Source organism: Calliphora vicina, chromosome 4, assembly GCF_958450345.1.
Source record: "Calliphora vicina chromosome 4, idCalVici1.1, whole genome shotgun sequence".
In the NCBI taxonomy this organism is placed as follows: Eukaryota; Metazoa; Arthropoda; class Insecta; order Diptera; family Calliphoridae; genus Calliphora; species Calliphora vicina.
The window spans coordinates 86,480,453-86,624,631 of record NC_088783.1 but is presented as its reverse complement, the minus strand read 5'-3'; the positions used below and the strand labels follow the sequence as shown (position 1 = coordinate 86,624,631).

Below are 144,179 nucleotides of genomic sequence, written 5' to 3'. Positions count from 1 at the left end.
TGGCCTGGCGATTTTTTAAATAACTTTAACATTTTTTAAAAAATGTTTGTCTTTTATATCTTATTAGAACGACAATTACGTACAGATTTCCATTCTTTTAAATTAAATTGCAATAGTAATTATTCAATGTCAAAATTTTTACAAAAACAGAAAAAAATGCATTTTTCCCCATTGTAAATGCACCACAAAACTAAATCGGTCGGATTTTTAATATTAACAATTTAAGTATTGATAATGTTAAAAAACATTCGAAAACAAAGTCCATCATTAAATTTTCAACAGAAATATTCTGATCAGATTAACTCCCGAACAATCTACAAAACAATTGACAATTAACTAGCAAACCCTTTAGTTTCCGTTTTGGAGCTATGCTTTAAAAAATTTGAGCTAGTTGGACATGATCCTGAAATCAAATACAATATAAACGTATTGTTACGAAATTGTACTTGAATTCAAATATAACGATTTTAACGGCTGATTTAAAGTTGCATAATGCTTTCAAATAGCAGTGTCCAAACTTTAACATATCTGTGGGCATTATTAACATTGAATACAAGCTTTCAGTTGACCATTGATCGTAAGTATGGCAACGCTGTTTGCTGCGACCGTATATATGAATATTCGAATTCGAATATTCAGTTAAAGAACATTGTAGAAAGTACACCACAGACGGCGTATGTATTAGAAACCTCTTGACCCATGGTAGGCGTTCATATTGTTGAGGTTACGATGATTTTCGTCAAACAACCCGAACGTGAACAAAAGACGTAATAGAGCGTAAAAATACACACAATTCATTCAGTTTCTTGATGTTGTTGTGGATATTTTATTTTTTACCCAAAAGAGCACACAAATTAAATGCCTCTTTTTGCGTACCACTGCTCTAGACAGTTAAAGAGAAATCTAGAGTGCAGATGGCAGTGTTATAAATAGTGGCAGAGGTTGCAGTCGTTAGTCAGTTTATCAGAGACGCTATTCGAATAAACATCAATTGTGTGCCTTAAAGTGTGCTGTATTTTTCAAGTGAATTCGTGTACATTATAAAGTGTCTGTATTTCTGAGAATTTATAAACGTGTATAAAAAAACATTGAGTGACTATTTAATTCTGTTGTCGTCGTCTTTGATGGGTCTTATATACGTGTTTATAAACGTGTATAAAAAAACATTGAGTGACTATTTAATTCTGTTGTCGTCGTCTTTGATGGGTCTCTCACGGGAGCTGCTTTGGATTCTGATAGCCGTGTTGACAGGTCACTTTTTAATATGTGCACTAGAAATGCCCTTAAAAAATAGATTTGCTTTGGATGGGTCTTATTTTGTTCATTAGTCGCTAAAACTAACTACTGCAAAATTTAAGTGCAATCGGATAACTAGAACACGTGGGTAAATAATGGTAATTTTTTTCGATATCTTAAAAAATATACAAACAAAAATTGTACAATTTTTAATTTACAAGGTAAATTTTAGGAACTTTTTTCGAAAAAGTTTAATAACTTTTGCAAGTATAAACCAATTTTAATAAGTAATGTCTCATTTTTGCCTATATAAAATTGTCTTTAAAAAATGTTGCAAAAAAAATAGGTTTTCATAGAAAAAAATTAAAAAAACTATTGTTGAATTTGAAAAATTACGAAAAAAAATAAAAAAGAAAGCGAAACTATTTATAAAAACTTACACAATTTCTAGGAAAATAGATTTTATACGTACATTTTATTAAAGCTTAATTCTTTACCTAACTTTCGTTGTTTAAAATTTTGAAATCGGTCTAAAAATGTGTGACTTAGAGGTACTAATGTACTACGACCTCCCCTAAAACCGTTTTTTTTTCAAAATAACTCAAAATATTGAGGGTGTTTCAAAATCTTTGAAAACGGTTTTAGTATGTCCTCACGTAGGCCTACAAACTCCATTAGGTGGCTTTTCAAGTTCTGACAAAAAGTGTCATTTTGTAGCAGAGTGTTATCTTTCTAATAAGGTATAAAACAAAGTGATACGAGTTTTATCTGACCAAATATTGGGCAAAAAGTACTAGTTTACGCATATTTTACACTCATTTCTGTTGTTGTCATAGTTGTTTACATAACTTTTGCATGCAAAACAATGAGTAAATAATACAAAAATTTCGTTTTTCTTGTATATATGATGTAGGGAAATGCTAATAACTTGGTTATTTTTAACTCGATGTTCATGTTTTATATCTTGTTAGAAAGATAATTTTGTCTAGAAGCTTATGTACCATTATCCAATTTTACAACATTCAATCGATTTCCGGCACGTGTTCTAGTTATCCGATTGCACTTAAATTTTGCAGTAGTTAGTTTTAGCTGCTAATGAACAAACTGTGACCCATCCAAAGCAAATCTATTTTTTAAGGGCATGTCTAATGTGTACATGCTAGGATATTGAATATTCTAATAACTTCTATAGAAGTTGTCATGATGAAAACTTGAAGAAAACTGTTTAGCTTCTCCCCTGCCTTAGTCCTGTTCTATTGTGGACTAGGACTGCGATGAACGGATCTATCGAGTGTGGATATTAGGAGCAGGGATTCGTGCATGAGGTTTGTTCCGCAACGAATCACACACGAACAAATTAAAGGTTCTATAGTAACACAAAGAGATCAATCCATGGACCTAATATAACCAATTTATTGTTGTTTTTAGTGACCAATTTTAGGAAAATCTATTGTATAATAAAAATTCTATATTTATAACCCTTTACTTTTTAAAACAGTCTCCGAAAAACATAATTTGTTAAGAATTGCTGAATGTTTCGACACTGCCTTCCATGTAAAAGTAAATGAAACAACAGAACTGTTTTTATTTTTTTTTAATTGAATATGACTTTATTAATAATATTCAAATATGGAACAAATACACATTTCTTTTAAAGGTTACAAATGTTAATCATAAAGTGTTAATAAGTGTGTGGTGTACTCGTATCAATCAATGGATGCATACGTTACGTTACAATACAGTAAACATTTAAACTATTTGTTATTATTATTATTATTATTATTATTAAATATTTAATTTATAAATAAGTATTGTTTTAAGTACTTTTTTACATATATGTATTTATGTATGTATATATAATAATGTAAATACATATTCATTCTCATTTTAGAGTGTATATTATGTATGTATATTTAATTTTTTGTTTTGTATATTAAATTTAAAATATGTATAGATATAGATTTTGTTATATTTTTATTATTTTAATATTGTTTTTTTTTTAAATTTAGTTAAAGTCAATATTTAATCTGTGGTTTAAGTAGTTTTATATACTTGTTATATAAAACCATTTGTTCTGTTTTTTTTTATTTTTATATATTATTTAAAATGTTTTGTTTTTATATTTTTATTAGAAAAAATATTTTGTTTTTTTTTTGTAATATATTTAATAAATATGTTAAATAAAATATTTGGTGTCTAATAGTAGTAAAATGTGAGTTTTTCATATTATTATCTGATTTTTATTATTATTTGTTTTTTTTATTTCAACTCTGAATACGTTTTTTTTTCTTTTTTTTGTAAAACAATTAATTAAGTATCTTTCTTATATGTATGTATGTATAATAATTTTAAATAAAATTATTTATAAATAAAAAAGGCGTTATTTAAAGTTTGTTTCTTTCGTTCCTTAAATAAAATTAAAAATATAATATTTTTTTTTTATATATTTTTTTTATTTTTTATTTTTTTATATATAAATTCGTTTTAACATGGACTAAGACACAGCAAAACTGTAGTTTTTTTTAAGCAATAAAACTCTAATATGAAAGAAAAGATCTTTATTTTATTTAATTTTTTGGGTTTTTTGGTTTGGCAATTATTAAGTGACATGTTTCAAAATTGCTAAAAGAAAAACTTTTTCAGCAAGAAAATGTAGATTTGTATTTTCGTGTTTTTTTATTTTAGGATTTTTGTTTGAAAAATATCTAATAAATACATATTTCAAATACATGTCTGTTGGTATAACTTTTTTTTTCTTTCCAAAAAACTGTTTTTTTTTTTTTTGATATGTTATTTGTTTTTTTTTAGTTTTTATTTTTCTGAACTCCTAATACAAATGCTTTACTTTTTAATATTTTGTTTTGTTTTATTCGTTTTAAATTTGTTTTGTAACTCATTATATTTTTTGTTTTGTGTTTTTTCCAGTGTTGTATTTCTGAATAAAATACTCTTCAATAAATATACATATAATTATAATATAATATATATGAAGTATTTAAAATAAATTTTGTTTTGTAAAATATTTTTCCCATTCACTATATGATTTTATTGTTTTTTTTTCTTTCAATATTTTGTTTAATTCTTTTTGTTGTTCTTTAATAATTGTTATTGTTTAGTTGTTTTATGTTTTTAGTTTATAATAACTTAAAAAATATTGGTTCATTGCAACATTTAAATTTTTGTTTTGTTTTGTTATTATTTATTTTCGTAAATTTTGTTTGCTTAAATTGAAAAATTTGTTTATTTTAATAAAAAAAAAACCAAAAACAGTGGCCAAAGCTTATTGTCAGAAGCGTCTTTTTATGTATTTTACTATTTCGTTTGTTGTTTTAAATATAAAATGAAAATAAATATATTCGAAAACTTGAAGTAAATTAACGAAAAATAAATTTAGTTTATGATTTAATAAAAATAAAAACAATTGTATAAAATTCGTTATAATTATTGGTATTTATACATATAAATATATTATTGTATATAATTAAAAAATATAATAAATTATTTATAAATAACTTGACAATAAAAATGTTAAAGCATTTCGGATTTTGTTTTCATTAATTGGTCATTATGTTAACAATTTTAGTAATAAAGTATGTAATTTATTTTTTAATTATTTCATTCGTATTGGGAACTTTAACAGTTTTCATTTCATTATTATTTCAATATCATTTTAAAAATGCTGGAAATACTTAATAATATCAATGTTAGTTAATATTAATTAATTTAAATGTATTTTTTTTTTCTTCGAGTTCTAATAATTATGGATTATTTTGTTTTAAATCTCTTTCCAGCTCTTCAAATTGACCATTTATGTATGTATGTACGAATAAATATTTATTTAAATTTAATTGAATTTTAAATAAGTTTTATTCAAATTCGATTATTTTAAAATCATCATGGAAGCATGAAATTTGCCTAGAAAGAAAATAGTATTTGATGGCGTACAAAAATTATTTTAAGGAATTACTTGAGGAATAGAAACATAATCATATACAGCCTTGATCAGCTAATTATAAACAGTCCAATAAAATAATAATCTATTATTCGGGTTTTTCATTTAATTGGTTATTTTCACAAATAATTATTTATATTGAAAACGTAATGGGTTAATTGCAAATTACTGGGATAATCGAATGTTTTCCAGGTTAATTTTAGTAATTTGGTTGATTATTTCAATTCTACAACTTTCAAATTATGAACCTTGTAAACTGTCTGAAAACTTGCGAGATATCAAAGTCGATGTAGATATATCCATCTGGCGTATGCATATTACGCGCATGTGGTATCTATATATATCAGATATAGTCTGTTTTTACACAGGGCAAGTTTTCTTGCCGCAAGTCTGAGTTTGTAGGAGAGAGAGGCAAGAAGAAAGAATATGGGTACACACCAGGCTTGTACCAGTGAAACAAGCCGAGCCAAAATTTTCGGCGGCTGGCAGCTTTATTATTTATTTTCGGCGGCGGTGCCTAAGTAAAACGGCGGCGGCTTAATTTTATTTATATTCGAAGATAAAAAAAATTTTGTCCTAATAACAAAATTTAATATTTTTAATTTGAAAAAGTCTGTGTCTTTTTGAATGAAACAGGTTTTTGGAAACCAAAGTAATTAATTTTTCACATAGTCTCCTTTGAGCTTTATGCGCTTTGTCCAAAGTTTCACCAATTTGTTTAACCCTTCCAAGAAAATAATATTTGTCTAGATCATGAGATGATTTCATGGTTGGGCTCAGATATATTTCGGCAGAGACATTACTTCAGGTTTGGAAACAAGAAATAGTCATTCGGGGCTAAATCCGTAGAATTCGCCGAAAGAGGGAGCATTTCTTTGTCTAATTCATGGATTTTTGCAATGGAAACTGCACATGTGTGTACCCTTACATGCATAGAGTTAGGTTTTTTATGACAACCGACTTAGGTTTTTTTTGACAGCGTTTCACTTCTTGTTATTATTCTTTGGTAGTTAATGAAATATTTTGGAATACACTTTTTAAAGTAATGGAATGTGCTATCAGACAATTATCAGTCGGAGGTTGGATTCCAAATCTGAAGGAAACAGACATATGTTTGTAAAACGTGGGGACTTAAACTACGATTAATTTCATGATTTTGGCTAATCATGGTACAGGTATCAGGCATATAAAAGTATGCCTTGTGAGACTTAAACTACGAATAATTTCTGTGATACATACGATAATTAGGCCAATCATTGTACATGGATCGCAATCATATCCGATATTGTTCATAATTGATAGATTATGATGTAATTGATAGATTAGAAATCTATAGCTACTAAAGCAATGTGTAATATACTTGAAATCTGATTGAGACAGGACAATCTACTCAATATTAGATGCTTTTGATATACAAATATCGTTTAGAGAACACCAAAGTTTATTATACAAAGGCTCAAATTATTGGCCAAGAAGATCACCACATGTTTTCAACCACGATATAATTGGGATTCTTGAAATGATAATATTTAAGCAAAGAAGTATAGCTTAAATACTATTATTTAAAGAAGTTGGATATTAGACACATCTTTGAACCCTTACAGCAACTGGGCACCTAGTTATAAACTTATTTAATCCAATGCATGAGCTATAAGTTTTCAAAGAACAGCACGTATTTAAACTGTGCTAGGTTCCACGTCCCACAAACTACGGATGAATTAGTACGGGCCAGAATTGATCTTGAACTTTATTGAAAGGATGCAAGAATTACTAAACTGTGTCTGAAGGCCCTTAACGATATCAAAGCTAATCCATTGATGTGAGCATCTTTTAACCTAACATAGTGAATATATTAAATCCTACATGTTTTTCGTCCTCCAATTTCGCTCTTAAGACTGTTTTAAATGAACCAAAATAATAAGTAAATTCTATTGTATAAATATTGTTTTTAGTCAGATGACCAAAGCTGTATGTAAATATGTATATTAGGATTCCACTTTAATAAAAGTTGTCGATTTTCCCAACAAATATGAGAATTTATTTCGGCCTAATTCAGAAACACGATCGGAAAACAATTTGAACATTTTAATATGAAAAACACCTAAACATTATTTGAAACATGAATTTCTGTATATTGTTGAAAAACACTTTGAAAACTGAGTGATTTTCATACAAATATTTTAAAATTGTGTATCGGTGGCGCGTTTGAATCAGGCCCTAACAACAAAAAAATGTATATTACCTAAGTACAACAATAAATTTCAGTGAATTTATCCTTGAATATTTAAACTGATAATAAAGCATGTTAAAAACCGAATTTTGTCAGGTTTCGTCAGCCTTCCATATCTGATATTTTCAGAATTTTTACAAACATGTGATTCCTTTCATAAAATGATGTAAAGTAAACTTTAATTTTAGCTGGGAACATCGATAACTTTTTGTGATTCCATACAAACGGACCACCATAATATCACGCTGAGAAAAAAATGGTTCGGCATGGTTACGCCAACTATACGGCGTTCTTTATTATTTTAATTTAAACATAAATATTTTTATATTCATCGCAATTATATATTTTGCGTATGGTTCACCGAAACATAATTATTTGTCGAGCAACTAAAGAATGATAAAAATGCAAACATATTATATTATGTACAACCATTTAAGACCTGTTTAAGATGCAAACTGTTAATAATATTTTGTTATTTTTGTAGTATGCGTCTGCATTAGTGTTTATTATTGGCGTTTGTCTAATCCAAGGCGAATTTATACAAGGTGGAGTCAGTCAAACAGCTGATAATTTTTTTTTCGCTTTTTTGTTCTAACAGTTATCAAAGCTTGTTATTATATTTAAATATCTACATATTCTAATCGTATTAACAAAATATTTATTGTTTACATAAATAAGTAAAGCCCTCATTATTTAATTATCTACACTATATTAAGTTTAAATACTTATTTGTTTAATTATTCATTTTGGTTTTTTGACATTTGTTAAGACCAATCGTTGTTTTTGTAGAACTGACACCACCTTGTATGAATTCGCCTTGGTCTAATCTATGATATTTTTACAAGTATGTAGTTTTATTTGCATAATATCTTTAGTTTCCTGAAGCGAGCAATAATAAATTTCAGTGAATTTATCAATAATAAGTAATTAAATTGGTTGTCAGATCTTAAAATATTGTCAGATCTGGCAATGTGCTGGAAATGTACTGACAATGAAAAATTGTTAGCAAAAGGTTGTAAATTGTAAGATTGTAGACCATTGTAATAAAACCTTACAATTTCATTGTTAGGCAATAAATTTATCTGCCAACAAAAACTGCCACTTCACACGGTTATCAGATTGTTGTATGGCATATTCACTTGAATATGCGACCTCTTGATATAAAATATATTTGCCTTAACTTCCTCGAAGTTTGGCGACTGGATAAGAAAAGTCAAGTCAATTGGGTCATAGCATTATATGACCACAAAGTAAACAGAGGTGTCACGAGACAGAAAATAAAATAGTTTTATATTTGTCTCTTTCTTTATGAACTATCCTTTTCATTTTGTTTTGGTTTTATTTTTCTGCCGCAATAATTCAATATATTTGAGATTGTGGTAAGACATAAACATTTTTCTTTTAATTACAATTTTTATTTATTATTTATTACTTTAAATGTGCTTTAGCATGCGGTGGAAGTTGAGTTTGAATCACCTTATAGTGACGCCGTTGTATGGGAGTAGGTTGGCCCATTGCCGCAAGGCTTTGGGGTTAAGCTCGCCTATTTATTGAATCTAAATGTTTTGTTGAGGCACTCACCGCCCCATGAGAAGTTTTATACTAGCAGGAGTGTAATTAATTGTCGACTGCCTGCAGTTTGATGCGATAAATTATTTTTGGAATATTTTATCTTTTTATTGCCTTTGTAAATGTAAATAATACACAAATTTTTATAATTACCCATTTTCAAAAATTTTGTGCAACAAACTACGAAAAAATAGTCTTACAAATTTATTTATTTGTTGGTTTTGTTTACATTACTTTGTCTACCCAATTGGTGCTGTATATAGCGTTTTGCTTTAACACATCACTGATATTGTAGTACAAAATATTTGCTATTTCTTTTTAACAGAGCTAAATAACATTTGATTTGGCATTTTTGCTATGACGCAGGTTTCATTAATTGAAATATCCATTTTTTATTTACATATGGGCAATTCCATATCATCGTACGTGACATTTGTACGCCTATAGAGTGGAATAGATTTTGCAAAAATAAGAGTTTCTGAAAAATAATTTGGTCTTTATGTTCCCAAAATAATAAAAAGTTCTTGCGAAATATTGCTGTCCAAAATATCGAGCGAAATAAGGGTATATCGTACGTGACATAAAACGGAACTCATTTTGAGGTACATGTAGAAATATGCGAAAATATTCGAATCGTGAGAGGCGTTATGTTTTCTTTTAATTTCTTACACTTAACGAAATATTTTTCCTCTACAATCCGTCATATTTAAATAAAAACAATCTTTGGATGATTTTATAATAAATAAAATTTAATATCGTACGTGATAGATTTTTCTCTTATAATAAAACAATATATATTCTGTAAATATATGTATACAAAAAGTGAATAGAAAATATACATTCGGTTTCAATAAACAATTTGACAATAGCAAAAAAACAATCAGAGTCATTTCATACTACAAGCTAATTGGGAGCCTAGTTTTCGCCGCAATTTTAGCCTAAAACATTAAAAATTTAAATATAATCAGTTTAAACTATTATTTTTGTCTTTAAAATGTTGTAATATGATCTAAATACTTTCACATAGTAACATTTTATTATTTTCTTCTATTCAAATCATCTTGAAAAAAAGTTTCAAGGGTTTTTGTTTTTTCAGTCGTGGTAGCGAGTCTCGTGGAATTGCCCATATGTAATTTGTTTTCCAATTTTGTTTCACTTTGGTTTTTTATACCCTACACCACCAAAGTGGGGAGGGTATAATGCGTTTGTGCAGATGTTTGTAACGCCCAAAAATATTAGTCTAACACCCACCTTAAAGTATACCGATCGACTTAGAATCACTTTCTGAGTCGATTAAACGATACGTGTACGAGGCCTATTGAAACTGGCTGAATCGGTCCATTATTTCACCTAGCCCCCATACAAATGTCCTTCCGAAATTGGACTTTATCGGTCATAAATGTTTAATTTATATATGTATCTCCACAAATTCCGCTCCAAATAAGTTTTATATGTACAAAATTCATGTCACCAAATTTTGTTTAATTAGTCATAGCTCCCATATAGACCGGCTTCCGAAAATCACTTTAACGTGCATAAATCGCTTAAAAATGTACCTAATTTCATGGTGATCGGTCCATAATTGTTCATAGCCCCCATATAAGGCCCACTTCCGAAAATCACTCAAAAATATATATTATTGAAATTTTAAAAGAAAAATGTTTTTGCTCTTTTACTTGGTGTAGGGTATTATATGGTCGGGCTTGACCGACCATACTTTCTTACTTGTTTAATATTTTTAAATGGTCTGACAATGGTGCCATTTTCAGATGCATAAACTTCGAACATCTGCAAATAAAAAATGTCTGACAATTAGCTTGCAATAATCTGACTATGACAACGTAATGTGTTACTATACTATTATCAGATGTCTGACAATATTATTGTCTTACAATAATGTACTGAGAATGCTATTTCTGACAACGTTGCAAGACAAAAATTGTAAGTTCACACGGTTGTTTGAAATTTTCTGACAATATTGTAACATATCATAACCGTATACATATATATGTATATAGCGTAAAATCTATTAAAATTAAATTTTGTATTCCCAAAAATAACCAAATATGATTTCATTGGGTATTAATATGATAACTTTGGATCATAATATGATTATTTCAGAACGCTCATAATATGATATTTTATGATAATAATAATGATCATAATATGTTTGGACTACAATCATAAATCTTATTATAATATGTATGTTGCTCTTAGATTATGTTTACCACAACCATGTTTTTTTCTCTGCGCGATAAAAAGGAGAACTAAACTAATGATCAATTATTATTTTTAATATAAGTTCTTGCATTCGCCAAAAGATAATCTTCATATAACGAGAGATCGAACTCTCATATGCGCATGAATAAATCAAGGCGTAGAGAAAGAGTATGTTTTTGCGTATTAGTGCAATATTGCATTTTTTGTTAGTATATAGTTAATAATTTAATTATTATTATTATTATATATGTATGTATGTAGTGTGTATATAATAATACTATTATAGTACATATCCATAGGTATATATGTATATACATGTACGATTACATATAAGTAGTACATGTATTATATATTTGAAAGTATTTATGTATGTATGTACTTATTTTGTATGTAAAATTGGAAAATTTCTATAAAATATACATAAATATCATGGTACTTTAGATAAAATAAAACGTGAATAAGAAAAATTTTGATTTGATTTTTGTTTTTTTTTTAAATATATATTTTGTTATTTTTTTTTTTCAATTATTATTATTGATTTTATTTGTTTGTTTTTGTCATTAAATACCTGATTGCATTTGCAGTTAATTGTGATTTTCAAAACATGTTTCTGTTGTATTCGATAATTTATTAAGTTTTTGTTTGTTTCATTATTAAATACATACAATTTTGTATTCCATGTTTGTTAAAGAAACTTTTTAGGCAACAACTCTTGTTATTTTTTATTTTTTTTTTTTCAATTATTATTATTTTTTTCTCATTTTATTTGGTTTTGTTAAGTTTCTGGGAATTCGTAAATGTAAATATATGTTTGTTTTCTTATTTGTTTTTTTTTTAATTAATTTATCCCAACATTAGCAACTTTAACTTACAACTATTTTGAATATTGTAGCTACATATTTATAGTACAATATATTTAATTTTATTTAATTTGTTTTGTTTTGTTTTTAAATTTTTAATAAAACATTAAAGTTGTTGTAAATAACAATACCTACTACAATCAACACCATTTCTGATATACAAAGTAGTGAGTGAGTGTACATATGTATTTATGTGGATACACTGAGCAAAATATTTTAATTTTTAAGATTATACTAAATATATTTTACATTTTAAATTTTAGTTTTTTTTTTTTGGTTTTGTTTTTATAGGAGGGCACACTTATGTATGAATGATTTGTATTAATATGTATGTATGTATGTATACATAATTGATATTCAATTTATTTGCCTACACATACGTTGTTTATATGTAAGTATTTCTCAAATATTCAAAAATAATACAATTTTGTGCATTTTTATTAAAAAATATACAATTAGAATTAAAAGCCTTTAATTTACTTACAATTACAGAATACATATGTATGTATGTGGGTATTCCTTTTCTTTTCTTTTTTTTATTTTATTTTATTGATTATATAATTTTAATTGCTTTCCAACTTAATAAATAAAACACATTTCCAATATATCAAAACTCCAAAAAATATGTTTTCACAACCTTATTTATAAAAAAAAAATAATAATAAAGTACATGCAATAATTATAATTACACATACATAGGTATAATTTGTTTAAAAATGTAACATATTAAGTCTTTTTGCTTTTTTCAGTAAATAATTCTAACATCATTTTGGTCGCTATACATAAATAAAACAAATAAATAAATCAAATTAAATCATAGTTAATTCTTAATTGGGTTTTCTTTAACTTGAACTCAAAAACCAGTATCAAGTCAATTTGGAGCAATCAATTTGGGGAGTTGGTCAATTACTAATACATATCACACAAAAAAAATAATCTCAGCACAGGTCGAAATATATGTCTGGTCATTGCTGTATACATATATTTTTCTCAAATCTAAGGAACCTGTTCAAAAGCCGGACTAACGAGCAAACAAATACCAACATATAAATTCGATCATCTCTGACAGTTCAATGTTGGCAAGACGGATCGTTTTTTTTTTCATGACAAAATCACTTTTAATCAAGTCATTGCCACTAAAATTTTAGATTTATTATAATTGTGACGACATGTTTTAACAAACTTACATTTGTCTCTATCGGCCTTTATGTGAAACTCAGGTATCTGAGAATGCTGATCCACAGGATTTTCATAAGCTTAAGTATTAACTTTTATAGTTTTTAAATTTCTATCGGGCCATTGCCATGTACCTACCTTATGTGCGTATGATGCGGAATTTAATAGTCTGTGGGTTAAGAAAAAAAATCAGGACACACTATTTGTAGTTCGTGTTTCTTTATAGAAGAAGAAATATAGGAAAGGATATTACAATATCTAGCTTCTACGATCTTTCCGATTTAATATTGATCATCGCTGTCAAATTTATACAATTTCAGATCGCCAATAAGTTGAATAATTCGCCGCCAATAATATTACCATCATAACATTTTCGATATTGATAATTTTCCCCTTGATAATATGGATTAATGTACCATTGTCTTCTAACCCCCCTCCCCCTTTTTTTCATCACCGATCTTCGCAACGTTGAAACATGAAAATGATTCGAAACATAATCAAGTAGGAGATTAAAACTGTCATTCCATTACAGAAATCTTCAATTAGACCTAGACAAAAATCTTGGACTAATCGAGAAGTTCAAAATTACAATCAGATAATATAAACACTGAAACTGCTGTGTTACGCAAAAAGGCGAGGTAGAAGCTTCCGGTAATTATATTTCCTCAATTCAAAATGATTCATTGAACCGGTTGACAAAGCTTACCATTTGTCTGAATTATTCGCAAGTAGTTATCACTTGCCAGAAAATATTCAACCACTTGCCAGAGCTCAAAAGATTATTAGTAACTAATTGGTCGAGCTAGTGCTCGAATTAAATACAACTCGACCGGAGACTACTTTCCTGTCACTTTCAATATATTAAACTTTTAATCAAATGTCCACAAACACTACTAACCTATTTTCCTAATTCAAACACAATGTATTTCCTCTGAGGGGTCATCGCGTGAGTACTGGTTCAAGAAAAAAATCAGCTGTTTAAATTGTATGTTTGGAATTAGTAAAATGTTTTATAGAACTTTCAATAATTAACAAGCTCCGCATATTATACATAAGTATTAAGTTATGAAATTTTGATTTAACAATTGGTCAGTTGAATGTTGAAGCATAAAGGAATTTCAAATCTTATTTAAATTAATATTTGATAGTAATAATCAAGTTATATTTTAATTGGTCAGCATAGTGTTAAGCTATTAACAACAACTAGTAAACTCACTTGAAACAGATTTAAATTATTTCAATTAATTTAAAAAAAAATCATTGATTTAAAAATTGTATAATTAAATATAAAATTATTGGAACAATTATAGAAAAAATAATAAATATAATCGTATATTTGTATAAATATAAATGTATATTGAATGTATAATAAATACACATATATTTTTTTGTAATTTTTATTATTTCGTTGAATGATGAACTATTTTGTATGGGAATGAATATGTTTTATGTATATAATTTTTAAGAATTAAATATAATATTTATTTATTTGTTGGTTTGTCTCTATGTTTTGAGTATTTCTAGGGCTTTTTATTTGTAGTCAACGTCATCAAAAATTTAACTAAAAAATTACAATTACAGACATTATTTCAATATGTAAAGTTGCTACTTTTTAATATTTTAATCTCAATAGCAGGTCGGAATAATGTTAACCTCCAAATTTTGAAAATTTCAACTTTTTTATTATAAATTTGTTTGCTACTGTATTATATCTTTAAAAATATATAGTAATGTATATAAAAGTCAAAAATCGGTTGGAAAACATTCAAACCACTTCGAATAGAAAATGCAACAAAAAACCTGTGTAATGTAAAATTAGTTTATTTTTTTAGACTAATTAAATTCCGAGATATGAGTTAAATTTTATAGAGCTGTTTCAAAGCTCAAATTTTAAATTTAATTCTGAGAGAAAGAAATCTTGTCAGTATTTATTAAATAATTTCAGAATATTATGACTAGAGTATCCAAAACCGAAACTGAAAACCAGTCAACGGATTTTTTCATCATTGTAAACTCCGCTTGTTTCGGTTTTTTGACAACCGGCCTTTTTAAGGCAGTTAACCGGTTTTAAGGACATATATTTTCTAATGCTTATTTGAAAATATTTTTGAAAAATGTTAATAACATTTTTAAAAATATTGAAATATTTATAGAATTTTGTAGCATTTGACAATTTTTCGTAAAAGATAAATACCATCATTGTACAAAAAAATATAGTTATTTTAAAATTCTTTTAAAATGCTGGTAAAAGTCTATGATGACTATAATAGTCTTCTTCTGGACTTTGTCGCCTATGTAATCGTTGACGATAATATGGTGGAATTAATCTTCTATAAAGTCGTCATTCATTCTTATTACGTAAACAACAAACTGAGCGACATTGTCTCTCTATTAGTCGTCCACGATTTTCGCGACAATTTTTCGAAAAAGTCGTTGACAATTTGTTCCGGCTGTCCTACATTTGTCTTCGAGGACTTTACATTGTCATGCATCCATCATTGACTATGTCTTGAAGATGCGGCCAACTGGAAAAATCTTTTTTTTTTTGTATTTGGGTTAATTTAATTTTAAAAAATTCCCGGGAAAATTTCCTCAAGGGAAGGAAAAAGTCGGGGAAATTAGGCACCCAAATATGTGATTCTTCAAATTTGGTTTCAGTTTAATTATACCCTTTACCATTGATTATTGTGTTTTAAAAAAACCGGTTAAACGGTTTCGGTTTTTGTCTTCAAAAAAACCGGTTAACCGGTTTATATTAAATTTTTATTTAATACTAGCTGACCCGACAGACGTTGTCCTGTCCAAGGAACAACAGCATACATGCAAATCAATGTACATATTTTGAGTTTTTATATAAGTAATCGATTTTTGTTCAGAAATATGAGTGATCGAGCTCCTTTTCTAGATTAAACGCTTATTGGCGAAGTTATTAGCAAATTCAGATATTGTGAGTTTTTATATAAAAAATCGATTTTTGGCCAGAAATATGAGTGATCACAAATCGAGCTGCTTTTCTTGATTAAACGCTTATTGACGAAGTTAATAGCGATTTCAAATATTGTGTGTTTTTATATAAAAAATCGATTTGAGTGATCACAGATCGAGCTGCTTTTCTTGATTAAACGCTTATTAGCGATTTCTGATATTGTGTGTTTTTATATAAAAAATCGATTTTTGGCCAGAAATATGAGTGATCACAGATAGAGCCCCTTTTCTTCATAAACGCTTATTTGCCAAGTTATTAGCGAAATAGCAAATAAAAACACTCATCGTTTCTCGGATGGACCTAATATGTCGTTGGAAAATAAATGGGGAAACCTTGAACTGGAATGCCTTGTTTCCGCCCTTGAAATTTCTTTGACGATTGATTCCAAGTATAATATCTTGACATTTCGGAGTATAGCAGCGTTCGGCCAAATTTATCATTCCGGTACATATCAAAAAATCTGGCCAATGTTGTAGATGGCGGTCGATCAACCATTTTCCAGATGCCATATCACTACCTTTGGTCACATATTTACAGCATTTGATAGGTGGGCGTATTATTGGGCATAAAATACTTTTGTGGACTATTGCGAACATTTAAAAAAATAGCCAAATTGGTCCAGGTGTTCTGCGATTTTATATATATCGAAAAAAAAGTGGGCGTGGTAAATTTTTCTTACGAATTTTACTACGAACATTTAAAAACAAATTAGCCAAATAGCCGTTTTCCGATTTTAGATAAATCGAAAAAAGTGGCCGTAAAAGTGTTCGTGATAAATTTTTCCTTCAGTAAAAACTTAAATTGGATAACAACGAACATTTATAAAAAAATAAGCCAAATCGGTGTAGCCGTTTTCCAATTTTAGATAAATCGAAAAAAGTGGGCGTAAAAGTGGGCGTGGTCAATTTTTCATTCCGTAAAAACCTAAGTTGGACTATGACCAACATTTAAAAAAAAAAAGTTGTCTAAATCGGTCCGGCCTTTCTCAACTGATGCAATTACCAACGAACAACAATTGATTTTTATTTATATAGAACAGGGAAGCGCAAAAAGAGAAATTGTAGTTTGTGTGCATGTATGGGTTAAAAATAAAAAATTCGCAACATCATCAAGCAACAGAATGAAATATTTGTATTTTTACGCTCTATTGTTTGCAACTAAATGAGTTATTTGTATTTTTTACGCTCTTGCTGTGTGTTTTGTTTACTTTCGGGTTGTCTACGTGTAAATTCACGAAAATGCTCGTAATCTCAACAATATGAACGCCTACCAATGATATAGAAGATAGATAGATGAAAAAGGTCTCCTTAAATTTCTCTTTATTTTTGAATTATTAAGGCACTCTTTATGCTATTATTTTATATCTTACGAAATATTGTCATATGCTATAATATTCTAAGAAATAAATCAATATTTTTAAAAATGATATCAAAGTTTTTTATAAATATGTTTGAATGAGCTTTACAAAATATATTTCATTAAAATCGATTAACAGTTTTACAAAAAACCAAAAAGTTAAAAAAAACCGAAACCGAAAGATGAAAAAACCGAATACAATTAGCCAGTGACAATCAAATGTAGTGTGATGATAATTTTGGTATTGAAAATCAATAAAATAACTTTAAAATTTGCAAATATAAGAATATGTATATGTATATCAAATTAAAAGCCTTTCGAACCGTGTATAACGTAACTTGGAAATATCACTCGTAATATAATCCAATTTCGGAGAAAGTTTAATTTTAAATTTAAAATTAATAATAATATTTAAGCCAAGTCATTTGGAGTAAATTTTACTAATTATATCAGAAGATATTTTCGATTTTTCATAAAAACCCGGGGTCACAAAAAAAGTTTTTTTTTTAATTTTCATAAATTTTATTTAAGTTCTCAAAATTACTTTTTAACTTTTTAGTATATTAGCGATGACAGAAATTGTTCTAAAGAATGGAATATTCAGTGGATTTTTTTTAATCAGTTTTTTTGTTTTAAATTGTGCGTTGAGTCTAAATTTAATGGACATTTTTAGGATTTGTAGTACATGTTTTTGTTGCATTTATAGTTTTAACAGACAGTACGCATATGATAAAGTTGTGCCGCTCAGAGCTATATAACTCTTTTTTAGTGATTCATTTAAAAATTACAGAGGCACCAAACATTTTGTTTTAGAAAATGCCCGTTGATTCCGTAATTATTAAGCAGTTGTTCTTCTAACTTTTACCAGAATCACGAAAAAATAGCATTTTAGGTAAGAGAGAACTCAAAGCAGTCGTGTATAAAAACTCGGACTTTCGCATACATGAACTTGGCGAATTTTACGTATATGGTCCTCCACTCGTACAAGATGTAACTTATCCAGAAGCTTAAAGTTAATGACCATAGACAACACAATAAGATCGAGCTATTTAACATAACCAGCGTTGCCGATTTGGACCAAAGTTGGAAGTTTTTAGTTAACAAATTGACTTTTGGTAGTTTGGTTGGTTTGTTCCGATTTTTGTCGAATTTTGGTAGGTTTTTTGAATAAGTATTTTTAAGAACAAAATAATAAAAATCATAACAAAAAAACTATGTTAATCCAAATGCGTCTTATATGGCAGATATGACCAATTATGTACCGATCCACATGAAATTAGGACGCGTAATTTATTTCTATATGAAACTTATTTGTGTTAAATTTTGTCGGGGTACCAACACTTTTAGGAGTTTTATGCTCGTTAAAGTAATTTTTAGAAGTATCTATGGTCTATAATGAATCGTCCAACACACAATTTGTAGGTGTGAAATATTTATGATTGTAGTGTAATTAATTAAATAATAATAATAATATAATTTTAATTTAACTATTAATTTTGAAACGAATCCAAATATCATTTCTTAAATATTTATAATTTGGTAGGTTTTGGTAGTTTTTAATCAGAAGTTTGGTAAGACAAATATTTTATGAATGGCAACGCTGGACGTAACCTAAACCATCAGATCTATGCGGCAGAGTCATTGAAAATTAGCCCTCTCGGATCCGTGGCAAAAAGAGCATTTAGTTCGGAACGGCACATCACTAGTGTATGAATACGAGAACTATTGAAATGGATAGGTAATATTGTTAATATTATTGTAGCAAATTTGACTGTTACACTCTACACATTGTTGCTGTTTGTAATAATTTTTAGTTTTTTTACTGTATTCATTTTTTTTTAATATTTGTTTTTTTTTTTTTTAATTTCGGATTTCAATTTCTAATACATATATAGAATAGTTAGTTGTTTGAAATTGATTTAATTCACTTTAATTATTTTGGGAAGACATAAAATTGTGAAAAAGTATTTGTTGTGTAAATATTTGTATTTTTTTTTTGTATTTTTTTTCAGTTTTTTGTTACAAAAATTCATAAAAATTAAAGCATATTGGTTACCAACAATTTCAGTATGAATTTTTTAATATTATTTAATATTTATTTTTTTTAACTGGTGCTTTTGCGAAATTTTCAATAAATGCTTAATAAACAAAACAAAATGTATATATAGAGAGAGATATTTATTTATTTATACGTACATACATATGTATGTATATGTGTTTACTTATAGATTATAATATATATTAGTTATTATTTGTATTAATTTTTGAAAGTGCAAAAGCACTTTTAAAATTCCTAATTAATTAATATCCGAAAGAAAATGTTTTAAAATTTTGTATGTTCTATTTCTTAATTAATATTTTGTTTCATTTTCATTTCGGTTCTCTTCACGATAGATTTTAATATTTAGGTTTTGGTTTAAAATTTGTTTTTCTTTTCTAATATTTAATAGCTAATAGTTGTTTTATTATTAGTTAAAGTCTAATTATAAAGTTTAAAAAGTGTTTATGTTTTTTGTTGTTGTTGTTGTTAGTAATAGTTAACGTTTCATTTTGTTTATTCATTTAATTGTTTTCATTAATAATTTTGTAGGTTTGTTTGTTTGTTTGTTAGATAAATAAAGATCAGAATAAGGAAATAAAATTGTTCAAAAACTTTTTACTGGATGGAATGTGTGAATCTAATATTTATTACATTTATTAATATTATTTGTGTTATTTTTTCAATTCTTCATTCTACATGTCTATTTAAATCATTTAATTAATTAATCAATTAATTTTTTTTTTTTGTTTCTTTTTGCCATTTTGTAAAACCATGCTACATTACATATTTATCGTTATTTATTATTTATTATTAATTACAATATAATATAAAATTTCAATATAACCCTAAGCCTAATATGACTTTATTATAAATTTTATTTTTTTTGGTTATGGTTTAAAATGTAGAATGTTTCGATTTCGTTTTTCATTTGTTCATTATAATTTCAATATAATGTACATGTTTATAAAAAGGGGGAGGGGTAGTGGGAGTTTAGGGCATTGAAGATTTATTGGGGGGAAAAGTTTAAAATGAAACCATGAGGTAATATTGCAGGAATTTAATTTGAAGATGTTTTATAGTATTACAAAATTGTAAATATATAAAAAAAATAATAATATGTACTAATAATTTTAAACAGATAATGTGTTTTATATTCATATGTGTGTTGTTATATAGGAGATATTACCAAATTTATGGTTTAATGCAAAATTAAAAATAAACTCTAGTAGAATAATAACATTTCAAATTCAAGATAAATAAGGAAACAGATTTTTCGATTTTTCCAGTTCTACAAAACAATTTCACACATTATTATTATTAGAGTTATTATCGATAGAGTTATTTTTTTAGGGTTTCAAAAAAGAATAATATATCCAAACATTATCCACAACAGGAAAGTTAAATTTTCAAAGTTGACAGTCTCTGGCGATCATGTTGTTTTGGCTGTGTCTGTTACAACATCTTTATCAAAATGTTCAGTAAGCAATCAGCCAATACCAGTGCGGCATGCAGGTCATTTTTCCATATAGACATAAATCACATGACCTAATTTCATGACGATCGGTCCATAATAAGTCATAGCTCCCATATAAGACACGCTTCCGAAAATCACTTTAACGAGCATAAATCTCTTAAGAATGTTGGTATAAACATAAAATTCAACAGAAATAACTTCCATATAGACACACGACCTAATTTCATAACGATAGGTCCATAATTAGTCATAGCTCCCATATAATGCCCTCTTTCGAAAATCATTTACGAAAATAAATTATAGTGTAGAGTATTATATGGTCGAGCTTGACGGAACATACTTCCTTACTTGTTTTTATCTGCTTACAACTTTTTTATAAGTAAAGCTGATGCAAAAGATAAAAAAATCCGCATTTTCATACTAAATGCTATAAAAAATTAAAAGTTCAACTTTAGTTTTAAATTTCTCAACAACTGCTGAACCGATTTTAATAAAATTAAAACTGGTGAAAAATTCAAGAAGATATTTGTCCATCAAAAAAAATTTCTAAAATATCTCTATCGGTTAAAAAGTTACAGAGTTTTGGCCGATGAAAAACCGAAGAACCCGAAGCAGCCAATACCTTCTTGTGTACAAGAACTCGGAATTTCGCTGATCCAACAGACCCAGTATAGGAGCTCAAAGTTAGATGTTTTCTGAAGTCTCAGGTCTACACCAATAAGCCGCAATCGAACGATGCTTTCAAACTCCACACAACCTAGATCACCAGATCTATGCGGCAGAGACATTGAAAATTATACTAATGACATTAAATAAATCAATTAAGAGAGGTAAATTCGGCTTATGCCGAATCTTATATACCCTTCACCAAATTATACTTCAAAATACAAATTTTAAAAATTTTTTTTGTTTTTTAATTATTTTTTGTTTTAAAAAATTCGGGTTAAAAGAAATTTTTTCCGATTTTGACCCATTATAGGACCAACTTACTATGGTCGTTGCAAAGGTCTTTGAAATATCTATCATTAGATATCCATATTGCCTATATTAATGACTTAAGGTAGGGTCACACATGGCAAATATTTGCTCAAAAAAGCGTAACCACTTTTTTTTAGCACAAATTGGTTTGACGTGTTTACTCTTACAATTGTTTTGTAAGATCAAACAGCATCAAATAAAATAAAACTATATTTTTTTGTTTTGAATCATCCAAAGTAAAATATGTTTTTGAAATAAATAAAAGAATTCAAATATATTTAGTGGTTACGTCTTTTTCGTCAAATATTTGTCATGTGTGACCCTACCTTTAGTAATCCAGATATAGGTCAAAAATCGAGGTTGTCCTGGTTTTCCTCATATCTCAGCCATTTGTGGACCGATTTTGCTGATTTTAGAAGATTTGGATCCCGAAGAATCGACTCCGCTATCTATAAGGATCCAGAATATATATACTCTATAGGGTCGGAAAATTATATTGTGAAAATTACTAACGGAATGACAAACTTATATATGTATACCCTTCTCACGAAGGTGAAGGGTATAAAAAGAATTTCGTTAATACCTTACACACAGCTTGTTTTATTTCATGATGGAAACCCTTTTATTTCCTTGCCTTTAAAAAATAAAACTAAACAGTAACGGACGATTAACACAGTACTATTCATGGAGTGATTCCGATTATTATTCCGAAACTTTATGCCAACAGAACCTGTCACTTTAATATTCCATTTTCATAGGGTAAATCGCGATACTAATAATTCATTTGTCATTCCGTTTGTAACATATCTAAATACCGGTCGTAGACCTTAAGTAGATATTCTGGATCCTTATACTATATTGCACGAAACGATCTAGATGGAAGAATCAAGAGGCATGATTTTGCACAAATATTCTCTGTTAATCACAAAAGCTCGGTATTGAAAATGGAAAAATTTTAACTAGCCAACAATCGGCCAATAATTTCCCATAGCTCTCATATAAGGACTACTCCCGAAATTCGGTTTCACGTCCACAAATATCTTTCACATGTCAGTATTGAGGCATTTCTTAGGACTTTTTGATGGGATCAGTCCGGTTTTACGTTCATAAATGCTGGTATCGAGAGACACTAAGTTTTATATAAACAAATATCCAATTACCGATTATTATACGAATAGGATAATAATTCTCAGCATAAAGAAGGTTTATATTAATATTAATATTAATCATATCATTAATACTGTGAGGTTTAGTTCATAATAGATTTTGTATAAAGTTTCGTATATAAGAAACAAATTATCCCAGGGATTATTTATTGAATCAACTATATTCGTATTCATATATCTTCAGTTATATCCTCTATATCCAAAATAAAAAATATAAATAAAAGTCGTCTCAAATTAGCTTTATGATTCCAAATTTTAGATTTACACTTTTTACCTCTCGTATTTGATACAATTTCACAATTTCAAAATTTTAATTTTTCTTGATTTCATTTATTATTTTCTATTTGCAAAAGACAATTCTCATGCGCAATTCTCTTTGAAATGAAATGAAAATGTTCAACAACTCTTTTATGAAATTGAACTGGAAAATCTCAGTTTAAATTGTTCTTTTCTGAATTCTAAATGGAAATGATCATTTTTATTTCGTCTATTCCAAAAGTCAAATGGAAAATCTCATTTGCAATTATTATTTCTGAATTTGAACCCGAAAATTTCAGTTTAAATAGTTCTTTTCTGAATTCTAAACGAAAATTATCCTTTTTATTTCGTCTTTTCTAAAATTCTATTGGAAAATCTGAGTTCCAATTATTATTTCGGAATTTGAACTGGAAAATCACATTTTTAAAATTTTTTTCTTTTATGAAATTGAAATGGAAAATCTCAGTTTAAATTGATCTTTTCTGAATTCAAAAAGAAAATTCTCATTTTTATTTCATCTTTTCCAAAAGTCAATTGGAATATCCAATTATTATTTTCTGAATTTGAACTGGAATATCTTATTTTGAATAGTTATTTTCTGAATCAAATTTAAATTTTTTTTTTCATTTTAAATTGAAATGTTCGTCGAATAAATACTTTAGACAATTTAAAAAAAAAATCTTATAGAAACCAATTTCAACAATATCTTATGAACCCAATAGAAATGACTTTAAGAAGTGAAATAAATCCGGAAACTAAAAAACATATGAAATTTATTAAATTTATGTGTGATGTAAAATACAACTGTTTAAATGTTTATTTTTCTGCTTAATTTATTTATTATTTTAAATTTACCACAATATTTATTAAAAATTTATAATAAAATACAAATTTAAAACACAAACACGAGAGAGAAAAACTTATAATAATTATTGTAAAAGGCCTAAATACATAATTCGAATAATAATTAAATTGTTGTATAAATAAATTACTTAGATAAATAGATAAATAGATAGATAGTTAGTTAGTTAAATGAGATAGATAGCTAGTGAAATTTATTAATTGTGAATTTTCAGTGTTTTAGCAAAAATTTTGTTTGGCAAAATATTTTAGAAATTTTTTTCTCAAAATTTTCAAATAAGATATGTAAAGGCATTTCGTTTTATTTTTTTGTTTTTGTTATTTAAGGTTTTCGTTTATTTTTTTTAATACATATTTTAAAAAATAAACCAAAATAATATTGTCTACTACTGGATTTCCAGAAACATTTTAAATTTCAGATTTTCTTATTATCGTTTTTTTCTTTGCTTATATTTTGTTTTGGTTATATAATATAAAATAAATGATTTAAACCTATATGAATACATATATGTTTTTTAACTAATTTTTCTTTATTTAACACTATCACAGGTGGGAATAACTAAAAGTTAAACACAAATATAAATAACATGTATTTTAGCACAAAAACTGAGGTTAAAGACGAAACAAATTAATAAAAACTAAATAAAAGGAAAAAACATCTGAACAATTATGAATTTGTTTATACGAAACACAATACGCGTACAATTAATGCAATAAGTATGTAAAGTAATTAGTTAATTAATTAATAATTTTTAATATTTAATAAAATATCAAATGTATGTATGTAATATGTATGTAAGTATGAATGAATGAATGAATGTATTTATGTACAATATAAACTTTGCAGGATTTCATTTTCGGACTTATGTAATAATATATGTATGTATTTATGTATTTATGTAAAATTCAGATTATATGTATGTATACATACAATTCTATACATATGCATGTATGCAATTATATATATAATTGTTCTTGTTGTTTTATAATAAACGGTGTAAAAAGCCTAAGGAATACAGTCAGCAAAATGTTTATTTTTTTATAATTTTTTTTTTGTTCTTTTATTTTTGAATGTGTTAATACATAATTTTATTTTTTATTTTCTTTAACTACACATAGTATGTATTATTTTTTTTTTTTGGTTTTTGTAAATAGGTTTTTGTTTTGTTTAAAATTTAAGATTTGAAGAAGAATAAAGTTTAAGATTATTGGTGTTTTAACATTATTTTTTCACAAAAAAAATAATAATATTTGTTTAAATAATGCCAAAAAATGGCTAAATATTTGTATATGTAAGTTTTTTTTTTAATATTTATTTAATATTATTTTGTTTTAATAAAAATTGAGGCAGCTCTTTATAATTTTTTTTTGTTTTCTGAAAAAAATGAACTAATTAGAATTGAATTTATTTATTGTAGTTTTTTTGTTTTTTTGGTTTTATAACTTTTATGTTTAATGTGAAACATTTAATATTAAACACAACACAAAACTAACACATTGAACTCTTGCTAAAATCTAATTAAATTTTTTTTATTTTTTCATATTTTCTTATTTGAATGATTTTTTTTTTAAATTTGTATAATTTTTGATTTTTTCCATATTCTTTCGTTTCTTATTAATGATTATACAACATATATATTATTATACATATAATATTATGATGGTCATAATTAGAATCATTTAAAAATTGTTTATTTTTATTTAAAAAATATTTCAACAAAGTTGGGATTAAAATTGTTTGTAAATTGTATTGTATACGATTGTTAAATCCGTTTTTTTTATCTACAATATTAAATAAATCAAACATTTCCAAAAATAACTCTCCCTTAACATCTTTAGAAACATGAAAATTGTTTAACGCAATCTTTAAAGCAACGATTTTTATTAACTACAGGCGAGTAACTTGAACGAAAATTGTGGTCTATAAATCGGTTATTGTATTTACCGAAAAAAACGCCTGATAATCAATTTGTGTATTCATTCAGCGTCCACTACATTAGTTATTAATAATCCATCCATATGAGTAGGCGAAATGCAAAACTCGCTCCTTACACATAAACCGAATTTTGGGGGAAAAAAACAGTTTTCGAAAAAACGAGTTTTGCTACAAACCATATATCATCGAACGAGTTTTATAGTCCACAAGGAAATTTTATCATTATACTTTTCTATATTTTTATATTTATTTTGAATTATTAAAGTTATGGTAACAGTAGTAAAACAGTAATTTAACTAAGTTTTTAAAAGTTTTAGAAAAGAAAAATTTGAATTTTTAAAGTAATAAGGTGAAATCTTCACCTTCTCTGTATTCTACATTAATTTCCTGCATATCATGATCAATACATTTTATTATTATTATTATATTATCAAAGATCATAGCATAAAATTGTAGGTCATTATAGCATCTTCAATTTTCGCCAAACCGGTTTGATATTCATAATTTTTCTTTTCAATTTTAATTTCCACACTGATGGGAAGTAGGTCTGGATAAATTTTATTAATTGTCTTTCCTTGATTCCAGAATGGTTTTGGGGTGAAAAAGTTGGTTCTGTAATTAATCTCCCACCGCAGAGTTAACAGTCCTTTCTGGATTTCTTCTATTACACCGGACGACACACAATATTAGACACGAACCAGATGATATAAGTCTTCTTCGTAATCCTGTTTCCTTTTAAAAGGAATTTCAAAGGAGCACATTTTTCAAAAAATGTTTTAAAATACTTCTGCTTATCCTACTACATATGCCAAATTTGGTGTCAAATGATCAAATGATATTCCCATGTATTTTCATTCACAATAGTTGATTTTGTTCGTAACAGCTGTTTATTGTTTACAAAATTTCACATCATGGGGAATTTTTTCACGTGAACAAATTTGATGAACGAAAAATGGGAAAAGGAAACTATATATCATGTGAAATATTGATACGCGATAGGGGTGGTTACTTTTTCTTTAATCAATTATTTTGACATCGGAACTAATAAGTCACAGATTACATTGATACGAAACAAATGACAATTCAAAAAAAAAGTAGTATCGAACCGTATCATTATTTTGACGTGCTACAACCACTTTTCAATTGTTGTGGTTTGCAGGGCGAGAGAAAAAAATACAATACAAAAATACAACAAGTGTGATATATATTTGTCCCCAACCATGTTGACATTTTCATTTGTTTGTTTTATTTTGCCATATTACTGGAACCAGCAGATTCATATCTGTGTAATAAGTGATCTATAGCACTACTGTAGAACTGGTTCCTATAAAACTGTATAGATGTATTTTAGAATCACATTTGTGTTCCACTGAATGGGTTCAAAAAGTAATTGCGAAACATTCCTAAATGAGATAGGGAGACATTCTAGATGGTTGCACAGCAGAAACTACATATATGAGACTGCACAGTACTGGTGGACTAATGAATCCACCTGTATAATCGCGAGGTAGACTTGGTCCGAATCAATTTATAGCAAATAAGTCTAATTGTTTATTTTGTTACAGGACACTGCATAATTGGAACACATGCTAGAATAATGGGACTACGGTTAAACGATAACCGTAGAAGCTGTCGAAACGAAGAAGAGGAGGAGATTGTGTTTGAAAGTATGAAGAGTTTGAGTTTGAGTCTCGGGAGTACCATGGTACTTATCATTATGAAATAGTATCAAAAAAGTACGATTGTATCAAGTAGTCCATCCTTGCCCAGCCCTAACCCACTCCGTTCTGAAGATCTATTAACACATTCTTATGCATTAAACACATTCAAGACAGCAGGCTACCAACTTCAATCTGTCAAAAATAAAATGCACACGTTTATATAGAGACGATTATTTTAACGACAGCACAGCTACACGGCCACACGAATACTCATGCCGCTGTAGCCGAATTAGGCTAATTTCTATTTTTGTCAACTACAAACAGAAATAGTGTTGTTAATATAATAAAAAAAATGTAAATCAAATTAGTGCTTAAAAAAATGTATTTTTTTACTTAATTAAGAGATGTTTCTGATAACCATATTGAAATAAATTAATAAAGGGTGTATAATTAATTATAACCATATATATATTTTTACTCAAAATAATTGTTTCAATCTTAATTACTTTGGAATTTTGTACGGTTATTTTTTATTAAAGTGGATTTTAAATCAGCTGTTTACTTTGTAGCTGTCGTCTTTAAAATAATTCAGTAGCTGCCACACGACCACAATTGTAACCAGCAGAATTTGTGTTCGTGTAGTCGTGTAGCCTGTTGTCTTGTATGTGTTTAATGCATTAGCGAAATCTTTCAACAACACATACTTTTGTTCGCTTTTAAAAATCAAAATGTGTGTGGAGTTCGTTGAATTGTAGAAATTGCTAAAAGGGTCCGTGTAGCAGAAAATGTTGGAAACCACTGCTTTAAAGGATGCAATAAGTATTCTATAGAAATGGAGATATTTTTCATTCGATTATAAAGAAAAATCAAAAGAATAGATACATATTAAATTGATAGTGACATTTTGGGTGAGAGTAACAAGTTGGATTTTTAACATTTTCACGAAACAATTTAATTCCAAACAATGTTTTCATATTTTTTTAACATTCAGATGTTCAGTTATTTAGAGGAATCTCTTAAAAAAATGTTAATTATGTTGCGTGTTTTTTTGGAATATTTTTCATAGTTCGGTTGGTTATTTGATTTAACTACATTATCCAAATGTGTGGTTATGTTTTATCGTACCGATATACTGACAGTTTTCATGCAAATATGGTTTCGATAAACATGTTATTGTAACGATAAAAAACGATAATCAGACATTGAGAAAATGTGACATAAATGTGACTTATTGTTAAATAAAATTTCATACAGTTTTATATTTATGCATTTGTATGAATTTGTTTAATTTTTTTTTTTTTTTGTTTTTTTGTAACTGGAAGTGTAGTTTAAATTTAAAAAGAATAAATATATATTTAAATAGTGTATATTTTATATAAATATTTACTTAACTCTAAAAAATGTATTGGATCTTTTTTGTTTTAATATTATGTTTTTTTTTTTTGTTAAAATTGGCAAATTTCTACAATACAATGTCACAACAATAATTTTTGTTTGTTTTTATTTAATATTAAGTGTTTTACATACAAATTACAGGGTACAGGTTGTGTATATTTCCAAAATACTTTATTTTATTTCAGTGTATATATAATATAAATATGTATACATATATAATAAAATTCACATACATATATGTATGTACATATTTATACATATTTATTTATTTATGTTGTTAGATAGTTGGATAGATATAAATAAGTATGTAAGTATAATTTGTTCATATTTATTTGAATTTATATAATTTATAGTAAATACATATAAATTAATATTATAAAATACATATAGCCCTATGTAGATCTGTCTGTATATAAGATCAAGATCGCCATACCATTCTCATCTCCTTTATAATAATGAATCATTTCAGTTACCCTCTGAAAATTAACATTACTCAATTGTTGTATGTTAATTTAATCTGTTTTATTATTTAATCCAGATACTACTGCTTTCATATATGTATTAGCAGTTGTTGCAAGCTAATTTTATAAATTTTATTTCACAAATTAATTTCTATGTTAATTTTCAGATGTTGATCGGCCATCTCAAATATTCAGTATGTTTGTTTAAGTTATGAAAATTAAATATATAAATTTCATTATTATTAAGTAGATTTAATAAAAAAAAGGAAATATTTAAAACCACGTATTTCTTTATTGCTTTTGTTTTTAAAATTATTTTCTATCCATGACCTCTTCTCTCAGTCAAGCCGTTTTATTCAAACTAAATATATATATTTTTTTTAAATAATATTTTAATTTCATTCATTTGTAGTTTCCTAAAAATGTTTCTGTTTTTTTTTAATTATATATTATTAAAGCGTAACGTTTTTTACTTTATTTTCAAAAATGTTTTAATGTTTACAACTAAAATTATATTAGTTATTATGTATTTGTTTTAATTTTAATGTTTAAATTTAAATATTGGTCTGTCTTTGATCTTAACTATTTAATATTTATTTATTTTTTAAATACAGTTCTGGACAAAATAATTGAATCACCAATTGACTTAACAAATTTTTATAATTTATAGACTTTCTGGTCATATTTGGTACAGTTTTCCTATTTAACGAACCAAACATATTTATGGTATATATACCCAGCAGTTCCGGGTGACTGTCCCGAACTAGTGATTTTACCTATCATTTAAGAAGTCAAGATAATAAATTGTCAGCTATAGAGACGACTTTGTCTTGACAACAAACATCATTAATTGTTATGAAACTAGGAGAAATCATAAGGTTCACGAGAGGCTTCAGATAGATGTATAACCGAAGAGTGTGTCAATACCGGAGTTATACATACTAATGTTTTTTTCCTTCATCTTTCTCTGTATATATTATTATATTATTACCCTGCAGGAAGTGTCAATAGTGAAACTATACTGACTTACTATTGACACAGTCACCAGTACTAGTGACTTATTTTACCCCAGACAATGCTATTTACTATAGACATTTAACATGTGCGTGTCATTGGAAGTCTACTACTGACGACATTACTATTGACTAGGTACTGATTCACTAGTACATTTTAGTAATTCTAATCTACACTTTTGGTACTTTTCTGAAGTAGATGTAAATAATGAAACTGCATATTTTGTTAACATTTGACATTGTATTAAACAAATTAAAAAACGAAATGGTATGAATTCATAACAGATGGATGAGTCCCCAGGTTTCCTTCAGGGTACATATAACATATTATCACTTTCACACTACCCTCGAAAAATTCTCTTATTGTTATTAATCTAATAAATACAGGGAGTAATGGGAAGCTAATTGACCACAAGTCAGTCAGTCAGTTAAAAATACATCTACTCTCCAATAGATTACTTCTAATGGTACAAATAACTACTTTCTAAATTGCAGAGCAAAATAAACGTTTAAAGTGACTACACTTTAGATTACTTAAAGACACTTAAGTGATAATTGTCTTCACGATAGATTAGCAGGGATGTATAAAGTAACCATTTGACTTTTCTCTGCAGCACAAATAGCACATACATTTGTGCCAAAATATATAAATTGGAGTCAACTATGTGATCGGACAATTACTGCCTCAAAGTTATACACATTGACTACTTGTAAATCTGCTGGGTAAATAGACTTAAAAATCATTAGACATCAGTCAAGTCTGTTCTGGAAATTATCGTAAGCTTAATTTTCTGACAGTTGCATCGATGTAATTTAACATCATCGAAACACATTAAAAACTTTATAATTCCGTAGAAATTTCGATTAGCTTATTTTGAAGTTTTCACTTTCGCAAAGCTAAGAATGCATTGTAAAAAAGTCTACAAATTATTAAAACTGTGCAATTTATCTGTGTTATATTTTAAATTCCAAAAAATTATTAACATTTTATTAAAAACTCATTAAGAAGTTTTTAAACATATTAACATTTTGGCTTAGAGACATGATAAAAAGAAAACAAGGTAAAACCGTTCTCTCTTCCTGTAGCCAAGTTAACTTTTTGACGTTTGAGCGAATTTATCAAGACTGTAGAAATAGCAAAAGCTTTTACTATTTTTTGTAAATAACACCTAGACCGCTGAAACGATTGTTTTCAAATTATAAAATTAATAGATTCGGTCTATAATTTATCCACCCCCGTAAATGGCCCACTCCCTAACAATTTTGTTCGTATAAAATCGTTTCATGAGCCAAACTTTATATGGGGGCCTACTCCCACTTATACGTACATAAATCATTTGAAAATGTTGGTAACGGGTATCAATTGGCCAGAACTTTTGTAATATGACTACTCACGAACATCACTTTAAGGCTCAAAACTCTCAAATAAATATTGGTATCGAGATACAATTCGACATAGCGATGTATCGCCAATAAAATGGCCACTCTACCTAATTCACTAGACTTATTTATATTTGTCTTAGAAATATGATATTGAAACTTCGAGCCATCCTTTAAATAAATGACTCGATAACTAAATAATGTGAGCTTCTTGGGACCAATAATACGAACAATACTCGTACATATAAAACTTTTTTATATTAATACACTACATATGAATTAGAGTATCCAAAACCGAAAACCGGTCAACCGGTTTTTTCATCTTTGTAAACTCGACCGGTTTCGGTTATCTTTAACTTTTCGGTTTTTTCAGAAACCGATTTTTTTAAACCGGTTTAAATGAAATATATTTTGTAAAGCTCATTTAAACATATTTTTGAAAAACTTTGATACAATTTTTGTTTAGTTTTATAGAAAATTATAGCATTTAACAATGGTTGGCGTAAACGTCATACGCCTACGACAGTTTCGTACTAGATTAAAGAAACAGTTAGCATTTTATCTTTAATCTAGTACGAAACAGTCGTAGGCGTAAGACGTTTACGCCAACCACAATAAGGGTGAATGAATATTTCGTAAAAGATATAAAATAATTGCATAAAGATAGAGCCTTAAGAATCAAAAATGTTAAATTTCCGACGATTTAGTACACAATCCCAAAAATATTTCTTATAAGCGTACACAAATAAAAATAAATGTAAATAGACCTTTTTCATATTGAATAAAAATTTAATATAACCCGGTTAACCGGTTTTTTTGAAGACAAAAACCGAAACCGTTTAACCGGTTTTTTTAAAAGACAAAACCGGTTTTTTTATAAACACACTTTTTCGGTTAAATCGGAAACCGGTTTTTTAAATTTGACGTTTTTTTGGACACTCTAATATGAATAATATTTTCCCAATAATTATTTTCCCTTTTCCATTAGTGGCTACGAATTTCAAAAATTCATATTTACTTCAACCATTTTTTTTTTTTGAGAGAGAGATTGGTTTTATGTTGTTATTTTTTTTCTACCATGCTTAGAGCCATTATGGATCAAGACTTACAAAAAAACATAAAACTATTGAAAGTTTTTCTATAAGTTTGTCAAATAATTTATTTTAAGTCAACTGATTTGATTGTTTTGTCGTTAACAGAAACTTAAGATTCCAATTGTTGGTTAGTTATTTTAGCGCATTATTAAGTTTAATTAATATTTGTTTACAAGTGTTTATATATGTATGTATATATCTTTTTCAAATTTTATTAATTAATAATATTAAAACATAATCAAACCTATTTCGTGTTGTAATTAGTGTAATGTAAAGTATGAATGTACATTAAACCTGTCCTTTGAGAAATTTTAAAGTCAATTTATTTATAGTTTGAAAATTAGGTAAAAATACTTTTTGTTTTATTTATAAACAAATTTAGCTATTAACCAGTCTAAAAAAGATTTATTTTCATCCTTTAAGGGAAAAACTTTAATTAATGTTGGAAAGCAAATTTTAGATACAAAATTCATAAGTAGAGTTCCGAATTTCAAGTACTTTTTCATTCCTGGGAATTGCTAAACAATTTATTTTATTCCTTGTGATTATCTGGACACTATATAATAACAAAATGAAATGAACATATTACCCGATAATTATAATTATTTTCCGGGAATTACGTAAAAATATTGGCGGGAATTTCCAGGGAAGAAACTTGACAAATTTTAATAGATTTCCGATATTAAGGTCAGATCTAATGTACACATGTACATATTTATATGCAATTTACATATGTATAATATGCACGTTCACACATAGTTTTTAGATAAATGATTTTAAAATTTTATTACAGTTATTATTTTTTTTGCGAGTGCTTACAAACTAAATAAAAAACTACTTATTTGTTACCAGTAAATGTTTTTGGTTTGTTCTTTTTTTCTTCAATATTTTGTTTTAAATGTTATTTTACTTTGTATGATACATTAACAACCCAGACAATTTATAATAAAAATCATAATATTTTGTATATAAGTAAATTACTTTTTAAATGTGTTTTGGTTTTTTATTCTTGTTTTTTTTTTATGTAGACACTGAGAAAATGTAGGAAGAATAAGTTTTTTTTTATTAATTTTTATATGTTTCTTATCGCCTTTAATATTTTGTCAAGTTTGTTGTTTGTTTAAAATAAAAATAATAATTGTAATGAAATTATATATTAAATATTTGTGTTGTAACTGTTTGGTTTTTATCTGTATAGAATTATTTTTTTAATTTTGTTGGTTGTGAAATTTTGTAAAAATTATTTTAGTATTTTCTTTCTTCTTCTCTATTATTAAATATCTAGAAAAATAAACTTTTTTGTTTCTGTTATTTCTTAATTAATTGTTTATGCATGTATAGTTAGGATTGGTTATATATTCTGTTGAATTTTTATATTATTTTTTTTTTAATTTTTTAATGGCACTGCTTTTTTGTTGGAAATATATTGTTTCAGTTTTTTTAAATTTAAAATAAAAATTATATTTAAATAAAAGTATAGTATACAACTAAAATGAATCGCTGTGTAAATTTTGATATGTTGTTTTAACATTTTATTGAGATATTTCGGTAAATAAATTATTCGAATGAAATCATAAATTTATGAAAAACAAACATTTAAAAAATCTAAAACCAAAAATATTAAAAAATTAATAAGGGATCCCATATAACTATTGATATCGCAACCACTTCAGGAAACCGATTTGTGGAATGGTGTTACAATTCTTAAGTGTTTCTATAGAGTTTTATAGAAACTAGTTCCGAAAGAACTTTATTGAATGAAAAAATTCAATAAAATTTCTCGAAACTACACCATTTCCAATTGTATTTCAGAAAATTCCAATTGATTATATTTCAGAAATATCTAATTATATTTCAGAAATTTCCAATTGTATTTCAGAATTTTCCAATTGTATTTCAGAAAATTCCATTTGTATTTCAGAAAATTCTAATAGCAATACCAATGGAAATTTCTGAAATACAATTGCAAATTTCTGAAATACAATTGGACAATTCTGAAATACAATTAGAAACTTTTTAAGTATAAAATAAAAATTATGAAATACAAATGGAAATTTCTGAAATACAATTGGAAAATTCTGAAATACAATTGGAAATTTCTGAAATACAATTAGATATTTCTGAAATATAAATGAAAATTCTGAAATATAATTGGAAATTTCTGAAATTCAATTAGAAAATTCTGAAATATAATTGGAAATTTCTGAAATATAATTGGAAAATTCTGAAATATAAATGGAAAATTCTGAAATAAAATTGGAAATTTCTGAATACAATTAGAAATATTTGAAATACAATTGGAAATGGTGTAGTTCCATTTCTGTCAATTTTGAATAAAAAAAACTTTGGTGGAAGAACTACTTCTAGAACCGTTCGTGGTGTTAGTTATTTAGTGCTTCCGTATAACTACCCAGCAAAAAATAATGGAAGTGCATCTTTACATATGACATTTTAATCACATCTAAAGTTGCAAATGAATCTTTTATACCTCTGAAGATGTGATTTTAAATATGGGTATTTGACACTGAATTATAAATATTTCGTTGATGTAATTGTTTCCCATGGTACAATCAGTTACCAGGTACAATTACCCAGCAAAAAATAATGGAAGTGCATCTTTACATATGACATTTTAATCACATCTAAAGTTGCAAATGAATCTTTTCTACCTCTGAAGATGTGATTTTAATATGGGTATTTGACACTGAATTATAAATATTTCGTTGATGTAATTCTTTCCTACATTTTTTGAATTTTATAAAATTTATTAAAACCTGTAAAAATTGGTATACAAACAATTTTTACATATTTTAATCATTAAAATTAATCAACCATTGTTTCATAAATTTTATAACTACATTAAAATCAATTCATAAATGTTCAATTACATCACTTTTTTTCTATTATTTATATTTCCATCCAAGATGCCAAAAAATATAGGCATCCACTACCTACATTAAAATAACAACTTAAAATCGAAATTTAATCGCATCGAAAGCATCGAATTTATTAAGTAAAAAGTTGTCAAAAATGAACAACATCCCTCCAATGACAAGCTAATGTAAAATTCATAGCTTTTTCACCAAAATTGGAAGTACATCAAGCATGCTATTTGTTGTGAAAATTCTGCATCTTCTTCCTCACTTTTTTTGCTGGGTAGTTCCGAGGGTGAAAAATACAAGCAAAATTCATTGTTAGAGAACTGGTTTCAGAACCGTTACAAGGATAATGTACTAGCTCCGTAACACTTAAGAGGAACTTGTTCCCAAGGTGACAATTTCAAACAATAATGTAGTTGTGGAACTACATTAATTAGACTTTCCAGGGATATTAGAAAAATACCAGAAATGTTTGAAAACGATGACAGACCTGATAATTTATATAAAATATTATTAAATGATTTTATTTATAATTTACTTGAATTGAACTTGAAATATTACATATTAAGAAATTAGACAAATATTTTATTTAACTAAAAACCATGGTACAATCAATCTGGTAGAATTATTAGGGAGAGTTGTCAAGGTGACTTGTTATGTCAAATTACAGAAACGAAACAAAATAAAATATTAGATTCTTTCTTTAGATTTACACCACCACTTGCATCACACAAATCTTTTATTTTATCTGCCGTGCATTTCACAAAAAAACAAACATTTAAAAAATTAAAAAAATCTAAAACCAAAACCAAAAAAATTAAAAAATTAATAAGGGATCCCATATAACTATTGATATCGCAACCACTTCAGGAAACCGATTTGTGGAATGGTGTTACAATTCTTAAGTGTACATACAGCCCAATTATGAAAAAAAATTCCCCGGGAGTTTTTTACCTTTTCTCATTTAATATTAGCGGTATTCATGATGTGAAACTCTTGACCTATTAAAATAGCAGAGAGCTATTTATTGACAAATGTATTTTGTTTTTAATTTGTGCTTATTTACTACATTACCAGGCCAAGTCTATACATTGTAAATTGTTTACATTGAAAATATTTGAAAATTATTTTATTTTTTAATGTTTGCGTTAATTGTTTTTAGTTAGTATGTATTTGACATTTTAGGGAAATTATAATTGAGAACATACTGTCTAACAATTGTAACTTGCCATGACTAATAACACTGTGCACGAAATTGACACTTTTTTTCTGTCAAGAAGGGCACCCGCCGAGTTAAACTAATTCGATTACGCTAAATCCAGTGGTGTTAACCGTTTGTTTAGGTTATTAGCTCTTGTTCTCGAGATATACCGTTATTTCGAAAATGGAGGAGGGTTGCACAACATCATCTATTGATGCACAGTGGTTTAAAAACATTTTTTTTTGGAAATAATTCGGTATCTTGGGAACTATTGGAGATATTGTTACGAATTTCACATGGTTTGAGCTGAGGTGTTTTCGAGTTGATTTATGTTTGTTCAGCTTCCCTGGGGGCAAGTACGTAGCCCCTCAAAGTTGGTCACCTCGGGACTCAAATTTTTTAAAATAATCGCCAAAAATCCATTTATGATCCGAAGGAGAATGAAATTTTGAATATAAATAGTCCTTGAGAAGATCTACTTATGCTTACAAGTTTAGGTTATCTCTATTAATTGAAGAGATATTCAGGTTTATTGATTTATTTTTTTTTAATTTTGATTGATCTTTTTATGGTTTTGTAGATATGGCGGGCCTACGGAGGGTCGAAATTTATTTTTAAAATATCAGCTATATTGGCTATAAAATTCTAAATAAAATTATCTCTTTCCTATAAAATGGTATACGCATCCAAAGTTGGAACTTGTAAAAAGGCCCGTATTTTTTACTTTTTTCCCAAAAAAGCCCATATATTTTTGTAGAAAAAAAATTTCTTCTCGACTATATAGAATTTTTATATGATCCGGAAAGATAACTTAATGCAAAAGCGTGTAAGAAAAATTTAGCTCACTTAGCGAACATAACACCCCCTGACCTATCCAAACTTGGTCAATTTAAAAAAAAATTCGGTTTTAGTAAAAAATTCTAAAAAGGCAAAGCACCGATCCACGAAAGAGCTAAATATTGTTATAACCCCATATGTTTCTTAAATACCTACTAAGTATTTTTACTATCACACGGTAAATAACCTCAAAGTAGGCACTTTTCTAACAAACTCAGTTTTTGGAACAAATTTTCCCCGTTTTAGGAATTTTGGTATTTGAATATAAAAAAAATCTAATGCCATTGATTTAATGACATTTGAGTCTATATTGGTTCCAAATTTTGTTATTTACCATATGAAATTTTCTTTAGTTTTTAAGGTAAATGAAGTCCCAAAATTTTATAAAATTATTTAATTTTACAATATCTGAAATAGTTCCCAAGATACCGAATTATTTCCATTTTTTTACTTTAATATTCTTCTAGAAAGATGTTCTGTATAGATTACGATTTAGTCTTAATTAAAGGGGAAAATTACTACATATTTATGTAATAACAGTTTTTTACATAAACTGAATTTCCAAATCAAATGTAAAATCCTTGTAAACGGATTTTCAAGCAGTCGATGTGGCAAAATTGTTCGAGTCGACTCAAATTTACATCGTTGCAGTTCACACTCCTAGAAATTGGAAAAAGGTGTAAGAAATCTCGAATGTTTAGTTGAGTAGTTGAAAATTAAAACCAAAGCCATTTAAATAATACAAGAAAACAATAATCAAAATAAATAAAACAAAATAATAACTTTACAAATTGTGTTCAAATAAAAGTTTATTAACATTTTATAATTAATAATTAAAATAAAAATAAAAGAATTACTCGTAATAAAACATCAAAAAAATGTACGTATGTAATTTATGTTTACTGAATTGAAGAGTAAAATGTTAGAATCGAACAAATAATATGGAGAATTAAAAAAAGTACAAAATATGCTACATACATTCATTAAAAATAATTGAATAAATAAAAACTTTAATAATATTAAACAAAAAAATATATACATATGTTCTATATGTAAATGATAATAAAAAGAAATTACAATTTAGTATTTGAGGAACTTATACACCACCAGGTAAAGCAATTATGTTGTATGATTAAATTTTGTTATTTTTCAGAATTATTTCATATTCTTTCGTATTGAATTAAAAACGTCTTTTATTATTATTATTATGTACTTGTAATTAATTAAACGCTATTATTATTAAATATGATCTCTTATGTATTTTAGTATGTATGTATGTATTTATTTATTTATGTAAGTATGTATAGTTTAGTATATAGTAAATGTGTATTATTTATTTAAGTAAATTTGTTTTCGTAAGTTAAGAACCACATCAGTAGTCTTATGAAATTTATATTTATTATGTATGTGGTGTTAATTATTTGGTTTTCAACTATTGGAAATTTCTTTTCTATTATTAAACTTTAACTTGAGTTTAGGAATTTTGATTCATTTTAAAATTTTGTTCATTTTATTATTGTAGTTTTTTTTTATTGGTTGTCATTTCATAAAATTTATGAAATGTTTTTTTTATATATATTTTTTTTTTTTTTGATTTTTCATTCTTAATAATATTATTTGTTTTTCTTTTCTGTATTGTATTTTAAGAAAAATAAATATGAATAATAAAATTCTAAATAATTATGGTATTTGTAAATAAACAAAAAATCTTCCTAAAATATTATTATTATTGCAAATGTTTGGGGGGAATTTGTTTTTAAATATGTTTTTATATATTTTCTTTTTTTTTATAATTTTTGTTTAATTTTTATAAGGCGTAAAATATCATCATCAAAAATTGACATACACTAGGATTGTATTTGTTTGTTTTTTTATATTTCATTTTGTTTTTTTTTTTAATTAATTGTATATAGTAATTATATATACAAAGTTATATTTATGTACATATGTATGTATGTATGTATGTAAGTGTACATTAACATTATATACTTAAAAATTTGTTATAAATTTATGTAAATACATACATATGTATATATGTATATGTACATGTGTGTGGGAGTGTGTATATTTGTTTAAATATATGGTAAAATTATAAGAGAATAAATAAAATAACAACAATTAGAAAAGCTTTGAAAACTGACTGAATACATTTTTACCTAAAAAAAAATTAAATACATTTTCATGTTTTTATGCATAACTGTTTGCTTAATTGTAATAATTAATAAAAAATTGTTTTTATTGAGTGTAGTTATCTGTAGAAATATGAAATTTTGATAATAAGATTTATAGTCAACATTTACGTAATTAGTAGTATCAAAAAATTAGCCCTGGGGGTTACTCCCTAATTCGATTCGAAAGGAAATCTTTTCAATGTACACATTTTCAAACATTTTCGTTTTCGGATTGAGTTACGCAGTAACCCCCCTGTTCCCTAAACCGAATCGTTTTTAAAACGTTTATTTCGGCCCTGTGCTCTAACTACATTAAGTCGATTTTAACATAAAATTTTATAAAATAAAACATATTAGTAATGTTTGCGTGCTTGATAATTTGTAATAATTTGTGCAAATTATCACTGGAAGTTACTGGATTCTGTTCGTTTACTTTTAAAAACTTGTAACGGGAGAGCAAGAGAGTGTTAAAAGTGACAGTTCATAGTTAGAGAACATGATAAAAATATGTTTAAAACATATGGTTGCAAATATAAACAAAACTAAAAAGTTGAAAATTAATACAATTTACAAGTTTGCAAAGTAAAGATGTAAAATAACACAATACAAACGTTTTGAATTGATTTATAATAAAATACAACTTATTTTTACAAATTGTTGTTAGCGTACTTCTTTTTGTAATTTTTCAGATTGAGAGTAATTTATTTTTACTCTCGAAATTAAATTTACTGGATATTTTTTACTGGAAAGTACGCGAACACACCTATTGTAAGTTGACATTAACTAGTCGTAAAACTATTGATAAATGCTAAATAAAGGTGTAATACATTTTGTTATTTTTTTAGTTTATCCCAACATAAATGTCACAATTGTACAATTTCAAGTATTCTGTAAACTGAATCGAGATTTAAAAAAACAAAAAACAATGAACATACTTAAAAAACTATCAGGTATGTGGTGGAAATAGGGTGATCGATTCTTCGATATTTTTTAGAAACCGGTTTTCGGTTTCTTCGAAAAATTGTAATTTAATATAAACCGGTTTCGGTTTCTTTATAATAACCGGTTAACGGGTTTTTTGGAAAAATATTAAAACGCACAATTAAGTTACACTTTTTCAGAGCTTTGGTAGCACTACAATATATGTATCTCTTCATCATACTTGCGGAACTACTGTTTTTCTTATCCTTCATAAGGTCTTCGGGTAAAATGTTACCCATTTTGAAATTAAAAACGTAATGTTTTTTTTTTAAAAAGTATATTTCTACAACTTTTTTTTTAGGAATAAGTAAAACACAGTTTAAATGCTTTGGAGTATTTTTTTTTTTGTCTTTATAAAACTAGACATTGAAAATTATCTTTTACTTGGTGTATTTGTAGGACATATAGAAAACAAAGCATTGAGTAAGTCTTCAGGCTTTCCAGTTTGGATTTTGAATATTTTTTAAAGTTTTTAATACACTAAAACTCATAAAAACACACTTTTAGAAAAAAACGGCTATTCGAGAAGAAAACCCCGGTTTCTTCGATATTTGAGCTTTTCAAAAAAAAAACGGAACGGATCTTAGCAAAAAAACCGGTTATAACCAGTTATTAAAAACCGGGCCGATCACCCTAGATGGAAATCAATAGATTTCATAACTTCCGATATGATTTTTAGCTAGCGAAAGTAACAACCATTTCCATCACATACCTGCATGTGGCACCATTCATTTGGATTCTTACAATAAAATAAAACGAATTATTTAAACATACACAGAGAAAACAGATTCGTAATAGCAACCGAATTTGTTGCCAATCGAATGATTCGGTTGCACACATAGAATTTTTCGGTTCTATCAACAGAAAGTCAGTTAATAATGAAGAATTTCGGTTGAAGCAACCAAAATTTTTTTACCACTTCTAAAATTTTGTAGTCACAACTGTAAAATTCGGTCACGAAGGTAGAATCATTCGATTGGCAACAAATTCGGTTGCTATCACGAATCTGTTTTCTCTGTGTATGATACAATTTTTTCGTTTAAATAACCATTCGATCAGATTCGATTACAGAACAGGCTCGATTAGATTCGATTTACAGAGCAGGCTTTAATACTTATGTAGATGTTAAAGAAAAAATATTCAAAAATACAACCCAGAGGGGGTAACTTTGTATTTCGATTAGCAAAAAAAAAATCTTTCATATTTGCATACTTTAGACATTATCAGCGTAATTTATTTATAATCAACATTTAGCATGGATTTAACACACGTGTTATTTATAACTGGTCAATTCGCAAGGTCTCTCTCTCTCTTATCATGTCATAATGCCCTAATATTTCACGACTCGGCGTCTAGGCTTAACCGACACTTAGGCGTTCGGTGCAGGTCTCTGCTGGTACAGAGTAGTATTATTTTAGGAAATTTTTTGCTTGAAATGCAATAACATTTTTAAACCAATGTGGAATATTAGGACATTATGACTGATAAGAGACCTTGTGAATTGACCAAATGTATTTCTTATCCACTCTGCTAAACGCATGTTAATGAACAAAAAGATATTCGTTCGCATCTATCCTGTGTCAATATATAAGAATCGAGGTACTTACTGCCTTAGAACAAAAAAGTGAAATATACAGGCCTGTCACAGAAATCCATCGATAGAATATGGAATTAATACCGTATTTCGCTTATTCAGAAAAAGTAAAACGAAAATTGCTTTCGGAATGAAACCACTTTCAGTTTTCAAAGTGGAATTGATATTTCTTTGTTTTTCTGAAATTTTTAATCAATTTCTGTACCAAAAAACGCTTTCAAATTAAAATCAAATTTGAAGTTTTCTTTCGAATAGAATTACAAATTAAACCCTCAGATAAAAGAAAAAAATGTATTTTAAGAATATTTTGTGTGGATTCGGTATTAGATAGTGGTAATTTCAACACATTTACTTGAATGTAAATTTTTTTATCAGAATCGTAATCATACAATTTATCCGAAAATATGTATATGATTTAGCATTTTCAATATTAGTTTTGTATTGCAAGAACAATCAATATTAATGTAAATAGTGCTTCTTTTAAATTTCATTTAATATAATAAGTTGTTTTAATCACCCCTATCGTGAAAAACATATGAAATTTATGTTCCCATGAAATATCCATTTCACATAGTTGATTTTGTTCGTAACAGATGTTTATTGTTTACAAAATTCCATCTAAAAATTTCACAACATGGGGAATTTTTTCATATGAACGAAAAATGGGAAAAGGGAACATATTTCATGTGAAATATTGATTCGCGATAGGGATGAATATTTTAAAGTATTTAATGTCGTACGTAGAGACATTAAATTCAGCCATGTTACGTAAACTGAATCCGAGTAACAATTTCGTTTTTAAAACGAATTCACATACATACATATTTTGGTGTTCTGTAAATCGAATCAACAAAATTAACTCGTTTTGATTTCGAGTAAACTATCCTGTGCCAATATATAAAATCATGCGATTTGCAGAACATCAATTTGGCAATTATTAATTTTTTAAAATCGCTAGTTTTTGAAATCACTCGATTATGGTTAAAGCCATAGAGAAACATAGAGCGGAAACTAGAAAAAAACTCAAATAAAAAAATTAATCAAAATAAAATTAAAAATTAATCAAAATTTTAAGAATCATGATTTGGAGATTCACCCCTATCGGCAATAACATGTGAAATTTTGTTCCCATGAAATATCCATTTTCCTCGAAGTAAAAATTGCTATCGTGATATTCCCATGAACTTTTCATACACAATAGTTAATTTTCTTCGTAACAGCTGTTTATTGTTTACAAAATTCCATCTAATATTTTTCGCGATAGGGGTGATTATTTAAATAGCTTTAAAAAAATTTCTAACATAAATTTGAATTTTCGAACTTAATTTCGAACATAATATTTTATTGTCATCAGGTTTATTCATGACCTAGAGATTATTTTAATACCTTTAAAAATGTTTCAAACATAACTTCGATTTTTTAATCTGATTTCGAATTTTTTTTACATAATATTAATGCCAAATTTCAGCCTATTCCGTCTACTAGATCTGGTTCTATATTCAGTTAGAAGTTTTGACTTAAACAATTATCCAAAATTAATAAATTCTTAAAATACTCTTATTCTGAAACTTAGGCGACGACAAAATTCTAACAGTCTAAAATTTTAAAAATGTTATTAAAAGTTATTATTATTGTTATATTCTGATAATACAGACAATTCCCATGATATATTTACACGATTACAATAGATGTATTAATCTAATATTGTAAAACTTATTTTTATGGTATAGTGTCAACACTGATAACCTGATCATTTCAATATTGAGACTATATTGCACGCAAATTTGTTAAACAGTTATTATCCCAGTAAAAAATAATGGAAGTGCATCTTTACATATGACATTTTAATCACATCTAAAGTTGCAAATGAATCTTTTCTACCTCTGAAGATGTGATTTTAAATAATGGTATTTGACATTGAATTATAAATATTTCGTTGATGTAATTGTTTCCTACATTTTTTGAATTTTATAAAATTTATTAAAACCTGTAAAAATTGGTATACAAACAATTATCACATTTTATTAATTTTAATGAATTTTAGGTTTTAAAATGCTAAATTTTATAACTACATTAAAATCAATTCATAAATGCTCAATTACATCACTTTTTTTCTATTATTTATATTTCCATCCAAGATGCCAAAAAATATAGGTATCCACTACCTACATTAAAATAACCCCTTAAAATCGAAATTTAATCGCATCGAAAGCATCGAATTTATTAAGTAAAAAGTTGTCAAAAATGAACAACATCCCTCCAATGACAAGCTAATGTAAAATTCATAGCCTTTTCACCAAAATTGGAAGTACATCAAGCATGCTATTTGTTGTGAAAATTCTGCATCTTCTTCCTCACTTTTTTTGCTGGGATGGTGATGTTTTTCAAAATCGCAATGTCGTTGTGCTGCTTGTTTTTGTCTGGCTATTTATTTTTATTAACATAATAATCACAAATTATATGTCAATCTTAAGCGAGCAATGGCAGCATTGGTCTTCATTCAGCTCATGGTGCTAAATAATAGTTATACTGTCGTTTAAAATTATTTTTGTATGAAAACTGTCAGTATAACTATTAGTTAACACATAACCAGACTTCGTGTTACTGGGGGTTAATAGTAATAAAAGTTAAAGTTGAAAACTATTTTTTTTTTGTTTGGAGTACCAAACAAAACATTGAAGACTTTGGTTGTGTGCCATTTGATAAAATTCTGTATTCCTGTCTCATTTTAATTAAGGTTCAGTAAGCGATTTCAAAAGCCCTTGATTGATTCATAGTTCATGGAGAAATGAAACAAATAAATGTTTCAAATACTGAATGCTCTGTAATAGTCACAGAATAAGAAGTAAAATATAAATTTGTGTTTCTTTCGAATCGAGTTGAGCAAGTTTGAATTTTTACAATTTTAATTCTGATTGTCTGATTAGTGCAAACTAAATCACAAAGGTAAACTCTATGTAAAACTATCGAATGAGGCACATGACGATGAAAACAATTTGGTGTTGCGATTTCACTAACAATTTGGTGTTAGTGAAACCGCATTTATTTAAACTTTATGTCCAAAATACAACTTAAGTTCATCAATATGTATGCACAATCGGAAGTAAATCCATCTTAGCAACCAATGCCATTTTCTTCTACACGAATCCACAACAAATTTAAAGTTTACCAATCACGCATAGAGTAATATTCGAATACAGAGCCCCAAAAAAGTTAAAGACAAAAATGGGTATATCCATCGACAATCCCTTTTTTTAATTAAAATTGAATGGTTTTTGAAAATGCCTGTTTTTATGAAATTCAAAATAAATTAATTTCGAACATTTTTATTTTTTTATTTAGCGGGTACGTAATAAGCAAAATTTACGCTTCTGGGGCACTGAAAATCCGAGTGTAACCCACGAAGAGCCATTACACCCGTTCAAAGTCACTGTATAGTGTGCTGTTTTCGCTGGAGGAGTCATCGGACCTTTTTTCTTCGAAGATGTCGCGGGCCAAACGGTTACTGTGAATGGTGAGCGCTACAGAGCAATGATCAACGAGTTCTTTTTGCCGCAACTTGATGAATTGGGATTGGAAAACATGTGGTTCCAACAGGACGGTGTAACGGCACACACTGCACGTGCCACAACCAATATGCCGAAGGATGCATTTCCCGGGCGCCTAATCTCCCGTTTTCGGCGATTTGCACTGGCCAGCAAGATCGCCTGATTTGGCCGCTCCAGTCTTCTTTTTTTGGGGATTTTTGTAGTCGCGGGTTTATGTCAACAAGCCTCAGACTCTTGCAGCTCTTAAAGACAATATCCGTCAAGAATGTGAGGACCTATCGCCGGAAGTTTTGGCCAAAGTGATGGAAAATGCCATAAAAAGGGCTCAAATGACAATCAACTGTGGCGGCGGTCATTTATATGACATCATATTCTCGACTTTATGTAAAATAAATTAAAAGACCAAATAAAAATAATCCACAAGATAAAAATAATCAAAGTTTTTAATTTTTTTTTAATTACAGCCAAAAAACATCGGAAGTTTACTTTTGCGCCACCTTGTACATATAAAAGTTATTCATTTAAAAAAAATGGAAAATTACACTGATTTTTTTACAATTTTACACAACAAAAACATAAACATGATTTTTTTCTTGTTTTGTTTTTTAAAAGTGTAAAAAAAACAGAGTGTAATTTTCCATTTTTTTGAAATGAATACCCTCATGTGAAAAAAAACTCTAGTACAAAAACTAGTGAAAACAAAAACAACATTCGTATGTATGATAATTTTAAGTTAAATTTTTTGTTTGCGTTTTTTCTAGTTTCCTTTCTATGCGTATTTCTCTATGTTCTATCATTCACAATGTAGATCACTCGACAATACAAAACATTGGCTGACTTCATAAACGCATTTTGCAAAGCAACACTTCAATGCATAGTGTTCATAAACGCAGTAGATTTTGTTTTGGCAATGTCGCAAGCTCATTATTGTATGGCAATGCTTATCCATGCGCAGCATCTGTCAAATTTGGGAACTGTTTTTATTTATGATTCTTTACAAAACATTTATGCGTTCATGAATGTCACAAAGTATTTATGAAGTCGGCCATTATTTTTTAACACTTTAGATTTCTAAAATATTTCAGTAATTTTTTTGTGTTTAATATCTATCACATGACGACTTTTTTCTATTGCTTTTGAATTTAATTCAATCAGGAAAGAGGTTGTAATGCATTTATTATTTTCTTTTCGAAATAAAATTCCAATAAAAGAAACTGAAAAGTACATTACAAATCTAGGTAGTAAGTAAATCTTTTGTAATCGAATGTATCGACAATGAATCCAAAAATACTTTCACAATTTGTAAAATTTTTTTTTTAATTTTTACTAGGCCAAGAACTCTAAATCATTAATAACGCTTATGAATGTTTGTAATTGTTTTTTTTTTTTAAACAAATTTTCGATACGAATTAATTTTGAATTTAAAAAAATAAAACAGGCCGTTAAAATTGTCTGTATCACTTGCGTTTTATAATCGCTTGTTTTCTAATTTTAAGCAAATGAAAAATATACAAAACAAGAAAATTAATTATTAAAGTTAAATTTTATTAAATAAAATAAAAACATTTTAGGTGGAAAAGTTAACAATAACATATTTTTCTCATTTGTTTTTTCGTTTAATTAAGCATGTACTAAATCAGCGTACAGTAGTGTAAATTAAAAATAATTTAAAAAAAAAGAAAGAAAAGTATACAGAGAGTGAGAGGATAAAAGTGAACATAAAGAGAGGATTGTAACAAATAAAATAAAATATTGTAAGTGTATGTATTAATTTTATGCAGTACATATGTATATGACTAGTGTTGCATATAATAATTAAAGTTTGTAAATGTGTTAACAGAAATAATAGTGGTAAATTTATGGCCAATCCGAAAATAATTTTGGTTATATAAAAAATAAACGAACAAAAAATAATAAAAAAAAAAATATTTATAAATTATTAAATGTATAAAAAATATTAATAAAACGTATAAAAAAAATACTTATTGAATAAAAAAAATTAGAGAATTTTTGTATATAAAAAAATGCATTTGGTTTTTAATTTAATACAACCTGTTTTAGAACAAAACTAAATTGAATCGTTATAATTTTAATAGTCTTGGGTTTTTAAACACTACTGTACGTTTTACTTAAATACTTTGATTGTTTTCGTTTTTTCTTGTATTTTCATTAAAAGAAACATTAAAATATAACAACAAAGAATAAAACGGATTACAAACTTATAAATTAATAAAAAATAAAATAAGGTAAGGTATAAAGTAAAGTACACTCAAACCTCGTTTTATGCGATTTTTTTTTATGCGAATTTGAATTTATGCGGTTTTTAAATTCACAATTATTTTTTTTTTATTTTAGTCATTACAATTTCTATGTGAAATGGCAACACTGAAAAAATTACGCGCCGGCGCTAGAAAAACTATTTTGAACTTAGAACTCTGTTTTTTATATATATTTGTGGGGAAATACCGTTTTTAATACGAAAAATATTATACATATATTTAAAGAAGTGATATTTTTATATAACTGAAAATTAATAAAACAAATTGGATTTTATTTATTATTTGAGCAATGTAAGTTTATAAAAAAAATACAAAGAGCGTTTTTATGGTAAAAATTGCAACCTTTTTTTAGATATTTATAGTTATGGAGAAAAATAAAAAGAGGCAAACGATCTCATTAGAGAAAAAAATCGAAATTTTGGATCGTTTATCAAAAGGAGCGAAATGCACTGCGCTGGGGAAGGAATACAAATTGGGGGAGTCAACAATAAGATCGATTAAAAAAAATGAAGAGAGCATCAGAAAGTCGGTCATTTGTGGAACAAAGTTATCATCCAAAAATACATTTTATTCCAGAGATACGACAATTGAAAAAATGGAATCTTGCATCGCCCTTTGGATTGATGATTTAACAAGGAAAAGAGTACCAATCAGTGGGTACATGATAAAAGAAAAGGCTTTAGTATTTTATGAAAAAATAAAACTGACAGAGGCTTCTACTTCCAAATTTGGTGCAAGCAATGGTTGGCTGACACTATTCTTAAAAAGAACAAATCTACACAATGTGCAGATTAGAGGTGAATCAGCATCAGCCGATGAGGAGGCCTGCGCAAATTATCCCGAGCAATTTAAAAACATTATTGAAAGTGGAGGGTACAGTCCAGAGCAAGTTTTCAATGCTGACGAGACAGGCCTTTTTTGGAAAAAAATGCCAAGTAGGACGTATATTGCAAAATTAGAAAAACAAGCAAGAGGTTTTAAAGCAAGTAAAGAAAGATTAACCCTTTTACTATGTAGCAACGCTTCGGGAGACAAAATGTTAAAACCGCTAGCTATAAATAAATTTTTAAAACCACGAGCTCTTATTGGCAAAGATTTAAAATGTTTGCCTGTTCACTGGATGGCAAACCATAAGGCTTGGGTAACATCCGCCATATTTTCTGAATGGTTCTACAAATGTTTTGTACCTGAAGTTGAATCTTATGCAAAAAAAAAGGACATTGAATTCAAAATTTTGCTTCTTGTAGACAACGCACCTGGACATCCTCATTTGGAACATCCGAACATTCGAATTGAATTTTTGCCCCCCAATACTACCAGCATTCTTCAGCCTCAGGACCAGGGAATTATCTCTACATTTAAAAAACATTACATTAAAAACACATACAAAGTCATTTTGAATAAAATTGAAAAGGAAGACTTAACTTTAAACGAAGCTTGGAAGAAATTTTCTATTTTTGATTGTATACTTCAGGTTGCTTCCGCCATATCAGAAATAAAGCCGAAAACACTTAATGCATGCTGGAAAGCAGTATGGCCAAATTGCGTTGGAAACGGTCATGAAAATGAAATATCTGCTTTAACAAATGAAATTTTAAGCCTAGCTCATCAAATTGGAGGTGAAGGATTTGATTCACTTAACAATCAGGACTTAGAAGAACTACTTGTAGAAGAACCATTGTCTGATGAAGACATTATTAATTTAACAACCAATATTGAAGAAAATCCGTGCGAAAATAATGTTGAGGAAACTGTAGAACCTCTTACTTCCCAAAAAATTTTTCAAATTCTTAACAAAGTGGCTATTCTAGAAAACGAAATTCTTAATATTGACCCCGATACGGAGAGAGCAATAAAGCTCCAACGCGGACTTGGCGATCTTTTTTCAGGATACCAAGAGTTGTATAAACAACTATTAAAAAAGAAATCACAAACATTAGTGACAAAATATTTCCAAATTAAAGAAAAAAATACAGCTCCTGAAAATTCTTCGCCTGAACATATTGAACATATTTCTATTGATGGAGATGATGATATTCCAGATGATAATAATATATCATTTACATCTAGTGATGCAAGCGTTTTAGAATTTTTTAGCAATTCTGATTCTGATTTATAAATCCTAGTTCAATTGCTTTGTAATATAATTTTTATTTTTTAGAAATGTATATATTTTAATCATTATTTGAAATTCGTGTTATTTATTCATTGTTTTCTTTCTTTTGCTTTATTTTTTTATTACTTTAGTGAATTAATAAAATTTTTGTTGATTTTTTATATGCGTTTTTGTATGAGTTTTATTTCTTTAATTTGGATTTATGCGATTTTTTTTAAATGAAAAACCAATTAGTGGTTTTTGTATGGAGCTAGTGTTTTTTTTTATGCGAATTTGAATTATGCGACTTTTTGCGAAACGAATTAATCGCATAAAATGAGGTTTGAGTGTATGTATGTATTTATGTATATTGTTTGAAAATTGACTTAAAATAAAGTTTGTTTGTTGGTTGCTTTGTAATATCATTAAGTTAAGCAAATTGGTGGAAAATTATAAACTATAACAAGAAAAAAATACAACATTTTTTGTAAAACAGAAAAAAATAATAATAATTATTTAACTAATAAAAATTATATTTTAATATCATATTTTAAAATAGGCATTTATGTATTAAACCTCTATGATGCGAAAAAATTTATATTTTATAAAATATAATAAAAAAAAAATATATTTTTTTAAGTTTTGTTTAACAAAACTTTTTTGTTTGCGTTTTGTAAATTGAATAATAAACATAATTCTAAGAAACAAAACATTAAAACTTAATATTTAAAGTAAAAGCTTATGGAATTACAGTTTTTTTTTTTGGGTTGTTTTTAATTTTTAATAAAAACAAAGTTTAAAAAAATAAAATAAAAATGATCATGTAAAATAATGTTTGTTTTTTGCTTTTGTGTATACATATTTGTATAGTAAATGTATGTATATTTTTTAACTAATTGTTTAATTAAAAAAATTGCATTAGTTTTTAATGTAAAATATATGTTAAATATTATTAATTATATAAATATACGTAGACGTGTGTAAATATTGGTTATTGTTTTATTTGTTTCTGTTTTGTAACATCTTATCAAAATGCTTTAAAAGGAAAATTAATAAGCGAAAGAAATTAAAGTAAATGTAAACGTATACGTATACGTATACGTATCAAATAATAATGAATCACACAAAATGTATTTAATTAAAGCCGACCGATTATTAAGTCCGAAAAGTATTTTTGAATTTCGTAGACAAAGGACATTATCATCAAATTGTGCCAAGCAACTTCTATAAGATTTGAATCATTCAAAATTGCTATAAAAAGATTCTGTAATTTTCTGTAATAGGAATCCGTAAATCTCTTGTTAAACTAGTAAAGAATTTGTTAATAACCACGAGATACTATAGGACATGAGAACTACATAGTATGGTACTATGTTTTATAAGTGTCGAATATGCTATATTTTTCAATCACACTGGAATGGTTACAATTCCGATCGACTTTGTTTTTGTTTCTTCAGATTCCGTTTAATTTGGTTATTTTCCAAAAGTTTTTTTTTTTAATTTAACATTAAACATACATTTTTAGCTAAGAAATTTAATAAAGATAAGAAAAACAAAAATTACAAAGAAATATCAATATCACTTAGAAAATTAAAAGATTTTCACATTCCGAAATAAATTTTTGTTGGGAATAATGGAAAATTATTACTTTCAGTTCAGACTAGGCAAGTTTTATTCCTTTACGTTTACACACAACAAATTTATTTCAGCAATTTGTATATTTTTAACAAATTTGTTATTTTTTTGTTTGATTTTTCGAATTTATAACTCCTCTTTTATTAATATTTTATGTCGAAACATTCAACTGAAGGGCCTTGCATAATTACATGGTATGTTTGCATTGGTTTTAGTTGTGTTTTTTGCAAAAGTAGTTTACTTCTGCAAAATAATGAAATGTGCTTACGATTCAGCTTACGATTTTCGAAATTTTGTATGGAAAACACTCACAGTTAGTACACATAAAGTGCACTAAGTTCAAAAATAATTTATCGCTCGTTTTTGTAATTCGTTTCGAAAAGAAAATCGTTAGAATTGATAACAATATTTTTTTTAACAACTGGATCCGAATTAATTTGTTTTAGAGTAACATGTTGATATATAAAAATTTTGGCAAAAACAAATTGTGGATTAGATTTACAGAAAGCAAGAATTATGTACATATATTAAGCCAATCGATTCAGTTTACAGAATAGGGGCGATTAATTTAATTTACTACTAATGCCCGTAATTTCAAATATTAGATATCTATTAGTGTATAGTTAAGTAGATATTGATTTGAAATGTGTATATGTCAATTTACCACGTATGTAAATTTATCTATTAGGTATTTTTTACACCGTAGATATCTCTTTGTTGAAACTACGGCCATAAATGATATTTTGTTTAAAGTTTAAACCGAGTTCGAGAATGATTGAATTTCACGTTGAACATTCGACCGACATTGAATTGATTTTTGTTTGTCAAATTCGAGCCAATCAAAGACTGTGTGCATGTGTGTTTGAGGGTGCCTTTTGTTGTTATTAAATGTAAGTAGAAAAATAAAATTAAAATGTACGTATGTATAAGTATATAATCATAAATATAGTAAAGTAAAATTTGTTGTATATGACTATTATTAAATTAACAAATAAAAAAAAACTACATATTTAAACAGCCAAACATTACAAATGTATATGAAAAATTGCCTTTTCTTAAAAAAAGAGAGAGTTTTTTTTAACATCTTTCAGTTTTTCTTTCCTTTTTTCAGGTTTGATATTTTAACTACATAATATATATTCTAAAATTTAAAAAAGCTATAGGTATGCCTTATTCAAATAATAATATAAAAAAAAAAGAATTATAATAAATGTCTATGTATGGTAATGACAATTGTATAAATTAGTTGAATAAGGCAGAAAGTGTTTTAAAAATATTTAAATTGTTTTTTTTTAGGTTTTTTAGTATTTGTGTGCTTTGTTTAAAAAATTGTTTGTTTGTTTTTTTTTTTTTTTTTTGAGGAAAACTTTAATTTTGGTACTACTTAAAAATATAAATATGTTTTCTTAAAGGATTGCTTTTGGGTAATTCTTGTAATCGTTGTTAATGCTTATAGTAATATAAAAAAGGTATGATTGGTATAGATTTTTTAAATAGTTTTGTTTTGTTGTTTTTTTTCCATTTAATTTTAAATTAAAAACTACAGCCTCGCATAAAAATAATTTTCAACTAATTATATATATATATTTTTTTTCTTTTTGTATTTTCGACATTTTCTCTTTTCGTTCGTTCAAAACTGTATATGGTGTGATTTAATGTATACATGTAAAAAAAATTTCTTTTGTAATAGTTAATAAAAAAAATAATTTTTTTTTAAATTATATATTTCTTCTTTACAATAAAAAAAAAATAAATATAAAAAATAAAATAAAAAATACGATAAAAATGACAAGAAAATATTTGAAACACATAAGTTAAAATTAAATTAAATAAAAAAAGTAAAATATTAAAAACTTATTTGTTTTTTGTTTTTTTTTCATTTCTTTTTAAGTTAAAAATTTGTTTGTTTTTTATATATTTAATATACTAAAACATTTCTTTATGTAAATAGTTTAAAAGTAAATTACTTATTTAAAAAAAAAGTTAACAAAGTTTATTTTTATTATAAAAAAAATAACACAAGTGAGTAAATAGAAAATAATGTCTTGGAAAACCAGCCTTATTTAAAAAATAACATGGGAAATTGATTCAATTAAAAAAGGAATATAATGTGTTTACAGATTAAATACGTTTACAAGCTAACAAAAAGTAAAAACTTTTTTTAAATAATATAATAAAAAAGGAAAACATAACAAAATTAAAAAAAAGTTTTAAAATAACAATATTTATATAGGTTTTGTTTTTAAATATGTTTTTTTTTTCTTTTTTTACATTGCAACGTTTTTAAAACATTTGTTGTTTTCTTTTGTATTGTTAAGTTTATTGTTTAAAGGCAAAAAAAAATAGTTTTTCAAAAAAGAAACTTTTTTTGTTTTTATAAATAAGTTTGTTATTTAGTGATGAACTATATATTTAAAAAAAAAAAAAAACAAATAAAAACGATTTGAATACAAAGAGATCAAAATATTTTATAAATTGTATGCTTGGTTTTGAGATTTATTTTTGAAAAACAAAAAGTGTTTTTTTTTCTTGCTTTTAATCGAATATTCTGTTTCTTTTTTGATAAAATTTAAATTAGTAAATTTTCATATAAAATAATCATGTATAAGAAAACTTTTTTAAATTCTACCGTAAAATCTTTAAGTAATAAAAATAATATTTAAAAAAAGGAATATTTTAAAATAAAAAAAAATCTCTTCATATATGTAGTATATACTATATATATGTATGTATGTATATATATATAGGTATATAGGTATATATGCATATATGTATATAAGCTATAATATTGTTGTATATAAAAACGGCCTTTTGTTTGTTGTTAATATTTGTAACTACATTTAAAAAAGTGTAAAGTGTAAAACGATGTAGAATATAATAATTTATAATAAAAGTAGTAATAGTTGTTGTAGTAGTTATAATAGTTAAGAAGAGGTGTTTAAAAAAAATATGATTTTTTTGGCTTTTGGCGGCGTAAATTCAAAATTTCGTCGTATCTTTGGAGGCGTTGTTATATATTATGTGTTTATAGTTTTTGTTTTAGTTTTCTTCTCATTTTATATTAATAATTGTAATAAAAGATAATGAAAATAATACAAAATATTATTGCCTTAAATTTCATCATAATCTATAAAATGTAATTTGTTTTGTTCAATATTATCACCATTTTCATTATAAAGCTGCTTGCTAATTAAAGGCAAATTGAAATTCATTGCTGCTAAATCTGTTGCTGACACTCCTGCTGCTGTTGCTGCTGCTACTGATGATATTTCTCTCGCTGTTGATAACGATGTTAAGTTTAATTTTTTACCAACAACCGCATTGGAGGTTGTAGAAAAAACTTTATTTTGCTGAATTGTTTTCAACTGTAGTTGCGACTGTGACTGTGACTGGGATTGCGGTAATTGCTGTTTTTGAATTAAATTTTGCTGCTGATGTTGTGGTAGCGGTTGTTGTTGTTGCTGATGACGATTATATTTATTTATATTTAAAGTTTTTCCACATTGTAACAAATCGCTTCTTGCACATAATGCTTTTCGTTTTTGTAATCACTGAACATACAGAGTGTTGAGCACTAAAACATGATGGTTATTTTTAGCCAAAGTAACAACATAACCTTCCGATGTTATTTTCAAACCGCAGCAACGCGATACCTGTGTTCAAATAAATGCATGATTAAGGTGGTACTTAAATAAGAATTAAAGATATCTTTAACGATGATTATGATACAAAATCGTTCAAAATACATTGAAATGTAAATGTGGATACTATCGATGTATGTATGGAAAACGATCGCTTTAAAACCCTCAAAATTATTAACGTCCAATTTCACAATCTGCCATTGTGTTGTCTATAATATTTAAGCCATGTAAAGACTTGTCCATACCATCCTCCTATAGACCAATACGCTTACTTCCTTGCTTATCGAAGCTATTCGAAAATGTATTGCAAGAAAATTTTTTCGGTTCAGTCTGTCCATATTAGGGAATTCAATTAATCGGGTTTCTGGTTTAATCGGTTAATCGAGCAAATTTTCGGTTAATAATCGGTTAATTTAAAATTATTCGATTAACCAAATAATTTCTATTTTAATTTTAAATTGAAAATTTTAGGACATTATGACAATATGACTGATAAGAGACCTTGTGAATTGACCAAATATAATTTAAATGTTTTCCTTTTTTTCTTTAGATTTAATAAAACTTGACTTGGAAAAACTATCTCGCTGATTGTAGATTTTTTTTAGTTTTTTCTAAGCATATAAAATCCTTCGTTATACCATTGGCGTCCTTTTTGGATTGTTTTAGATTTTGAATACTTTTAATAGTTTCGTTAAGTTCTGATAAGACTTATTTCAAAAAAGTTTCGTCTATACATGTAAATACAAACAAAGTTTGAAATAGATGTAAATTAAATATGTCAGTTGTTATACTCACTAAACATGATTGGATGTTCGTAAAAATATGTATGTAATTTTAATTTGAAATTTGTATTTGAATTGAAACGGAAAAATAAATACAAAAATGTGTTAAAGTGCATAAAAAAAAGGAATTTCGGTTAATCGACACAAATTAATCAATCATTTTATTTGTTATTTGAAAATCGGCAATTTTAAATTATTCGAACAGTTAACCGTCCAAAATTAATCGGTTAACCGATTAACGGTTAATCGATTGAATACCCTAGTCCATATACATATTTACTAGGGTATGTAAATTATTCGATTTTTCTCTTGTTCGAATAAAACAATTTTCTAAATAACTGATCGCTGTTTACAAATTTATAAAAATAAACATTTGTTTCTTGTTTTGTTTTGGGATTTTTTTGTTATTTTTATATTTTCAAATTTACACATGTTATGTTGATGGAAATTGATCACACAATTTCAAATCGATTGATTTGCATCACATAACTTAAAGTTTAAAAAAAAAATATTTTTTTTATGATTTACTGTTTTTTCGCAAACTAAAAATATCAATGGACGAAATGTAAAGATAATGAGCCAAATGTCAATGCTGTAAGCTTTGATGTATTATTGTACAATATATCTTTTTTTTTACCCTGATATTTTAAAATGGAGTACTACGATCCAAAATTAAGTTTACATGTATCAGCGTTTTGGTGTGTCAATTTCATGTAATATTCATATCGAAAAATTCTGTGCAATGTTTGAAAAACATATCGCACACGTTCAGTTCAACAATACTGTATAAACTCAAAAACGTTGTGTTCGGGAGAGACAAAAAACTATTTGTTTTAAGAGAATTTGAAAATCCGAATACATCATAGTAAGCAAATTCCATTTGAAAATATATTTAAATTGTTTTTTCTTTAAAAATTTTGCCAATTATTGCAAAATAAATCTATTTTTTGTGATAATAATACCATTTTTTCTGAAAATTCTCGTATTTTTTTATTATTTTATCAACAAAGCAGTATCAACTCAAAATACAACCAAATTTAAATAAAACAATTTGTTTATTTTTAACATAATAACAAAATAATACCTTTTTATGAAAATATACGATGTATTTCTATTTAAACTTTTGTATTCACTCAAAATAATACCTTTTTTGATTAAAGGTAGTCACTAAAACTATCACGAAAAGGTTCTCAAATGTGGTTTTCGAGATGAAATAGTAATCGGATGTTGATGTTGTTAGTTGATTTCTTTCAAAAAGTGAAATTTTAAAAATTTTGAGTTAATACAGTATAGTTGCACAAGTGCGAAAGAGTCACTTGTGAATTAAACAATAGATTGTATGTTGAAATGTTGTACTTCGATTTCCAACAATAAATATTACTCGGAATCTAGAACATACTTCATAGAGCTTCGAATTAATTAATTAAATTTGAGCTTAATTCACTCAAATCTTAATTCGGAATTGAAAAATGTTAGCCATTTCATTCCATAAATCCATTCACAAAATCAATTTTTAGCTTCATTCAAAGGCTTTTATTTAAATAGAATTCATCGTTGCATTAATTCATAACAAAATTCATTCAACTTTGAATGATTAAATTATTTTTAATTTAAATCTAATACAAATTGAATTAAAATATTTTTTTTTCTATATTCAGTTTTGTTTTTATTTTGCTTTTAATAACACTGTGCGGTGCGACATCCCCAATCAGCGGCGGTTCTGCTTACTGGGAAAAGTTATATCGATCAAAAAAAAGTTATATAGTCCCGGCGTTTCTCTGGGTCAGGTCTAGGAATTGAGATACAGTGGTTGACAAAACAATGGAAACTTTTCCAAATATTCCATATGTAGCCCAAAATTTAAAATATTTTTTTTTTAAATAAAAATTTTTATTTTTATTATTTTACTTGTATAGTTTTATTTATATAAATTAAGTGAAAAACAAACAAACAAAATTAAAAATATTCGCTATTTCGCTACTGACAAAACAATGGAAACTTTTAAACTTCTGCAAGAAAGAAGTGTAAAACGAAAATAATATTTAAAAGAACGATGTAAAAAGCATCCAGCTTACAGTTATTTTATTTTTAAATTCTGGTAATTTTTCACAATTTCTTTTTCTAAGTTTTTCGCATAATTGCTTTTTTCAAAGTTAACGAAAATGGCTAAAAAGTTAAGATTTGTGAAGACTTGAAAAATAAAATAATTAACGATTTTAAAGCTGGTTTAAAAGAAAAAAGTATCTGTGACAAATATTCAATAAATAAATCACCAGTTTCAAAAATTATAAAGAAATTTCATGAGACCGGTTCTGTAAAAACTCAACATTTAGGTGGAAGACCTCGTAAGACTCGCTATCGTCCTGTGGAGATTCCAACACGACAACGACCCGAAAAACACTTCTAGGGTTGTAACCGAGTGATTACAATCCAACGAGGTACGTGTTTTGAAGTGGCCTGCCCAATCGCCAGATCTCGATCCCATAGAAAATCTATGGGAAATTGTAGATCGTAAAATAAGTACCCAAAATTACACCAGGAAGGAAGATTTATCGGAGGCGGTTATAAGTGAATGGCAAAATATTTCAAAGGAGACCATTGACTCTTTAATTGGTTCAATGCATCGTCGATGTGTAGCAGTTATAAAAAATAAGTAATACCGAACAAAATGTTGAGTTATTGCAAAGTGTAGACCATATTTGTTAAAATAATACCTAAGTTTCCATTGTTTTGTCAATGCCGTAATAAAGAAACCTTTTAATTTTGTTTTCTCATTTTTAGAATTTAATTAATTATGTCATTTGTTTTTTGTTAAATTAAGTTAATAAAAGTATACTAATAAAATACTACAAAAATGTTAAAATTTTTTAAAAAATTATTTCAGATTTTAGGCCACTAATGAAATATTTGGAAAAGTTTCCAATGTTTTGTCAACCACTCTATATTGATTTGAAGTTAGTAAGTATTGTAAAGGGGAAAGCGGTATTTTTGGTTTTCCCAGAAAATTGGATTTTCATAATATTTTTCGTAAGTTATCTAACAAAACTTAAAATTTAAAAAACGTAAATTGTCGAAAGGTGAGACGGTATTTGTTATATTTAAAAAAAAAAAAACAAACAGAGTATGGAATGTTATTAAGTATTGTAGGGAAATATAATAATAATCTTTAAAACAAATTGCGGTTAATGATTTTATATATTTCACTTGCAACTCCTGTAAATTTAATTATCAAATATACAGATCTTAGTAAATGTTTAAATAAAACTACATAAATTTATCAGTAAAGAGTTGTATTTAGTGACTTACCTTGACATGTGGACACTCAAATTCCGATTGCAATATGCCATCACGTGAATAGCAAGCAACGTGGAAACGATTGCCGTGAGAATCGCCAATTAATATATCACCAGCATTTGAAATGTCTATTCCGTTAGGGAAGCAAGTAACTTTTTCATTACCAATGCGATACTGGAATGTACCGTCCTCGTGGAAGACAGCTACACAGTGGCCTTTAAAATCGCAAACGTAAAAATCGTTGTCTGAAAAATGAAAAGTTAATATTATAAATATTGTATTGTGTTATTTTGAATTGTTTCTTTGTGTGTATCGTACCTCTAATTGCAATATCTGAAGGTTCGCGCATGTAATCGCTGCAATCAAACCAGCGTACTAATTCGCCATCTTCAGAGATGACAAAAACAGTTGGTGAGACGCTGTCGACAGCAACAATATGACCTTTCGACGTTACAGCCAAACCGGCCACAATATCAATGTACCTGTTGTCAGAGGAATGAGACAAATTAGTTACATATTTGGAAGATATTTGCATAGCAAATGGCTTACCTGATGGCTATTTTACGCATAAAGTGACCACTCTTGGAGAAGATCTGCATACGGGAACGTTCATTGCCACGATCACAAACTACGAATTTGCCATTAGTATGCATGACAGCCACTTTGCGAGGATACCATAATTGACCCTCCTCTTTGCCGGGCACGCCGAAGTAAAATTTCAAATTTCCCGACTTGTCGAATATCTCAATGCGATGGTTGTTGGTGTCGGCCACAATAATTTCCTCGTCGACACCCAAGCAGAAGCCATGTGGCGAGTTAAACTGTCCCTTGGATGTGCCCAACGAGCCGAACTTGCAGCGTATTTGCATTGGGGTGGCCTTGTTGCGACCGGTTATTATACTGGTTGTATTGGGCTGCGGTGGTGGTGGGGCATGGAAACTTGTGATGCTCATGTCGTCGACTGAACCACCTCCATTGCCACCAGGACACATCGGTGGTAAGGTGGGTAGACTTGGTGATGGCGCTGTGGGTAGGCAGTAATCTGATAATAAACAATCAATTCCAGTTGGTGAGGCTCCACTCGATAAAAGCTGATTGCTTGTCATGTCTGTGTGAAAATCTACTTGTAATATGCCAACAACAATAACAATAGTTATATTTATAACAAAATATTAACACGCGCCGCCATCAGCACAACAACAACATCAACAAACAATCAGTTTATTATATAAAATTTCGATTTAATTTTTAACGTTTTTGTTTTGGTTTTCGGTTCAGTTTCATAGTTCATAGTTTAGTTTTGGTCATTTGAGTTTTTAACATAATTGTATATTGTATGAAGTATTATTGTTAGCCAGTGGCAACAAGAATAATTATTATTTTATTCATTTCAAAAAATAACATATTTAAAGAAAACAAAAAAAATACACGCGTACTCAACACAATGGTTGGTGGTAGGCAATTTGGCAGGTATCAGCGGGTATATTGTAATCATAAAAATATATACATAACATATATTTTTTAATGGATTATGGTTTTAGGAAGATTTTAGTTTTAGATTTTATTTTTTGTAATTTTCATCAATGACAGTGAGTTGGAGTATGGTGGTTGGTAGTGGAGTGGAGTTGGTATGTTTTTTTTTCAGTTAACCAAAAATTAATAGCATTAATAATAATAATTGTTGACAACAGCATAAAAAAAAGAAAAATAAATGCAAACAAAAAAATTATTAAAAAAATGCAAACAAATAAATAAAAACAATAAAAAATACTATTTAATATAGATAGAACTTAAAAAATACGTAACAATAAATGCTAATGTGAAATGGGCATATTTTCGAAATATTCAGAATCGAATTTGGGTTTGGCCAGTATTTTTAGTTAAACAAAAATACATATTATTAATCTTGAAAAAGAAACATGTGTACAAAACCTTAGCGCAAACCCGTGGATTAAAAAAAAAATCGCCGTTTTTTAACCTTCCGAAAAACCTTTTTCAAGTCGTGACTTTAGAGATATGTTACTTATAATTTTAAAAGAATATGTTACTTACATATAATTTTGGAAACACTTGCAATACATAATAACTGATCAGTTTCCGACATATACAGCCGCCCAATTATGGAGTTTTTTCCCTTTCCTCATTTTTTTATTTATTTATTTTATTGATTTCAATACATAAAAGCCTTCGTGGCCAGTTATACACGTATTGTTAGATTAATAACCATGTTTTTATAATAACCATTTTTCCTATTCAAATTCCATGTTAAAAAAACGAAAAGGGAAAAACTCCGGGGGAATATTTTTTCATGATTGGGCTTTTAGTTATATATGCTTTTTTATCACAAAACTTAGATATAACAGTTATTTTCTGCACCAGACTAAAAGTCATTTAGAGCTAGTTTATGGGATAAAGATCTACATTCTTTGTTTAAACCTAAATTTACTAAAAATTGTGTTTCTCACTTATTGTTTATTTACTATATAATCTAGGTTTAACTGAGCAATATTGGTGAGCTAAACCTAAGTATAAAATGCCAGCACAAACAGATGAAAAATAAAATAAACAATTCAGCACAGCAGCTCATTGTTTTGATTTGCTTTATTAATATCAATATAATTTTTAATATACATTTTATATACTTTAATGTCACTTCTTCTTTTACAAAGTTAAAATTTACAAAAAAAGTTATGTACGCGGTTGCTTTTTCTTATAAAATTTTAAGTATTGCCATATTTATATGAAAAATGCACATGTGATTTGACTGAAAAGTATGGCAATGCTTACAAAATTAATCCATTAGTGAGAAACACAATCATTGGTTAAATCCCGGCAAAATATGTTTCAGGTTTAATATAACAGCGTGTTAAGCTAAGTTTAACTGACAAGTAAGAGACTAGCTCTTAAGGATTCAAATTTTATAAATCAAATTTTTTCCCCATAATTAGCAATTTTTAATTTTTAATCAATAATAAGACTTTGCTAAAAATGTCCTAAAATTGTACCTGTATTCAGCACATCAATACATAATGTTTGGAATGTATTTAAAATTTTAACAATAATATTTAATTCTCAAATGCCAGCGAAATTCTAACTTCAATGAAAGTTACTTTAAACTGTGATCCATATTTAGGAAATACTCAAAGTGTCACGTGCAGTGTACATCATACTTGTAGTACGCTGTACCTTAATTTATTGCATTTATACATGTTCTCTATATTCGGAACATATAATAATTCCGTTATTTATCAAATACCAACGAGTAAGTATTTGATAAATAACGATTATCTTTACTTCACTGCATGCGTTCGAGAGACAGAACATGTATTTACTATATTCGACATAGAACTTCACATATGCAGTAAAAACTTATTCGACGCAGACCTCTAGTGATAGTTGTATCAAATTATTTCACTAATGAAAAAGATCATCAAAAAGATATATATCAACTATTTAATGTAAATATAAAAGGAATATCGGAATCCTATATATATTATATTCGTAAGTAAACGATCAATAAGTAAAGTCGATAATTTACAAATTTGGATTGAATTGATAATGAATTATGCATTAAATTGTTTATAACACAAACTTTAAAACATAGAAATACATAAACAAAATAAATAAACATATTTAACTACTATTAGTTGAATGCACGATAAATTTTTTTTTTTTTTTTTTTCAAAACCAAAACCCAAATTGTCTTAGATTTTAAGAATTTTACGGAAGAAAAAAAAACATGAAAAAGCATTAGCTGCAGAATTTGTACACCCATTAACAATAAAAAAAACTGTATCATAGCTCATAACTTCTCTGTCATAAATTTGACCATAGGAATAACCTAAAAAGTATGAAATTGTTAACCGATTAAATTTAAAAAATAGTTAATAATAATATTCCATAAATTTGCGCTTCATGCTTTAAACAATTGAATATGTTTTTGTTTCTCCTACAAATATGTAAATACAGACTTTTTGGGTTTCTGGTTACAATATAATAAAGATGACAATGTTAAAAACCAAATGGATAGTGTTGTCAAAAAATTAAAAATAAAATAAATCGAAAAACAACTTACCGTTGTTATTTAAACCCAGTTTAGCGAGAGCTTGCAAGTTATTGAAAGCACGTTGATCGCCAGAGAGAAGATCAGCTAAAGTTATGTGTTGGTTTTGGCCATTCGAAGTGGGAACAAGCGATTGATTAGAAGGTACAGCAGGCGGTCCAACTAGGGCGTCGTTAAGCGTATCGGGAGTATTTTCGGTAAGACTGGCAAGACGAGATAAATTGTATTCGAGTATACTGTTGTAGCCACCATTTGGTGGTCCACCGCCGACACCTCCATTTCCGCCGAGAGAACCATTTAGACCAGCAGCAAGACTGTTATTCATGGGATTGGTCAGAGAGTTAAGACTATTGGATGGTCCAGTGCCGTTCAAAGCATTCAAACCCTGGGGGCCCATAAGTGGTCCACCGTTGAGACCAGAACCCAACTGTGGGCCACCCAAAGGTCCATTTAGGCCTGCAGAAGAAACGTTCATGTTGTTATTGAGATTATTTCCAGCACCTGATCCAATGGAACCAATGCTATTGAAACCATTAACACCGCTGTGATGAGAAGAGGTGCTATTTTGATGTTGCAGCTGATGATTATGGTGATGCATACCCGATGACTGCCCTTGTGGCGGGGAATCTGGTGTAAGAACATTTGACATCATAAAACCATTACCCAATGCATACAAATCGCCATCAAATGAACTTTGCATAGAAGTTGGCAAAGAAATTGGACTGCTTGCAGTTACGGAACTGGTCAACTGCCCTTGAGAGCTATTTGAGCAATTCATTCCGACATTTCCACCTCCGTTGCCGCCCCGACCGCCGCTCATCATATTCGGTGGCATGCCAGGCAAAGTAGGTGGCGGTGTACTCTCTTTCGGAGACGGAGGAGTAGATTCAGTGCGGAACTTGCCAAACGTCTCATGTGCCACCTGCTCAAATTTCTCAGCTTTGGTATCAAAGGTCAATGAGTAATTAATATCGCATTTGGGTGTAGTATTGATCAAGTTTATAAATTGAGTGGCAATCAACTTTTTCATCGACAAAAATTCGGCAGCATTAGCTTGTTCCAAAACGCGATTAGTAAACTTGCAAGTGTTTTCAATTTTGCCCATAGTGTTTTCAATATTTTGCATTAGATCCATAATTTTCAGTTCCCTTTCGGAATGCAATTTTTCAAGTTCAATCAATGATTGATCACGACGTTTCTCCAAAATCTTCTTATAATTTTCAAAGGTATCCTGAATGAGATCTCGGGCAGAATCATGTTGAGTTTGAAGTTCAGTTAACGCACTAGACAAATTAGCAGCAGCATCATCACAATATTGCACCTAAAATTAAGAATAATTAATTGTTTTATTTTCATTTAACTAATCTTTACATTTTTTGTATTCCGTTTCCTGAATTTTATCAACATTTCATCATATAAAAATAAAAAAATCGAATATTTGATAGATAATCAGCCTTATCACGTAAGACGTAGTCGTTTTACGACAACGACAGTTTCGTACTAGATTAAAGAAATTATTCAACCTGTTTCATCTCAATAATAATCAATAATTTACAAAACAATAAAAAAGAAACATTTTAATTTTGAAATGTGTTTGTCATTCTGTTTAAATATTGAATTGGAGAAACTAAGTTTATATCCGAAATATGCTGACTTCATAAACGCAGTTTGCAATGATGCAATACTGCAATGTATAGTGGTCATAAACTCAATAGATTTTGTTTTTACAATGTCGCCTTGTGGAAAATATTTTAAATAATTTCTGAGAAAAAGTAAAAGTATGTACATATATTTAATTTTATTATTATTTGGTTGTATCTAAAGACACTTTAATCTGATTAAATTGAAATGAAATAATGAAATTACCAGCCATATCTGATTTAAAAACAGGTTCTGATGACATTTTTAATCAATTAGTTATAGTCAAATTTAAAATTTTAGCAATTTATAACTTAAAAAGATACGCAAAAAATAATAATAAGCAAGCAAACAAGCTCAAAAAATAGAAAAATGTGCACATATATGCAAGGTAAATATACAAAATATACACATCTGCTCAAAATAATAGATACACCAAAAAAACGAAAAAAAATAATGGTATATTGTAAAATTATAAAAAAAATTCAGTCGATTTTTATTTATAGTTAAAAGGAGAGTAAAAAACAAAAACAAAATATTTCATAATTAATAATAAATATTATAAAGTAAATTAAATTTCTTAAATTTCGAAAAATTTGGTGCTCATAATAATAGATACATTTTTAAAAATTCTTATTAAACAAAAGCTAATAAATTTTATCTTAAAAAAATTAGTTTATTATTAAAGTAAAGCTAGTATCCAGTATATCCACCTTTGTTTTGTAAAACTTTCTCCACTCTTCTGGGCATACTGGATATCAAGTTCTGACACTTCTCCAATGGAATCTCGTACCATATTTTTTGCGTTTTCTCCCATAAATCGTCTTTATTTTTGAAAACTTCCTTCGAAAGCCTTATCTTTAATTCACTCCACAAGTTTTCTATTGGGTTTAAATCAGGGGATTGGCTGGGCCAGCTTAAAACAGGTACGTTATTCTCCAAGAACCAGTTTTTAACTAATCTTGAACTATGTTTTGGGTCGTTGTCCAGCTGGAATGTCCATATTAATGGCATATTTTCCGATGCATATGGAAGCATTACGTTTTCCAATATGTCTCTATACCCACTAGCATTCATGGTATCTTCTATTCGGAATATCGGACCAACACCATTCCATGAAAAGCAACCCCAAACCATTATGTTTCCCCCGCCATGTTTTACCGTCTTTTTTGTAAATTTAACGTGGAATTCTTTTCCTTTTGGTCGGCGTACATTTCTTTGGCAGTCGTTTCCAAACAAATTTATTTTTGTTTCGTCGCTCCATAAAATATTTCTCCATTTTTTTTCGCCTTCACACCCGGACCATTGTAAGTGCTCTTTAGCAAATTCTAATCTTGTCTTGATATTTTTTTGGCGCATTAGTGGCACTTTTCTGGCAATTCTTCCCGGCAATTTAGCTTGTAAAAGACGACGACGAACTGTTTGTGGACTGATTTCGTTACATAGCTCCGCAGAAATAGCTTTCGATGATATGAAAGGGTCTTTTTTAACCATAAGGACGATCCGCCTATCTGTTTCTGGACTGGTTTTCTTTCGTCTACCGCGAGTTTCTCTTTTTTTTTTTTTAGATAAAGCATTTTGGACAAAATGTAAAGATCTTCCTATGCTCTTTGCTATTTCCCGTAATGATTTTCCTTGATTTCTCATCGTTTGAACAATTTTTTTCTCATCTTCGGTACAATGATGATTTCGTCCCATTTTCTTCAAAAGAGTCCTATTTTTTATAAAATTGTTGCTAAAATTTAAATTATACTTACTGTTTCACGTAAATAGCAACAAAAAATTGCACAAAAAAAAAAATTGTATATAAACAAATTACAAATTACTGATGTGTATCTATTTTTATGAGCAAATAATTTTTTGTAATTCAAATAAATTCGTTTTTAAAAATCAACATGAAAGCAAATAGTTGCCAGATTTTTGACTGACATGATATTGCCAGATAGAAATTTTAATAATATGATGTATTCTTAACGCTTGCGAGGAAATTTTCAATGTTACCGGCATTTAAATTTTTTCCAATTAGGTGTATCTATTATTTTGAGCAGATGTGTATGTTAGCTCCTCCAACAGACAAACCGACAAAGACAGAAGTGGTCTTTAGGTTTCATAAGGACCCAAATATCCAAAAAGCTTGAAAAACTTGCCATGGCGTAAACATTTTATTTGCTAAGAATCTAAATATTTTTATAAAATGTACAGAGACGAGCATAAATATAAGTCGAAAAATCGAAATCCATTTTCGAACAATCGATTTGTTGTCTCAAAAAAATCGCAAAGTGCACCAACTAAAAAGTCGAATAATCGATAAAAGTTGACATTTTTTATATTGTTATACATTTTTTATTAATATTTAATTGGAACAGTATACTAAAACTATACTGTAATACAACAATATTTCGAAATATTGTTGACCAAAATATCGAGCGAAATAAGGGTATATCGTACGTGACATAAAACGGAAGTCATTTTGGGGTACATGTAGAAATATTTCCTATACAATCTTTGATGATCTTTGGATGATTTTATAATAAATAAAATTTAATATCGTACGTGACAGAAACCATGTATATTCTGTAAATATATGTATACAAAAACTAGAGAAATACAAAACAAAACATATATTCGGTTTCCAAAAACAAGGTGATAAGCGAGAGCTTTGTTTTCGCCGCAATCTTAGCCTAAATCTATCTATCTATCTATCTATCTATCTATCTATCTATCTATCTATCTATCTATCTATCTATCTATCTATCTATCTATCTATCTATCTATCTATCTATCTATCTATCTATCTATCTATCTATCTATCTATCTATCTATCTATCTATCTATCTATCTATCTATCTATCTATCTATCTATCTATCTATCTATCTATCTATCTATCTATCTATCTATCTATCTATCTATCTATCTATCTATCTATCTATCTATCTATCTATCTATCTATCTATCTATCTATCTATCTATCTATCTATCTATCTATCTATCTATCTATCTATCTATCTATCTATCTATCTATCTATCTATCTATCTATCTATCTATCTATCTATCTATCTATCTATCTATCTATCTATCTATCTATCTATCTATCTATCTATCTATCTATCTATCTATCTATCTATCTATCTATCTATCTATCTATCTATCTATCTATCTATCTATCTATCTATCTATCTATCTATCTATCTATCTATCTATCTATCTATCTATCTATCTATCTATCTATCTATCTATCTATCTATCTATCTATCTATCTATCTATCTATCTATCTATCTATCTATCTATCTATCTATCTATCTATCTATCTATCTATCTATCTATCTATCTATCTATCTATCTATCTATCTATCTATCTATCTATCTATCTATCTATCTATCTATCTATCTATCTATCTATCTATCTATCTATATATCTATCTATCTATCTATCTATCTATCTATCTATCTATCTATCTATCTATCTATCTATCTATCTATCTATCTATCTATCTATCTATCTATCTATCTATCTATCTATCTATCTATCTATCTATCTATCTATCTATCTATCTATCTATCTATCTATCTATCTATCTATCTATCTATCTATCTATCTTTCTATCTATCTTTCTATCTATCTTTCTATCTATCTTTCTATCTATCTATCTATCTATATAAAAATGGATGTTTGTATGTGGGTATGTTTGTATGTGGGTATGTATGTATGTGTGTATGTATGTTCCGAATGAACTCAAAAACGGCTCCACCGATTTTGATGAAATTTTCATGGAATCTTCAGAATAGCCTGGCGGTTAACACTGTAAAGTCAGATTTTTGATTTTCGGTCTGTGGGCGGAGGGGCGTGGCATTATCAAATTTTTACATTATACCGCTAATACCATTTATATATATAAAAAACTTCTGGACCGATTTTGATGCAATTTTCACGGAATCTTCAGAATAACCCAGCGGGTAACACTGTAAAGTCAGATTTTTGATATTCGGTCTGTGGGCGGAGAGGTGTGTAAAAATCTAATTTTTACATTATACCGTTAATGCCATTATATATAAAAACAGATGTGTGTATGTATGTTCCATATGGACTCAAAAACGGCTGGACCGTATTTGATAACATTTTCACGGAATCTTCAGAAAAGCATAGCGGGTAACACTGTAAAGTCATATACATAAATACTTTTTTTATTTTCAACGTTCAAACAATGACAAATTTCATTCTAAAAATTAATGATTTGGTGTAAGCGAAAAAAGGAATACATTCCAACACATGTCCGGTACTATAGAAGTTCTTTTATATTATCAATCGATGATAAACAATTTTGTTTACTCTTGCAAATTAGGTGCATGATTAAAAAATTTCCATATGAAATCTATTAAAAAATAATATTTTGAATAACTCTCCTCAAATCACTTTTCAATACGTTGTCGACAAAGTATTCCCAAGTCTTACAACGAACTACAACAATTCCGATTGTCTGTGGGAACATGCAATTTTGGCACCAACAAATTATGATGTTAACAAGATCAATAAGCAAATACAATTGAAACTGCCTGGCAAAACAATAAAATACAAATAGATTGACACAGTAATGAACGAAGAACAAGCCGTCTATTATCCTACTGAATTTTTGAATTCATTGGATCACCGACTTTGTCCGAAACTATATATTAAAATCGAGATGCAGTATAAAACAGATGCTAGTACTAATTAAATTAAAAAATTTAATATAGTCAGTTTAAACTCTTATTTTTGTCCTTAAAATTATGTAATAAGCTCTAAATACTTTTACATAGTAACATTTTAGTGTTTTCTCCTATTTCAATCCGCTTGAATAAAGGTTTTAAGGGTTTTTGTTTTTTCAGTCGTGGTTGTCATTCTCGTGGAATTGTCCATATGCTTATGTACATATTTGTAGTAGATAAAAAGGTGATGGCAACTTTGGAACTTTATTATAGACAAATTTTAATAAAATAATGCTTTTTCTATACAAAATACATCCAAAATTTGTCTATAAAACTAAAAGTTTTTAGACATATCGTTCATAATCGAATTGCAGAAACTTTTAGAAAATTGATTGATAACAAACATGTCCTAGTAATGTAATTTTTTTTTACTATTTCCGTGTAATTTATTAATTCCAAAAATTTTCAATAATTCTGTATTTCTAATATAAATTTGATGTCGTTTTTTATATTAAAAAATAGTGAAGTTTTTGGTGCAGATATTTATTAAACATTTTAGAAAAACAAATAATTGCAATATCAATTCCACTTTGAAAATTGAAAGTGGTTTCATTCTGATCGGATCGGAATGAAATTCTGTGTGAGGCCTGTTAAATCTAAATATTAGAAACTGAAGTGATAAATAATATTATGTATTTAATATATTTCATTTGTATAGCTAAACGTTGAAAATACGCATAAATAAATGTATATTATTTACACTAGGATATGGTAAAAAGTTGAAAAAAGTCAAAAATATTCGAAATGTTTAAAATAGTATAAAACAAAAAATTGCCAAGAGGCCGCAAAATAAAAGATTATATCGCGCACTTACCTTAGATTTGGCCTCCTTCATTAAATTTTCAACGTCACCACGCACCGATTTCTCAGCAGATCCAATAATATCATAATGATGTTCACTACCCTTGTGGTCAGCAATCAAACAGTCATTGCATACCGGAATTTGACAATTGAAACAGTAGTACTTGAGATTCTCCGATACATGAACATTACAATAAAGTGGCTTGTGTATGACCAATGGCTTATCACTATCGGCCGACTTCTGCAAATCTTCTAGTTTAACAACTCCATGGTTCTCAAAACATCTCATATACTTGTGAGCATTGTCGCAGCCACTGCACAAGAAATTGGCGCAATCATTGCAGCGAGAAATAGCATTTTCTTTACTTTTGCATGAAGTGCAATGCAGCTGTTCCGATTCGATCGTAGCCAAATCCAAAATATTGGTTAAAATATAATCGCATGTCAATGATTGTATACCCTTAGAACCAACCTATGAAAACGAAAATAAACGTTAGAAAATTATGTACATATAAGTATTTTAATAATATTTAATTATTTCTTATCCAGTTTGCAATTTGTTTACTAAGGCTAACGTTTATATAGACTAAGGTGGGTCGATTTTTTTCACGAAAAGTCTTATAGCAGAAACCCATTCTACCGAAAATTCTAAGAAATTTTCCCCAAGGAACCATAGGTCTAAAATCAAATTCAATCTTGCGCATTTTGTCTTTTATCCTATGATATTTCAATATAAGTTTTTTTTTAATAGTTTTTTTTTTATTGGATAAAAGACAAAATGCGCAAGATAGATTTGATTTTAGACCTATGGTTTCTTGAGGAAACTTTCTTAGAATTTTCCGTATATTGCGTTTCTGCTATACGATTTTTTACTTTTTGATCCTCCATACAAATCGACCCGGCCTAATATACATGATTTTTAATTTTGAATTCCTAGAATTTTAAAATATTAAAGCAATAAAAAACAGAGTTCCTTGGTCGTGGGAACGGCTCCGGAACGACTCGATTTTTCCCGAGGGAAAAACTTTCCACGACTGCGTATCTGTTACAACAACAAAATTGCGTTGTAGAGCGACCATCAGTCAACAGTACTTAATTTATGGACTATCACGGTAGTGGACTATCACGGTAGAAATATAACTCTTCCTTTATCTTGACCTTTATTTGAATTTTATAGATATCTGTTACAACAAAAATTACGGATTTTCCCTATTTTCCTAAAATCGGTATGACAAGGACCAATTAAATAATAACTTTTAAGATGTGATTCCATTCGACCCTTCATTACATAAAATGAACACATACATGAATTAGGTTTTTGACAACTGACTTAGGTTATTGGCCCACAGTTACCTATTTAGTTGTTGTTGTAACACTTCTGCTGTCGTCAACGTTCTTCTCAGGTTGGTGTGACTTGGCTGGTGACTTCATGTGACTTGGTCAGCTCAAAAGTTCAAAAGCATCGAAATGATAGTTTGAACAATTTACAAAACGAAAATAATAAATGCATCACCCCTTTTTCTTTTTCAAATCGATTTCCATTACATACCTTAATAAAATATGTCGAGTGTGAGCGAAAATTTAAATTATTTTAAAACTTAATTAATTTTCTCTCATGTTTCTATAAAATGTTGATTGGTGTTCCCTTGATCACAAGAAAAATACCAAATACCCTGTTATAATCTTAAAACCTGACAACATTCCAAACTTAATACAAATCTCACAAATTCAAATGTACACACATAGATATATATTTTAATAACTCACCGTAGTAATTTGCTTGCAAGTAGGGCATTCAATTTGCAATTTTGCAGAACATGTAGAAATGTTATCTCCGGCAACAGAAGAAATAGAAGACGATGATGAAACATTGCCTGATGATTCGTCGTTAAGCAACTTGGACAGACAAGATTCACAGAAGACGTGAAGACATGATAGGACACGAGGCGACTGCAAGCGGGAACTACAAAAAACATTTCATATTTAAAGAGAGTGAGGCTATAATATGAAATTATGAACATACCTGCAAATCTTGCAATTTTTATCAACTCCGCCTTCTCCCAACGAACCAGACGAGTCCTCTAAAGAACCAGACTCCAACTCAGTACCAATGTTACTTTCGAACACCTCACTAAACATATTGCCCCCTCCGAAGCTGCCCAATATTAAGCTGCCAGCAACCGAAGAAGAACGCGACGAAACGCTTCTTAAGTCCTTTGCAATACCGTTGCTTGCCAGAAGAGGGTCGTTCAAGTCCAATGAATTGACGAGTTTATCAACAATTGAATCCACAGTGGAAGCACTGCAATTAGAAGCGGTTTCTAATGCTTTGGTATTAGGCGGTAAAGAGGATTCAAAAGAGTTGGTAGCAGAAGTGCAGCTATTAGTGGTGGCAATGGTAGTTATAGTAGAAGAGGAATTGGAGGCGGAGCTATTTAATATGCTAGGTGCGAAATCCTCGAGAGTTGCCATATATAAAACCTCTTAAACCGTGCTTGAATAAAACCACAAGGTGATAGATACGATTGATGAAGGAATTCTTAATAAGTTTTCTATTTTAGTTTGTATAATAAGGAACGTTGAAAGGGTGAATTTTTCCCCGCTATAATATTTTTGTTTTGTTTGATATATAGAATGTTAATTTTAATATGGCCTTAGTATTTCTTTATATATTTTTTTATTATTGTTTTGTTTAAATGGCATAAAACATAATCTAATGCAATTTATTTAAAAGCAAGTCTTCGGGTTTTTATTGTAGTTTTTTCTTCGAGAATCGGTTGTCTTTTTATTTGTATTGAAAAAGGATTATATGAATTGATCATCCGCCAAAAGCCACTCAAAATTAATATATGTACGTATTATTTTATTTTTTGTAGTTCTTCGTTTTATGCGATTTGCTGATTTCAACTCTTAGTTGTCTTTTTTTAATTGAAATCAAAAAACAAGAATGAATATTCGTTATATTTTTTTTTTGGTTTGTTGATCTGTTGGTTGGTGTTTATTTTTAATTATTTTAAACAATTTTATATATATATTCTTAGTTTTCTTTAGTTTTCTATATAAATTGTTAATATATGTATTATGAAGTTGTTTTATTTAAAACTTTTTTGGTATTTTTATTAAAATAATCACGAAATATTTGCAATATTTTGTTTGTTTTGTGAAATAATATTATTGTTTTTTTATTTTGATATAACTCTTTTTTTTTTTTTGTTTTTTATTTTTTATTTAGTGGTTGATGTAATTATTGTAATTATTTTGATGCTTTTTTCACAAAAACAAAACAATATGTCGCCGCCTTTATTTCCAAAAATATGATGCAAACAGCAAGTGTCTTTAGAAGATTTGAAAATTTGCTGATTGTTTTCACTTTTTTTAAACAATATCTGTATGTATGTAGTTTAAAATTGTTTTCACTACCCCTGGATTATATTTCCTTTTTGGTCTTTGACGAAAAGAATCCTTGTTTTGGCCTCGTTTGTATATATCCCTTTTATTTGTTAGTCTGCTGCTTTATCATCCTGCAAAATACAAATATAAATTAAGTTAATTTTTACATTTGGATTCTCATTAAACGCTATGGTGACTTAAATAATTTTTTTTTTTATTTTATAACAAGTGAATTATGATTCAAAAATATTTTTTTAAGTTATACCATGGCAGAAAATAAAACTACAAAATAATTTATTTTTGTTTTAGATATTTCGTTTTGTTTTTTTCTAATTTTCATTTGTTTGACGTTATAGGGCATGTATAATTGAGAACAAGGCGTATTAACAAGGTGAGTGCATAAAATCAGCTGTTTCTTAATTCGCTGTGGTTTTATGTACACTATATGTCAAACCTTGTTTATGTTTACATTTGTTATTGTAAATAACATAGTAATATTTTAATTCGCCTTGATTTTGACATTTACTGTACATTTTAACAAATGCATTGTTGTATTTGTTGCCGGGACGCACTCAACTTGTTAATACTCCTTGATTGAGAACATACTTTCCAATAAATGTACCTTGCTTGTTCTGTTATTCTAACTTTTGTTAGAATAACTTTTCTGACAACTGTCATTTGTTGCATATCTGTAATAATCTGTGTAGGTGAAGATAAAATAACATAATACCTGGCAATGCATTTTCATGAATTAGGTTTATGTTAACAGACTTGGGTTTTTGGCTCTCAGTTATCAATCTATATGCCATATATGCATACAGCTCGCTTAAAAAACATTTAGAGCTAGTTTCTTACTTGTCAGTTAAACTCAGCTTCACACACTGTTATATTAAATCAGAAACATATAAAGCCGGAATTTAACCAATGATTGTGTTTCTCACTAGTGGATTAATTTTGTTAGCATTGCCATACTTTTCAGTCAAATCACATGTTTATTCTTCAAAATTTTTCATAATGGCAATACTTTAAATTTTATTATATTTGAAAACAATAAAGAAAGTTACAGCCAATAAATGCTTTATCCAGAACTGAACAATAATGTAATATTAGTACCACAGAAGTCAATTCGAACTAAGTGCTTAGTAGGTATTCAAGCGATTAACCGTTAATCGGTTAACCGATTAATTTTGGACGGTTAACTGTTCGAATAATTTAAAATTCAAATAATAAATAAACCGATTAATTTGTGTCGATTAACCTAAATTCCTTTTTTTTTTGCACTTTAACATATTTTTTGTATATTTTTTTCCTTTCAATTCAAATACAAATTAAAATTACATATTTTTCGAACATCCAAGAATCATGTTTAGTGAGTATAATAACTGACATATTTAATTTACATGTATTTCAAACATTGTTTGTATTCTTTTATCAGAACTTAACGAAACTATTAAAAGTATTCAAAATCTAAAACAATCCAAAAAGGACTCAAATGGTATACAAAGGATTTTATATGCTTAGAAAAAACTAAAAAAAGAAATGAGATATTGGATATTCTTAATCATGCTTTTTATTTCTTCAACAACTACAATCAGCGAGAGTGTTGTTTTCAAGTCAAGTTTTATACCCCATTCACATACACTTAATTATCATACACTTAATTATCATTCACATACACTTAATTATCAATATCATGATTATCACTCTACGGCAAAAAGGTGTTTACATAACATTTGACTCGATTTGCTTGACATTATTTTCACACACACATATAATTACAACATTCATATAAATAAAATTTTCACACACATTGACTTTCTATATAAGAATTTTAAAAATTTTGCAAAAAAAACGCTAAAAAATATTTGGTCAATTTACAAGGTCTCCTATCATGTCATAATGTCCTAATATTTTACAATGGTTTTTAAAGTTTTTCAAGCAAAAAATGTCATAAAAAAATATTACTCTGTGTGCCATGATACAAATATACAATGTAGTTTCACTTACTCTTTTTGTCGCCATATTAACGTTCTCACGTTTACTGGAATTATGAAAAATAGTGCTACCGTATTCATTCTTAAAATCCCATTTTTTTTTGTTTATTTAAAAGTCAAAAATAAAACAGCAAACATAAAATTAAATAAATAAAACAATTTAAAGAAAGAAATTTGTTTTTTAAATAATATAAAACAAGAAACTATTTATGCTACTTTAAAGGAAAACATCCCATATACAGCCTTCAAGAAAGCCAAAAAACAGAAAAGTCTCGGATGTCAAGAAACCGAACGCTTATTTATAATACTGCAAACAATATGATGAAACTTATATTGAGTTCTCATAATATTAAACAAACATCATATTGTTAAGCCCGACGAAGCCTGAGGGATGTCCCATCATAAAATTCTTTTGCGAATTGACCAGGAAAGCAATTTCTACAAGCACTAAAGTTAGCACATACTTTATCTGGTTCTAGTTTGGTCAAATAATTCCACTCACATACATACGTATCTTTTAAGTACCAATATAAATTACACACTAAAAATAAAAATTTCTTGAACGTTGTTTCCCTCCTTTTTCATATGTGGCAACGATTTTTTCATTGTTTACAAAAATCAAATTTCAAATAATTCCAACAAACTTCAAAAATATTTTTTGAGAGAGAAAAGTGGAGCTACCTTGTATTTTTCTATCATGCTGTGTGCTATGTTTGTGTTATCGTAACCAACCAGCAGAGACCTTCGCCGAACGCCTAAGAGTCGGTTAAGCCGAGCCGCCAAGTCGCGAAATATTAGGACAATATGACTGATAAGAGTCCTTGTGAATTGACCAATTATGTTTAGCTATTAAATTGCACTAAAACATAAAAAATACATATATTTTAATAAAATGTTTTGACATTTTATTTTTGTTTATTATTTTGTATTCATTTTATTTATATCCCAACAAACACAAATTAATACATTTAAAAATTTATAGTAATATATTTTGATTTCAAAAGTAATTCTCAAGTCTATCTCGATCTAAAACAGCAAATTTAACTTCAAATTTAAACTCGATATGAGGTTGATTGTGAAAGAAAATTGAAAATTTTATATTTGTAATTTGAAATTTAAACTAAATGGTTGTTGGTATAAAGTTATATCAAAGTGTTGCCACTGTTTTATACTGAAATTACAGGATTTTAATATTATCATGATAATTTTACTCGATTTTGTTTGAAAAAATGTATGGGAAATCACATGATAATTATGATAGATTATCGAGTCGATTTTCAAAATCGAGTGTATGTGAATGGGCTATTATTAAATCTAAAAAAAAAAATCGTGTAAAAGGAAAACATTTAAATTATATTCTTTTTTAAGCCGATAGCCATTGTTGCTAGTGCTTTTAGCTTTAAGATTTGTTGTAATTTTAATTATAATAAATATGAAAATAAATAAATAATATTCTTTTTTAAAAGACTATATCAGAAGATCTCAAGAACATCCTAAAACAACTCACATGTGTATACAAAAAGGATCTCAAATACCATATTTGCTATTATTTTTTGTGAATTGTTATGTTTTGTTTGTTTTTTATGTTTTTGTACACAACATACGTGGTTGTATTTTCAATTTAAAATTAAAATAGAAATTATTCGGTTAATCGAATAAATTTAAATTAACCGATTATTAAGCGAATAAATCTAAACCCGATTAATTATTTGCTCGATTAATCGATTAAACCAGAAACCCGATTAATTGAATACCCTAGTGCTTAGGGAAATTGACATGCTAAAATTATTCAGTTCGATTGTTTACACAGACGCAATGGAGTTAGGTGTTAATATACCATCTATAATTCTAACAAATTTGTACCAAATTGTTATGTGTTGTGAGGTACCAATAAAGCAATTAAAAATCAAACAGTATTAATGCAAGTTATTCTTGTGCTTTAAAAATAAATAAAACACTAATATTTTTAGTTTGAAGATATTAAAATTTTAATATACAACACAATTATATGGAGGGAGTCCTATTCATGTGGCGGGAAATGTACACTCATACATTTATAAATACATGTGAATCTAGTAGGTGTACAACATACATACTTTGATTGCATGACGCTCTTATTATTACTATTTTTATATGTTCAAATCCATTCAACGATGAGCGCAGATCAACACAAATAATTCCAACAATATAAAGCATGCAACCATGACAAAATAAATTTGTAATTCTATTATTCTATGACGTGTGGACTTGCTGCACTAATGCCGTCTTAAGTACATACACTTTGGTTATTGCTTAAATTTACGTTCGACAAAATAACCACTAATATTAAATTTATATATATTTTTGTAAAAGATTTAACAATTTCGTTAAAAATGTAATATAATATCCGATATCCGATATCCGACTCTTAAGGGCCTGATTTTAGAGAAAAATACACGTATAGCGGAAACTAGAAAATAAACTCAAAAAATCACACATACGATTGTTGTTGTGTTAGTATTCTCCACCATAGAAACTTTTAAATTTGGCATAATATACTACATAATATGTACAGTAGCGAGCATAAAAAATGCAACGCTATGCAAAGTGATTTTCAACAGCACTGATTTTGCTCAAAAAGGTATACAATTGTCAACATTTGCAGTTTTTATATTCTTATTGATCATAGGCAATTATGGTATGACATTTTGTCCAATATTTTTTTACGTAAAGATAATTATAAAATTTTTAGTAAAAACAGTGGTAAAATTGTGCGAGAAAAAAAATGCAACTCTAAGGAAATTTACTTGATTTTTAAAATTTTGAAAAAAAAAATTATAAAAAATTGCTAAAAACTATAATACTGTTACAATGCAGTAATTTAGGATATGAAATCTACAAAGGATAACAGAATTAACGAATGATGCATTTTCTGTTCAATATGGTGAATTTTTCGAAAACCAAGAAAATTTTAAGAATTTTTATTTATTTCTTTACTAATTTAAAATCTTGCGGATATTCTCTATGAAAAGGAAATCAAATAATTGTGATGGTGTGCTTAAAACTAAAAAGAGCTCAATATCAAAAGGATATGACTAGTTAATGTTAGAAGGGTGCTGAAATTTAATGCTAAAATAATATGACATCATGTGGTCTTAAAAAATTACAAATAATGAAATCATATTCATATATCCATTTATTTTGGTAAGTAAACGAAATCCAAAACAGCGGAAGACAATTGTAAATAATGGGCCTTTTCGGAAATGCATCACTGCGCTGCATCTGATGAGCAGTACATTCTAAAATGCAAAAGTTACCAACACTGCAAATGTCATGAGTGAAACATATGATGCGCAAAAACCCATCAAACAAGCATCACAAAAATGGCTGATGCTTTGTCTGCGCATCAGCATCAGCTGATTTGCATGAGCATCGCAAACTAATCACAGATGCGCATCAAATGCAGCGCAGTGATGCATTTCCGAAAAGGCCCAATATTAAATTTGACACTGTTCCTATTTCATAGAATGCCATATTAAGCATCGCAATTTTTTACTATTTTAATTTAATATTTAAGGGAATATCTGTGACCAGACGGCCTGAGTAACAAACAAATCGAAACTATCAGACACGAATAAATTAAAATTACGTTAATTGACCTTCCATATCATATGACTGCACTATTTTAAGCATAAAGGACCTGCTTCGAAAAGCATAGGTTCTTAATTTATTTTTGTAAATAATATATGCTTTATTGAATTGGTTTCTCCTTATTATATTTGCGTCATTAAATTATCTTTTGGAGGTTGCAATAGTCATAAATGTCCACATGTGTACGTTTGGGTAGCATCAAATATATGATGTCACCTTCCATGGACCAGGTTTACTTATTACTTCAATGTCTAACTTTAGTTTTTTTTTCAAAAAAAAATCAAAACTAGTCACCAAAATTATTTCGGCACTAATCATAACACAATTCTTAATTATATCTAAATTTTTATAACGGAATATGAGTATGGCGTTTTTTTGATAAAATGTTTATCCTTTTGAATTTTAATGTCCTTAAATTTGTTTGTATTAATAGAAAATTATGGCAATGCAACATTGTTATAGTTTTTAGCAATTTTTTATAATTATTTTTTTTTGGAAAATTTCACAATTTCAATACAATAATTGCCAATGATCAATAAGAATATAAAAACAGCAGATGTGGACAATTGGATATCTTTTTGAGCAAAATCAGTGCTGTTGAAAATCACATTGCATGGCGTTGCATTTTTTATGCTCGCTACTGTATTTACATAAAGAAGTGAACTCGGCTGTCAAAAAGCTAAGTGGTTGAGAACATATAGAAATACACATAGAGCATAAAATCTCCTGTCAAAGACCTAACTCAGTTGTCAGAAACCTAAGTGGTAAAAAGTATTAGTAGTTTGTGTGATTATTCTGTGTAAATTGTTTGCATAAATTAATGTTCTCAACCAGTTAGCTTTTTGACAGCAGAGTATTTGCTCTATGTTCATTTTCCTATGAAAATAACTTATGCCAAATTTAAAAGTTTCTATAAGTTTGTGATTGATTCATTAATTAAATTATTTAATATTTCTTATATTTTACAATGTGCGAAAATTTGCAAGTCTATAGATAAAAATTATTACAAACTGGTTTGAGTAATTTTACCATAGAGAAAGATATGGAAGCGAATCTTGTATATTAACGAGGCCTATAAATGGAATAAAATTAAGTAAATTACATTACATATTTCGAAAACTAGGCCGAATATTGATTTTTTGGTTAGGTTGGGTTTAGGACTGATAAAACTAATTGCGGCGGGTCTCTAATAACCGTAAAAATATTTCGTTTTTCATAGCAGAAATTTAAAATTTCTTACAAAATATAACCAACAGGGAAACCAAAACTATTTGGCATCGATTTGTTAGTGCATATTTTTGCATATTTTACCCTTATACGCATATTTTTGCATATATTTGTTTTAAGTGCATATTTATGTCATATTTTTGGGTTTTTAGAGCATATTTTACTGTTTAATAGCATATTTTGACTTTATCAAAAACAAATTTTGTCTTACTTATTTTTTGCTGTTGTTTTACAGGTTATTACTTCCTATGTTTAAAATTCAAAATTGAAAAATAGATGGCTTTTTTAATATAAAATAAGCACTATTTTAATAATAGCGCCATCTAAATATCAAATTTTAGTTCTAATTCAAACTTAACCGTTCTAAGTGTTAAAGAAATATTGTCTTTTAAATTTGCTCCTATTACATCAGTTGATGCCGAAAGAACATTTTCTATGTATAAAAATGTTTTCAGATCCAATAGACAACGATTTTTATTTGAAAATTTAAGTCAACATTTTGTAATTTATTGCAATAATAACCTTAATTGAAGAAGTGACTTTATATTTATATAAAACTAGTTGACCGCCCCGGCTTCGCCCGGTAGCATTTACTAATGTTAGTTCGTCAAGTTTCTCCAACCCTGCCTGTTCTTATTTATTTGCAAATAAAATATCTAAATTTATACTGCATACTTTAGGGTTTTTTTATTAGAGTTGACTGGACTCAAAGAAGCCGGTTTTAGCCGTAATTTTTTTTCTTTACAAACCATTTCCTGAAAATTTCGAATCGAATAAAAAAAAATCAGGCAAATCGCTCCAGCCGTTCTCACGTGATGACATTACATACATGGACCATTTCATTTTTATATACACATCTGCTCAAAATAATAGATACACCAAAATTTATTTTTTAAAAACGAAAAAAAATAATGGTATATTGTAAAATTATAAAAAAAATTCAGTCGATTTTTATTTATAGTTAAAAGGAGAGTAAAAAACAAAAACAAAATATTTCATAATTAATAATAAATATTATAAAGTAAATTAAATTTCTTAAATTTCGAAAAATTTGGTGCTCATAATAATAGATACATTTTTAAAAATTCTTATTAAACAAAAGCTAATAAATTTTATCTTAAAAAAATTAGTTTATTATTAAAGTAAAGCTAGTATCCAGTATATCCACCTTTGTTTTGTAAAACTTTCTCCACTCTTCTGGACATACTGGATATCAAGTTCTGACACTTCTCCAATGGAATCTCGTACCATATTTTTTGCGTTTTCTCCCATAAATCGTCTTTATTTTTGAAAACTTCCTTCGAAAGCCTTATCTTTAATTCACTCCACAAGTTTTCTATTGGGTTTAAATCAGGGGATTGGCTGGGCCAGCTTAAAACAGGTACGTTATTCTCCAAGAACCAGTTTTTAACTAATCTTGAACTATGTTTTGGGTCGTTGTCCTGCTGGAATGTCCATATTAATGGCATATTTTCCGATGCATATGGAAGCATTACGTTTTCCAATATGTCTCTATACCCACTAGCATTCATGGTATCTTCTATTCGGAATATCGGACCAACACCATTCCATGAAAAGCAACCCCAAACCATTATGTTTCCCCCGCCATGTTTTACCGTCTTTTTTGTAAATTTAACGTGGAATTCTTTTCCTTTTGGTCGGCGTACATTTCTTTGGCAGTCGTTTCCAAACAAATTTATTTTTGTTTCGTCGCTCCATAAAATATTTCTCCATTTTTTTTTCGCCTTCACACCCGGACCATTGTAAGTGCTCTTTAGCAAATTCTAATCTTGTCTTGATATTTTTTTGGCGCATTAGTGGCACTTTTCTGGCAATTCTTCCCGGCAATTTAGCTTGTAAAAGACGACGACGAACTGTTTGTGGACTGATTTCGTTACATAGCTCCGCAGAAATAGCTTTCGATGATATGAAAGGGTCTTTTTTAACCATAAGGACGATCCGCCTATCTGTTTCTGGACTGGTTTTCTTTGGTCTACCGCGAGTTTCTCTTTTTTGTTTTTTAGATAAAGCATTTTGGACAAAATGTAAAGATCTTCCTATGCTCTTTGCTATTTCCCGTAATGATTTTCCTTGATTTCTCATCGTTTGAACAATTTTTTTCTCATCTTCGGTACAATGATGATTTCGTCCCATTTTCTTCAAAAGAGTCCTATTTTTTATAAAATTGTTGCTAAAATTTAAATTATACTTACTGTTTCACGTAAATAGGAACAAAAAATTGCACAAAAAAAAAATTGTATATAAACAAATTACAAATTACTGATGTGTATCTATTTTTATGAGCAAATAATTTTTTGTAATTCAAATAAATTCGTTTTTAAAAATCAACATGAAAGCAAATAGTTGCCAGATTTTTGACTGACATGACATTGCCAGATAGAAATTTTAATAATATGATGTATTCTTAACGCTTGCGAGGAAATTTTCAATGTTACCGCCATTTAAATTTTTTCCAATTAGGTGTATCTATTATTTTGAGCAGATGTGTATATTTTCAAATGGAATTAGCTTACTATGATGTATTCGGATTTTCATGTAATCACAAACAGTTTTTGCACTCTACTGAAAATTTTAAAATTTTGAGTTAATACAGTATTGTTGAACGAGTGCGATATAGTGTTGCAGGATCTCGATTTGTTAAATTTTATAATGATTGTGAACATACAGTGCCGAACATAAGTATTGGCACAGGATGCTCATTTAAAGGCCGTAATGTTGATATTTTTAATAAAAAATATATTTATCAGAAATATTGTTGAATTTCCTACAAAATACCACCTAATTCATTTCAACAATTTTGAAATATTATTTGGAGCGACGAAACAAAAATAAATTTGTTTGGAAACGACTGCCAAAGAAATGTACGCCGACCAAAAGGAAAAGAATTCCACGTTAAATTTACAAAAAAGACGGTAAAACATGGCGGGGGAAACATAATGGTTTGGGGTTGCTTTTCATGGAATGGTGTTGGTCCGATATTCCGAATAGAAGATACCATGAATGCTAGTGGGTATCGAGACATATTGGAAAACGTAATGCTTCCATATGCATCGGAAAATATGCCATTAATATGGACATTCCAGCAGGACAACGACCCAAAACATAGTTCAAGATTAGTTAAAAACTGGTTCTTGGAGAATAACGTACCTGTTTTAAGCTGGCCCAGCCAATCCCCTGATTTAAACCCAATAGAAAACTTGTGGAGTGAATTAAAGATAAGGCTTTCGAAGGAAGTTTTCAAAAATAAAGACGATTTATGGGAGAAAACGCAAAAAATATGGTACGAGATTCCATTGGAGAAGTGTCAGAACTTGATATCCAGTATGCCCAGAAGAGTGGAGAAAGTTTTACAAAACAAAGGTGGATATACTGGATACTAGCTTTACTTTAATAATAAACTAATTTTTTTAAGATAAAATTTATTAGCTTTTGTTTAATAAGAATTTTTAAAAATGTATCTATTATTATGAGCACCAAATTTTTCGAAATTTAAGAAATTTAATTTACTTTATAATATTTATTATTAATAATGAAATATTTTGTTTTTGTTTTTTACTCTCCTTTTAACTATAAATAAAAATCGACTGAATTTTTTTTATAATTTTACAATATACCATTATTTTTTTTCGTTTTTAAAAAATAAATTTTGGTGTATCTATTATTTTGAGCAGATGTGTATTTACATGGTTTTTCTTCAAAATGTTTGCAATTATTGCAAAATAAATATATTTTTTGAGTTAATACCATTTTTCTGGAACTTCTCGATATTTTTTTGTATTATTTTATCAACAAAACAGTATCAACTCAAAATACAACCAAATTTAAATAAATCAATTTGATTATACATATTATTGAATAAAGGCTCAATTCAAAATAATACATTTTTTATGAAAATATGCGATGTATTTCTTCTATTTAAATTTTTGTATTAACTCAAAATAATACCTTTTTGTTGAAACAAGGTAGTCACATGTTTGGCCAAAAATTTTGACCCCCTCTAACTCCGAGAGTTCTTGACCGATTTTGTTGAAAAATTGTGCTATCCAATAGGTCAAATTTCATCCCGATCGGAAGACATCGATTTTAAAAGTCGGTTTACTTGACGTGAAATCGCCCATATGTATGTAGCTCCAACATTTTTATACCCTACACCACCATAGTGGGGAGGGTATACTTTAAGGTGGGTCTAACACCCACCTTAAAGTATACCGATCGACTTAGAATCACTGAGTCGATTAAACGATGTCCATCCGTCCGTCCGTGTGGATGGCTGGTCGGCTGGCTGTCCATGTAAACCTTGTGCGCAGAGTACAGGTCGCAATTTTGATATTTCGATAAAATTTGGTGCATATTATTTTTACGGCCAAAGGACCAAGCCTATTGAAACTGGCTGAAATCCATTATTTCGCCCCCTAACAAATGTCCTCCCGAAATTGGACTTTATCGGTCATAAATGTTTAATTTATATATGTATCTCCATAAATTCCGCTCCAAATAAGTTTTATATACACAAAATTCATGTTACCAAATTTTGTTACGATCGGTCCATAATTAGTCATAGCTCCCATAGAGACCCGCTTCCGAAAATCAGTTTAACGTGCATACATCGCTTAAAAACGTTGGTATACACACAAAATTCAACACAGTTAATTTTCATATAGACATAAATCACACTACCCAATTTCATGGTGATCAGTCCATAATTGGTCATAGCTCCCATATAAGGCCCACTTCCGAAAATCACTCAAAAATATAAATTATTGAAATTTTAAAAGAAAAATGTTTTTGCTCTTTTACTTAGTGTAGGGTATTATATCGTCGGGCTTGACCGACCATACTTTACTTATTTTTTTAATATGTAGATGCATGCAAAGTATCTAAAATTAATAACTTTAGTCGGATTTTATAATCTTCTAGAAATCCCTTTTCCACCAAAACAGAATAGGTATAGCATAGAAAAGCGTCCTTAAACAAAGGATATCTCAAAAAGCCATCTTCCATTTAACAAAGATTTTTCTTAAATATGTATGAGCCATTGTTAGTTTAAAAATATATCGAACCTTTTGCGCGAAATTATCGTATGTTACAAAAACCAAATTTTACAGGAGAACTTTATTATTGTATTTCTTTGCTTTGGCTGGTACCAATACCAAATTTTAAATGCGATACAATAACCGATTTAGCAAATTAAATTTCACATACGATAAAATTAACTTAGCAACATTTCCATAAAAATAGCGAATATCGGCAAAATATTTTACTATGTAAAAATGTAACATACGATAATTTCGCGCAAAGGGGTCAATATACAGTGAATGTCACTTAAAATCGTACACCATCGTAGTTAAATTTTATTCATTAGTTTTAGAAAGTTGATATTTTGGAAATATTTTAAAATGCTATTTTTATATTGTGTGTGCTATTACCTATCAGAAAATTGGGTATAATTTTAATTGCCCTTATCCACAAATAAAAAAATTTGGTAAGACTGTCAGTGCCCAGAATATCAACGCTTCATTTAAAATCGTAAAGACACTAAAAAATAGCAAATGATACCCTACAAAGTATTAGGATTATTTAATATTAACATTTTTTTTTTAATTTTTAAAGTTTTAATTATAATTTAATATAATTGTACGAATTTAAGTGAAATATGAATTTTGTGATGTTCTTTAATTTTCATCAATATTTTTTTAACGAATTGAGGTTTTGTTAACTTTTTTGTTGAAATACATATTTTTTGTTCCAATTAATAAAATTACTTTTAATTATACCCTACACCACCATAGTGGGGAGGGTATTATGCGTTTGTGCAGATCCGTCCGTCCGTCCGTCTGGTTGGCTGGCTGGCTGGCTGTCCATGTAAACCTTGTGCGCAAAGTACAGGTCGCAATTTTGAATATATTTCGATAAAATTTGGTACATATAATTTTTTCGGTCCAAGGACGAACCCTATTGAAACTGGCTGAAATCGGTCCATTATTTCATATAGCCCCCATACAAATGTCCTCCCGAAATTGGACTTTATCGGTCATAAATATTTAATTTATATAGGTATCTACACAAATTTCGCTCCAAATAACTTTTATACATACGAAATTCATGTCACCAAATTTAATTACGATCGGTGCATAATTAGTCATAGCTCCCATATAAGACCCGCTTCCGAAAATCACTTTAACGTGCATAAATCGCTTAAAAATGTTGGTATACACACAAAATTCAACATAGTTAACTTTAATATAGACATAAATCACACGACCTAATTTTATGGTGATCGGTCCATAATTGGTCATAGCTCCCATATAAGGCCCACTTCCAAAAATCACTCAAAAATATAAATTATTGATATTTTAAAAGAAAAATATTTTTACTCATTTACTTGGTGTAGGGTATTATATGGTCGGGCTTGACCGACCATACTTTCTTACTTGTTTTTTATATAATCAGCTATTATTGCCTGAATAATTTCATAATATTTAAAAAAAAATATGTTGTACGATTTTGAGTGACACTCACTGTATGTACCTATGTATACATAAAATTCACCATTGGGGGTTCTCTTTATAATTGAAATTTAGGCTATTTTCGGTTTTGAGTATATTTTTATAACTAATTGTCCAATTTTTATAAACTTAAGGTAGGGTCACACATGGCAAATATTTGCTCAAAAAAGCGTAACCACTTTTTAGCACAAATTTGTTTGACGTGTTTACTCTTACAAGTGTTTTGTAAGATCAAACAGCGTCAAATAAAATAAAACTAAATTGTTTGTTTTGAATCATCCAAAGTAAAATAAGTTTTTGAAATAAATAAAAGAATTCAAATAGGTATATTTTATTTAGTAGTTACGTATTTTTCGGCAAATATGTATTTGTCATGTGTGACCCTACATTTAATCTTATATAAATCCTTGGAACATTTTTATTCTAATCCCATTTTATAATACAAACATACAATATGATCATTAAGAAATCATTTTTAAATGTTAAAAATTAAAATCAATTCATACTATTTATGATTGTCGAAACTTTTTTCAATGAAAAAAGTAAAATTTTTTTTGTTATTCGATCGATTTGATTGAAGGAACAGAACAATATTAAACAATTAATTGATTACACGAACAATGAAAAAATATATGTTTGTATGAATACATACTCGATCAAAATATGCAATTGGTCGAATAACTCAAACACTCACTAAACGTTACATATATGTAGTTAAATGCAACTTTACTAGTATCAGCTAAATACAATTTCCCGACCTACAAATTACTATCCCAACTAGAAATAAACAATGTAAATTATACAAAAGAAAAATATATTTATTTAATACTAATGCAGTCGCGTCTTGCAGTCTGGGGAGAAAAATTAGCAACATCGTTAGCACACACAAATTGCTACTGCTAAAATAACAACAACATCAAATACTACCAGTGCATAGTATACAACACAGATTTTACCCTAATTTACAATGGGTAACATCCATACACCTATTACGACCACACGTTTCCTCGTCCGTCTCCTTTTCCAATAACTACTTTTACACCCAGTACGAAAACAACAGAACAGAACGTAATTAACGTTTCTGTTTTTACACGAATACATAAAGAGCACAAAATTCTAACATGGAATCTCTGAGTAGACAAAAAAAAAATTAAACCAACACAAACTCATAAATACTTGTATATGTACGAGAAGTGAAAAAAGAGGCACACACACTCATTCGAACACTTTACTACTGGGGCCAATTGTGTCCTTGAACAAATTTTTCCACCTTCTCTCATTGCAACGACGCTTTCCCATGCCCTTCATTTGGACAGTTATACAAAAATTATCAATTTCAAATACTTTTTTTAAACAAATTTACATTTTTATACCGAAAACTTTGATATATTTTTATTTTTTCCGTTCAGCCTCTACGTCTACACAAAAAGAACTTTTTCACACAACCACACACATTTTTTCGTCTGCTAGATTGTGAGCTCGTGGTAGACTCCAGAATTTTTTCATTCTTTTTCTTTCCGATTATTAAATATACTTTTATACATTTTTCACTTTTCTTTCGATAACTTTACAACTTTCACATGAAAAAGTTTATTGATTTCAAGTAATATATATAAATATTTGACTTACCTATGCCATTATAAGATTTTTTCACAAAAAATTAATGGCAGACAAAAATCAAATCAAGTACTGTAGTGTGAAAAAATTTTTTGTCTCTGCAGTAGTATTTTCTACACAATTAAGCAGAGTTGCCTAGACATTCCAGTTAGTGTTGCCGTAGCATTTCAAAAACTTTTACGTGTTCTAAAAACTATATTATTGTAGAAATTCTTCAAGATGATATGAAATTCCAAAGATTAAATCATAATTATTATGTTTTCAGAATAGTTTACATTATATTTTTAAAAATTTAAACAGTTTTCATAGATAAAAGTACGGAAAAATACAACTTTGTGTAAGAAAAAAATTGCAACAATATTTCTTGAAGACTGGAAAATTGCGCCGGCCTAAATGCGCGTTGAATCATTCCAATAATAATATCAGCTGTTACAAATAGTGATGCCAACTTGTAAAATACTTGTACGGTTCGAATCATGAGAGATAATAAAATGCTATTAATCTGGCATCTTTATACTCCTGCTCCGGCTGAAGTCAGCCGCTCACATTCTAATGCCTGTGTAATTCTTATGGGAATCTTTGGCTGATAGACCCCCCAAATCTAAGTTGTAAAAATTTCATATAAAAAAAAATTTGGATGATGTCAGCCGCGGTGTTGCCACCAGCAAATTATTCACCGTAAACTGATAACATTAAATGTACAAACTAAACACAACTTTTTAAATGTCTACAAAATGTCAAAAATGTTTGTTTATTTACTTTTTGTTTCTATAAGTCGATTGTTCGAACAAAAACTGCTTGGCTTTTAAATTTGTTTTAGACCAATAAATAGAAAATACTAAATATGGCACAGTCAATGTCCATGAAACAAATTGGAGCACGACACATGAGTTGCGTGATAGAAATAATGGAATGGAGTAACAAGATGGACCTAGTAGCTTATGGAACTGAAAAAGGCAAGTGGTAAATCCATACATTGTATATCGAAATGTAAAAAAATTATAATTCGATGCAAAACACTCCAACCAAATGAAAAAAAATCCTAAAATAATTATTCGATCTCAAATATGTTGATCCTTTAATAGGGCAATCTTTTGGACAATAATAATTTTTCAATTTATAGTTTGTCTTCAGCCTGAATAAGTTCTAACCAAAAAAGAGTAAGCGATAAAAGATGGAAAATATTACCTTGATTACCTTTTCTGTTCAATTGTGGTTATTGTTCATAAAAGTTATTCTTTGTTTCCAAAAGTTATCATACAATTGATTGCAGGATTATTGTGAAAATATTTATTTCTTCACAAAGCATTTGCGTACTTTTTTTCTACCAGAAATGAGAAATATATTTTTAAAAAATTTTGCAGAACAGGCGAGATAGTAATTCAACGATTAAATTGGCAAAAAATTGTAACATTTCCATCACCTGGAGAGGATGTTAAGGTGAGAGGTTTAAGTTGGCAATACGATGAGACCATAATTGCTGTGGGTAGGTACACAAGTTGGATATATAACTCAACAATTAATTAATATATTAATAACTATTATTGCAATAAAAAGGTTATAGCAATGGTCAGGTTTCTTTATTAGATGTGGAACGTGAAGAGTCTATTTCAAATTTAAAGTACGACGATGACATAAAAAGGGTGTACTTTAGCAAAGCAATAATTGCACCGGACTACCGACAGTTGTATCGAAATAAAACAGAGGTTAGTGGGCTGATATCCAATTTAAGTTTATTTTTTCAGTTTGCTTTTGTATTTTTTATAGTTGACCTATGATTTCTTTTTGCCGCCATTGCCACAACTGAACAGTTTAGGGGTTTCATCGAAAACTCAGGAGCATAAATCATTTGCTAAGGGTTCTCCATGTTTTCTGGTCGTAATATTGAAATGTGGCAAAGTTCATTTATTATTGCTGGGAGCCTTAAAGTCAGGGTCCATCGATATGTCTCAACATGTTTCGCATCCGGATGAATTGGAAGTTCATGATGTTCGTTTAAGTGGCGATTTCAATGCAATGTATGCCCTGCTAAGGGATGGAAATCAATTAAAAATTCTTCATTTTCATAATTCCGTATTGAAAGAATATATTTCACCAATGATGCATTTAGCGCAGCACTGTGCAAATATTTTGGAAACGAAAAAGTAAGAAGATAATTTAAAAAAAACAAATGTAAACATATCAATAAGCTTCTACTACTACTATTTGGATTTAAATATGAATACATTTATATATCATTTCTTTTCAAGTTACATTAATAACACCATACAATGTATGTTGGAAGCTTGGGAAACGGTTTTGCTCGAAATGGATAATAAGCTGACAAGTTATGCAAATAAACAAACGGAGGGATCATTGTCTGCTGATTTTATGGAATTGTTGGTTTTTGGTTATGCCACCCATGAAATAGAAGAATTTTTAATGCAGTAAGTCAAGTAATAATGGATAAAAAATCGCCTTTTGAAGTATTTCAGAAGTTTCTCATATTTGTTCCAAAGAAACGATTTGATGGTAATGTCTGATCAAGTTTACCTTACCTAGAATATCATCTATGGGCGCAGCCTTGTGAAACCCATGATATCGATGATCTTGCCTAATGTACATACAATATTATAGCTCATGTCTGAATGAATGTTTTTATTTTAATTTTTTAAAGATTTTTATTTAATATTAATTAAATATTTTTGTTTTATTAGGGATCTTACAGAAAAAGGAGTTAAAAAGCTTCAGAACTCTGTAGATCTAAGCTACTCCACCATACAGAGCCTGGTAGCGAAACCACTGCAGATGGCAACAATAAACATGTTTTATTTTCTTAACACCATCAAGGGTCTGGCTAGAACCAGTTATTATTATGAAGTACATGCTACAGTTAACAAAAACGTTTAGAGTTATTTAAAATATTTCCATTTTCCAACAGCCTCTTATTGTTTGTGAATCTACTGAGGCAGCATTACGCGAGTGCGGGGCATTTTTAATGAAAATATTAGAACTACAACAAGTGATCGATCAATCAGTTAATGATATGAAATTGTTTTTCTGTTGGCTTTGCGTTGTCATAGTACGTCTACACCAACAGGACGTTACTGAGGATATGGCGCAATTGACTATGGAGGACACTATATATTTAGCGGAATACTTAAACAGCTTTGAGGATAGTGTTATCGAGAACGGTAGGCGGCTGCGAAAATTAAATAAAAGATTTCCACATTTTAATTTAACAAATATTCACATTTTAGAGGATGGCACAGTTATAAAGAGAAAATTTAATTTGGAAAAAGTTGGCCAGTATTTGGAGGATAAGCCTCTACAGCAAGTAGTTAAAACCGATATGCATCATCTGTGGCATAAACTTCTGGAAGAAAACGATTGTCTCCGCAATTCACCATTACTTTACCCACATGAAAAACGCTTATCTCTTACGCAGCAACGGGACAAAATGTTTGTAGCCATTGATAGTGTGTTCCAAAAACCAAACGAAAGCATAAGTCTCGGGTTTGAGCTTGATGCCAGTTTCGTATGTTGTTCTTTCAATGAGAACTCTGAATGTAATTTCGATTTTATTAGAACATCGTATTTTGTAAGTGAATCAAAAAAAAGGGATCTAATGTTGGTTACTGTTGGTTGGCAGGATTGTTTAGTTCTGGAATTTGATGATAATTTTAAGCAATTGAAATGCTTTCGATTGCAAACAAACCCTGGCCCATTCACCAAAGACCTAAACAATGGTTTGGATAATTTAAGATTTATCGACTTGCAATTTTATAACGACGAGGTCATATCACTGCTCCTGGGCAAAGAAAGTGAAACGATGAAACAACAAAGTTATTTCATACAATTTCCTTTGGATCAAATAAATGGCAAATGCTCCCTACACGCTCTGCCCCAAAATTTAAATTTGAATGATTCAGCAGTTGGTCACAGTATTTTCGATATAATAGATATTACCAGCTTTAAGGCAATCGATAGCGTTTGCACAAATCTGGCTGTATCCGGATGTAGAAAGGTAAGTCGTTATTCCTACCTATAAGCACTTTTCAAGGATATTGACTGAACGTTCTTTCTCAGGTGGCTTCTATACTCTCTGAGAAGCGCAAGAAAATGATAATTTTTGAAATGGAAATTGAAGATGATGAAGATGAAACGGAAATTTCTCAAAATTCAATGCTGGACATAAGTAAAGAATCCGCAGTTTCGTAATACAAACAAATTACATATGTAATTACAATCTAATTTATTTTAGTCGTTTACAAAGAAAATTAAATGGCGTTAATCCGAGTTAATAAAATATAAAAATAAATAAAAGAAAAATGCTGCTTAAAATGTTTGGTCGATATTATGAAATATGAATTGTATCATTGATTCCATGAAACATCGTCCACAAATGCTAACATATGCATTTTGCTATTTTTAGTTCTTTAATTTCAATTAAAATAATCGACAAAGTGTGCAACTTTAGGAATTAATTTTTCACTTGGTTTAACAATGGGAAGGAAGACATTTCGGAAAAAAAGTTTTTTTTTTTAATTTTTAATTTAAATTGCATAATTTTCGGCTACAAAAAGCGTTTTTAACAAAAGCTTTTTTAGTAATATTGCAAAATTATTATTTTTCTGTCTTTTCACGGAGTTGCATGCATTATTTGTGTTGTCTATAAATTGTCTAAAATTCAGTAATTCATTGAATTATTACAGAGTAATTACAATAAATGAACCTAAGCCAAACTAAAATTTATTTTCAAATTATAGAAACAATAATATTTTGGTTAGGTGATCCAAAATTATATTAATTTTAGGTTTTGCATCCATTTCTTTTTTATTTATCAGTGTTATGTTATCACGAAATTCAGAACGTTTTTCTTCGACGTAAACGTAAACGAATTCCCAGAGGGGAATTCACGCTTCGTAGTAAACTAAATTGCAAAGCTTGCAAATTTATCAAAATTGATACATTTAAAATATATGAAACTGCTGCCACAGAATACATAGAACGGAAGAAAATTGTGGTTGTCCACAAATTTCTGCTTGCCTAGGACTATTGGACAGAATGTCACACAAACAATATTTCTTACAGCATGCAACTTATAAAAAGACAAAAGAAAAATAGAAAGTTTGAAATATATTGCTTCGTATGAAAAAATTATTGAATATTTCTACTATTGCAAATAAGTTGCGAACAATGATTCAGCTACTACGAAGAATGATTGCTACTTTAGGCCCCATTTTCTCAATCTATGGTTATCGTTATTCGTATATATTTTTGTATGAGAACTGTCAGTATATCGTCACGATAGAAAATAACCAGACATTGAAAAAATGCGGTTAGGTCTGGAATATTTACAAGACTTGTTTGTTGGGTTTTTAGCACTGGCTCAGCACAATACAGAAGAAATACCTTAAGTAACACACACTGTAGATTTTTCAAAAATTAAAATCGTGAATGAAAATGGCTCAATGGAATAATTGTGCCAAATATAAATAAATCCTAACATTATCCTAATTAGGTCAAAAAAATTATATTTTGTATAAATCTTTCATGGAATGAATGATACATATGTATGTATATTAAAACATTTTATGATAATATCCCTTGTCTTAATTAGCACGCAAATTTAGTTTAGTTACACATTTAATTAACATCCTACGTGTATGCATCATCAGAATCTTCGTCTGTAGAGAAGTCTCGTCTCCTTCTTCTTTCTTTGCGTTTGTTGCGTTTCTTTCCACCTTTTTCCGATAAATCATCTGCCAAATCTTCAGCCGTCACAGGCATACACTCTTGAGTTCGAACAGTCTCTATATCCTGTTCTGTGTCTTGGGCAGTTTTGACATTTATAGGCTGTTCTGAATTCGCTTCGGAATCTTCGGATTTTTTCTGAGATTTGACCAGTTCACAGAGATATTTGTACCGAATCAAACACTCCTCTTTTGATTTATCAGGAACACAGTTCGCAATCTTTTGCCACCTGTCACTGCCTGCAGTTTTTCTATATTTAACAATAGCTGCTTCAAGAGCTTTTTGTTGTTCCTGACTCCAGTTCGTTTCTGGTATAACGATGTTCTTTTCCTTCTTAGCTTTTTCTTTCTTTACAATATCTTGAGTTTCCTGTACGATATTTTCGGCGACACTGTCCGTTTGGCCGGGTATACGAAAACCATTTTCTTTCATTTTTGCCGCCATAAATGTAACTTCGTGTACCGTACGATTCATGTTTTCAGCAATTGATACCCAACGATTGCCTAAGCCAGCTGGATATTTTTTAACTAAACGTATAAGTTCAAGCAAATCTTCGTCCGTCCAAAAGCCACCGCTTAACGAGGTCTGGAAGAGAAATATTTATTTTACAACAAAACGTAACGAACATTTTTATGAAATGATTAATTTACCTTTTGCGTTACAGGTTTTATAGCGTCATCTTCCGTTATTTCACGGGCCTGTATTTTCGAGTATCCTTTCAATTCTTCCTCAGTTTTTTCAGGCGCTTTTGTATTCTGTTTTCGTTTGCGTAAGTTTTCTTTTTTTTCTTTACGCAATCTTACCTGCTCTTCGTATTCCTTTTCCAATTCTTCTTGACGTTTTACTTCTTCCAATTCTCTACAATATTAAAATTATATTAATATATAAATGATTTGATTAAAATTTTCAAGATTAAACACTAGAAATTATCTACTTACTGCCTACGCTTCTCCAGTGCCATTTCTTTTAACTCATTAGCTTTATTGAAGCCTTCCTTAATTGTTGATGGTAGATTCCAAATGAACAGTGGTATTTGTATGGGCAATGTATTCTATATAAACAATATTGAGAAAGTTTCAAGCCTGTTAATTATTATGAATGAAAAAATCGTACGTATACATTTTACCATTAATGAAGGCGATGGAATTTCGTTTAGAATCGTCTCCATATCAATATTTTTATTTTTCTTTTGTAACTTTTTTAATTTTGAACCAAAAACTTGTTCAGCCGTATACTTTTTCTCCAAATACGCCGCCCAAGCAAACAGATACTGGCCAACGGTAATAATCAAGAATAAAATGCCGGCTCCCTCGTATAAACCAATCTTACGCATACGGCGGTAATAGTACAAAGCCGATTTCCAATTTGGCATGCCATCTCGCAATACCTTATCATATTTTTCCCGCTTTGACGTATCCTTTAGTACTTCGTAAATTGATACCAAGTTTCGAAATTGAATATTGGCGTCTTCTGATGGATTTTTGTCCGGATGCAATTGTATGGATAAACCACGAAACGCCCTTTTGATTTCATTATTGGTGGCGTTCTTAAAAATTTTGAAAAAAAAGTGTTTGTAAAATTAAGACAATTAAATGTATATGTATATATTTACTTACTTGTGATATTCCCATAAATTCGTAAAAGTTTTTATTGATTTCTTCTACCAAATCGAAAATTTCTAACTCCTCTGTATCCCATCCATGCACAACGGCGGAGGACAGATTATAGGCGACAAAGAAAATCAAAAGTAATTTCATTTTAAGATTTTCTTGCAATTTTTAGTAAATCATTAATCAAAATGCACGTTAAAATCTTGCCTTGGAAGTAAATGGTCTAAAGTGCTATTGCATTTCAGATTTGACAACGTCAACGAAACGAACAGATAATCAAACTTCAACAGCTGATTACCAATATTGCCAACACTGTGAGTATCTCGTTTCTCAATCGTACGATTAATGTTGTCAAAAACTCTTTACAAAACTCTTTTTACAACCATGCAACTGATTTAATTATCCCCGTGTTCAATCAGTGAATAATTTCATATTCCCACATGAATTTGAATCTTGTTTTCAAACAAGGTCACAAAGTATACAGAGGTGTCAAATTTGACAGTTCAAAAACACTAAAATCAGCTTTTTTTGAAATTGTTTCGATATAAAGAGAAAACAAATTTGCGGTTTAATACAGACAGTGCGTTAAAACAAACAACTACATATATAAATAAGCACAAAACCAAACCAGTTGAGATTGTTTCGAGCGAAAGAGACAAATATACTTTGTGGCAAGGTTGTCAAAAATTTTTTTTCATATTCATTAAAAAAAAACAAAATACAAAGAAAATTATGAATATCGATAAGATTTGCGCATACAGATGAACAAATTTGTGTATGTAGTTATGTCAACGTTTTATCAAGACGTCCACAAAAATGTAACACTTTGCAGTTAAATTGTATATATTTTTATAAAAAAAATGCCAGTTAGATGACATTAATAGCATTATCCTTTAGAATATGTCCGATTACTTTTTTTAAAGTAATCCCAATCCCTTCGCATTCTAAGCCTGTTGGATAAAGTATTTGATAAAATTATAAATTAGAGAATTTAAGACTTTTCTTATTATTATTTTGAATAATAATTATGGATCTAAGAAGAGAACAACAATCGGGAAATTTTGAATTTCGAAGCTGCTTCTTCCTGCAATGCTGCTCCTCATTTTACTGTTCCGCAGTGTATGCGGTTTGACAAAAATTCTTTCAATTAAAGAATTGTTGTGGACATAGCAACGTAAATTATCGGCGTTATCGTTGTCGCTGCGGTCCAGTTGACTAAGTTTTACGAGTAATTCCAGCATGGACAGTAGCATATCATACACAAAACGTGCAGTATAGACCTCTTTACCAAGACTTGATGACTACATACCAATATCTTTAGGTTCAAGGTTTTGCAGTCAGAAAGTTGCCAACTGTCCCACAGCTTACCGTTACGACGGAACAGATTGTCGAATAAAATGATGATGCCCCGATCCACTCCAATGTACACGAAGAAGAGAGGAAGTACCGTAGCAGCTGTTCGCTTCTTCTCGCTGGTTTAATATCCGTTGTGCGGCCACACTTACCAGCGTGATGACAATCGTTGTACAAACTCTGACGACCCAAGTATCTTCCATAACAACAGATTGGTAAATGAGGACTAGCAAAACAAATGGCTGAAACATTTGAAGAACTTTAACTTTTGTTCAGGAGTTGGCAAGTCTTGGTCTACAGTTCGGCCGACTGCGAAAATAATTCAGCAACGAAGCTAAGCCTTCAAAGGTCATATGATCTGATGGATTATCATTACCATTACCTCGTATCTGTATTATATGTATGTGAAAAAATTTGTCATTCAATATTTATAAACTACTCGTTAAATACAAGACTTTTTAAATTATTAAAGGGATGTCTCTATCCATACGGTCTGAGTTTCAAATCTACACTACCAGGATCGAGTAAATTAAAATTGCGGTCATCGAACTTCTATGTCAAAATTTGTCATTCGAAATATTTGTATTTGTCGTTTACTTTGTCTGTACTTTAAATGTGTTCAGTTTGAATGACTGTTTTAAAATTTGTTTCTATTCGAAAACTTGTGAGATAAGTTATAGAAATGCGATACAGTACTCGTTTGAAGAATGAATGGACAGGTTCCAAAAGTATTCCAGTTTAATTTCTTGAATCCAAAAATAGCATTGATCCAGGATGTCTTGCAGTCTACAATGCCCAAGTGGCCGTCACTCGTTCGTAGAGTTGGTGAATGTTTATCTCGGAGAAATATACTACTTCACTGCGCGTACTATCAGCAACGAAGTCTTAGGCAACACACTTGACCACATGGACGAAGGAGGTAAAGCTCATTCTTGGCGCCGTATCCGATGGAGTCCAAGATGATTGGAGTATAAGACGATTGGTCGGTTAGTGGTCAATTACGCTGCTCTAGAGTAGTATCCTTCGTTGAGTAATATACTGCGGAAAATTATTCAAAACTACATTAAGGACTATCACAGTCTGCGTGCAGATAACCTTGGAACACCACCTGTACTAGGAACGAAGGTTTTCCCAGTAATGGAACACAACGTCATGTTAACAAAATAGTTCCTTCTTAGATGTCATCGAGTATACGAGGAGAACATATTGTTACGAAATTATGCTTGAATTCAAATATAACGATTTTAAGGGCTGATTTAAAAGTAGCATAATGCATTCAAATAACAGTGCTGTAATAGCAAACTGTAACATATCTGTGGGCATTATTAAATAAAAGCTTTCAGTTGATTTGATCCTAAGTTGGCAACGCTGTATTCGAATTCGAATATTCAGTTAAAGAACATTGTAGAAAGTACACCAAAGATGGCGTTTGTATTAGTAAGATCTAGAATATTCGAATTTTGACAGTTAAAGAAAAATCTAGAGTGCAGATGGCAGTGTTATAAATAGTGGCAGAGGTTGCAGTCGTTAAGGTAGGATCACACGATTGCCGCAATGAACCAATTTAATACAATTTTTATTGTGCTGAATTGGGGCCCAATAAAGAAATTGTACCAATCAAATTCTCTGCAGTCACATGATTGCTTCATTTTATATAAATTTGATTGTCGTAAATTGGCGCAAAGCGATTTAGTGGCAATAATTGTCGCATTTCAGTCACACGATTGTTCTAGTTTACGGCAACTCAGAAAAACAGCTGTTGTGCTAGATTTTAAATTTTGTTTTGTTTACATAAATGTAAAAACAATCTATTTTTGAAAAAAATATTTGTTAAATAAAAAAAGAAAATTGCGTCGGCCTTAATTATCATATAAAAAAATTAATAAAGAAATGTTAAAAGATGTATGTGGGTCAGAGAGTGGCTCACAAAAACAATATTTCATTTACAAAAATTAATATTGGCGCTAATTGTCTTCTTTGATTGCCGCACTAGAACACAATAAATATTGGTGTATTTTTAACTTTTTTATTGGTGCATGTTGCCTCTCAAGCATTCACATGATTGCCGTACCAGGGTTGCATTTGATTGGGCCAAATAAGCACAATATAGTTGTGGTTTGACATATGAGCCAATAAGTTGTGAAATCACACGATTGACGTATAAAATAGACCAATAATTGGTGCATTGCGGCCAATTTTTGATAAACGCTATTTGAATAAACATCAACTGAGTGCCTTAAAGTGTGCTGTATTTTTCAAGTGAATTCATATACATTATAAAATTTCTGAGAATTTATAAACGTGTATAAAAAAAACATTGAGTGACTATTTAATTCTGTTGTTGTACATTTTAAATAAATAAAGAGTTGTTACAATTTTCAAACTACTAAACGGCTTTTATTTGCAATCAAAAGTATCCGGTTTATTTAAAGGAAATAAACTAACGTTTTGAAAAGGTTAAAACGTAACAATATGATATGTGCAAGATCCATTGAATCGGAACTTGTATACGTCGGAATGGAGTAATATGTTTAATGCCTGCTAATCCCGCATAGACCATGCCGTCCATATATTCAACTGCCCAGCCAAACCTACTTCACCTCGTCCAATGGATTTATGGACAAATCGAGTAGAAGTAGCCTAGACTTCGATGCAGAACCCCCGCATTATATAGCTTTAGTTGTTAGAACAACAACTTCACCGAAATCATAAGTGAATATTTCTAATTTTTTAAAAACAGAAAATTCTTTTGAGAAAAGCCTTTATTGATAAAGCAATTTTTGATCAGCACTATTGAAATTGACAACTTCTTTATGGTTTTAGAAGTTTGGGGTCATTTGAACCCAAAGTGCTATTAAGGGTTAATTTTAATTTGTCTGCTGTTTTTGTAAATACTAGTCTTTTTGTTATATTTTTCTTAAGTGTCATCAAAATTGGCCCAAAAATATATAACATTTCGCTATCTTTCCATGAGAAATTCCAAATATTGAAAAAAATGGCATTTGACCTTCATAATTTAAGGGTTAAAGTTTTCCGATTTTAGTAAAACTTTCAGACTATTTTTAAAATTACCTGGACTATAATATTCTGAATAGCTTTTACTTAAAAATCATAACAGTAAGGAAATTCGGCTCATTCGCCAAAATATGGCCAAAAAATTAGTTTTTCTCGAAAATCGCCAAATTTAAATCGCAGGTACGGAAAAACTGTAGGAAGTATCATACTTTTTTTCCCTATTATGTTCTAAATAAATCCCAATGTGATGATCAAAAAATTCTGAAATTTGTTTCAAATTGTTCCAAATAAATATGTACAGTAATGCCTCGATTAACGTCGTAATTGGTTCCGTAAAAAGGCGACGTAAATCGAAACGACGTTAATCGAATTGTTGTAATGTTTTTTTTGCTGATTTGACTGGTTTATGCGTGTAAATAACTCAGAGTGTAACTTAAAACTTCAGAAAAATTCACAATCCCCTCATTTATATCATTAAAATTTTCATCGTTTTCGATTTCAGCGGCACATTCAGGCCAGATAATATTTCACGCATTTTGTATAGTCGACCCACATTTGTTTTATATTGTCCACTACTTGAATGATATCATATTTCTTCCAAAAATTCTTTATAACATCGTTATTTTCATTCGATTTTTTGTCTAATTCATCAATTAGATTGTTAACACTTCGGCTTAAATAATAGTTTTTGAAAGCAGCAATGACACCTTAGTCCATTGGTTGAATGATCAAAGTAGTATTTGAAGGTAGAAATACGACTTTGATATTATCGCTCATGTTATTTAAATTTTTAATGTGACCAGGAGCATTGTCAATTAATAGTGCTTTATGTGACAAACTTTTTTTCACACTATTTTTATTATTGCTGGACAAACATAATTAGAAGTTACCCAAGTGTATCTCCAATTATATGTATATGTACTTCGACTTTTTTGGAAAACTTTGAGCTGTTCCGTTGTCTGCACTTGGTGATTCTCCGACAACTTTTGTGCTCTTTTTTAAATTTGTTCTACTGGCTGCGAAACTAAAATCAGCCTTATCTTCATCTTGTACAGAATTATATGTTAATTCCTTAATTCAGAAATATATTTTTCGCTCAAATCTTTAATCCACAATAAAATAGCGATAGACGATTCTTCTCCACTGTCGCGACAGTCGACGACATGTCGTTACGCCTTATAATTTAGTTTTTAAAGAAATTGCATTTCGCTTTTTAAGAATTTCATTAGTTTTATCTTTTGAATTCATAATTAATATGTACTTTAATATTACACTTTAATACTTTTATTATTAAATCAAAGGCCCATAATCATAGTCAGAAATAAAGTATATTTTAATAGAAATAAAGTCGTCTTTACTTAAGAGTGGACTTTAGGTCTACCATAGACAAGTTAAAGTATATTTTTGACGTTAAAGTCGACTGTAAATATAAAACAAGCTGAAGCTCTTATTAACTCATGTAACAACAGCATCAGCTGTTCTTCGCCATGTAAAACATTCTGCAAAAAGTAAAAAAATTAAGTTACAAAAATTTGGCAGAGATTGCAATTATTGAAAAGTTATCAATAAAATTAGTACCAAAATATTCTAAATATGATATTAATCTTATCTTTTCCATTTTTCCACCACAAAAAACTTTTTTGCTTTAGTTGTCCCGGTTACTTTTATTGTTTACCTTTTTTGGTTTTTGTTTTAATTTTCTATGTCAGCTGTTTAGCGGTGCCATTTGTCTGTATTTTGTTGTATATTGTATGAAAACATTCTCTACATTTGAGGTGGCACCCAGTTAAAGTCGGTTCAATTTAAAACATACTTTAATTTTGACTATAGTTGGGAAATAATATAAAGCGGGTTTTTAATTTAAAGTTGTTTTTAAAAAGAACCGACTTTAGTGTTTGACTATGATTATGGGCCTTTATTTCTATTTTAAATTGCTGCATACCAATTTTTAAAATTTTTAATGCGGGTATTCCCCCGACTTTAGTGTTTGACTATGATTATGGGCCTTTATTTCTATTTTAAATTGCTGCATACCAATTTTTAAAATTTTTAATGCGGGTATTCCCCTGTTTTTGTTTATAAAAAATAGAGGCGACGTAAATCGAACGTCGACGCAAATCGAAGTTGAAGGGAACAAAATTTTTGACGACGTTAATGAAAACAACGTTAATCGAGACGACGTAAACCGAGGCATTACTGTATTGGTTGTAATATAACGTGCAAAACATCGCGAAAACAAAATAAAAAGTGATGAGAGTAAATGCTTTATTTGACGTTGTAGGGGTAAATATTGACAACTCTCCCTAATAATTGTACCTTTTTGATTCTGCCATGAAATTTTTCTATAAACTTGCCAATGTAATAAATATGTATTGAATTGTATGTACATATTAATATGTAGATAAATATTAGATTTTATTTTTCAAACTTCGTAATTTGAAAAAAACGTGTTCTAAATATTATTTTTATTAAACTCTGTATAATTTGAATTGATGGAAAAATAGAAATATTGTTATGGCAATACCATGTTTCGACCGTTTTGGGGTTGATGATTACATACGAAGGAGGTGGTAGCAAAGAAACAAAATGAGCTTTAGTCATTTCACATGAATACGCGAAAGAAAGACCTAAATAAATTTTCCTTAAACTCAAGAAATTAAATACATTTTAATATAATAGTCTATTAAGTAAATAAATCATTAAAATTAAAAATGTGAAATTTCAAGAACATATATATAATTCAAAGAGATGGCAATGCCCTGTTTGAGAATGTTTTATGTTGCTAATAAAGATGATGACATGTTGTGTTAAGAAAAGAAAAAAAGAACTTACGAATTTTTTCCCAAATGTTGAATAAACATTAATTGCTGTTAAATAATATACATATATGTATAATAAATAATATGAACACTAAAACTTTGTGATGTTTTAAAAGAACGTAATAATAAATTATTTACATAATATGTACCTAGAATAAAAGGAAACAAGTGTTTGTAATGTTTCAATGTTATTAAAAAAAAGAAATAAATAAAATAAGTTTTGCATACTATTGGGCGTCTATATACTTCCTATACACAACTGACTTAGTGCGTGTGTGCCTGTGTGATAAATAAAATAAAATAACAAACACTACAAGAAAGCAGAAGGGAGAGTGAGAGAAAAAGAAAAGGGTTATAAAATAATTGAAAACTTATTAACCATTGAATACTCGCAGTAAATTATAACATCATCAGCAGCAGTTCATTCCTTACAAAAAACGCAATTAATTACAAAAAAAAAAATTGCTTATATGCACGTTTATACTACTCACATACATACAGACACACTTAAGTACACATTTGTATGAATGTGTATGTAGTATATAATTTATATGTAAACAAGAGAAATTTGTAACAATAACAAAAAAAAAAAAAAACAACAACAAGTAAATATATACATATGTATGTATGTATAAGTATCCTATATCCCTACAAGCAAAGTAATACGAAAATGATTCGAAATCGTATTGGTTGGAAGAAACAATTTATTGTTGCAACTCATTATATCCGTATTGCGGATGTTGATATTGCTAATCATCTAGGTGAAAAATAGAATATATCTTCAAATAATATTCCGAAAGATAATTAAAAGATATCGCCATTTTATAATGAAGAAAAAAATATGATATCTCAAAACTAGCACCAAGGGAATAAAAATACAAATTCGTTTAAAATTTTCTTTATTTAAATAATATATCGCACTCGTTCAACAATACTGTATTAAACCAAAATTTTAAAATTTTCAGTAGAGGGAAAAAACTGTTTGTGGTTACATTTTAAGAGAATTTGAAAATCCGAATATGTACATCATAGTAAGCAAATTGCATTTGAAAATATTGTTACATTGTTTTTCTTTAAAATGTTTGCAATTATTGAAAAATAATCATAATTTTGAGTTATACCTACCATTTTTCTGATACTTCTCGAATTTTTTTTTTGATTATTTTATCAACAAAACAGTATTAACTCAAAATACAACCAAATTTTATATTAAACAATTTGATTATTTTTAACTTGAATAAAGCTTCAATTCAAAATACTATTTTTTTTATGAAAATATACGATGTATTTCTATTTAATTTTTTGTATAACTCAAAATAATATCTTTTTGTTGATACAAATGTAGTCACTAATTATCACGAAAATGGTCTCAAATGTGGTTTTCGAGATGAAAGAGTGATCGCAATACTTTGAAATTTACAGTAGATAGATATTGATGTTTTTAGTTGATTTCTTGCAAAAAGTGAAATTTTAAAAATTTTGAGTTAATACTGTATTGTTGAACGAGTGCGATATGTTTCCCTTAGAATTAAATGTTTGAAATGTTGAAACGGTACCCGCTGAAAACTTTCGTAATGACCTAAAATACCACCAAGCTTGTTCTAAGAAGGGCAATCCATGCCGACTTTCGATTTAGTTTTGAGGTGCATTTACAAGTTTTTTTTAAAAAATCGCCAGGCCATTACGTGTCTCAGGCAAGTAGAACTAGAACAAGTAATGTAGGAACAAAATTAACATATTTTGAGAAATATTAAAATAAAAGCTTATTTTTACTTAAAATATATCCATATTTATTTGTATATGAGTTTTTATCTTCATTGGATACAGTTAACCTATTCGCAGATATAATAAAAAATATTTTTTTTAACGGCAGTTTCAAAACTCCAATTTCAAATTTTTAAAAATTTTGTTAAACAAATTTCAGAATTTTTTGATCATCACATTGGGATTTATTGAGAACATAATAGTGAATAAAAATATGAATAGTATGATAAAATCTCCTATAGTTTATCCGTACCTGCGATTTAAATTTTGCGATTTTCGAGAAAAACTAATTTTTTTGGCATATTTATTTTGGCGAATGAGCCGAATTTTCTTACTGTTATGAAGGTATTCAGAATATTATAGCCCAGGTAATTATAAATATAGCCTGGAAGTTTTACTAAAATCGGAAAAACGTTAACCCTTAAATCGTGAAGGTCAAAGGTAAATTTGTTCAATATTTGGAATTTTTCATGGAAGATAGCGAAATGTTATATATTGTTACGAAATTGTACTTGAATTCAAATATAACGATTTTAACGGCTGATTTAAAAGTAGCATAATGCTTTCAAGTAACAGTGCTGTAAAACTGTAACATATCTGTGGGCATTGTTAAATAAAAGCTTTCAGTTGATTTGATTGTAAGTTGGCAAAGCTGTATTCGAGTTCGAATAATCAGTTAAAGAACATTGTAGAAAGTACACTACAGATGGCGTATGATCTAGAATATTCGAACTTTGACAGTTAAAGAGCTTTCTAGATGGTAATGCAGTGTTATAAATTGTGGCAGAGGTTGCAGTCGTTAGTGAGTTTATCAGAGACGCTTTTCGAATAAACATCATCTAAGTGCCTTAAAGTGTGTTGTGTTTTTCAAGTAAATTCGTGTACATTATAAATTGTGTCTGTAATTCTGAGAATTTATAAACCTGTATAAAAAAACATTGAGTGGCTATTTAATTATGTGGTTGTTGTACATTTTAAATAAATAAAGAGTTGTTACAATTTTTTTTAAACTACTAAACGGCATTTATTTTCAAAACCAGCGTTTTGAAAAGGTTAAAACGTAACAATATTTTTGGACCGATTTTGATGAAACTTAAGAAAAATATAACATAAACCCCCATTTTCTCAATATCTGGTTATGGTTTTTCGTAACGATAAACCTCCAATTAACATTTTTTTGTATGAGAACTGTCAGTTTTTTAAAATGTTTTTTAAATGACACTTGTGGTTAAAATGACCCAAACTTTTTAAAATCATAATTTTTTTCTATGGTTTTTGAAATTTTGGGCCATTTGAACCCCAAGTGCTATTAAGGGTTAAATTTAATTTTTAAATTAAATATGTAATAGGCTTTGTGTTATATTTTTATAAAAATCGGCGCAAAAATATACAACATTTCGCAATCTTTCCAAGAGAAATACCAAATATTGAAAAATTTGACCTTCACGATTTAAGGTTTAGCATATTCCAATTTTAGTAAACCTTTCAGAGTATATTTAGAATTATTTGGACTATAATATTCTGAATGGGTTTTACTTAAAATTCATAACAGTAAGAAAATAGAGCTCATTCGCCAAAAAATGGCGAAATTTTCTCGAAAATTTCAAAATTTAAATCGTAGGTACGGAAAAACTATAAGAGATATTTTCATAATTTTTTCATATTTTTATTCCTTATTATATTCTCAATAAATCCCAATGAGATAATCAAAAAATTCTGAAATTTGTTTAACAAAATTTTTAAAAATTTGAAAATGGAGTTTTGAAACTGCCGTTAAAAAAATTTATTTTTTATTTGACTATAATTTTTAAAATCTTAATTCGATTGGAACAGTTCTGAGCTGGTGTTCTACTACAAGTGTTAGGTTTACATCCATGAAAGTAAAAATGTCATTTAAGTTCAAGTTTTAGAGAAATTTGGGATAAAGAGAAAAAGCCCATAAACAAGCCATTGAAAAAATTGGCGGTTAATGTGGTATACCATGTTCTTTTAATATTTTATACTAAACCACATAACCGATACATAGTATTTTAATTTGTCATCTTCAATAGATTCGGTTAAAGTTGGCGGCTGACCAAGCTTACCAGAAGGTCCTCAATACATTCTTCGCTTCGTAGGAGACATTGAATGACTGATGCGAAAAAAATGTCCATTTGTTTTTTCTAATAGCTCAGATAGCGTTCTTCAAATATTCCGCATATGAAGCATTTTCATACTTCACATTTCTTTAGCATATTATTTGCTTGAAATTCTTTAGCTATACCACATTAGCCGACCACGTGGTTTATTGAAATTATTATAAAATTAAACACATGCACTAAATATGCAATATTTCTGCATGTGTTATTCAATAGCAAAATATTCCCATTTGACTTTAAAATTAAATTAATGAAGTTTAAAACACGTGATATTAGAAAAAAATTAATTTTTAACAGATGACAAAAAAAGTCTACCACAAGATAATGCTGATTTTTTACAACTGACTATTTCCATGACCTGCAAAAATGAAGTACACTCACCCAATCTTAATTTTCTGAGATCATAAAACTCTTAAGCTTGGTACCGCTACTCCTATGCTCTTAGTTTTAGAGAAAAGCAGCTATACCACATTACCCGTCTATACCACATTACCCGAATTTACTATATATATATAAATTTTATAGTTACACAGTTGGCCATGTCTTCAAGACATCCTCAATGATAGGTGCACGACAATATATATTCCTCGATGACGGACATTTTAAATTTTTAAAATTTTATGCTTACGATGTCGCCCTTGGCCAACTTTATATACAAAAGTACCAAGTTCTACTTCTCCTCATCATTTTCTTATTTTTCACTAAGGTTTTTTTATGTTAATTGTAAAAAAAATCTCTATTTGCACTCAATATTTGATAAGCTTTCTGCATGTACTTTCTACGCTCTGATATCAAATGCACAGGACATCGAAATATGTGATAATGCAAAGCAAAAACATGCAGTTATTTGCAATCGCATAGGTTCGCGTACTTGATAATTTGTAATAATTTGTACAAATTATCACTGGATGTTACGGGATTCCGTTCGTTTACTTTTAAAAACTTGTAACGAGAGAGCATGAGAGTGTTAAAAGTGACATAGTGAAGATAGAGAACATGATATTTCAACATCAACATAAAAATACGTTTAAAACATATGGTTGCGAATGCAAACAAAACTAAAAAGTTGAAAATTAATAGGTACAATTTACAAGTTTTGCAAAGAAAAGTACAAAACAAACGTTTTAAATTGATTTATAATAAAATACAACTCATTTTTACAAATTGTTGTTCGCGTACTTTTTTTGTTACTTTTCAGATTGAGAGTAATTTATTTTTACTCTCTAAAATAAAGTTACTGGATATTTTTTACTGGAAAGTACGCGAACACACCTAATGTCTCTCTTTAAGAACGTGTATCAAGACAAAACGTGCATTATAAATATTCAAATGAGAAAAGTTGTGCTTGAGCGAGTTTTCATTCGAATATCTCGAAATAGGTTATGAATAAAATCCCAGCGGCGAAATTTTTGAGGCCTTCAGCTATAAGGCCTTCTGTAAGACCTTCCTAGACCTTTTTTTGGATCCAGTACTCATGCTCGCTTGCCTTCTCAGGAAGGCCTTATGGAAGGCCTACCTGCTCCCTTCTTTTTGTTGCTACAAACGTAGTACAAGCAGAAAATACCGTTAAAAACTCACATTCCAAAGACAAAACTACAACTACAAAAAAATGCAAAAAGTGAAGAGAAAAAAAGAAGTAAACTTAAAATAGTTTTGCTTTAATTTTTGGACAAAACGGTTGTGAGAATTTTTTACTTGGTCATTATTGGATTTTATTATAAAAAAATTAAAATAAATAAGATATCGTTTAGGCCGGGTAAGTTATTAAATTTTAAACATAGTTTAGGCTTAATCAAAGATACAATTTATTTAACAAAATTTATTTACAAAAGGCCTGAAAACAAGCCTGTGAAGAAGGCCTGCTACCAGGCCGTTTGAAGAAGGCCTTCTATCAGGCCTGTTAAAGAAGGCCTTGGCTGGCTAGGACATCGTGTGTAAAAATGTATGAGTATGGAATGGGTCAATAAACAGAAGGCCTGCTTACTACTTCTTTTCGCCGCTGGGATGTCTTAGAAATGCTTAATTTTTCCTTTCCATATAAATCTTATTATGTACCTATGCAAGCTTAGTTAATATAACCTCTACTGTTTTCTTGTGTATAGCTAAAAATCATCTAAATGATGTTATTGCTTTGATATCACCTACATAGGATGATAATATCTTCCAATTGTTTGTAGGGATAATAACAAAAAAACATTTAAAGAAAAGTACGTACACATTTCTACAAATACTCATTCAAATGTACATGGACTTACACATATATACACACACATATATGCATATTTACGTAAGTGTATTTGTATGGAGGAAAGTGTAGATCGAGCAAAAATAACAACATGCATATAATTGCATTGTGTTCTTATTCCAAGGACATGTGCTATTGTTTTTGTTGTTGAATAAACATTATTTCTGTATGTCAGTGTCATCACTAGCATCATCTTCAATTACGAGAGAAGTGGCTGTGGAAACAGCAGTGGCAGCAATATTACAAGCGAAATAAAACAAAATATAACAAATTTAAACATACGGACACACACAACAAATGCAAAAAAACATCAAAAACGAAATAACAAAAACCACAACAGAAATAACACATAAAGGATATTATTGTCCGTATCCTGGCTACGCTAAAAATGAATTTATTCTTAGCCACTCTATGTGTGATTTTAATGCAAATGTCTGAACTTGTAAGTAAAATATTAATTGTATTTTATTTTCACATAGTACATATTTTCATAAACCATGCATGTACATTAGGTATATAACTAATTTTGGCGAAATTTTTGGCATACCACCACGTGATGACCAATGTTGTATTAGTAATGAAAATAATTTTTTTAGGTCATTTGGAATCAAAAACATCACGCACCAAAACCAATTTCTAAAATAAACCAATTTTTTTTTTTCTATGAAAAATTATATAAATAATTTCACATTTTTTTTTGGAAGTGTGAGGGATACTTCCATTATTTAAAAATTATCTTTTGAAGGATGTTATTTAAAATAAAATATATTGTCTTTCAAAATAATTGAAAAAATATAATGAAAAACTTTATTGCGTTTGGTGCGTGAACATTTTTAACAACCGCGAAAAAATAATACGGTGGTTTTTCATATTTTTTAATGCTGTATTCGACTATGCCAATTTGCATATTTGCAAAAAATGTTAAAAGTTATACCCTTAATGTATTTGTTTACGTTTTATTATTATTATTTATTTGCTTAGGCCTAACAATAAGTATTAAAATCTTAGTTATAACTAAACTCAAAGCTAATTGCTCTGGCAACCACCTTGGTGGACGATTTTATTTGCGAAACCTTGATAGCGTTTGGCTCTGTGCGAGAAGCCTTGAAGGCTGGTTCCGATGGCTTTGTAGTTTCATAATGTAATTTTCACACTTCCTTAACTAATGGTACTTGTAAGTCCCTGTGGATGTTCTCGTTTCTTATGTACCATGGTGCACCCGTCATAGTCCTTGTGGTTTGTTTGAATAGCTTTTTCTTTTACTTTTTTTAATTCATTTATTAACAGTTACAATTGGTACATATGTATATGTACATATAAAATATTAGTGTCCTAGAATTACAAATATTTATATTTATAAGTATGATTAACAATGTCCATAATGTTAACTATCATAACACCTACCTTTTTTACAGATATCTTTTTAGAGTTTGATAACTCTACCATTTTTAGTTACATTTCTATTAATACAGTAGACGCTCGCTAATTAGAACTGCTTTGTTTTTGAGGCAATTCTAATTTCTGAATTATTCTAATTTCTGGACGTTTTTTTCGAATAAAAAATAAAAAATTGAGTAAATTTACTTCCAAAAACTAAAATTAATTTTTTTTAATTCAATTTTATTTGATAAAAACAAGAAAACAAAACGTAACAATTCAGTCCAATACATTAAATGTATTTTTATAAATTAAATTAAAAAAACATAACATTTCAGTCCAAAAAACTAAAATATTTTACATATGTATGTATTAAAAAAAAAATTAATTAATAAAAAAGTTATTGGAGGGATAGCTTGCACAATGGCCAAATTTAAACCTAATCTTTGTTTGACATATAATCAGTTATATTTGTTAGTATTTTTGGTTTCATCGAATCCGAAATATCATTACGGAGAGCCAAAAGATTGCTTATGTGCTTAGTGGAAAACAATTCACTGTTATTGCACCATTTTATTAAATTATTTAGGCTTTCTGGCTGTAGTATTAGAGACAACTGGTGAGACTTCAACAACATCGTCTTCGCTGCTATCTGAAGACCCACCATCGCTTCTGAGAACATATACATATCCGTCATCAAACATATCTTCATTCCATCTGTCGATGTCTTCTATACCGATGCAATCGTTTGGAGCTATTTTTTCTAATTCTTGCGCATTGGCACGTCATCGTCGCTGTAGTATTGGTTAGAGTCCCAATTGGACAACTTTGACCAAGATTTCTTCATAACATATCGATATCGATGAATAAAAGGAGTGACTGAAGCAACATCACTGGAAAGAATTTCGCCACAAATTTTTAAAAAACTATGCCGTGTCGTTTCTTAAATTTGGTAAACCATCCATCACTTGCACGGAATGCATTTTCATCTTTATCGGGATATTCCTCCCTAAATATTTGTGAAGCTTTCTGTTTAAGTATGCGCCCAGTCAGTGTACACTTTTTTTCTCGTTGATTTAAAAATCATTCATACAGACGACTTTCCATTGTAGGATATTCAGCGCTGTGCAAAGATTTATTGCTTGCCTTCTGATATGTGTTGGAAACAGTATTTAATATTGATGTTCTATGTGATTTGATGTAGCTGATTGAAGATGTTGTCACATTAAAATCTAGGGCTAACCGGTTCCCTTGAACGCCTTTGACAAGTTTTTCTGATATTTTGACTTTAGTTTCCAATGGTAAAGTGTTTTTTTTTTACGTTTATTTGACATTTCTAATGATACACTTTCACTTTTTAATAGAGACTGTCAAAATATGTACACGCGTATCAAATTTCGCAAATAAACTAGCCACAAATATACATAAATGCGACAAAAAAAACAACAAATAGGGAGAAAACATATATATTATGGGGATTCCCCTTTTTAATTTTACTATGTTCAAACAGAATATAAATAAATTGGAGATTTCTTGTGTTCAAATAACAAAAAAAAACGCTCTGAAATTAGAATTTTAAATTAGAATTTCAGAGCGTTTAATGTATTGCAAACACTGATTCTAATTTCTGGACGTTCGAATTACTGAAAGCTCTAATTTGTGAGCGTCTACTGTATTTGAATTCACATGATTTTCCTTATCATCTTACGTAACATTTGTACGCATATAGAGTGGAATAGATTTTGCAAAAATAAGAGTATCTGAAAAATAATTTGGTCTTTATGTTCCATTCATAAAAAGTTCTTTCGAAACATTGCTGTCCAATATATCAAGCGAAATAAGGGTATATCGTACGTGACATAAAACGGAAGTCACTTTGAGGTACATGTAGAAATATGCAAAAATTTTCGAATCGTGAGAGGCGTTATGTTTTCCTTTAATTTCTTTCACTAAACGAAATACTTTTCCTTTACAATCCGTCATATATAAATAAAAAAATCTTTGGATGATTTTATAATAAATAAAATTTAATATCGTACGTGACATACCGTACGTGACAGATTTGTCTCTTATAATAAAACAATATATATTTTGTAAATATATATAGACAAAAATTAAAAAATAAATAGAAAATATACATTCGGTTTCAATAAACCATTTTATAATAGCAAATTAACAATCAGAGTCAAATTCATTTCATACTATATGCTAATTGGGAGCTTAGTTCTCACCGCAAATATGGTCAGATTAAACTATTATTTTTGCCAATAAAATGTTGTAATAAGCTCTAAATACTTACACTCCTATTCAAATCTTCTTGAAAAAAAGTTTGAAGGGTTTTTGGGTTTTCAGTCGTGGTAGTCATTCTCGTGGAATTGCCCATATGTAAATCATTATTAACATTTTGGATAACGTTTTTACTTAAATTTGGATTTAATATTTTAATTTACAGCATTATTCAAAATTCCATTATTAGTCTCTAAACCTTTTCTAATAGGTCGAAACTCAATACATTTTATCTTACAAGTTGTTCTCAGTTGTAGTAATGCAGTATAATGACCGGAAGAGTTGTCTCTACATTTATATAATATTTTCTTGACCATCTGTATCTAACGTTCTGACAGACCATTTGACCTACGCAAATAAGGACTAAGGAGGTAACTAATATGCACTGCATATTCACCAATAAATACAAAAATCTCCAGAATTAAATAGAGGATACACAAACTGCTTCTGATTTAGGTTTAGTTATGGCCTGGTTACTATTATAGCCTAAACTCAAGACATAAATTTCAGCAATTTTGAATATAATGCCTCATCCTTTGGATTAGACTTTTGGTATTTTCTACAAATGGCGTATTCTGTTTGACAGGGGGCCCTTGAAAACGTGTCTGCTATATTAAGATATTTACCAGGCAAAATTACATTTATTCATAATCAAATTTTATACCATTCACCATGAGTAGCAAGGGTATACTATATAAGTTTGTCATTCCGTTTGTAAAATCGACATTTTTCATTTGCGACCCTACAAAGTATATATATTCTGGATCGTTATAGATAGCGAAGTCGATATAGACATGTCCGTCTATCTGTCTGTATGTTTAAAAAATCGGGACAAACTTAACAATGGGACAAAATCGAGAAAAATATTTTTTAACCCAAACTTTTTTTCATCAAAGAAATTTTTTTGTCATAAATTCTTTTTCCAAAATTTTTTTTAAAAATTAAAAAAAAAATTTTTAAAAAAACTTTTTCAAAAAAAATTAAAAAACAATTTCGAAAAAATAAATTTCAAATTTGTTTACCTAATAATATTTGAAAGTATAATTTGGTGAAGGTTATATAAGATTCAGCATAGCCAAATATAGCTCCCTTACTTGTTAATAAACACGAGAATTTCACGAGAATTTCTATAAATATATTCACGGAAATTCCCGTAAAAAATTTCCTGATTAGGAACCCAAGATTCGCTCCACTGTGCACGGTTATATTATAGAAATAAATACCAATCGTTTTAAAACTACAATTTATTATACCATGAATGTTACTGTATTTCATTTACTTTTATGTATATGCCTAATTCACCAACAAACGGTACCATAAGTATAAAGAAAACTTATCTTTATATAGGAAAATCGAAATACCATATACACTGGACCGATTTCGTGCAAACCATCTACAGACCATCCAACATCAACGTACCCTGAAATTTTAGTTGAAATCGGTCGACTCGTTTCCGCAGTTAGTGGTGACATCCAAGTGTACAGTGTATAGATTGAAATTGTAAAAGAAAAATGTTTTTGCTCATTTACTCAGTGTAGGCTATTATATGTTTTTAATATGATATACACTAGGGTGGGTCAAACATTTTTTTCTAAAATTTCTTAATGGCTCAGCGATACAAATGTGCTAAATGGTGTAGCTAATATGTATCTAAAATTTGATTGTATTGTTTTAAGTTGTACTGCCTCCGGATTAATAATACTTTTTATGCGAAATTATATTGCCTACTGATACCAATATAAAATTTTACCATTCAAATCCGGATTCTTACTGTTACATTTCATCAGAACACTTATTTACATTTTGTTTAATCGAGTTTTCTACATATTTCGATAGATTAGAGGATAATCTATCGATTGAAAGATAAGATAGGTAGAGATACACAACACTGATTTAGTGCAATATGGTAATTTAAATGAAAAATAATATAAAATTTTTCATACAAAACGATCTGATGAAATTTTATAAGTGGACGAGTCATAGCCCTAAATATTAGAGGGAAACTAAAAAAAGGAAAGTGATTGAAATATGGGAGAAATGGTCTATACCTTCAGTATCTGTTAAACGAATGAGGGTTATGCTACGAATATATCATTTAAAATGTAAAAATCTTTTTAAGTATCACCCGAAAATTGAAGACTTTGTTTGATATTTCGGCATGTAAGTGCATAGATTTTCTTAAATGTACTTGCATTAAATAAAAAAAATACCTGCATGAGAACGAATTTTGATAACGTACCAGAGAACGGTTACACAAATGACGATAAGAAGCCAGATATATTGAGCAGTGCATCTGAACTTAAATATGATCAGTCGGATTGTGAAGAAACAGAACAATTACAATTTCGAACATTTAACACTTTTTCTTGGATACGGGTATAATTTGTATGTTGTATATTGTGTAACATTTGTATGTTGAATATGAATGAACTGCCATTCAGACACCTGTTTCAACATTTGATGATGGTAAATCAAGACCACAGACATTTTAAGGAGAAATAGGAAAATAACTTGAAACTTTGAAATACAGTTACCTAGAATTAACTTGCATATCATGCTCTATTGTAACCCATAAAAAACTAATACACACATCCTCAAAAGTGAATAAACACCAGTGATTTTTTTTGATTTTTTTAAGATCATGAAAATCATTACAGTCCGACTTACATTTTTTTTAGAACCGAATCTATTATTCAGCGAAATCTCCAACAAACCGAAACTTTTAAATTTTAACCGATGGATTGATTTTTGGATTTTTTGTGGTGTTTACTCACTTTTGAGGCTGTGTGTATAAAATTAGACAATCTGAATAACAGTTCGAAAGTTATTATCAATTGGAATGTCCGTAAATACCAAACTAAAACAAATTAAAATTCTAACGGTAACAATCATCATTGGAAATAAAGTAGTTGGGTTCCAATATTCCATATTTTTAATCGTACACTTGTCTGATGTAAGTAAATACAACTGTTTTATGTTTTTAATATTCTAGGTAGCAGCTCGATTTTGTGAAGGTGGTCACATATGTTCCTTACCAAGAGAGTGTTGTACACAAGGATGCTGCCCACCTTATCAAAGTGGACCACGACAGTTGCCACCTCCGTCTGAACATGTGTTAAACCTATTTTTTATAAGTCATTGGTTTTTTTGGTAAGTTGGAATGTTAATAATAAATCTATATCTTTTTGTACTAGGGTTCTCAATATCGGATCGGTATATTGTGGTTCCAAGTCAAAATCTAGGTGTACAAAATTATAAAAATCGGTATCTTCAGAATTTCGAACGAAGTTTTTTCGGAAGCTGACAATACAAATGGGTTTTTCAATTGGACATTTCGTTTTCTCGAAAGAAGCGCCAGAAGTTCAAAAAATTTTGAATCATATTTTTGTTAATTTTTTTTAATATTTTACTGCTTTACTAAACTACATATAACTAAATTGTTTTACCATATAGAAATTCATACTTCAAAACATAGATAAACATTGATATAGGCTTTTATTAAGTTATGAGCCTCTCCATTTTCCTGTTATAGTCCTTTAAACTTGGGTCTCAAATATACTGATATTTTTTTTTTCTAAGAATATTATATAGCTTGCCAAAAAAAAGACCGTCGAAGCCCGTCCAATGCCTATATACATCATTTAAAGAAATGTCTTTGTAAAAAAATTGTAGCCGCCAGCACCCGCCGATTTTTATGGAATGGAATTTTTAGAAATATTTTTTTTTTTATTGATTTTTATATATCTAGACCGTACTGTAACTTGAAATATAGTAAATACAGATATTTTTAAAATTTTTTTAATTTTTTTATTAATGATTTTTATATATCTAGACCCTACTGTAACTTGAAAAAAGTTTATATTGATCTTGTAAACATTTTGTATGGAATCGGAGACACCAATTCTATATAAAAAGAGCGCCAAATAATTTTGTCCACCTAGATTGTGATATTTACAGTGCGGTATTTTGCAATCGTTATTTGTAATTTAAAATACCAAAATTTCCATGTTCATAAGTTTTTTTTATGAACATGGTTTTAATGTATTTGGTACAGGAAATCAAGGCACACGTCTTCAGAAATTTTTAGCTTTCTATTTTTAAAAATAACGACTTTATTGAAGAAAGAAAAAACATATTTGTAACCACAGCACTTTAAATTTTATTATGTTTTTGTCTCTCCTGTAAAATTTAGAAAAGTTTTGATTGGCACTTTTGCATTTTAGGTGACGTTATTCAGTTATATTTCAACTATTTGTGTTTTTTATCTATCCCCCGTATTCATAAAAAATTTTTAAATTTAAACAATGTTTTAAAGCAAAATTTCCATACAAATATTCATTTTAAAATGTTTAAAGTGATAATATTATTTAATACATTATCGCCTTGATACATTTAATTTTTATTGCTAAACATTACAAAAGGCGCATTAATAAATTTAGAAACCATCATGGCGCATATTCATAAACGATCACCAAGTGTTAACTTGTTAAGTACCTATTTTAGTTATTCACAATTGGTTACTTTGAGCACAATTATTTAGCACTTAATCATGGGTAAAGTTGTAACTAAATGCCAACTAACTAATACATTAAAAAAAACAGCTGACTGATTTCATTTTAATACATCTACACAAAAAGAAAAAAATCTAGAGATGTGTTTTTTTTGTCAACAACATTCTATTGAAAAATTTAATTTTACATGCCCTTATTTTAATTGATTTACATACAAACTATAACTATACATTTTGTATGTACTTTTTAGAGAATAAAAATAGTTTTTTAATAGCTTTTTAATTAATTACAGTATATATCGATCAACATATTATCGACATTTTGTTTTCTCTACATGTCAAAGCAGTAACTAAGCTAATTATGAATTGTGATCTACAACTATCTATAGATATGAACTATTTTTTAGTTTCTGTTTTACTAGTTCCGACTTTAGTTATGATTTCTGAATATGCGCCTATGTGTTTTTAATACACACACTTTATAATATAGAAGAATGCACACTTTATAATATAGAAGTTGATGTTAATTCTAGCAGAGCCTATAACAAACTCACTAACTACTGCAACCGCAGTCACTATTTATACACAGTGCCATTGTCATTCAAGTAGCCTCGATTGTTCTTAACGGACAAAATTAGAATATTCGAATTCTAGAGCTTTCAATGTTAATGTTAGCAGCTTAAACATTTAGTGTTGCCATACTTAAGGCCCAACTATAATATGCACACACTAGCTTAAGTCAACTTAAGCAACTGTGCGAATACATATAAAACGTATGCGACAAACTATAATGTACTTAAGAGAGTTTCGTCAAATTTAATTTGCTTAAGCAAAGTGCGAAGCTGGTCGCACATTCCGTACGGAATCAGCTTTTTGTTTATTTTATACAAAGAAAATAAAGAAATAAATGAAAAGGAAGAAAAAAATTAATTTATATTGAAAAAATAATAAGAAATACGTATTTGTTTAATTGCATGTTGCACATAAAAGTGCAAATGGGACTAAATTGTTTTGAATGCACGTAAGTACATTATGGCCACCTAAAAGTTTCTTCAGATTCCCTTAAGCATTTGACAGACTTTTCGTTCGGTTTTGACATTACCTTAAGCTAGCTTATGCATATTATAGTTGGGCCTTTACAAACAATGCCAATAACTGCATGTTATCAACATTGTTGAAAGTAGAAGCTTCTACTGATGGACATGTTTATAAACATGATGAATGTTGCAAGCAGCCGCTACAGACCGTTAAATTCAAATTAATAATGTAATTTCTTAAAAAAAAATTTTAAAGATAAATTAATCTTTTTAATAGGATAATTTTATGGACAAAATAAAAACAACTATTACTTTTACTCAATTTCAAGATTTTAATTGTGGGTTATACCAAAGAACTAAGTTATATCCATCCAGGGGTATTTTTAAGGTTAGGTTTAATGAACATAAACCTAACATATTACACCGTCCGACAAAAAGAGAAAAAATTCGTTAGACACGAACCGGATGACATACGTCTGAAACTATAAATTTAATGGAGAAAAATTGTGTTTTCAGTTTTTCATTTCGGTATCCTGTGTCCTTTTTTAAGGACTTCAAAGTTTCAAAGAATTACATTTTTAAAAAAATATTTAAAAATACTCCTGCTATTCCAACAATGATAAATTGTATGTCAAAAGAACAAGAAGAGTTGTAAAATATTTTGTATTATCTTTATTTTATCCTGTAAGGATCAAAAGATGTCAAAAATGTCCTTTAAAATGTTTATCCTTTAAGATTGCCAATAAATTCCTTTTAAAAAAATAGTGCGTTAAAGACCCAAATATTCTATACTAAATGTCAAAATTTCATCCTTTATATATATAAAGGTCAAATTAAAATATAAAAACAAAATTATTAGTACACAAAAAAGTTTTATTAAGAAAAGTGCATGTTTATAAACTACACCACCATAGTGGGGGAGGTATAATGGGTTAGGGCTGTTGTTTGCAACATACAAAAATATTGTCCCAACACCCACCTTAAAGTATACCAATCTGCTCAGGATCACTTTCTGAGTCGACTAAGCGATGTCCGTCCATCCATGTAAACCTTGTAATCAAACTACAGGTCACAGGTTTAAAGATAATTCGACAAAATTTGGCACAAACCTTTATATTGCCCCAACGACAAAGGCTATTGAATTTGGTTAGAATCAGCCCATTATTTACCATAGCCACCATACAATTGGCCTATATGTTAAGTTAATAGTTAAGCTCTCATAAATATCTTAATTATAAACATATCAAACCAAATTCAGCACAATTAAGTTTTATGTAAGCCGACCAAATTTCGTGACGATCGGTCAACAATATTCCATAGCTCCCATATAAGCAACATTCTCGAAAATGTCATTAATATACATAAATCTCTGAAATATGTCAGTATCCAAACAAAATTCAACACAAATATGTTTCATATATTCGCAATTCATCCCACCAAATTTTGTGACGAGTGATCTATAATTAGTCATAGCTCCCATATAAGGCCCACTACCGAAAATGTGTGTATTCAAATAAGATTCACCACAAATAAGTTTCATATCAAAAGAAAACTCTTTATAATCATATAACCGGTGTAGGGTGTCATAAGGTAGGGCTTGCCCGACTATACCATTTTACTTGTTTATTAAAAAGTCTTCTTCGTTGCTTTTAACAACGGATTTTGTTATATTTTTTTCGAATGAAATATTAAAATAAAAAATCAAATAATTCAAATTTAAAATATTTTTTAACACTTAAAGGTATTTATAGATGGCAATACTGAGTATTAACACTTTTCAAAATTAAAATATTATTGAAAGCATTCGGTATGTGAAGAAATCGTTTCGAAAAAAACATTTATTGTTTACATGATACTATTACAAATATTTTATTTCTTTGTTGGTTGATATTTTTCTGCAAACTTAATTTTTATTTTATATTTTCTTGACATTTTTTGTTTGTTTTATTTGTATATATAAATACAGTGTGCGAAATTAAAATAGTCGCATTTAATATTTCGATGTATTATTAAATACGAAAGAACTTTATTTAATTATTTTGCCAAATTAATAACATTATTCAATCTTAAATTAGTATATATGTTTAAAAAAATAACGATAAATTAAAATATAATAGAAAAACAAAGTAAAATGTATGCGAAATTTTAAATAGACGCAATTAAGAAAATATAAAAAATATTAATTTCATTTAGAGTAAAAAATAAATTAATAACTGATTAATATTTAGTAATTCCTCCTCTATTTTGTATAACACCAAATATACGACTGGGCATTGATTCCACTAGATTTTTTAATATTCTGAGCTCAATATTTAGCCAGGATTGGAGAATTGCCGTTTTAAGCTCACTCACTGTGTTGTATTGCTTCCCGTTGCAGTAAACTTCTCTCGACATAATTCCCCAAAGATTTTCTATCGGATTCAAGTCCGGGCTTCTAGCTGGCCAGTCTAGAATTGGGATTGAAGCCGATGAAAAGAACGCTTTTGAGACTTTTGAGACGTGGATGCTAGCGTTATCTTGCTGAAATGTCATGTTTTTATCCAAATTATCTTCTAGATAATTTACTAAAACATCTTCCAACATTTCCACTGTCCATGACATGGTATATTTGGCAAATTCCAATCTTCGAGATTTATGAGAACATAATAACGGTGGGATTTTGGCTGATTTTTTCCATTTAATGTTAGAATCGGTTGATAAAATTTGTTGAACTCGACGTTTTCCTACAGGTAAGCCCAATTTCACTACAATTTGGGAGGCATAAAGCTTATTTTTAGTGGACTCCTGTTTAAGTTGACCTATTTGGCGTTTGGTTAGCTTTGTGTTTCTCTTATTTCTCTTAGCTAAAGTTTTATTTTTTGTATTTTTTTGCAAACACGTACGAACTAGATGCTCCGATCTTCCAATTCTTCTACCTATTTCTCTTTTCGAATAGCCTTCTTCATTTAAAACTCTTATTAAAGTTCGCTCCTCTTGTGTAACGTGTTTTCCTCTACCTATTGCGTCTAAGAATTCTCAATATGGACTGATACTGATACTCAATGATGCAAACACGAAAAAGCACATGGGTTTTTACTAAAAATCTGAATTTTGTAACGGTAAATATTAAGTAAAAGTAATTGTGCCTATTTAAATTTCACTCTTTATTTTTTATTTTTTTGAGTAAAAGTCCCATTATTATTTTATCGAGAGGAAATTACAGCAACAATTTATATAAAAAAATTTCCTGGTTACCAAGTATTGGGAAATATTAGTAAATTGGAAACATGGGAAACCAACTACTTAAAAATATTCTTAAATCTGTTATTGCGACTATTAAAATTTCGTCCACTGTACATACCGATACATATGAAAATAAATAGTTTTTGAATTGTTTTAAACAAATTTTGAATACCGACCGTAAATCAAAAAAATCATTCGTATTTTTTTAAAATCTAATACAAATTTTGTTTAGACGATGAAATTATATTATGATACCTGAGTTTTTGACAAATATTAATACTCAGTATTGCCGTCTATAAATACCTTAAGTAGTTAAGATAGAAGGATGAAATTTTGGCATGTGCTATTCAATATTTGGATCTTTAACTCACTATTTTTTAAAAAAAAAAATTATTGGAAATCTAAAAGGATATTCAAGGATAAAAATTTGAAAGGTCATTTTTGACATCTTTTGATACTTACAGGATAAAATAAAAATAATACGAAATATTCTACAACTCTTCTTGATATTGAGTGTCGTACGGTGTTATATAAAATATGATGGAATTATTGCTGTGGAATACACTTTAATACATTGGATGTCAATCATTCCCACATTAGTTACTAGTATGTGCGTATGCATGCATGATAAATGTCCCTTGTGTACCTAAACATATGTATGTATATATCGTATGTTGCAAATTCACGTACCAATTTTATGTGAATATTTTGAATTTAGTTTGCGAACACATTCAACCAAGACCAGACCATCACAACTTGAACTTGAGCATTTTATTTATCTAAGAAATGGGATTTTTTGTTGAACATCTAAAGTTCGCAAGAGAACAGTATTTATTTTAATTACATACTTGAGTTCCATTCGAAATTTGGTATATATTAATTGTTTTTGTGTTTATTCCATTACAGGTGTGTTGTGGTAGCAATAATTTTAGCAATCCTATGTGCCTATTCGCTGTGGAAAAAGAGACGCACGCTGTGTGGCTGGGGATTCAACGAACATCATGTACAATCGGAAGGCGATTCGGCAGGTTCGTGTTATGCCCCACCACAATACAGTCGTTGCAATTCATTTCATCATCCACCGCCTCCATATACCGAGGTAAGTTTTAAAGAATCATACTGCTGATGTTGGAAGCAAGATGAATAATGTTAATTTTATATTTTAGGTTACATCGAAACCGGACTTGTACCCATTGGTGTTCACGTGTAATAGTGATAATGGTAAAAACGGTTCCAGTTACCTTATGGTGCAATATTTTCGTAATTATATAGTGCGCCCTGCTGGATCTTTGTCAGCGGCAAGTACGGTAGATTCACTTAGTTCTAGTTTTATATGCAACATCAACGAAGCAAATACTCTGGTACCACCGCCGTATTCAAGGGCGGCTAGCCCTGAAATAGGTTTCAGTCCACACTTTCAGCAACAGTACATGATGCCGCGCTCGGCATCGCAGCTGGTATGTCAAAATGTTAATGGCGGCGTTCTAATGGCTAGTGGCACAAGCGGGAATGGTAACGGCCAGTTTGAGTTGAATAGCGGTTCAAACGGAAATCCGCAATACAACTACAATAATGGACGAAATGTGAATTATGGCCCAGTCAGTAGTCAAAGTAATTCATCTGCTATGGGCCGGTTTAATGGTGTGGGAAGTACAGGGAACGAAAGGATGACCCATTATAATGATAATTTTAGGGAATTTGAAAACGATGTTACCTATGATATTGTTGGAAGTGGCAGTGGTGGTGTTGGTGATACAGAAGAGCGCACAAATGGCGATCATGACGATGCAAATGTGATAAATATTAGTAATAGTAGCACTGATTTACGTACGTTACCCAATAGCAGTGGCTTTGTACAGTCCCAAAGTGATCAACAGTTTCGTTATATAACGAACAGCAACAGCAGCATTAGTGATATTTTTGCCAACAATAGCTGCGCTGCGGGAATTGGTGGGAATGGGAGCAGCAGGCAACAGCAACGCTCAGAAGATTCGTCTCTGGCCGGGTCAATTTCTGGTGCAGGTGCCGTCGTTCATCCCCAAGTTGGTGGTACACCAGTAATCTACAGTAACGGCTGCATCAAACCTAATCCTCTGCATCGTGTTAGCACTAATCCTACGCATTTTCATGTAGATTCGTCTACTAGAGAACCGGTTTTTTATCAATCGAACAATTCTTTAGGCGGTATTTCCGTAACAGTTCCTAGTGGAATCGAATTCGATTCAACAATGGTTCGCAATGACAACGAAATTCGAGACTTGCAATTCTTACGACGCAGCCTAGAAACTTGCTGTCAGCTACTGCAGCAACAGCAAAAAATTCCCTCAGGGAGCTTTGCGGTCGGAGATTCACCATTGCGCATGAATGATTTGACAAAAAAATACATTGACGATGGACTCTTGCGTAGTTATGTAACATCGGGTACCTGTTCAGGCGTTAGCAGTTTAGCTAATGTGGGAACACCAAGTTCCCCGCCACAGGCCACTAGTCCTACCGGAGAGGTTAAAGAAATACTCGACCAGATTCGTCAGCTGCAAGAAGGTGTTAGCAAATACGAAGAGGATTTAGTTTTTCGAACATCGACTAGACCTATACTCCATCATACAATGTCTTCACCATCGCCCGCAGCCAATAAATCCAATTCACTGGCCTTAGAATCGGGAGGGAAACTTCAACGTATAGCCACCATGCCTGAACAGCAAACAATGCCGGAAGCATCAAAACCCAGCCGTACGGCTACTTCCACTGTTAACAACTCGCTCGCAAACTCTGTACAATCGATACCATCAGCAACGTCATCAGCTGTTGTAGCTGCTCAAGCAGCCAAAATGACGAATAGCAAATCGTTGCTCAGCAGTAATAGTGCTGGCAATGGCAGTGGTTTTTCGTTTACCTCATCCTCGAAACGACCATCTACCCTACAACACAGCAAAAAACGCTTTTACACATCCAAGCCACCCAACAAAGCTTTGTATATTCCTATGACAGCCACAAATCAGTTGTCATCAGGCAGTCGTTGTACCATTCTCAAGAGTCCTGTAACTAGTGTTGTGAATTCGAATTTCTTTATTAATCGTGCCAGCCGCCCCAGAAAAGGTTGGATCTCAAGATCAGCACCTACAACTCCTGCTACACCATTACCACCCAGCTACATGGGTGACGACAGTCCGCTGCTAAACGAACACGATGAAGATCCGGAGGGCGAACAAAATGCCGAAATGGATAATTAGACACTTAGATAAATTTTAACAATTTGCACACCCTTTCCATACACAAGTACGCACAAAACTAAAATGGGCCTCGATGTGCAAATTAACAATCTTAGATTCCAGAATTGTGGTTATAAAATTACATTACAACAAGCATGAAAAGACAATTTATTTACATATACACATACATACATACATACATACATACATACATACATACATAAAATATTTATTAATTTATTAAGTTGAGGTACATATTTCATTTAGTATTTTATTCTAAAATATAGAATCATAATGCTTCCCTTCTTCCCAGACACATTAACAATAAAAAAATCCACAATTAAATATATTTGCGGTATTCGCGATTTGGCCAAATAAAAGAGCATTGGTCTGGTTTTTGTAAAGTGAACATAAAATTCGTTTCGAATATTTGTATTCAAAACATACAAAATAATAATTGAAAAACATAAAAATAACGTATGTACACATTTTGAACTGCAATTCCTTTTCTCCATATTAACCAGGTCATGAAATCTACATCAAGAATATCGCTATTAATAATGCTCAAATAATATTTATAAATGTATAATTTTTCTTCTATTAATAGAGCTTAAGTTTAAAAAGTTGCCGGATTACTTGAATACAATAAAATGCTAAAATATTTTACTTGCCCACGTATAAGTTGCCAAAGTTATGAAATAAAAATTATTTTCGATCTTTTTGCATATAATTTTGTTATCTATTTTCTGAATATCTCCAACATTGACAATGTTTATTAAAAACTATTTTAGCAAAATTAGCATTGGTATGTTTTGAAAAATTTATTTGAAAAACAAGTAAGAGAGCTATATTCGGCTGTGCCGAATCTTATATACTCTTCACCAGATTATACTTCAAAATACAAATTTTAAATATTTTTAAACAAATTTTTTTTCCAAGTAGTTTTTTTCATTTTTTGGAAAAAAAAATTTCGAATTGTTATTTTAATTTTTGTTTTTAAATTTAAAATTTTTTTTTTTGGTGAAAAAAAAATCGGGTTAAAACATATTTTTCCGATTTTGACTCATTGACCAACTTAATATGGTTTTATATACGTCATTGCAAAGGTCTTTGAAATATCTATCATTATATATCCATATTGTCTATATTAATGACTTAGTAATCCTGATATAGGTCAAAAATAGGTAATAAAACCGAGGTTGTCCTGGTTTTTTCCTCATATCTCAGCCATTTGTGGACCGATTTTGCTGATTTTAAATAGCAAACTTCTGACAGAATTATTGAAGATTTGGATCCCGAAGATATCTGGGTTATTCAGAAAATTGATTTCAACAGACAGACGGACATGGCTTAATCGACTCCGCTATCTATAAGGATCCAGAATATATATACTTTATAGGTTCGGAAATGAAAAATGTAGAAATTACAAACGGAATGTTTTGACATTTCGCAAACGTTTGCAAAATGTACAAAACAAATCAAAATTTTTATATTGTATTGTACATGAGCAAAAACAAAACAAAAACTTTTCAAGTGACAAAGAGAGAAAAAAACAAACTTATATATACCCTTCTCACGAAGGTGAAGGGTATAAAAACGATTAGCTTTTCACTCATCTGCATTATTTAATTTACCGTTACAATCAGGGTTTCGATATTCAGCTCTAGCAACATATTTCTTACATTTGACTATGCAATAAATATGAAATTATCTCATTTCATCACAATCAGCTAATATAAATATTCATACTGTTCGTTCGTATTACTATTAAAATTGCAATGCTAGTCTGCAATTTTTAGTAGCAAACACAATACATTGCATATCCACCATAATATATGTTCGTGCTTTAGTAGCACACACAGTTTTTTTTGTCGTGCTAATATTGCACTCCATTCGTTTTATTTTGTTGTGCTGGCAAACTTTTCTAGCAAAAATACACACTTCTGTAGTCGTGCTATAGCACAATTGAAATTTCTGCAATTGATGCTATCAGTTGCTGTTCTTGATAAGTGCATAACAACATATCAGTAAACACACACAATGTACAGTTGGGCAGAATCAAAATCAGGCATTTCTAAACGGCTGATCTGATCAGGATAAAACTTGACGCGGGCGTAGCCAAGGAGTATTCGAGTTTAAATTATTGAAATGGGCCCTACAAATGCCCCAGGGGCGGCGCTATGGGGGCTCAGAATAGGGTACCTTCGACATGCAAAATTTTTAACACGTCCCATTTTTTTGTTTCCCATTCAATTTCAAATAGTTTTGTATGTTTAGAAAGCGCTCGCCTATATCTTGAAAAAATATGCTTGCGTGTGCTATTTATTTCTTATACTTTTCGAGTTATAGGCATTTCAAAATTGAAATTGTAAAATTTTGCCATACCTTGGTCCGATTTTTTAAAAATATAGGTCGTACTTTTGTACCGAACGGGCTCGATTTTTTTTTGTTAGTTAGACAACTAAATTATCAGTAATATACAAAATATTTCAGAGTAATATCGATTATAGATCCAAAAATAAACGATTTTCAATTTAAGAATTCAAAAAATAGATTTTTGCTGTTTTTTTGGATGAAAAGGTGACTTAACTCTTTTTTATTAAAAAAAAACTTTCTTTAAGAACATATAACAATGTTATGTTTTTCTGTAAGGTAGCTTTACAGAGAACATTTCGGTATAAAAAACATGTCCTATTTTTTGCACATGTTGCCCTTTCGTCCTGCGGAATTTGACCTATTTTTTGATAAAAATTTCAACTTTGGGCCACATGTTCTAAAATCCCAAAGTTGGGATCCAAAAACGGAAAGCAGCTTTAGAAACCTTGATCTGTTCCCTATTTATCCCCAAAGTATTTTCCCAGCCCCGAAGGAAATGTAGACCCTATGGTTAAAATTGTAAAAAATACCATTTTCGGGATTTTCGCTTAAATTTTTAGCGTGGGATTCCTTTTGACCTTTTGAAAAGTTTTTTTACACTTTGTAATTTGGAATGACAAATTTAAAAAACGTTGAAAATTTCATTGAGTTTTGCTAATAAATAAAGATTTTATTACATATTACATATTTATTGAGTTTCTAAAACTAAAATTTTTATCAAAATTTTAATAGGATTGCAAATACATATTAGGAACAATTTGATCCACATTTATTCCGTTTTTTTTTTTTTGTTTAGATATTTTAATTTTTGGTCTTACAAAAAAAATTCAAGTCAATATCTCAGTTAGATTCAAAAATATTTACACTAATGAATAATCGTTATTTCGTATTACATACTTGACAATAAAATAACTAGCAGCATCCAAATAGCCAAAAAACAAGAAATATCAATGCAACCATAGCAGAGCAACCAAAGAAATGTAAATTGCTGCCAGAGAAAATTGCTAGCACAACAAAACAAAAACGAATGCTGACGCGCAATATTAGTTCGGCAAAAAAGTGTGTATGCTGCTATAGCACGAACATATATTTTGGTTGTTGTGCTACAATAACGAGTTGACAACTGGTTGTATCTGCTACTAGAAATTGCAAACTAACATCGCAATTTGTATAGTAATATATGAATAGTAACAGCAAATTTATATTAGCAGAGTTATACAAAATTATAATAGTAACTATATTTTTAGTATGCAGATTGATAAAAATGTATATTTACTGCAATTGACGGCTAATATAGTAGCAATTGTAAACCCTGGTTACAATCGTACATTTGAGTACAAAACAGATAGAGAAACGTATTTTTTATTCGTTTTGTTTTTTTTTTTTGTACTGTGTTCTCTATTATAATGAGTAAATCAATTACCAAACGTTTGTTAAACGTTTTTTATCAGAATGTTTCAATATTGTTCTTACTCTTTTCTTTTCTAGCTGCGTACGTTTATATTAATGTACAGTTTGCGCTCATGAGCAAAAACAATACAAAACAAAATGGGACAATCATTCTCATTGTTTACGTTTGGTTTTTGTTTTGCTCACTGCAAAGAACAAAACAAAACGATATCAAACGTTTCGATTTGTTTATTTCCGTACTCTGATAATAATGTATGTGTTAGGGTATTTTTTTTGTGTGTATTACGATGAGTGCGCGTCGGATTATGTTTCACACAAATCGGATATGTTAACCTCTCCCTCATTGGCTCTGTGCAGAGTGGTAAATTCCGGCCAAAAATGTATTTTTTTTTTGTTTTTTTAATTTTTATAAAATGTTGATGGTAAATTTTTCAAACAGTTCAGCATATACAGTATCATTATTATTTTTGCTATAAAGTAACTACATACAGGAAAATCGCGGTATAACGAACGATATGTTGTCAGGCCCATTCGTTAAATTGAAAAATTCATTATATCGAGATGTTTTTTTTTAATTTTGGACAACTTTTTCTATATTGGAATTTGGTTGGATGAGCGGTGTGACATTAGGAGGCATGAATGTCGTCAAAATTTGTATATCTATAGTAGTTTTTACTAATTCTTCTTCTGGAGGATGTCTTGGTGCATTATCCACCATTAATAAAGACTTCATTCTAAGGGATTTCGATTCGGAAAATGAAAATTAAACTCAGGGACAAACATTTTAAAAAAACAGATTTTGAAGATTCTAGATTCCACTTAATTTGTGTAAAGATAATTTACAGGAAACACTTAGTCACGATAAAATGTTTGTTTTTATTTTCTTCAAAATATATGTTGAGAATTTTGTTATTCCATATTTCATTCATTCATCAAAATTTTTAGTTTTTCTTTCAATGAAATTCTTCTACGGTTTCCCATATTTAATTCACGTGAATTATAGCCTGATTCACAATATCGAATGAAAGATTTCGTTCGCATTCTAAGCGAAAGAAAACTGATTTTGGATTCCCTAACTTCATATTTAAGTGAACGAATCAGTTTTCTTTCGCTTAGAATACAAACGAAATCTTTCTTTCAATATTGTGAAAACAAGCAATTAAAACCACTATAGAAAAAATGACAGCACCTATTATTAACCATTGAAAATGGTACTGTAACGACTAATTTTCTTATTTTTACATTCTTTGCTACTTTTGTTTTTTATACTTTCTGTTCGTTATATTGAGCGTACAATTTTCGAAATATTCGCTATATAAGGTTGTCAATGTAAAAAATTTGGTCGTTTGTTTGATTTTGTTTGTTTTTTCTCATCATTCGTTATATCGAGCATACAATTTTTGAAACGTTCGTTATATAAGGTGGTCAATGTTACGAACTCGACCGTGCGTTAAATCGGATTTTCGTTAAAGTGAGATTCGTTATACCGGGATTTGCCTGTATATGGTTATTTATAGTGCTGTATAGTCAAAGGTTTTTTCTTGTCATTTTAATATTAGAAAAATGTGATTTTTTTTTATTTTTGAATCGAAGTAGCCTGTGCTTTTTTCTTTAAAGTTTTTTTTTTTGCAAATTAGCACATGGTTTTATAAAACAGTTAGCAGTTAAACATTCCACGTGGTTATTACTTAGTTTTTGTGTGTTCTTTTTATATAAACGTGAAGTGATTAGGAACTAGTGTTAAACCTATAAAAACTAAATTAAAAAAAGTTTGAAAGGCCAGAACAAATTAAAAGAGGCCATTAGAGGTTAAGTGTAAATTACGTCTAATATTCTAAAGTATCAAGAGTAAGTTCTAAGTAAATTTCAGCTGCAATTATCTGCCATTCCAATAACCAGAACGATTTCAGTCCCTTCATATTTTACACATTTTTTTGCATTTTTTGGTCAATTTCAAAAATAACAAATAAGAGTGCTATATTCGGCTATGCCGAATCTTATATACCCTTCACCTTTGTTGTGGATGCATTATTATTTTTTATAATTAGTATATATGTATGTACATTGCCCACTTTCAGCGTACAGCATCCTAAATTTATCAAGAACACAAAAAACAACAACAATGAAAAATAAAAACAAAATACGCAAAGCATGTACATCCAAGCATACGTTTTGTTGCTTTTTTGTCAAAAAAACCAACACACAACCAAACAAACGTTTAGTTGTATAAAAAACAACAACAACGCCAAAAGATTTTTTTTTGTTAGTTAGACAACTAAATTATCAGTAATATACAAAATATTTCAGAGTAATATCGATTATAGATCCAAAAATAAACGATTTTCAATTTAAGAATTCAAAAAATAGATTTTTGCTGTTTTTTTGGATGAAAAGGTGACTTAACTCTTTTTTATTAAAAAAAAACTTTCTTTAAGAACATATAACAATGTTATGTTTTTCTGTAAGGTAGCTTTACAGAGAACATTTCGGTATAAAAAACATGTCCTATTTTTTGCACATGTTGCCCTTTCGTCCTGCGGAATTTGACCTATTTTTTGATAAAAATTTCAACTTTGGGCCACATGTTCTAAAATCCCAAAGTTGGGATCCAAAAACGGAAAGCAGCTTTAGAAACCTTGATCTGTTCCCTATTTATCCCCAAAGTATTTTCCCAGCCCCGAAGGAAATGTAGACCCTATGGTTAAAATTGTAAAAAATACCATTTTCGGGATTTTCGCTTAAATTTTTAGCGTGGGATTCCTTTTGACCTTTTGAAAAGTTTTTTTACACTTTGTAATTTGGAATGACAAATTTAAAAAACGTTGAAAATTTCATTGAGTTTTGCTAATAAATAAAGATTTTATTACATATTACATATTTATTGAGTTTCTAAAACTAAAATTTTTATCAAAATTTTAATAGGATTGCAAATACATATTAGGAACAATTTGATCCACATTTATTCCGTTTTTTTTTTTTGTTTAGATATTTTAATTTTTGGTCTTACAAAAAAAATTCAAGTCAATATCTCAGTTAGATTCAAAAATATTTACACTAATGAATAATCGTTATTTCGTATTACATACTTGACAATAAAATAACTAGCAGCATCCAAATAGCCAAAAAACAAGAAATATCAATGCAACCATAGCAGAGCAACCAAAGAAATGTAAATTGCTGCCAGAGAAAATTGCTAGCACAACAAAACAAAAACGAATGCTGACGCGCAATATTAGTTCGGCAAAAAAGTGTGTATGCTGCTATAGCACGAACATATATTTTGGTTGTTGTGCTACAATAACGAGTTGACAACTGGTTGTATCTGCTACTAGAAATTGCAAACTAACATCGCAATTTGTATAGTAATATATGAATAGTAACAGCAAATTTATATTAGCAGAGTTATACAAAATTATAATAGTAACTATATTTTTAGTATGCAGATTGATAAAAATGTATATTTACTGCAATTGACGGCTAATATAGTAGCAATTGTAAACCCTGGTTACAATCGTACATTTGAGTACAAAACAGATAGAGAAACGTATTTTTTATTCGTTTTGTTTTTTTTTTTTGTACTGTGTTCTCTATTATAATGAGTAAATCAATTACCAAACGTTTGTTAAACGTTTTTTATCAGAATGTTTCAATATTGTTCTTACTCTTTTCTTTTCTAGCTGCGTACGTTTATATTAATGTACAGTTTGCGCTCATGAGCAAAAACAATACAAAACAAAATGGGACAATCATTCTCATTGTTTACGTTTGGTTTTTGTTTTGCTCACTGCAAAGAACAAAACAAAACGATATCAAACGTTTCGATTTGTTTATTTCCGTACTCTGATAATAATGTATGTGTTAGGGTATTTTTTTTGTGTGTATTACGATGAGTGCGCGTCGGATTATGTTTCACACAAATCGGATATGTTAACCTCTCCCTCATTGGCTCTGTGCAGAGTGGTAAATTCCGGCCAAAAATGTATTTTTTTTTTGTTTTTTTAATTTTTATAAAATGTTGATGGTAAATTTTTCAAACAGTTCAGCATATACAGTATCATTATTATTTTTGCTATAAAGTAACTACATACAGGAAAATCGCGGTATAACGAACGATATGTTGTCAGGCCCATTCGTTAAATTGAAAAATTCATTATATCGAGATGTTTTTTTTTAATTTTGGACAACTTTTTCTATATTGGAATTTGGTTGGATGAGCGGTGTGACATTAGGAGGCATGAATGTCGTCAAAATTTGTATATCTATAGTAGTTTTTACTAATTCTTCTTCTGGAGGATGTCTTGGTGCATTATCCACCATTAATAAAGACTTCATTCTAAGGGATTTCGATTCGGAAAATGAAAATTAAACTCAGGGACAAACATTTTAAAAAAACAGATTTTGAAGATTCTAGATTCCACTTAATTTGTGTAAAGATAATTTACAGGAAACACTTAGTCACGATAAAATGTTTGTTTTTATTTTCTTCAAAATATATGTTGAGAATTTTGTTATTCCATATTTCATTCATTCATCAAAATTTTTAGTTTTTCTTTCAATGAAATTCTTCTACGGTTTCCCATATTTAATTCACGTGAATTATAGCCTGATTCACAATATCGAATGAAAGATTTCGTTCGCATTCTAAGCGAAAGAAAACTGATTTTGGATTCCCTAACTTCATATTTAAGTGAACGAATCAGTTTTCTTTCGCTTAGAATACAAACGAAATCTTTCTTTCAATATTGTGAAAACAAGCAATTAAAACCACTATAGAAAAAATGACAGCACCTATTATTAACCATTGAAAATGGTACTGTAACGACTAATTTTCTTATTTTTACATTCTTTGCTACTTTTGTTTTTTATACTTTCTGTTCGTTATATTGAGCGTACAATTTTCGAAATATTCGCTATATAAGGTTGTCAATGTAAAAAATTTGGTCGTTTGTTTGATTTTGTTTGTTTTTTCTCATCATTCGTTATATCGAGCATACAATTTTTGAAACGTTCGTTATATAAGGTGGTCAATGTTACGAACTCGACCGTGCGTTAAATCGGATTTTCGTTAAAGTGAGATTCGTTATACCGGGATTTGCCTGTATATGGTTATTTATAGTGCTGTATAGTCAAAGGTTTTTTCTTGTCATTTTAATATTAGAAAAATGTGATTTTTTTTTATTTTTGAATCGAAGTAGCCTGTGCTTTTTTCTTTAAAGTTTTTTTTTTTGCAAATTAGCACATGGTTTTATAAAACAGTTAGCAGTTAAACATTCCACGTGGTTATTACTTAGTTTTTGTGTGTTCTTTTTATATAAACGTGAAGTGATTAGGAACTAGTGTTAAACCTATAAAAACTAAATTAAAAAAAGTTTGAAAGGCCAGAACAAATTAAAAGAGGCCATTAGAGGTTAAGTGTAAATTACGTCTAATATTCTAAAGTATCAAGAGTAAGTTCTAAGTAAATTTCAGCTGCAATTATCTGCCATTCCAATAACCAGAACGATTTCAGTCCCTTCATATTTTACACATTTTTTTGCATTTTTTGGTCAATTTCAAAAATAACAAATAAGAGTGCTATATTCGGCTATGCCGAATCTTATATACCCTTCACCTTTGTTGTGGATGCATTATTATTTTTTATAATTAGTATATATGTATGTACATTGCCCACTTTCAGCGTACAGCATCCTAAATTTATCAAGAACACAAAAAACAACAACAATGAAAAATAAAAACAAAATACGCAAAGCATGTACATCCAAGCATACGTTTTGTTGCTTTTTTGTCAAAAAAACCAACACACAACCAAACAAACGTTTAGTTGTATAAAAAACAACAACAACGCCAAAAGAAACAAAACACAGAAAAAAAAACAAAATACGCAAAGCATGCACATCCAAAAACATACGTTTTGTTGCTTTTTTGTCAAAGCATGCAATACATTGTGTTTTTTGATGAAATTTTCAGAGGTTGTCTCGGATTTTTGCTCATATCTCCGTTATTTATGGACGGATTTTGCTGATTTTAAATAGCAAAATTCTCGAAAGTATGTCTGACAGAATTGTTGAAGATTTGGATCCCGGAGATATCTGGGGCCTTCAGAAAATTGATTTCAACAGACAGACGGACAGACAGACAGACGGGCATGGCTTAATCGACACCGCTATCTATAAGGATCCAGAATATATATACTTTATAGGGTCGGAAATGAAAAATGTAGAAATTACAAACGGAATGACAAACTTATATATACCCTTCTCACGAAGGTGAAGGGTATAAAAATAAGTTTGAGAGTTATTTACGTCTATGCTGATTTGGCCAAACCATGTATTTGTATGTCGAAAGTTTTTCAATGGATCATTTATGTTATTTTTTTTAATTATAAACCTAATTGAAGCCATTTACAAAAATTACATACTTTTTCCGATACTTTTATAACGTCAATGTTTATTTGGCCAACTCCTGTATGTAATTACTGTATTTTAGCATCGAAATATTTATCGATCGATCGGTTATGTTATTACCAAATTTCAAACATTTTTATGAAGAAATAAAGAAGTTATGGATTTTTGGCCGGAATTGACCACCGTGCTTGCTGTATTTTGGAATGTTAAAAAATACGTTTTTCATGATATCTTTAAAGTTCAAATACAAGGTAAGGCAAATTGTGAGAGGTATTGATCTAATTATTTTTGGTTTTTATTCTCGTATATATCTATCTTCTATATGTATATGGGCAAGTCCCAGAAACAGTCTACCAACAACAAAAAAATTTAAATGAATCAAACTTGGAATTCTTAATTGTAATATTAGACTAGATATGTATATTATATTTTATATATACAAAATGTATTTCGATGGTCATTCATACAAAAATGATTACCAAATCCAACACTAGCTCAGATATCTTAATATTACACAAAAAAAATTTAATTTTTTAATGTGTTTTTATCATTACTTAAATGTTAACAAGATGGTTCGATTGACAGCTATATTTTTGACCATGCAATTTAAATACAAATTAATTTTGAGTAATTTCACTTTGAATGGAATTTTTCGCAACTTCTCACGGAAAAGGAGATAATTTTCTAGCATCTGGATAATTTGTAACGAGCGTCACGTAACGTGCGTCACAAAATGTTCTCGGCTTTTTATGTTTTTTGATGCAAATAAGTTATATTAGAATTCTCTTTCATTCCTCTTTCTTTTAGGAATAAGATTTTGTGTGCTTTATTATGCCAAATTCGCTAAAATTACGAATAAAAACTTCAACTTTTAATGTTACTTCCACTTTTTGTAACATGCGTCACAAAATTTTGCGATTAATTATTTCGCAAGAAATGGCAATTAAAAGGAAATGTCTTATGAAATTTGCAATTGCACTTAAATGGCACTATAGCGTATAGTATACATTGGAGGTATCTTATTTGGAAAACCAAAAAATTTTCATATTTAAATATGAAAACGTGTACGAATGAAACGTTCGTCACGCAAGATTTGCCCATATATAAAAGTGAATGTGTGTCTGAATGTAAGTATGTTTATTATTATTAAATTTTTACAGTATATTACTGTATGTCTGGAAGGAGCTATAGGCTACTTTTTGTTTTGAAACTTTAAGTGGGCGTGGTACCTCCCATACAAAGTTAATTTTAAAATATTTAGGAAACTATAATAGCTATAGTCCTCAAATTTTGCATGAGCAATTGCACTGTTTGTTTAAATATTTGCGGCAAAAATGGGAGTAGTAGCCACAGAGGGCGTGGCACCTCCCATATGATGATAATTAAAAAAAAATCTTATATATGGGAAACAATAAGATATATGGTACGGTTATTCTACCATCAATATTAATATTTAGGACAAGAATGGGCGGACTATCAATAGTGGGCGTGGCACCTTCCATAGATATAATGACAAATTATTTAAATTGTTAAAATGTTTATACATTTGAAACCCTTATATATATAAAAGTCAATGTATGTTTGTTTGTATGATTGTTTGCGTATTTGTAATGGCACTCGACTAACAGTAAGGCAATTAATGAACAATCTAATCGGAGCGACCGAATTATAACTTCGGAAATGCCATTTGATTTTATTCGATTGCAGTTTCCTATTTGCTTAGTATTTGCAATGACAATTGATAAAGCTCAAGGTCAGTCTTTGCAAGTTTGCGGACTAAATCTAGAGAATCCATGTTTTTCACATGAACAGAAACTAATTTCAGATAGACTAACCCCCATTTTCTTAATATCTGGTTATCGTTTTTCGTAACGATAAACCTCCAATTAACATTTTTTTTTTGTATGAGAACTATCAGTTTATCGTCACGATAAAACATAACCAGAGATTGAGAAAATGGGGGTAAATATATTGTAAATCTTTACGGTACGGGTAGCAAGGCACACCGGGTTTTAGCTAGTACTTAATATAATCACAAGAAGAGCATTTCTTACCCCCATTAACACAATAGCACTAAATATAAACAAAATTTAAAAAGTTTGAATTATCCTTGAAATCAGTGCTTTAATAAATCTTAGGAAAGCAATAACAAGTAAGAAAGTATAGTCGGTCAAGTCCGACCATAATATACCCTACACCGAGTATATGAGCAAATTATGGATTATTATTATAAATTATTATAATACTTATTTGAGTTAAATTTTATATCGATATTAATACTAGTAAAATGTTTGTGCATGTTAAAGTGATTTCCGGAAGTGAACCTTATATGGGAGCTTTGACTTATTATACAGTGCAACAGTGCAAAAAACACACGATTATGACAGTACTACCAAAAGGTAGTAAACCCTCAAACTCAGTTTGTACATTTTGGTGACCAATTTTTTTATGGGCCCCCAAAGATTCTAAAAATCAGTAGGCCCTCAAAGGTTTCATCAGTTTTCGGCCAACAGCTAATTCAGACTTGGTGATACAGCTTAACTGTAATATGGCAAAAAGAAAAAAAAATTAGTTTCACTTTTTTTAGAATAACTTTCAGGGATTCGTAATTTTTCACTAACAATATTTAGCAAAGTTGTAGCTACGGTAAAGCTGAACAACTCTTGTATAGTATGTAATAGTATGATCAAGTCCACACTTCTATATTGTGCTGTATTATTTACTGGATTCAGGTGTTTTCGAGTTGATTTACGGTTGTTCAGCTACGAAGGCGAAATGGAGATCAGTGGGTGGAGCCGCTAAGTCTTTCATTTAAAAAAAATCGCCAAAAATCCATTTATGATCCGAATGAGCTGAAATTTAAAATATGCTTATATCTGTAGGTTATCTCTTTTAGCTCAAGAGATATTTAGGTTTAATTTTTTTTTAAATTTTGCTCGATCTTTTTTTCGTATTTTTTTTAATAAAAAATATTCTTCCTACGAGTTAAATTTGTGTATTAAATATTTCTGGCCGATAAGGTCCTATTTCGGGAGGAAATTTGTATTGCGACTAGGTGAAATAATACACCGATTTTAACCATCGGTCGTTTAACGGAACGAAATTCCCACCTGCACTTTGGGCACAAGGCCAGCCAGATAGACGGATGAACATCGTTAAATCGACTCAGAAAGTGATTCGATCGGTATACTTTAAGGTAGGCGTTAGACTAATATTTTTGGGTATTACAAACATCACTCGTAATAACCTCCCCACTATGGTGGAGTAGGGTATAATAAATAAACAAAAAACAAATGCATTTTTTCTTGCATTGTCCTTTACATGTGGCAGATCTGTAATCCCCTACGCCATGAGTGGCAAGAGTATATATAAGTTTGTTATCCGTTTGTAATTTCTACATTTTTCATTTGCAACCCCACAAAGTATTTTTTATTTCGTCAAAAAAAAATTTTTTGTCATAAATTCTTTTCCAAAAAAAAATTAAAAAAAATTTTTAAAAAAAAATTAATAAACAATTTGGAAAAAAAATTTAAAAAAAATTAATTTTGTTTAAATAAAAATATTAAAAAAAAAAATTTAAGTACAATTTGGTGAAGGGTATATAAGATTCGGAACAGCCGAATATAGCTCTCTTACTTGTTTAATGAAACTTCGATTTTTTCAAATTTTTATTTAATATCGTATTTTGGGTAAACTTAATGCATTCAAGAATTTTTAATTCATGATTTATAAATTGAAATTTTAAATGCATTTATATTTTATTTTAATTCATGGTAAATTAAAAGTCAAATACATATAAATATTTATAATTTATTTACAGCTCCGACCATGTGACATGTGGCAAACCGATTTCTTACTTTTATATATTTTTAAAGAGATAATTCTTTAAACATTCCAATTCCGTTATAACTAAATGCGAAATTTAATACTTGTAAACACATTTCCAAACTTTAGAGCCGATGCACAGTGTCAGATTTTGCCTTTTTAGGGGGACTAAAGTCTGTATTTTAAAAACTATTAAAAGTTAAGCCACGAATTTCTTGAAAAATCATCGTTCTTGAAAAATTGGGCGAAATCGGACAACTGCAACGACAACTGCAGTTTTTGTAATAATGTTGCCATTAAATAATTACTTTTGCAATTTAATTTAAAATAATCGAAATGTGTACGTAATTGTCGATCTAATGAGATATAAAAGACATAAATTGGTTAAAAAATGTTAAAGTTATTAAAAAATCCCCAGGTCAAGCCACTAACTAGAACCAGAAATGTAGAAAAAAATTAACATATTTTGAGAAATATTAATATAAAAGCTCATTTTTATTTAAAATATATCCATATTTACTTGTATATGAGTTTTTGTCTTCGTAGGATACCGTTAACCTATTCACAGGTATGAAAAAAAAATTAAATTTTTTAAATTAAATTTTAAAATTTTTAAAAATTTTGTTAAACAAATTTAAGAATTTTTTGATCATCACATTGGGATTTATTGAGAATATAATTGGGAATAAAAATATGAAAAAGTATGACAATATTTCCCATAGTTTTTGCCGTACCTACGATTTTCTAGAAAAATCAATTATTTAGCCATATTTATGAATTTTAAGTAAAACCTATTCAGAATATTATAGTCCATACAATATTTAATATAGTCTGAAAGATATACTAAAATCGGAAAACGTTAACCCTTAAACTATAATCCTGAAAATAACTTTAACCCTGAACTTATGAACAAATGTGTATGGTGTATGCAAAAAGGTCCAAAAAATATTTTGTAATCCTAATTGGTTATATATCAATTTATCATGTGATGACAACAGAACTTTACAATAAAACGCTTTATTCTCACTTATTTCTTTCTTTATTATTTGGACAATTGTCTGTCATACTGAATTGAAACTTAAGCCCCCCTAAATTAGCTAAATCTGACACTGTGCGATGTAGCAATTTAATATTATCCGATTTAAGTCAAATTTCCAGCGTTGCTGTTTGATATCGGGTGCCACACTAATCCAACTAAATTCTAAAATTGAATTTTTAAAAGTCTTTCGATAAATTATATGAGGCCATAATCCCTGTTTTCACTCGGACTTTTCTAATTTTCCCCAATATAATGCATTCAAAACTTCACCTTGTGAAATATTAAAAAAACAAAATTAACGGTACACAGAGAAAACAGATTCGTAATAGCAACCGAATTTGTTGCCAATCGAATGATTCGGTTGCACACATAGAATTTTTCGGTTCTGGCAACAGAAACTCAATGGATAAAGAAGAATATCGGTTGAAGAAAACCAACTTTTGTTACCACTTCTAAAATTTTGTAACCACAACTGTAAAATTCGGTCAGTACGGTAGAATCATTCGATTGGCAACAAATTCGGTTGTTATTACGAATCTGCTTTCTCTGTGTAAGAAAAATGCATTTTTGTATGATTTTTTGAGTACTTTTCATATTTCCGCTCTATGACCTCGATCTTGACCTTAGCATGCCAATGAAGTTAACTAATTTAATACGACAACGAATGACCGTACATAAACAAAAAAGTAGAAGAACCGAAATGCCTTCATTTTATAATAATTTCAATGTATTATGTATAGAGTTTTTCTTTTCCCGCACTTTTACATTTGCCGGGAAATCGGAATTGATTTTGAAATTTCACGGGAATTCCCGCCTAGAACAAATTATTAAATTTTAAGGATGTAGACTTCGTTAAAAATCTAAAAAATGTCTTTGGGTTTAAATGTAATTGAATACAAATACACGATTTCTAATTTTGGTTATATACAAACCTGTCACCATTTGTCATTTGAATGGCTTTAATTTTCATTAGATTTTCTTTTACGTTCATTAGATTCCAATTAATTCTGTTAATTCGCAAAAAATAAATATTTAACTTTTTTTTAATTTTGAATTGTTAAATCAAAAATTAAGTAAAGATGTTAATTAAAACTTGAAGAAAACTCAATAATATTAAACAAAATTCAATTCCACGAAAGGTGGTTTTATTCCAAACATTTTTGTTGTACTCTTTGCGAAAAAGCAAAATACTAAAAAAATTCCGCATTCGATAGAATAGAATTCTGTGACAGCCTTGAACATTCGCGAGTTTTTGGAATATTTTGAATAATAAACTTGTTATTGGTCTATTTTGGTTAAATCTTTGTTATTGTATGAAACTTCTGCATTTGTTTTGGAGCTTTAAGATTCTTTTAGAGAAAGTCAAGTTCAAAAAACATCAAATAAAACTAAGGAAAATAATTCCCGGGAATTCTCTAACAATTTCCAGGGATTTAGGTATTGAAAATTTTGCGGAATTCCCGGGATTTACCGTCCCTGGAATTCCAGTGAAAAACTCTAATTATGTATTATATATTGAGGCCCTATGCTCCTTTAGGATCAACAGGAACCAATATATATGTATTATATATAAATAGCCGATTTTTATTTGGATTTAAAATGTGTCAGGTCTAAAAGTTAGTTGCGAAAAATTTGTGCCAAATCGGACAACTATTTCGGGACGAGCATCGTGATCAAACCGATCGGTTTCGGTTTTGGCTAATTTATTAAATATTAAGGTATTATAGAAACAAAATCAGTTGATAAAAATATATAAATTCATAAGAGATTTGATTTTGGCATAATTATCAGTTTATGCATATTTAATTTCAAAAACTATTTGTTTCTGTTGAAACCGAACACGAAACTCTACCTTAAATTATATTAACCTAAGTAGAATCACAGTTATGACGATATTTCGATGGCACATGCGTTTTTTCAATGACGAAGCCTTTTGAATCTGGTTGAAATCAGTCGATTGTTTCATGTCCTTCATAATTAGGACTTTTTTCTCATAAATATCTTATTTATATTAGTATCCACACAAATACTCTTTATATAAATAGAAATCAGAATTAAATATTTGTGCGGATCGATCCATAACTGACCATAGCTCTCATATAAGGCCAACTTCCGAAAATCACGTTTATACAGATATAAATCATGCGACCAATTGAAAACGATCGGTCCATAATTGGCCATAGCTCTCATATAAGACATACTTTCGAAAACCACTTTAACGACCACAAATCTCTTTAAAATATTAGTGTGTATTAATATAAAATTCAACAAATATATGTTTCATATAGAAGGCAATCACGGGACTTAATTTCATGGCGATCGGTCCATAATTCCGAAAATCACTTTAACCTGCATAAATCTCATACAAATAGAAAGAAATCACGCGTTCAAATTTCAATGGGACCGGTCCATGATTATTCATAGTTCCTATATTAGGCCCACTTCAAAAAAACACTCATGAATAACAAATTATTGACATTTGGAGATGTTCTAAGTGTAGGGTATTATATGATCGGGGTTGAGTTCAACAAAGTTTTATGGAACAAATTGTTTCAAAAAAGTGATGTGCGATTATATAAATAGATACCAGTGTAGGTTCAATAAATGAAAAAAATGTAATTTAATACTTTTTCGAGCAGATTTTGGAAATCCGCTAAATATAAAAGACAATATAACAGTTTATAAATGACAGATACACCCAATAAATGTTTAGTTATTCTGAAAACAACTTTTTGAGGATTGGTCGAGCACTAAAGATCTGTAACTCACAAAGATTTCAGACGATTTGATATTTTCAAATTGTTTTATAAAAACGATGAACAGAAATTTAATATGCATGTTTAAAAAAAGAGGTAGTTTACATAAATTTTTGGATCTGTTTTCTTTTACGAACTTGATGTCTGTTATTTCAACTTTTGTCTTTAAAGGCAA

General features: G+C 29.0%; 5 protein-coding genes across 7 annotated transcripts; 3 read left to right on the top strand and 2 right to left on the bottom strand.

Moving 5' to 3' along the window:
• The first annotated feature begins 49,829 nt into the window (after positions 1 to 49,829).
• Positions 49,830 to 50,912, top strand: LOC135958538 (tigger transposable element-derived protein 1-like). Its single transcript, XM_065509440.1, has one exon. The coding sequence runs from the start codon at positions 49,830 to 49,832 to the stop codon at positions 50,910 to 50,912; it is 1,083 nt and encodes a 360-aa protein (XP_065365512.1).
• Positions 50,913 to 55,237: 4,325 nt separating this feature from the next.
• On the bottom strand, positions 55,238 to 90,036 carry mei-P26 (meiotic P26). 3 transcript variants are annotated; one of them, XM_065510423.1, is made up of 9 exons: positions 89,886 to 90,036; positions 73,512 to 75,009; positions 73,256 to 73,451; positions 71,502 to 71,960; positions 64,316 to 65,624; positions 60,790 to 61,348; positions 60,559 to 60,722; positions 60,253 to 60,485; positions 55,238 to 56,176 (listed from the first exon to the last, which is right to left on the bottom strand). In XM_065510423.1, the coding sequence occupies exons 2-9, from the start codon at positions 73,958 to 73,960 to the stop codon at positions 56,072 to 56,074; spliced, it is 3,474 nt and encodes a 1,157-aa protein (XP_065366495.1). In that variant the 5' UTR covers positions 73,961 to 75,009; positions 89,886 to 90,036; the 3' UTR covers positions 55,238 to 56,071. The 3 variants fall into 3 exon arrangements, with proteins under 3 accessions (XP_065366495.1, XP_065366494.1, XP_065366498.1); XM_065510422.1 differs by having other exon boundaries at positions 55,243 to 56,176; positions 60,790 to 61,360; XM_065510426.1 differs by having other exon boundaries at positions 55,245 to 56,176; positions 60,790 to 61,282.
• A 631-nt stretch (positions 90,037 to 90,667) lies between these two features.
• Positions 90,668 to 94,217, top strand: APC4 (anaphase-promoting complex subunit 4). Its single transcript, XM_065506643.1, has 9 exons — positions 90,668 to 90,829; positions 91,243 to 91,359; positions 91,431 to 91,579; positions 91,641 to 92,017; positions 92,123 to 92,299; positions 92,570 to 92,732; positions 92,794 to 93,046; positions 93,113 to 93,879; positions 93,942 to 94,217. The coding sequence occupies exons 1-9, from the start codon at positions 90,718 to 90,720 to the stop codon at positions 94,071 to 94,073; spliced, it is 2,247 nt and encodes a 748-aa protein (XP_065362715.1). The 5' UTR covers positions 90,668 to 90,717; the 3' UTR covers positions 94,074 to 94,217.
• On the bottom strand, positions 94,091 to 97,480 carry LOC135956228 (uncharacterized protein F54F2.9). The gene is made up of 5 exons (XM_065506642.1): positions 97,226 to 97,480; positions 96,736 to 97,155; positions 96,548 to 96,660; positions 96,260 to 96,467; positions 94,091 to 96,194 (listed from the first exon to the last, which is right to left on the bottom strand). Exons 1-5 carry the CDS (start codon positions 97,364 to 97,366, stop codon positions 95,514 to 95,516), a joined length of 1,563 nt encoding a protein of 520 aa, XP_065362714.1. The 5' UTR covers positions 97,367 to 97,480; the 3' UTR covers positions 94,091 to 95,513.
• A 13,394-nt stretch (positions 97,481 to 110,874) lies between these two features.
• LOC135957312 (uncharacterized) lies at positions 110,875 to 126,332 on the top strand. Its single transcript, XM_065508038.1, has 4 exons — positions 110,875 to 110,995; positions 117,209 to 117,366; positions 123,892 to 124,084; positions 124,152 to 126,332. The coding sequence occupies exons 1-4, from the start codon at positions 110,942 to 110,944 to the stop codon at positions 126,213 to 126,215; spliced, it is 2,469 nt and encodes an 822-aa protein (XP_065364110.1). The 5' UTR covers positions 110,875 to 110,941; the 3' UTR covers positions 126,216 to 126,332.
• Positions 126,333 to 144,179: the final 17,847 nt, after the last annotated feature.

Coding starts and splice junctions, on each gene's coding strand:
- LOC135958538 (XM_065509440.1), top strand. CDS start 49,830: ATGTTAAAACCGCTAGCTATAAATAAATTTTTAAAACCACGAGCTCTT.
- mei-P26 (XM_065510422.1), bottom strand. CDS start 73,960: ATGGCAACTCTCGAGGATTTCGCACCTAGCATATTAAATAGCTCCGCC. Junction 73,452..73,511: donor AAAAATTGCAAGATTTGCAG/GTATGTTCATAA, acceptor TGTTTTTTGTAG/TTCCCGCTTGCAGTCGCCTC. Junction 60,486..60,558: donor TTCAGATATTGCAATTAGAG/GTACGATACACA, acceptor TTCATTTTTCAG/ACAACGATTTTTACGTTTGC.
- APC4 (XM_065506643.1), top strand. CDS start 90,718: ATGGCACAGTCAATGTCCATGAAACAAATTGGAGCACGACACATGAGT. Junction 92,733..92,793: donor GAACCAGTTATTATTATGAA/GTACATGCTACA, acceptor ATTTTCCAACAG/CCTCTTATTGTTTGTGAATC. Junction 93,880..93,941: donor CTGTATCCGGATGTAGAAAG/GTAAGTCGTTAT, acceptor GTTCTTTCTCAG/GTGGCTTCTATACTCTCTGA.
- LOC135956228 (XM_065506642.1), bottom strand. CDS start 97,366: ATGAAATTACTTTTGATTTTCTTTGTCGCCTATAATCTGTCCTCCGCC. Junction 97,156..97,225: donor AATTTATGGGAATATCACAA/GTAAGTAAATAT, acceptor AAAATTTTTAAG/AACGCCACCAATAATGAAAT. Junction 96,661..96,735: donor TTCCATCGCCTTCATTAATG/GTAAAATGTATA, acceptor TTGTTTATATAG/AATACATTGCCCATACAAAT.
- LOC135957312 (XM_065508038.1), top strand. CDS start 110,942: ATGAATTTATTCTTAGCCACTCTATGTGTGATTTTAATGCAAATGTCT. Junction 117,367..123,891: donor ATAAGTCATTGGTTTTTTTG/GTAAGTTGGAAT, acceptor ATTCCATTACAG/GTGTGTTGTGGTAGCAATAA. Junction 124,085..124,151: donor CACCGCCTCCATATACCGAG/GTAAGTTTTAAA, acceptor TTTATATTTTAG/GTTACATCGAAACCGGACTT.